The sequence below is a fragment of the Acomys minous genome (genome assembly GCF_964271855.1).
Source record: "Acomys minous genome assembly, chromosome: 20".
In the NCBI taxonomy this organism is placed as follows: Eukaryota; Metazoa; Chordata; class Mammalia; order Rodentia; family Muridae; genus Acomys; species Acomys minous.
In genome coordinates this window covers 21405536-21542573 of record NC_140502.1, presented here as the reverse complement: position 1 = coordinate 21542573, position 137038 = coordinate 21405536, and the positions used below count along the sequence as shown (strand labels likewise).

The 137038-nt window shown below is 52.5% G+C and overlaps 7 protein-coding genes across 35 annotated transcripts; 2 read left to right on the top strand and 5 right to left on the bottom strand.

The window, feature by feature from the left end:
- Positions 1–17308: 17308 nt before the first annotated feature.
- ERFL (ETS repressor factor like) lies at positions 17309–36893 on the top strand. 3 transcript variants are annotated; one of them, XM_084770583.1, is made up of 6 exons: positions 17309–17406; positions 31503–31582; positions 34461–34695; positions 34939–35152; positions 35275–35392; positions 35953–36893. In XM_084770583.1, exons 2-6 carry the CDS (start codon positions 31516–31518, stop codon positions 36396–36398), a joined length of 1080 nt encoding a protein of 359 aa, XP_084626709.1. In that variant the 5' UTR covers positions 17309–17406; positions 31503–31515; the 3' UTR covers positions 36399–36893. The 3 variants fall into 3 exon arrangements, with proteins under 3 accessions (XP_084626709.1, XP_084626707.1, XP_084626708.1); XM_084770581.1 differs by lacking the exon at positions 17309–17406 and adding an exon at positions 18655–18828; XM_084770582.1 differs by lacking the exon at positions 17309–17406 and adding an exon at positions 29175–29216.
- Positions 36894–37210: 317 nt separating this feature from the next.
- Positions 37211–58609, bottom strand: ARHGEF1 (Rho guanine nucleotide exchange factor 1). 10 transcript variants are annotated; one of them, XM_084770264.1, is made up of 31 exons: positions 58587–58609; positions 53179–53229; positions 53001–53081; positions 52495–52608; positions 50075–50173; positions 49889–49931; positions 49396–49642; positions 49039–49068; positions 48712–48811; positions 48479–48575; positions 48365–48397; positions 48004–48141; positions 46814–46919; positions 46193–46321; positions 45309–45476; positions 44895–45040; positions 42499–42645; positions 42071–42153; positions 41621–41746; positions 41360–41474; positions 41148–41248; positions 40791–40868; positions 40526–40601; positions 40237–40404; positions 38949–39036; positions 38759–38845; positions 38488–38555; positions 38319–38405; positions 37893–38056; positions 37712–37812; positions 37211–37600 (listed from the first exon to the last, which is right to left on the bottom strand). In XM_084770264.1, exons 2-30 carry the CDS (start codon positions 53209–53211, stop codon positions 37729–37731), a joined length of 3036 nt encoding a protein of 1011 aa, XP_084626390.1. In that variant the 5' UTR covers positions 53212–53229; positions 58587–58609; the 3' UTR covers positions 37211–37600; positions 37712–37728. The 10 variants fall into 10 exon arrangements, with proteins under 10 accessions (XP_084626390.1, XP_084626388.1, XP_084626389.1 ...); XM_084770262.1 differs by lacking the exon at positions 58587–58609 and adding an exon at positions 58563–58585; XM_084770263.1 differs by lacking the exon at positions 58587–58609 and adding an exon at positions 57509–57608.
- A 1223-nt stretch (positions 58610–59832) lies between these two features.
- CD79A (CD79a molecule) lies at positions 59833–64976 on the bottom strand. The gene is made up of 5 exons (XM_084770274.1): positions 64772–64976; positions 62887–63180; positions 62251–62369; positions 60496–60564; positions 59833–60319 (listed from the first exon to the last, which is right to left on the bottom strand). The coding sequence occupies exons 1-5, from the start codon at positions 64839–64841 to the stop codon at positions 60206–60208; spliced, it is 666 nt and encodes a 221-aa protein (XP_084626400.1). The 5' UTR covers positions 64842–64976; the 3' UTR covers positions 59833–60205.
- Positions 64977–70840: 5864 nt separating this feature from the next.
- On the bottom strand, positions 70841–76639 carry RPS19 (ribosomal protein S19). Of its 2 annotated transcripts, none has more exons than XM_084770886.1 (6): positions 76496–76639; positions 75999–76069; positions 75673–75773; positions 71946–72129; positions 71489–71543; positions 70841–70911 (listed from the first exon to the last, which is right to left on the bottom strand). In XM_084770886.1, exons 2-6 carry the CDS (start codon positions 76067–76069, stop codon positions 70885–70887), a joined length of 438 nt encoding a protein of 145 aa, XP_084627012.1. In that variant the 5' UTR covers positions 76496–76639; the 3' UTR covers positions 70841–70884. The 2 variants fall into 2 exon arrangements, with proteins under 2 accessions (XP_084627012.1, XP_084627013.1); XM_084770887.1 differs by lacking the exon at positions 76496–76639 and adding an exon at positions 76299–76432.
- Positions 76640–81677: 5038 nt separating this feature from the next.
- Positions 81678–88579, bottom strand: DMRTC2 (DMRT like family C2). Of its 7 annotated transcripts, XR_014777077.1 has the most exons (11): positions 88186–88238; positions 85895–86122; positions 85653–85807; positions 84642–84718; positions 84232–84412; positions 83959–84085; positions 83184–83244; positions 82979–83056; positions 82726–82881; positions 81823–81985; positions 81678–81722 (listed from the first exon to the last, which is right to left on the bottom strand). XR_014777077.1 is itself a non-coding variant. In XM_084770873.1 (10 exons), exons 2-10 carry the CDS (start codon positions 86116–86118, stop codon positions 81878–81880), a joined length of 1167 nt encoding a protein of 388 aa, XP_084626999.1. In that variant the 5' UTR covers positions 86119–86122; positions 88436–88579; the 3' UTR covers positions 81678–81877. The 7 variants fall into 7 exon arrangements, 5 of the variants coding, with proteins under 5 accessions (XP_084626999.1, XP_084626998.1, XP_084627001.1 ...); XR_014777078.1 differs by lacking the exon at positions 82726–82881 and having other exon boundaries at positions 82882–83056; positions 88186–88231; XM_084770873.1 differs by lacking the exon at positions 88186–88238 and adding an exon at positions 88436–88579 and having other exon boundaries at positions 81678–81985.
- LYPD4 (LY6/PLAUR domain containing 4) lies at positions 82777–106723 on the top strand. 10 transcript variants are annotated; one of them, XM_084770882.1, is made up of 8 exons: positions 82777–82815; positions 83138–83327; positions 89115–89191; positions 90969–91122; positions 91836–92022; positions 92389–92532; positions 93086–93412; positions 93676–93948. In XM_084770882.1, the coding sequence occupies exons 5-8, from the start codon at positions 91956–91958 to the stop codon at positions 93876–93878; spliced, it is 741 nt and encodes a 246-aa protein (XP_084627008.1). In that variant the 5' UTR covers positions 82777–82815; positions 83138–83327; positions 89115–89191; positions 90969–91122; positions 91836–91955; the 3' UTR covers positions 93879–93948. The 10 variants fall into 10 exon arrangements, 8 of the variants coding, with proteins under 8 accessions (XP_084627008.1, XP_084627006.1, XP_084627010.1 ...); XM_084770880.1 differs by having other exon boundaries at positions 89041–89191; XM_084770884.1 differs by lacking the exon at positions 90969–91122.
- Positions 106724–109965: 3242 nt separating this feature from the next.
- On the bottom strand, positions 109966–136578 carry LOC311591350 (cell adhesion molecule CEACAM6-like). Of its 2 annotated transcripts, none has more exons than XM_084770868.1 (10): positions 136169–136578; positions 132341–132700; positions 128892–129170; positions 128166–128420; positions 119959–120237; positions 116914–117079; positions 116464–116713; positions 115989–116041; positions 111937–111968; positions 109966–110720 (listed from the first exon to the last, which is right to left on the bottom strand). In XM_084770868.1, exons 1-8 carry the CDS (start codon positions 136230–136232, stop codon positions 116030–116032), a joined length of 1665 nt encoding a protein of 554 aa, XP_084626994.1. In that variant the 5' UTR covers positions 136233–136578; the 3' UTR covers positions 109966–110720; positions 111937–111968; positions 115989–116029. The 2 variants fall into 2 exon arrangements, with proteins under 2 accessions (XP_084626994.1, XP_084626993.1); XM_084770867.1 differs by having other exon boundaries at positions 109972–110720; positions 116464–116716; positions 136169–136570.
- Between the last annotated feature and the right edge of the window lie 460 nt (positions 136579–137038).

Genomic DNA, 137038 nt, shown 5'->3' with positions numbered 1-137038 from the left:
GGGTCTAACTGGTGGTGGGAGATCGATCCTAAGGATCCTGCTGAACCGTGTGACAGCAAAGGCCAGGGAAGGATTCTCATTGCTGTCCTGGGGGAGAACAGTGCCTTTGGGGATGTCTGCTGACCTGCCTTGGGGTTACCTCTGAAAGTTCAAGTGACAGATTAGGGGACTCTTTCGTGTTTTGTTTTATGCGACAGGGTCTCAGTTTGTAGCTTTGGATGGCCTGGAGCTTGCTCTGTAGCCCTTGGGCAAATGCTGGCCTTGAATTCCTGACCCTCCGGCCTGTTGTCCTGGTACCGGGAATGCAGGTCTACATCATTACATCTGGTTTCTGCAAAGCAGAGACACCTGGGATACCATTATCAGGATGGACAGACTTTCTCTGACTGGTGTGAACAGGGACCCAACCAGGTATGGCTGTCCTAAGTTGGGGCTCATTTTTCTAGTATGGGGAAAGAAGTTAGAACACTTTTATCTATCTATCTATCTATCTATCTATCTATCTATCTATCTATCTATGTATCTATCTGAGACAGGGTTTCTCTGTGCAGGCCCAGCTGTGTTGGTTCTCAGTCCACAGACCAGGCTGGCCTCGAACTCAGAAATCTGCCTGCCTCTTCCTCCCAATTGCTGGGATTAAAGGCGTGCTGAGCAAACTCAGTTATTTTGTAATTGAACACTAGGAATCTGCTGTCAATTTTGTAATGAAATGCCTGCGGGGGGGGCATCTAACATCTGGGATTTGGGGGTTTGATTAGCATGAATGGGGTAGGAGTCTGGTTGTCTGGGGTAAGAGACACCTGAAAGCCAAAGGGAATGTGGGTCTACATCTCTAGTCGGAGTGATCTCACCCTCCCACACCCCCCACACACAGACCTTCGCCCTTTTCTTCTGTGTGTGTCAAGGGGCAGGGCTAGAGGGTAACCTCAAAAAATGTCACTCACCTCCTTTAAGACAGGACCTTCAAAGCCGGGCGTGATGCCGCACGTCTTTAATCCCAGCACTCTGGAGGCGGAGGCAGGCGGATCAGATCGTTGTGAGTTCGAGGACAGCCTGGTCTACAAAGCAGGACAGCCAAGACTAACAGAGAGACTCTGTCTCAAACACACACACACACACACACACACACACACACACACACACACACACACACACACGGCCTTAGGCTGGGCGGTGGTGGCACATGCCTATAATCCCAGCACTCGGGAGGCAGAGACAGTTGGATATCTGTGAGTTCAAGACCAGCTTGGTCTAGAGTGAGTTCCGGGATAGTGCTTCCCTCCCCTGGAGCTTATGAATTAGGTTAGAAATGGCTGGCCAGTGAATCCCGGGGATCATCCCGCCACCAGCTCCTTAGGGACAGGGTTATCAGCAGGCACCTGTGCATTGGATTTCCCACCCCCACCCAGAAGCGGGTGCTGGGATTGCATTGGTACATCTGACTTCTGAGATAGTTGCTGTGGATCTGAAGGGTTTTGTTGTTGTTGTTTTTGGGGTTTTTGTTTTGTTTTGGTTTGTTTTGGTTTGGGGTTTTTTTTTTTGAGACAGGGTTTCTCTGTGTAGCCTTGGCTGTCCTGGACTCCCTTTGTAGACCAGGCTGGCCTCGAACTCACAGGGATCCACCTGCCTCTGCCTCCCGAGTGCTGGGGATTAAAGGCGTGCGCCACCACGCCTGGCTGAAGGTCTTTATTGACTAAGCCACATCCCTAGCCCTACTTTAGGGGCAGTATACATGGTAACCCCGCCTCCCAGTCCAAGGTGACAGGCAGAGACGTCGAAGCTGATGCATGTTCAGCCCAGGGTGCTGAAAGCTGTCACTCCAAGTCCTTTTGTTTCTGGGGGCAGAAAAATGCTCCTTGGGGGGGGGTCTCTACTTTCAGGAGGATACCAGATATATCAGGATGCCCAGATCTGAGAGCACTGTCCCCTGAGCACTCCTGGAGAAGAGAGGAGCACCACAGGCCCTCAGCAAATGCAGACCTTGGCCTGGGGAGACAGCTCAGTTGGTAAAATGCTTGCCCTGTAAGCCTGTGAACCTGAGTTCGACATTAGCACCCACGAAACAGCCCTGCGTGGTGGTACATGGTGGTGCGTAGTGGTGCAGAGTTATAACCCCAGTGGCAGGGATATGCAGACAGGGGGGTCTCTGAGGCTCTCTAGCTACCGAAAGACCCTGTCTCAAAAAACCAAGATGGACGGCTCTTGACCAGTGACACCTAGCCAGGTGTACTGGCCCACGCCTTTAATCCCAGCATTCGCAGAGGAATCTCTGTGAGTCGGAGGCCCAGCTTGGTCTACATAGTGAGTTCCAAGCCAGCCAGAGCTACATCTAAGATTTTGTTGTGTAAACCCCCAACGCCGGTGAGTATGTGTGTGTGTGTGTGTGTGTGTGTGTGTGTGTGTGTGTGTGTGTGTGTTGAGACAGGGTTTTACTATGTAGCCCTGGCTGTTCTGGAACTTACTCTGTAGACCAGGCTGGCCTCAGACTCAGATATCTGCATGCCTCTGCCTCTTGAGTGCTGGGATTGAAGGTGTGTACCACCACACTCAGCGGACTGTCTTCTCTTACACACATGTACACATGTGTATATATATATACACACTCATAACAAAACAAATAAATATAGGGCTCTGAGGAAGTATGTGCCTATAGTCTCAGCCAATTAGAGGCCCAGGAGTTTGGGGCCAGCCTGGGCAAAATAGACTCTATTAAAACAACAATGTGTTGTAATTGAAGTACTTCCCAGCATGCTCTGGGGCTGCTGAGGGGTATGGAGACCAACGCAAACATTAGTGATGACAACTGAAGACCCCGATATCTAGACCAGAAAGGACACAGCACTGAAGAGGCTGTTGCAGGAGGATTGCCGTGAGTTCCTGGTCAGTCCGGACAACACGGAGAGACCTTTCTCGGAAAAAAAAGAAGAGGCCAGGCATGTTAGCACAAGCCTTTAATTCAGCACTCGGGAGGCAGAGGCAGGAGGATCGCTGTGAGTTCTAGGCCAGCCTGGTCTACAAAGTGAATCCAGGACAGCTAGGGCTACACAGAGGAACCCTGTCTGGAAAACACACACACACACACACACACACACACACACACACACACACACACCCAACAACAGAGGCAGCCTGTCCTTCAGGTTTAAATGATGATGTTTATCAATTGGGAGTGGGGGGGTCTAGTGCTATTTTGTTTTGTTTTTATTGTTGTTTTTAAGATTTATTTACTTAGGGCTGGAGAGATGGTTCAGAGGTTAAGAGACCGGTCTGCTCTGTATTTATACAGAATTCTGCTGCATGTACACCTGCAGGCCAGAAGAGGGCGCCAGATCTCATCACAGATGGTTGTGAGCCACCATGTGGTTGCTGGGAATTGAACTCAGGACCTTCGGAAGAGCAGCCAGTGCTCCTAACCTCTGAGCCATCTCTCCAGCTCTGTTTCTCTCTCTCTCTCTCTCTCTCTCTCTCTCTCTCTCTCTCTCTCTCTCTCTCTCTCTCTCTCTCTCTCTCTCTCTCTCTCTCTTTCTTTCTAAATAAATAAATAAATATTTCATGGCACCAGGCAGTTGCAGCACATGCATTTAATCCCAGTACATAGATGGCAGGGGCAGGCAGCTCTCTAACTTCGAGGGCAGCCTGGCCTACAGAGCTCCAGGACAGCCAGGGCTACACAGAGAGACCCTGTGGAGGACAAAATGCTATCGCATTCTATTGAGTGTGCACTTGTGTCAGCATGCACACTCCGCAGTATATATGTGGAGGCCAGAGAGTAATTTATAGGAGCTGTTTTTTTTTTTTCCCGTTCCCTCACATGAGTGAGTTGCAGAGATCACACACAGGCAGCCAAGTTTGGTGGCAGGCCCCTTTATCCTGAGCGGGTTCACCAGCTCCCGGTGTTTGCTTAGTAGTGACAGTGGCTTTCTCACAGGTGTGCTCAGGGGCTATATGCACCTCTGGACCTAGTTTACACATTCCAGGAGTAATAGTGAGTCCCTGATGCCACAGGGTGACAGACACCTGTAACTGGGCTGAGTCCCAGAGTCCAGGCTAAAGAGCAGAGAGGCCAGTTTAGGTCATGTGACTGTGGGAGTCACGTCCCTAGATTTTGGGGTTCACGAGTCTGTCTAAGGATACGGATGCTTGGCTTGGTGATACATCCACTTCTTGGGGTAATGATCTTAGAGTCGCTGAACTGGTTAGAACAGAAGTGGATTCTCCCCAGCTGGGTGTGTTGGTGCACACACCTCTCATTTAGAAGGCTGAGGCAGGAGGCTTACTGCAAGTTGGAGGGCAGCCAAGGCTACACAGAGAATCCCTGTTTTCGAAAAAACGAAAACAAACAAACAAAAAAAACCCAAATGGGTCTGGAGAGATGGCTCAGCGGTTAAGAGCACTGACTGCTCTTCCAGAGGTCCTGAGTTCAATTCCCAGCAACCACACGGTGGCTCACAACCACCTATAATGAGGTCTGGCGCCCCCTTCTGGCCTGCGGTTATTACCTGCAGGAGAACACTGTATGCATAATAAAATCAATCTTAACAAACAAGCAAACAAAGGAAACTCAAAAAACAAACAAACAAATTATTCTCCAACCATTCTGGAGACCACAAGTCCAAAGTCAAGGTGTGTGTGGGCAAGGGGCTGTGTTCCTTCCCAAAGCTTCAGGGCAGAGCCCTTCCTGGCCTTTCCCAGATCCTGGCAAACCTCTTGCCTTCGTGTCTGCAGCTGCAGCGCTCTGGCCCCACCTCACGTGGCCTCGGCTCTTCTTCCATCCTTGCCTTCCCTCTGTTCCTTACGTGAAGTTCCCGCAAGAGAGGATACGAGAGGACCTCACCTCAAGAGCCTACCTTCACTTTCCCTGAAGATATTCCTCTCCTAATATAGTGGTTTCCAACCTGTGGGGCCTGGCCCCTTTGGGGTGAACCAACCTTTCCACAGGGGGCACCTAAGACAATGGGAAAACAGAGATGTTTACGTTACAGTTCCATAATGGTAGCAAAATTGCAGTTACGAAGTAGCAATAAAAATAATTTTATGAGCCGGGCGTGGTGGCGCACGCCTTTAATCCCAGCACTCGGGAGGCTGAGGCAGGAGGGTCACTCCGAGTTCGAGGCCAGCCTGGTCTACAAACTGAGTCTAGGACAGCCAGGGCTACACAGAGAAACCCTGTCTCGAAAAACCAAAAAAAAAAAAAAAAAAAAAAAAAGATACTTGGGGGAAAGTTACACTGGAATTACAGCTTGGGATCGACACTGGAGACCCAGTCACACAGTTTAGGGAGTTTCAATCTGATGTTGTAATTTGAATGTGCTGAAAATGGGGGGGTGGCGGGGGTGTCACGTGAGGAGTGGAGTCCCGGAGCCCGTTTGGCCAGATCATGAGTGATTTATCTCTCGAGGCCTTGTTGTCTGTTGAAGGTTTACTGAAGAAAGCCTAATCTGTTTGCCCATTCGAGGGCCCTTGATTCTAATTTGGGAGTGACTTAATTTAGGGGTGACTCATGAAGTTACTGGTACTGATTTTGGGAAGACGGAGCTAAGGAGCTGGCTTTTGGGCTGGAGCCCGTGTTTGGGAATGAGGGAGGCCGCAAAATCCTCTCTCTGGGGTGTCTGAGGCCGGCCTTCAAGTGGAGAAGTGGTCGGTTACTCAAGTAGTCTGAGATAAACCCAGCTGGAGACCAGAGCCTAATCCTGCTCTGCTGTCTTCTCAGGAAGGAGAGAGTTCGCAGGCCTGGTTTTGTGGGTATCGTGTCATTTATGGAAACCTAACATTAGGGCTTTTGGGTCCTGTGTCGGATCAGAGATCTGTTCCCAAGGTTGCAGGCTACCCTCGAAACCCTCAGGGAGACAGAACAATTAGGGGTGTCTTTCTTGTGTGTGTGTGTGGGGTGTCCCATGCCTAGAGATCATGCCAATAGACACTGAGGGGTGAGGTGGGGCGCTGCTGCTGCAGCCGGGCTGCAAGCAGGGGTTCCCGCGGGAAGCGGAGCGCAGCGGGGCAGCCGGCGGCGGGAGGGCGAGCGCTGGAGTGACAGCAGAGGAAGAAAAATGGGCCGAGAAATCAGAGTGGACGCGCTAGGGGCGCGAGTCCGGGAGCGGGTGGCGGCGACGGCTGCGAGTGGGGGCCGCGCCTCGGCCTCCAGGGATGCCGCCCGCTCGCCTGTCGGGTCCCCGCCCTGGAGGCCACATCCAACCATCCGACCCTCTCTCCCCCCTAACTCCTTCCAGCCCCCCACCCCCGACCCCGCGGTGCGGATCCCTTCTGGTGTGTACACAGTCCTTTCCCGTATTCTAACCCAACCCCCCCCCCAAGTTGTACCCCCTTTCCACGTTCTTCTCTCCCTCTGCCCGCGTTCTAGACCCCCAGGGCCGGCGTTCAAGTCCCCTCGCCGGAGTTCTACCCCCTACCCCCTACCCCCTGGCCGCGTCTACTCCTTCCTGGCTTCTAATTCCCTGCCCAACCTCACCAACCTTCTACTCTGCCTCACCTCCTTTCGGACCCCTCTGCCTGCGTTCTAGTCTTCAGCCCCCGCCCCGCCTGCACTCTAGCGCCCCCCACCACCACCGCCTGCTTTCGAACCCCTCTGCCAGGGCTCCAAGTCACCCAGTTCGAGTCCTGACCTCTCCGCCTACGTTCTAATCCCGCCTACATCCTCAGCCGCCCAGGTTTCTGAGCTGTCTGGGCTTCCATCGCCCGGTTCCCCCCTCTCTGCCCTAGGCCGCCTCCCCTTTTGTGACTCTGCCTCTGCAATCCAACTTCCTCGTTCTCCAGTCCCCCGGGGTACCCTCCGGTGCCCCCCAAGTCCCTTGCCAGGCTTGCAAGCGGAAATGGGGAGCGCAGGGCCCCGGCGGCGGGGGAGGGGCGGGGCGGGGGCGGCGGCCAATGGAGCGGGAAGCAGGACAAATGAGGCCCGGCCCGCGCGGCCGACAGGCCCCTCCATCTTCCCATTAGCGCCTAATGGCCCCCCCGCCGCCGCCTGATGAAGATTTATCGGCCCCGGAGCCCCCGCCCGCCCCCCCCCCCGGCCCGGCCTCACCGCACCCAGCTCCCCCCCCCCCCCCCGCCACCCGCCCTCCCGCGGACACCTGATGAAGCCGTCACCGCGGCGGGAGGGGCAGCGCACGACCTCGACCAAGGCTAGGCCGAGACCCTACCAGGCCGCCAGAGTTCTGGAAGGAAGCCAGAGAGTCCCTGACACCCGGGAACCTGCTGACTAGGGAGCCCCAACAATGAACCGGACCCCTGAGTCTGAAGGAGGGCCGAGTCTGGATCCTGAGTCTAAGGGAGGAGGGCTGGGGTCTGGACCCGTGGGTCTGAAGGAGGGGGGCTGGAGTGTGAACCCCAAGGTCTGAGGGAGGAGGGCTGGAGTCTGAACCCCTAGGTCTGAGGGAGGAGGTTTGGGACCCAGATCCCAGTCTAACCGAAGGAAGGCTGGGCTGGACCCTTTGGGTTGAAGAGCAAAGGCTCAGAAGTTGCGACTCTAGGAATCTTGGGGAGCAGGAGGCTGAGAGTTGGGACTCCTGGGCCCCAGGCTTGGAAGCGTGGCACTTGGGGGGCGGGTGGGGGGGGAGGGCTGGGTTGGGAGGCCCCTGATTGATTTCTGTTTACCGGCTGTCCCCGCAGGCGGAAGAGCGAATCGCGCCCCATCCATCAACAGGCTCGAAGCCTCCCTAATAAAAACATTTTACTCCTAAATGATCTCGAACTAATTAACTCAAAGTGTTAATTAAAGTTTGCGCAGACAGCATTGTCATCAGGGAGGGCTGTGGATCCATCTTCCTGAGAGAGAGAGACAGGGTTTGGGGTGGGGGGGGGAAGGGGGCTGTGGAGAAGAGAGGGCTCCCCATCCCCCAGCGGGATTCTGTCCGCTGGGAGTTCTTGCCCTCCCAGCCTTCCTAGCTTCTGCAACAGACCCTACTTTCTGAGGGTTTCTTTTTCCCATCTGCCATAGCTTCCGTCTGTCCTGGAGTCTGTGTGTCTGGCTCTGTCTACTGTGGTCAGAATGCTGTCTTCTGTCATTCTATTTATTTATTTATTTATTTATTTTCCGAGACAGGGTTCTCTGTGTACCCTTGGCTGTCCTGGACTCCCTTTGTAGACCAGGCTGGCCTCGAACTCACAGCGATCCGCCTGCCTCTGCCTCCCGAGTGCTGGGATTAAAGGCCTGCGCCACCACAGCCCCGGCTGTCTTCTGTCATTCTAATCTCCCATTAACATGGAACTTTTATGTGTCTGAGCATGAAGTGGGGCTCTATGTAGACACATGCATGAGTGTCAGAGCCTGTACATGGACACATTTGTCAGAGAATATATGTGTGTGTGTGTGGAGATGTGTATATACCCACGAGTGTGTGTATCGGGGTTGTATGTATGTTTTGGGGGTTTGTGTATGCATGGAAATGTGAGTCCAGGTGTGTGGGGACACATGTATTGTGTGTGTTAGGGTTTGTGTGTGCACAGGTGTTCTGAGTCCTGGTGTGCTCGGACACTGGTATGTTGGGTTGTGTGTGTGTGTGTGTGTGTGTGTGTTGGTGCATGTGCAGGATGTGTGTGTACAGAGCTCTCTGTGTGAGCATGTGGTGTCTAGATGTGTGTGTGTGGCCAGTGATGCCTGGCAGCCTGCTGTCCCCAGACAATACAGACCACGGGGCCCCAGCTGTCTCCCTCCTTGAGCAGTGCTTGGGAAAGGCAGGAATATAGGTCCAAGGAAAGGCAGGCAGGCGAGTGGGCAACCTGGCTCAAGTTCACTTGTCCACCACCCCCTTCTTGGTCTGGCCGTTGGTTGCCAGAGGGCCAAGGAAGCTGGGGCCAGGACAGACCACCAGGCCATGGGCATCGGTGGGGTGGCTGGCTGGGCGGCCCCGGTGTGAGCTCATACATCAGGGCTGACAGGCTCCGAAAGCCCCGGAATTAAAACCTAAATCGAATATTGATCACCCGCTCCGGCCGTGGCGCCCACGACGGCCCCCCCACCCCCAGCTGCTTCGCACTTGCTCCTTGCTCCCAGCACTCAGCGTTGTCGCCGTTGTCGCTGCCTTCACTTCACCGTCTTTCTCCCTGTCTTTCTTGGCCCTGTTTTCTTTTCCCTTCTCCCTGCCTCTGGCCTTCTGGTCACTCCTCTTTGGTCCCAGTGTGTGCCCCATGGGCCATTGAGGACAGAATCAGGTGCACACATGCACACATGCACAGAGAGAGAGAGAGAGAGAGAGAGAGAGAGAGAGAGAGAGAGAGAGACAGGCCCAGACACAAACATGGTTAAACACTGACAGACTGGACAGACCAGAGCGGTCGACACACAGACAAATGTCCACAGACTGATGAACACAGGCACCCACTACAAGTTACCATCGGCGAAGCCATACACCACACAAAAATCCTACACACAGTGGCAGTGACGCTCACTCAGCCACAGGCCAGCAGACACCTCCAGGCCACCAGTGTAGAACACACACACAAGGTCACACAGGCTTGGGGGTGGTGACACTGATGTTACACAGGCAGAGGCCGACTCAGAAAGCATGAAGCGTCCATGCAGCCAGACAGACAAACTAACCTGAAGAGCAGAAGACACAGACTCAATCCCTGCACCCACTTTTTCATTCACCGATACCCCTAGACATCACCCTCACCCCCAGTCCAAAAGCCACAAAGGTCCCCTGGACAAGGGAGGAGCTTCTGTACCTCAGACTTACATACCCCCCCCCAAGACCTGGAGCTGGAGGAGGGAGACAGCTGAAGACTGTCAGTCCTCTCCCTGAACCCCATAAATGAGAAAAGGGTTCCCCGTGGACAGAGGCAAGGACAGCGCCAAGGTCACCCTGTCAACTGGCTAAGAAGTTGGCCTTCTCTCCCCGAGACCACCTGTGGGATGGAAGGCCTTGAAGGTTGGGGGGAAGAGGAAACTAGGGGTGGGCATGGGCAGGGGTGCTGCCTCAGCCCCCACCCCCACCCCACCCCTGAGAAAGAAGCTTTCGTAGCTGGGGCGGGCGGCAGCAGAGGCAGGCGGTGGCGGCTGCTGCCCGAGGAGAAGATGAATCTTTCATGAGTGATTTGCGGCCGCCTCTTCTCGTCCCGTGTTGTTTAATGTTTCAATTTGGGCGAAAGCAAAACATTCAATCAGGCGGATTAAGTGCGTAATGCGTCTCATCGCTCAATCTGTCGCCTCCGCCGGGCAGCCCACCGGGTGAGGGGGGGGGAGGATTGGGAGGGGGTGGCAGGCGGAGACCCCAGGCCAAAGGAGCCCCTGTCCCGGGCTCTTCTCCTAAGATTTGCCACCCGAGACCCTCAGCTTGGATGGTCGCTTCACTAGGCTGCAGTGTCTTTGAGTGCAGGTCTAACCTCCTTTGCTCCCACACACCACCCTCTGGCTTTGTGGGGGGGGGCCTAGCTTCCCCTGGCCTTTGTCCACTTCTTTCTAGTCCTTCTAAGCGTGCCCGCCTGATTCTGCATCAGTCTTGTGTGTCTCTGTCTGTGTCTGCCCTCTGTCTGTCTCCTTTCTGGCCAATTCCCTGTAGCTTCCCCCTTCGTTTTCTGGACCCCACCCCCCCATCCCCACCCCTCACCCCCCCACCCCCCCACCCCCCCACCCCACCACACCCCCCCCCCCCCCGTCCTCAGATTTCTATCCACCTGCCTCCACCCTGTGGCTCTCTGTCTCACAGTATCCCTAGAGATCTTGCAGCCCATCCCCTGGCTAACAACCTCGGATGCTCTCGCTCTCTGCCTACGGACCCTGGTGGACCACTCCTGTCGAGCCTTCCTCTTATTTCTCCCTCTTCCATGACTCCCACCCCCCACCCCCACCCCAACCCCCACCCCCTCCTTGCATTTGTCAGTCCTTTACCTGACCTTGTTTTTTTTTTTTTTTTTTTTTTTTTGTCGTCCCTGGACATTTCGATCCCTATCTCTCCATCCGCTCTCCCACTCCTACTTGCCCCCACCCCCAACCCCCACCCTTTTCTTTCTCTAGTCCTGCCTTTACTTTTCCTTGGGTCAATGCTTCCAACTTCTCCCCCTCCTGAACTACCATGGTCAGCAACTATCCCTTCAGGGACCCAATTTCCGTGTCCACTAGGGGGCAGCATGCCCAGGCTTTACTTCTGGGGAAGACATCGGAGGAGGCCGAGGGGCGTCTTCCATCCTGATCAAGCGGTGTCCGGATCCCTACAATGCTCCTCCCTCCGACTCTGAAGTTCAGATCCAGGTTCCTACCCCAAACCTGGAGGTCCAGGCTCGAGCCCTCCTCCCTCAGACCCAGCGGGCTTTTCTGGAGCTCCCCTCCCCCACCTCCTCTACCTAGGCAGCCTTGGACCGGCTGAGGGATAAATGGAAATTTCAGCTGGGGGGGACTGACAAGCTCTAACCAGAAATGTTGTCACCCCTGCCGGTGGCTGAGACCCATGGGGCTGCCAGGCCGGCCGGCTCCCCACCCCCCCCACCCCCCGCCCCATAGTGCGTGCAGGCGCAGGGCTTGAAAAACACACCAACGGGAGTCCAGGAAGACCTTCCCACAGATGCCGGGACCCAGGGACACACATGCGCAGAGACACCCACCACCACCACCACCACCACCACCACAGTACCCGGCTCCATCACTATCAGACACTCCGAGCCCGTCAGAGCAATTTTGGAGAGCAGTACAGCCCGAGTGTGAGGGGCACCCCTAACCCAAAGCAGACCCCCAACTCTGCATCTACGGCTTCAGCTTTTACTCCGTCCCCTCGCCCTCCTGCCCCCACCCACCTCCTGCAGCCATTTTTCCACAGCCTTGGTTGCCCTCCTCCTCCTTTGCCCTGGTCTCTCCCCAACTCCCTACGTTCCCCCCCCCTCCCTCTCTCTCTCTCTCTGTCCTTTCAGTCTGTTTTTCCGGCCGCGCTTTCTTTGATCTGGCCTTTGTTCCCATTTCTCTGAGTCGCTAGAAAGAGTTGCTAACATCTGGGGTTGTTTTCTCTGAGATGCTCTTGATGTCTCTGTGTTGCACTTTAAGGTCCGTCCGTCCGTCCGTCTGTCTGTCTGTCTGTCTGTGTGTGCCTTGGCTTGTCTGTATCTCTGAGTCCATGTCTCCACATAACTAGGCTCTTTGGTCCCCCAAGTCCCCCCTCCCCTTCCCCCGGGGCCTCCCCATCCCATCGCCTGTCCCTCTATCTCCCATCCCTGTCTCTCTGTCCATCCATCTCTCTCTCTCTCTCTCCCTCCCAGCCCCTCCCTCCCTCCCCTCTCTCCCTCTCTGTCTCACTCTTCGCCTCTCTCTTTTCTCTCTCAAGTGTTTTCAATTTTATTCTGAGTGGAATTAACTACCCCTGATGTCAAATTGCCGCCGAAATCGATAATAATATCTTTACAAAAGAGGATATTCTTCTCTCGGAGAACGGCCTCTGAAAAATGGAAAATTTAGTCGAAATTGATTCATTACTTGACACTTTATAGAACGGCTGCGTATTGATCGCACCTGTCATGTCCCATCTCCCCTAATCGAAGCTGAAGGCCGGCTCCGATGCCTGCTATTTTTCATAATTCCACCGCAGCCGACAGCTCCACAAACACCGCGCTCTCGCTCAGCCTCCGCCTCCCGCGCTAGCCACCGCCGCGCGCGCCCTCGGCCTGGCCCTGGCCTCGCGGCCAAGCCGCTCCAACACCGTGTCCCCCGTCCATCTGTCCACCGACTCCCAGGATGCCCTCTGTCTGTCCTGCCGCGGCCAAGCCGCTGCTACACCGTGTCCCTCGGTCCATCTGTCCACCGACTCCCAGGGTGCCCTCTGTCGTCCTGCCTCACCTGTCCTCCCTGCCCTACCTTAGCCCCTACCCAATTTGTCCGTCTGTCCTTCCCCCCTCCCCCATCCCTCTTTCAGAATGCCTTCCCGCCCTGGTCTGTTTGTCTGACTCCCCCCACCCCACCCCGCCCCCTTGAGCTTCCTGGCGCCTCCTGCTGTCCCTATGGCTGCCCGGCTATCCTCCCTTACCATCTTCTCCTGCCGACAATGGTCCCTCTGACCAGGGTCTGTGAGGGGGAGGGGGTAGGGGGGCAACCACAGCCCGTTATTCCCTCCCCCATCAGACTCCAGAATCGGGCATTCTTAGTCAACCTGCTTTAATTCCTCCCAGCCATTTGCTCTGCCTCTTGGGAGTGCCTACACCCCCCACCCCCAGTCCCCCCTCCTTCCCGCCCCCCTTCCTTCCCTAGCCTGGCCTTGGCCCAGGAGGTACTGAGAATCAGACATAGGCCATGCCTTCAGGGAACCTGCAGCCTCCCAGGGATTTTTGGTGTCACGTTCCTCCTAAAGGCTTGGGGCAATGGGGGATGGATTGTGCTCCGGGAATATGGGGGTCCAAAGCTGGGGTACAGATGGAGCTGGCATTGTCCATAGAGGAGTTCCAGGTGGACTAGCTGGGTCTTTGAGAGCACATACCCTGTTGTCCTTGGGACTCAACTGTTGGGATTCCAACACTATTTAGGTGTGGAATGGGGCGGAGGCGGCGGGGGGGTGGTGGTGTAAAGAGATTTCTGTGCCTCAGTTTCCTCATTGCTAAAATGGAGATGATGCAGGTAACAGCCTACACGTACCTCCTAGGCTGTGAGAATTGGGTCAACAGCATACGGTGCTCAGGTGCGTGGTACAAAGGGCGCCCACAGAGGTGTAAGGACCGGGGCCATTCATTCAGTGCCCAACAGGCCTTGCTTCTGCTCCAGTGGCCTTGGGCTGCTGTGGGGGAGGGGCTGGGACAATGGATGCTTGGAGGTAAGAAGACCGCTCACTGCATCCAGGTTCAAGTCCCAGCGCCTGCTCCGGAGGGGAGGCTATCTTCAAGGAAGAACGCATCCCCGAGAGGCTCCTCTCTCACCCCTTAGGGTCTTTGAGTTAAATAGATATCACAGACCCTAGGTGACCTCTCTCCCTGTGTTTGTGTGTGGGGGGGTATGTGTGTGGAGGTGGGTGGGAATCAGACCTCTGGGTGTCTAAGGCTTGTGAAGACTTCCCTATCCAAGCCTCCCTCCCGTCATCCCCCCCCCTCCCCGCCCCCTTCCAGGGACATTACACACCCCGAGGGCATCCTTTCTCTGCAGGGCATTAACTACAGTTTGTGCTCTTGCAGCCCCCCTGGGGAACTTAACTACAGTTTAATGATCGCTCTCCTGTGAGATGCTTCCTACTGGCAAGTGGGTGTTGGCAACACTGCTAAAGAGCGAATACACAGACCCCAGGGGGTGTGACACCTCTGCACAGGAATGCTGCAACAGCTCGGCGGCGAAAGCTCCGGCTTTACTGTGCACCTACTACTGTGAGCCTTGCAGGGTACTGCACACGCCAGGAGCAGCCTTGAAATGAATCCTCTCCGTCTGTCAGGGCTCCAGAGAAGGAATGCAAATCTTCCAAAGGTGCACAGCACCGAAAGTGTTACAGAGATCAAAGGGGCAGCTGGGTAGGGGGAGTCAAGAGAGTTCTGAGCAACCAGATACGTGATGGTCACGCCACCAGGGGCGTCAGATCCCTTGGGATCCCCCTGGGAGAGGGGGCAGCATTCTATACCGTCAATTAGACACTGTAAGCTGCTTAAAGGTGTTAGAATCTCTGGGGTTTCAGATTAGCTCCCTGGGGGCATTTCTTCACCTCTCCTACAGGGGAAAGTTTCGAGATGAGGCTTGAGGTCCTTTAGAAGTCTGCCCCTCAGTGTCCTCTGACGTCCCATACCTCAGGAAGGGTGTAGGGCTCAGCGCGACAGAGTGTGTCACCCAGGTGTTATTTACAGTTCCAAGATGTCCTCTCTTCATCAGTATCTTATCATAGCACATTTCATGACCATAAACACAGCAGTTAATGACTTTTCTCCCCTTTTCTCGCCCCCACCCCACCCCACCCCACCCAGAGACAGTTTTTCTTTTCCTCCCTCCCACTTTGCTACCCACTTCCTGTTTCCAGCTTGGCTGTTTTTGTTTTTGTTTTTGTTGTTGTTGTTGTGTTTTGCCTTGTTATATTTTGAGACAGGCTTTCTCTGTGTAACCCTGGCTGTCCTAGACCATACTCTGCAGACTGGGCTGGCCTTGAACTCAGAGATTTGCCTGCCTCTGCCTCCCGAGTGCTGAGTGCTGGAATCAAAGGCGTGCGCCACCATGCCCGGCTCAGCTGGTGTTCTTCATGCACCCTGGTGGGTTTTAGCTTTCTAGCAGGTATGGATGGCTTCCAACAGATCAAGGAGCCATGTCTACCCACAGGGGGTTGCTTCTCTCCCGGTAGTTAAGGGAGCATCACAGAGAATGTCCCATAACTTCCTCCAGGATGCTCAGAGTCCTGCTCTGGGATGTCGGGGGGTGGGGTGGGGGGTGGGGTGGGGGTGGGTGGGTGGGGTGGGGGTCTGCTCTGTACCTTTGGTGATCATCGACGCGCAACCAGTGGGCTACCTTTAAGAGCTGGAATAGACAGTTCCCCGGGGTCACACCCCTCACCCTGAGGGCTTAAGTGCAGCCTAGTGCTGCCAGTGGGAGAGTTGGGGGTGTGAGAAGGGTGGGGAGGAAAGGCTGAATTTGAACAAGATGGAACCAGGTCAGTCACTTCTAGCTTTGCACACGTTTTAGAGGGTACCCTGGGAGTGTAGCAATGTGTTTGACCCACCCACCACTCTAAGGGGGTACCTATCAAGTGACCCCGTTTTCAGAGCAGGAAACAATGACTGAGGGATGATGAGTCATTGACTTGGCCAAATGAGTGGTGAGTGTCTGCCTTTGAAGGGTTTGTAGCGGTGCCTGCCGGACAAGGGTTCTGGACACAAAGTATCCGTTTGCCTTGAGACATAGTTGCCCCTCCCGGGATAGGCGGCTGGCTCTTCTCCTGCTAAAAGAAAGAGGTCTTGGAGGTCAGGGTGTGGTGGCACATGCTTATAATTCCAGCATTTGGGAAGTGGAGGTAGGACAAGAGGAGCAAGAGTTCAAGGTCAGCCTCGGCTACATAGGAAGTTGGGTCCAGCCTGGGCTACACAAGACTGCCTGCAAAATCCAAACAAAATACAGTGCGAAGAAGCCTGAGCTGGGGTTGGGGGAGTAGAAGTTGGAGAAGGGAGACCCCAAAAAAAGGGAGTTGTGAGGGGAAAGAGATTGGGATGGTGGCCAGTTAGGGGGGCAAGGTCAAGCTGCCTCGGGAGGTCCTGTGGATGAAGAACAGCTCTTGGGGTCCTGGAGAGCAAACTGGCTGGGCCTTTCCCGGCAGGTATGTACGTTCGAGAGGCCTGATTCAGGCCCCGTGTGAATGATAGAACCCCAGGGTGTCCACCCTGGGCTCTGTCTGCGATTGTCCAGTGTACCAGTGAGGGTCTGCACTCTGGTGTGGGTGAACGTATATCACCTTGCAGCCCCGAGCCTGTGCACCTCTGTGTGGATGGATCCGGAAGGAGGCGGTGGGGGTTGGGATCGTTTTGTGTGTGTGTGTGTGTGCGTGTGCTGAGTGTGTGTCTGGAATAGAGGGCATGTCCCCGTGATGCGCCTGTCTCTGTGTTTGGTGGTGCATCTGTGTCCTGTGTGTGTTTTTGCATGGTCTATGTCACTGTTTCCATGTGTCCCTATGTCCGCATATTGGCTGTCCAGGCCCCGTGTGTGTGTGTGTGTGTGTGTGTGTGTGTGTGTGTGTGTGTCCTCTTGCATAGCATAGGCCAGGCCCAGCTTTGCCTGTGCGCGGCAGCGGTGCCTCCTCTAGGGCTTGTCCGTCTGTCTGAGAGTCTTCCCGGTGTAGGACAGAGAGGAGGTGGGGGGGGAAGGAGAAAGGTGTTGGGGGTGTCTCTCCGCCCCCACCCCGCCCCCACTCTCTCAGTCCCGGGATCGAACCTTATTTAGAGTCGCAATTCGACATCTGTTTTCAAATTTGATCAGCTCTGAACTTTATTTTCCGAGTTTGAGGAAAATTATATTCCATCGATCGCGCGCCCGCCCCCTCCCCCGCACAGCCGCCGCCGCCGCCGCCTCCATATATCTGCGCGCCGAGCCGGGCCGGGCGGCCGCGAGGGCGGGAGAGCGCGCCGCGCCGCTGAGGAGCGAGGGAGGAGGAGGAGGAGGAGGAGGAAGAGGAACTGCGGGAGAGGAGGGGGCGCAGAGGCACGGCCCCCCGCGCCCTGGCCCAGAGCCGGGTCCCCAGCTTCCCGCGTCCCGATCTCTTCTGCGTGCGTCTTTTTTGGGGTGTCTCTTCTCTGCATCTCCCCGTCTCTGCTCGTGCCCCTCGTCTCTGTCTCCCTGTCTCTGTCACGCTGTCTCAGGGACCCCCAGACCCCGTCTCTGCGGTCTCCATCTCTGCGGGACTCCAGGCATCCCTCATCCCAACGCCCCGCGCCCTGGAGTCTCCTTCCCCAGGACGCCGCGGGGCTATGGCTGCGGGATCCGAACTTTAAACACTTCTCCTCGGACCGGAGCGGATGCGCAAGGCGCAGAAAGTGAGTGAGAGCCGCGGGCCGTCTCAGGGGCGGAGATGAGGGGCGGAGATTGCTGCCCCGGGCGGGGGCCTGGGGGCCCGGGAGGTGGTCCCCAGAGAGCCCAGGGCAGGGGTGGCATCCGAGGCGGGGCAGCCTGGGGGTCCGCATCGGGGTGCGGCTGCGCCTAACTCTAGGGAGTTGAGAGGGAATCCCGCCGGAGCATCTGTGGGCAGGGGTGAGAGGTGGGAGGGATGCTCGCTGGAGGTAGGACCTCGAGACTGGGGTGTAAAGTATGCGTGGGTGGGTGGGGGCGGGAAGGGTGCGGGTGTGGGAGCCTCGGAAATGGGAACAGAACAGGCTAGAGGCTGGGGGCTGAAGGCCGACTTGAACTTGAATCTTGGCTATTTGAACCTTAGGAGTCTGGACATTTAGGATCAGAGAGTATCATGGGTTTTAAAGGTCAAGGCCGGGGGCTCAAGAGACTCTACAGTCAGACTATTTGGTGCTGAAGTCCTGGCTGTTTAGGGACGGAGCTGACTCGTCGGAGATGGAGGTCAGGACTGGGTTTGTGGATGTTTGGGGCTGGGGATCAGCACCGGAGGATTTGGATTTAAAAGAGAGAGGAGGTCTAGATTGGGGCTGGAGTTCAAGGATGAGAGTCTACAAAATTGAGTCTGCGTGTTTGGTGTAAGAGGTCACAGGGTCTATGGGAAGGACAGCGGAGCCAGGCCCGCTGGGTCAGCCCGTTTGGGAGCGAGGAGTGCCTAGACTTGAACTTTGATGTGGGGGTGTCCTGGACACCTTATCTATTCACCATTCCACTACAGTCACCAACCCTGTTGGGCCACCTCTGCCGTGCCTCCACTGCCTAAGTCTCTCTGTCTCTGTCAGCCTCCCTGCGTCTTCTTTCAGCTCTCCCAGGGGCCAGGAGCGACTAACTCCCAGTATCCGTCTCTCGAACACCACTCTTAACCTCTTTGGCACTAACTCTTAGACTACCTGTCCCAGAATCCCGGTGCCCGTCTCGCTCTTCCGCAGCATCTCTCTGTCTCTCACTATCTCTCCGTCTCTGTCTCTCCCGGTATCTCTGTCTCTGTCTCCCCCTCGCTGGTTTCCGCTCAGATTAAGCCGGGGACCTAATTCCAGGCCCAGGATCGAATTTTCTGGCAACAAAGGGAAATAGCGAATCGATCGGTCGCTCCGGAGATTAAGAGACAAGCGGCGCGCGGATCTATCACGGCTAAACGGCCCCCCCGCCCGCTCCCCCCGCCCCGCCGGCCCGCCGAGGCCCAGACGCGCTCCGCATCGCCAAACAGCCTCAGGAGCCCGAGCTGCCCGGCAGGCCCAGGCCTCCCCAAGCCCAGAGCTAGAGCCGCTGCCTCTGCGGGGTGGAACCTGACAGCTCAGAGTGGCTCCTGAGAAGACGGCACACCTGTGCTTCAGGTAACACCCTCCTCCACCCGCATCGGACAACCAACTCACCTGTCGCTCCAGGTGGACTCTTTAATGCTCCACATCTGGTACAGACTGCTTGTGCCTGTCACCTGTTCCCTTTCGTCTACTTCTGGGGCTCACAAGGGCAGGAGCACAGTGACCTCCAGGTAGCCCTTGTCCCCTTGGAGCCTGCCCCCTGAAAGCCTCATTAGCATAAAGTCGCTTACTAAGCGGAGCCCTCTCTTACCTGTCCCGTACTACACCTGCTTTCCAAAATCTGAACTGCTAACCCAGATCTGTTGCCAGTTCCATTTTTCCATGTCACACTGTCCCCTGCAACATTCCAAACCTTTCCCTCAATTCTCTCAAGGTATTTGCCTCTTGCAGCTTTATATTTAACCTGTGCTTTCCCTACACACACACACACACACACACACACACACACACACACACGTGCAAACACTCACGCTCGCATGCACGCGCACACCCCTCTCTTCCTTTGCACCTAGCCTGCAGTTACAGCACGACCCCGCCCACCCTCCTCATCCAACCTTGGTACTCATGTCCTTCCAAAACAGCCTCGGGTCCCCTTGGGCGCAGTCATGCGACCCCCATACTCTCTCTGCCTGTGTGAACCCTCCCTCGAGAGCTCTGACTCCCATTACTCACCCACAAATCCAGCACGCAGGAGGTAGAGGCAGGAAGATCAGAAGTTCAAAGTCATCCTTGACTTAACATCATGAGTTTGAAACCAGCCGGGGCTATAGAAGACCCTGTCTCCCCAACCAAAACAAGACAAAAACCACATTTTCTGCCATCTTATTTTTTCAGACCTACTTTGGTCCCAACACTGGGCCCAGAAACAGAGACACCACTATCAACCACTGCCACCTGTTTTCCAGCCCCAGGCCCCTCCCTGACAGCTCACAAGTACATCAGTCCCCTGCTACCATGGCTACCTCTGCCCGTCCAGTGCCTTCTTTTTTTTTTTTTTGTGGGGGGGGGGCCTTGTCCACTGAGAGCCCCACCTGTCACACCTTAGTGCTTGATGCTCCCAACGTCTTATCTCTACCATCCTCTGTCCCCACAATACAAGAGACTTCCAGTCTTGTTTTGTTCTGTTTTATTTTTCGAGACAGGGTCTCTCTGTGTTAGCCTTGGCTGTCCTGGACTCACTTTGTAGACCAGGCTGGCCTCGAACTCACAGCGATCTGCCTGCCTCTGCCTCCCGAGTGCTGGGATTAAAGGCGTGTGCCGCCACCGCCCGGCTGAGACTTGCAGTCTTGCTACACGACTGGCTCTGCCTCACGTTTCCTCACATCCATTGCCTCAGGTAGCAGACGTCCCTTCTCTTCTGCTCTTACGTACTACCCACCTATGTTTCTTATATCACCTTTCCAGGCTGCGCATGGTCATACCTGTACCTCCACACAAATGCCTAGTTCTCACCTGTGGGCCCCAGGTAAAGCAGGCATCACCCCTCAGATCTCTCTTAAGCTTGTCTCTGTCACAAGGCCCGTCTTTCTCAACACCCACCAAAGGGGACACAGAGTTCTGGGCAAACCGAGCACCCCAGAGGTGTTCCCCTGGCTCCCTGCACCTGCGGCTCTACCTTTCTCTCTGTTTATTCCTATGCATTTAATACTCTTTAAATCTCAGTAAACCTGGTCGTGAACGTTCTGGGAGTCCGCTGACATCCGCGACCTGCCCCCCTCTCACCTTCTCTGTTCTGCCCTCTCAACCTGTTGCTTACACCTCGGGGGCCCTGACCTTCAGCGTCTATCTTGTCTCCAGCCTTCGCGCCATCCCAGAAACACCTGCGCCTTCTCACAAGCCGTCTCCACCCAGCTAGCTCCTTAGGGGACACTGGCCGTTCTTGGCTGCTTGAGAGCCATGCCTGTAGCGTTCGTGAAACACGCGTGATATGTGTGGCCACCTCGCCTCCCGTGTATCTGCTCCCTGCAGCTTACAGATCTCCCCTCAAGCCAGGCCTGGTGACATAGGCCTGTCATCCCAGCTGCTTCAGAGGCAGGAAGGTCAGAGTACAACCTGCCTAAGCAACTATCACAATGAAAAAGTGAGAAGTGGGTTTTGGGGGGAGGGGAGTGTAGCTCGGTGGCAGAACACTAGCCTTACGTGAAGGTATAAAACCCTGGGTTCAGCCGGGCGCGGTGGTGGCGCACGCCTTTAGTCCCAGCACTCGGGAGGCAGAGGCAGGCAGGTCGCTGTGAGTTCGAGGCCAGCCTGGTCTACAGAGTGAGTCCAGGACAGCCAAGACTACACAGAGAAACCGTGTCTCAAAAAACCAAAAAAACCCTGGGTTCAGCTCCAGGCACTGGGGATATATCTATATGTCTATATGCATATATGTGTGTGTGTGTGTGTGTGTGTGTGTGTGTGTGTGTATATACACAGAGAGAGAGAGAGAGAGAGAGAGAGAGAGAGAGAGAGAGAGAGCGCTGCATAGATATAGATTTTTTTTTCCTTTTTATATTTTTGAGACAGGGTCTCCTTACCTAGCCCTGGTTGTCCCAGAACTCACTTTGTAGACCAGGCTAGCCCCAAACTCACAAAGATCTGCCTGCCTCTGCCTCTCAAATGCTGGGATTAAAGGAGGTGTGGGCCACCAGCGACAGGCTGAAGGTTGGGATATTTTAAGTGTCCGGGTGAGTGATGCCGCTACCACTGTTGGATGTCATAGCTGACTTTCACACACACACACACACACACACACACACACACACGTGCACACACACACACACGTGCACACACACACACACACGTGCACACACACCATGCCTACCCTCCCCCACCTTGGTGGTGAAGCTGATGGCGCTGACAACAGCCAGTTCTAAAACCACCTCTGTGATAGGGTGTCATCCATTGTCACACTCATCCTCAAGGGACCATCATTATAAAGCAGGCGGGCTGACTTGTGTTCCCATTTTGCAGAAAACATAAACTGAGCTCCAAGAGAAGAAATTCTCTTCCTGGGGTTCCAGAAACTGGGCGCTGTGAGAGAACCGAGTCAAATGGCAGCCGTGTGACTTCCCAGCCAAAGAGGTGCCTGGCCTCCCAGACTTCCCGCCAAGCTACTTTCCTACACAGACACGGCCCCGTCTCATCTCCTTAGCAACCTTTGCTTCTCCATCACTCAGAACCTCTCTCGGCCTTACCTTGTGCCCTTGTGGGAGCACCTGGTCACACTTGGCTCTTTTCGGATGCTGACCCCTTCCCCCCCCCCCCCGAACCAAAGCTGCACCTCACATCCCCTCACTCTCCCAACACACAGCTGCCTTGCCAGACACCCAACCCCTGTCCACAAGGGTCCTCTGGTTTCTCTTCACCTGCTTTGGCATCTGCCACCATCTCCCTTACGTCATCTCTGTCTCATGGACCCTGTGTCCCGTGTCCTGTCTCTTTTAGTGTTTCTCCTTACCCTCTCCCTTTTCCTCCCCTGATTTTGGGGATATAACCCAGGTCCTCATGCATGGCAGAAAAGAACTCCACCATTGGGCAGCACCCCAGTCGGAGGCCCCTCTTTGAGATGGGGAGCTAAGGTAACTCAGACTGACCTTGAACTAATGATGCAGGCAGCCTCCACCTGCCAGGTGCTGGGATCACAGGTGAACACCACCAGGCCTGGCTCCCAGCCCCTTTTTAAGACAGGGCCTTGCTCAGTTGTTCAAGCTGGCTTTGAACTCACTCTTTAGTCCAGGCAGGCCTCCAGCTTACCATCCTCCTGCCTCAGCCTTCCAAGTGTCTTGTCCTGCGGGCGTGTGCTATCTGCCTTAGCCCCATGTCTCTTTATATATCTGACTCCTTTTTACTTCACTGTGTCTCCTACTGTCTGTCTCTGTCTCTTCTCATCTTTTCACCTTTGTCCCTTGTGCTCCCCTCTGACAGTAGACATACTGGGGCCTTGAATTCATCCTGACCTGCACTGGAGTCCCGGGATTCACCACTCATTCTTGTCTGACTATGTCCAAGTTAGCGGGGTCCCTGGCCTGGGCCTTGGTTTTCACATCTGTGAAATGGGCACCACAGCAGATCTTACCCTACAGGTGGCGGTAAGGCTGGTGCTGAGGGAAACCATAGAGCCAGAGTCACGTAGGGGGTCAGAGCTCTCTCTCTCTCTGCATCCTCGCCTGGTCTCAGGTCTCTACCACATGGCCTGGTCCACAGTTAGGAGTGTGTGTGTACCGTGAGGAGAAAAGACCAGGAGGTGGACAGAGAAGTCCCATCCAGCAAGGCCTGGGCATGGGACTGGCGAGAGGGGCTGGGGACAGGGATCGATCTGCCTCGGCGGCAGTGCTAGGGCCAGGATTGCATCTTGTCACAATAATTTATTGCTCTCATCCTGTCTGATCGATGGCGCTGAATTAGCACCGTGCCTGATGCCCCTGGAGCCCCGAGCCTCCTCCAGCCTGGCCGGACCCTGTCCCTTATGGGATCCCCCCCGCCACACACACACATACACAGCAGTGCTGCTCCCAGCACCCAGCTCAGGCCAACCCAGGCCCCTCTGCTGGCTCAGGGACACGTCTGTTCCCACCACTGCCCCTTCCACTTGTCTGTCTGAGTTCTCCCCTGCTTCCCTGACTGCTGGTCCTCCCGGTCGGTCAGTCCGGTCATCAACTCTGTTCCTAACTTTCAGTCACCCACGTCACCCATTTTGACCCAGGCTCCCTGTCTCCCTGGATCCTGCTGTTTCAGTCCCTCTGGCTCTTTTGCTAAGTCCCAAGATCCCGCCTAAGGTCCCATCTTGACTGTGTCCTCTCCGTTCACCTCTGCCTCTCTGATCTCCTGCAGTGCAGTGTGTCATGTTCCTACAGAGTCCATTAAAATGGTCAGACCTTACCAGACCCTACAAGAGAACCCACAGAGCCACCAGGCCTTGGCGACAGTTCTAGAAAACTCTCAGTCTAGTCACTCTCACTGACAGCTCTCTGACAACATCGAACGCAGTTAGCAGATATTTTGCTCCACATCTGGGCACCCCCCCATCCCCCCCCTCCACACCCCCCCCCTTCTGCCCCGTCTTTGAGGGACAGCTTGAGGCTTGAGCACCGACAGGTCTAGTTAGTGACCTAGTAGGACCACTGAGGATGTGGCGGGGGGTGGGGGGGGTGGGGGGGGGTAGGGCTGGGAAGAGGCTAGGACTTGTGACAGGTAGGGCGAAGATGGTGGTGGGAACCAGGAGAGGTGGTCCTGATGTGGTGGTAAGGTCCAAGCGGGGTTGCGGGATGGGGGGTTGGGATGGGCAGGTGGAAGGGAGGAGGCGTGGGGCCCTCAGGGAACACCAATGCCCCGCAACAGAAGCTGGGTAAGGCACTGGAGAAGGAAGGAGCCATAAATCCACGGGTGTGTGTGTGTGTGTGTGAGGTAAGGGGGGTGAGGTGGAGGACATGGGGTAGGGGAGTGCCTACCACCCAGGAGGTGGGGGGGGGGCTAGTCCTCTGCCTGTCTCAGCTCTTGTCTGTCTCCCTCATCCACTTTCTTGCCTCTGCCCTAATCCCTCAATTTTCCGCATCTCTGCCCCCTCCTCAGCTTCCTGTCTGATGGGGGTGGGGGGATGTGTGGGGGGGTGTTCTCTGGTACCCTGGCTTTCAGCTCTCTTAATTTACTTCCCTTCAGCTCCTCCAGGGCCAGTCCCTCTTCCCTGATTCGGTCTCTCCTTGTCTCTCCGTCTCTTGTCTCTGCGGGCCTAGCTTCTTCCTCTATCTTCCTGGTCTGTGCCTCTCACCCTGCCTCTGGTCTCACTGCCCCTGTTGGCTCTTCGCCGACCCCCACCCCCACCCCACCCCCTGCCCCCTCTCTGTGTGGTGACCCTTCTTGTCCGTTACCAGCCTGCCAAACAACCCCCAGCCTCTTCCTTCCATCGCTCAGGGTCTCCGCAAGGAGCTGCCTGGGCTAGGGGGTTGCTGGAGCCTCCACCTCCTTCCCCTCCCCCCAGTACTGTTTTGTAGGCGGGGTGCGTGGCACTGCGGCTCCTACCTCCCTGGGGACTCTCCCTCACCACTACCCCCACTGACATGGTTCTGCACGCTGGCTGCAGCCCCAGGGACGTCCATGCTGAGCCTGGCACTACAGGAGAGAGACAGACCCAAAAGAGACAAGCATGGCGCCAGACAGAGATACCCTAAGAGAGAGGAGGGTAGAGAGACATGGCGAGGTGGGGTGTGGGGCATTCCTGCCATCCTAGGCACTAGACTCCTCCCTGTCCCTTGCCTAGGACCTCTTAGCCACCCCAAATCTCTACCAGCTAGACCTCATCCAGGCCTTGTGCCTGTCCCTGCAGTGAAATGAAGCCTTATCAGAGGTCCCCTCGTGTGTGCTTGTGTGTTGCAGCACATGTAAATGTGGCATGCGTCAATTGTCGTGCACGTCCCCAGGCACAGGGGACTAGGTGTGTATGTGTGAGAGGTCATGGCCATGAATGTGGCAGTGGGACGTGTGTGGCGGCTCGGCTGTGTGTGTCTAGTGTGACTGTCCAGAACTCTGGGCTGGGCTGTGTTTGATGTTTCTGCATCATGTGGCTATGCTGGGGGCTGAGTGACCAGGACAGCCCATCCCTGAGGGTGAGGAGGTAAGGAGACCAAGTCTAGAAAAGTGGTGGGAGGGCAGGGAGTTGCTGAGTAGGAGGGCTCACCAAGGAAGAGCAGTAGGACATAGCTACAGAGGTCCCCAGACCTGTGTCACACCCCCGGGGTTTTGTGGCAGGTTGTTTTCTATGACTGCTGCATCTCTGAGCCTATGTCTGTCCGACCCTGGCTTCGGACGCTGGTGGTGTTCTCGCTGTTGTGTGTGTGTGCAAATGCAATAGGCTGGATAGGACGTTGGTTCGCAGCAGTGTGTGCATGACCAGCCCCTGAAGAATGCTAACAGCTGTGTGTGTGTGTGTGTGTGTGTGTGTGCATGCGCGTGCACACACGTGTGACCTTGTGATTGTGCGGTCCTGTGTGGTTGTTGGATGCAGCATGTATACACAGTGTGAACTTGTGCCCAATTCTGTGTCTATGATGACGCGTGAGAGAGTGTGTTTGGGTCACTGGGTCTGCCTCCCTGTGGATCTAGGTATCACGAGTGACCCTATGTCATAGGAGGTTTCAGTTCCTGTATTTTGTGTGTTTGGCATCTGGGTGTGATGTGTGAGATGTGGTTCTGTGTGCAGTGTGGGGATTAGCATGGACAGCATGCAGTAGTGCAGCATTTGGAACGTGGTATGTGTGTGGTTTGGTGTCTGCTTGTTTGTTTTGAGACAGGAGTCTCTCTCTGTGTGTAGCCCTGGCTGTCCTGGACTCGCTCTGTAGACCAGGCTGGCCTCGAACTCACAGCGATCCGCCCGCCTCTGCCTCCCGAGTGCTGGGATTAAAGGTGTGCAGCCACCACCGCCCGGCTCGGTTTGGTGTCTTTGTGTGGTGTGTGGTATGATTCCTATGTGGTCTGTATGTGTATAGTATGTGTGTGGTGTATATATGGGCATCCCGTGGGTATGTGTACATGTGGTGTGTGGTAGATATGTGACATGTGGTGTGTGGTGTTTCGGTATATGATGTATGGGGGTGTGGTGTATGTAGTGTAATGTGCATCACGCAGTGTGTATCATGAGTGTATATAGTTTGCCATACAAGTGTGTGGTGTGTGGATAGTATGTTGTGTATATAGTAGTGTGTGTGTGTGTGTGTGTGTGTGTTTGCATGGTGTGTGATAGTATGTTGTGTATATAGTAGTGTGTGTGTGTGTGTGTGTTTGCATGGTGTGTGGCATGTGTGTAGCACGCATATGGCATGTGGGGTACATGGGATATGCATGAGATACGAAGTATGGAGCGTTGGCACAAAATCCCCCCCCCCTCCTGAGGACTGGGCCAGAGCATTTAGTTGATGTGTGCAGGGTGAAAACTGGGTGACATTTGTGGTGAGGGTGGCAGGTATTGGAATGACAGCCCCCCCCCCGCCCCCCTCCCCCCCGAGATCTCTTCTTTGCCCGGACAGCCATGGGAGCTCTTATGCCTCTGGTGGGACCGTCCTTGAGCCTGGCTCTCTCTCTATATTCCAGACATGGCGAGAACCTGGGCAGACAGGTATTTTAAACACGGCCGCCCCTGTTGTGTGTGACTCCATGTAGCCCAGCTCGGCACCGGGTGGGACGGGGTATGTGCTGCTTATGTGGGGGTGACGTAGGCAGGGGCTGGCAGCATGCATGACCATGGTCCAGGAGTGTGTAGGATTTGGGTGTGTGACCAAGTGGCATCCCTGTGCATCTCTACCATGTGCCCTGATGTGTCCACATCGGCATGTGGTGTGAGTGTGTGTGTCCACATCGGCATGTGGTGTGAGTGTGTGTGTGTGTGTGTGTGTGTGTGCGTGCGTGTGTGTGTGTGTGTGTGTGTGTGTGTTGTGTATGCTGGGGCAGTGGTGGGAGAAGGGGTCTCTGGCCTCGTCTCTCTCCTCTTTAGACAGAGCCCCGGAGAAGATATGAAATTTAAAAAAAAAATCAATTTTCATTCCACTTGTGCAGATTGTGTTAAGGGGAGGTGGGGATGGCGGGGGGGGGGGGGAGCTGGGTGAGGGATGAAGGGGCTGGGGGCGGTGTGAGGGCCTGAGGCGGCTCCCGAGGCGGCCAGCGCAGCTTAGAGAAATCAAAACAACTGGTTAAACCCCAGCCCAAGGGGCTGGGGTGATGGGGTGAGGAGATAGAGGCAGAGAGGCCCAGAGGCCAGGAGGGACAGAGGCCTGTGTCCAGAGACAGAATGAGAGATGCTCAGAGATGGAACCTTCTAGAAAGGCACATAGAGACGGGCAACAAAAAGACCCTCAGTGACAGACGGACAGACAGACAATGAGGGGGACATGATTGAAGGGGGTATGAGGCAAACACATATTTTGAATACACATACACGCGCGCACACACACACACACACACAGGGAGAGAGAGAGAGAGAGAGAGAGAGAGAGAGAGAGAGAGAGAAAGAGAGAGAGAGACAGAGACAGACAGACAGACAGACAGACAGAGACAGAGAGAGGAGGCTAAAGAGACCCATAGAGAGGATAGATGGCAGACCCATTATGGCAGGGACAGTGAGGATGCTGGGGTGCAGTTGCCGCTAAGTGGGCCTATCTACACGGCCAAACCTAGCCCTTGGGTCTGAGTGAGACCCTCTTCTCTCTGGGTGTGTGTGTGTGCTGTGCAGGTTTCCTACTGTGCCGGTCATCTTTGGGACCACTGTGGCTGTGTGTGCCATGTGGCTGTGGCAGTCTGCGCTAGGGGTGTTTTGTGTGCCTGTCTGCGTGCAACCAGAATGTTACGTGTGTGATGGAGAGTCTCTGGTGCCTGTCTGTGTTTGCTGTTGGCTTGGCTGCGATGCTGTGTGTCTGGGTGTGTCTCTGTTTCTGTTTGACATTGTCTCTGTGTGCAGGTTGTGAGTGTCCCTTTGTGATTGAAGGTCTGTGTTTTCCGTATTTGTAAGCACTGGTGTGTGACCAGGCGCCTGTGTTAATATGCGTCAGTATCGTCAGATTGTGTGTCTGTTACTGTTGTACATGACAGTGCTGCCGTGTGCAACTTCATCGATGTGTGGGCTGTGCTGTATGTGGTTTGTGTGTGACTTGGGGATGTGTGTACCGTTCTGTTGATCTAGGCGGTGTGTGTTTTGAGGGTGTGTTGGTGTGGCGGGGACACGGTGGTGGTGTGTGTGTGGCTTTGCTGGCCTGTGTGATGTGGCCTGGGCTGTGTGCTTGCAGTAGGTGTGGGTCTGTGTGATTGTATTTGGCAAGGAGCAGAGGGAAGCAGCCTCTGCCCGCCCAGCCCCTCTCCAAACGGCTGCCTCACTCGCGCGCAAACATTCGGTGCCATGGCTTCGGGCGCTAGAGATGGGGGTGAGGGGGGGGTGGAGGAAGCAAAATAAAATTAAAAATTAAAGCTTGCCCGGAGTCCCCATCCGCACCGTGCTGGCCGGTGGGGAGGGGCGCGTGATGCGGCTCCTCTCCCTCCTCAGCCATGGAGCTGGGGCTGTCTGTCCGTCTGTCCAGTGGCTCTGCCAACACTTCTGCCTGGCCCTATAGCCCCGGGCCGGAGGCCCTACTTCCTCCATGGATCGATCAGCAATCAATGGGGCCAGGGGGGTGCCAGGGGCACCATGAGATCAAAGGAGTCCCAAGAGACGGACACTAGGACTGAAAGAGAGACGTGGAGATGGGGACTTTGCAAGAAGCAGAGACTCGAACAGGCAGGCAGAGATGTGGAGACCCAGAATTGGAGAAAGGAGCCGTGTGGAGACTAAAGATCCAGGAACTCAGAGACAGAGAGAAGAGACTCGGAGATGCTAACAACCAGATGTGGGGGAAAACGCTGGTCTCGGTGTAGACAGGGACCCAGCTGGAAGCCAGGACCAGGTCCTGGTCGGGGGTTGGGGGTTGGGGGAGGGGGGCGGGGGCCGGCACACACAGGACAGAGGCCAGACACAGGAGAGGTGGAAAAAAGTGGCGGCAGAGACAGTGAGAAGGCAGAGATGTGGGGGGTGGGGGGGAGCGTGGGAGCAGGGCCCGGAGCGCCGATCCCACGGCTCCTCGTTATAACGTGTCCGGAGGAGGCGGCGGGGAGTTGAAAGCGTTGGGAAGAGAAATCAAAACCAACACGGAAATGAGAGGGGCCAATGGGGGGTGGGGGTGGGGGAGGAAGGAGGGGAGGGGGGGGACCCAGAGAGGCAGAGAGAGCAGGAGGGGGGAGTTAGAAGGGGGTGAGTGTGGGGAGAGAGATAGTGAGACCGGTAGAGACAGAGACACACCGAGAGAGAGAGAGAGAGAGAGAGAGAGAGAGAGAGAGAGAGAGAGACAGACAGGGTGGGCGGGGCTGTGAGGAAGGGAGGAAAGAGGAGGAGGGAGAGGTAGACAGATGAGGGGGTGATGGAGAGACAGAGATAGGGGAAACTAGAGAGATGGGGGGGTGGAGAAGGAAATCGGGGTAGGGGGCTGGGAGAAGACTGTGGGAACGGGGGGGGGCAGGGGGAGCAGAGACAGAGAAATGGAAGAAGGGGTTGAGGATGGGAGAAGAGAGTTGAGGGAAGACGGGGAGGTGGAACGACACTCCAGGTGGAGGAGAGCAGGACAGATAAAGAAGGGGCTCCCAGAGAAATGGAGTTTGGGAAGGATGCCCATGTGCAGGGGGATACCCCAGGAGGCCAAGGAAGGGTTAGGGGGGCTGTGGGGAAATGGACACAGGACAAGAATATCCGGGGGTGAGGTGAGGTTTGTGGGTGCACGGTAGGGGAGAGGTGTCGGGTTTCTGTAGCACAGTGTATGGGGGTGTGTGTGTTAAAAGGTGGGTGCGGTGTGGGGGACCTCTGAGGAAGGCTAAAGGATGCCTTGGGTGAGGGTGAGGGTGTCGGAAGGGGCAGGGGCTCACAGAGGAAAGGGTGAGGTGTCTAAGAAATGGGTTTCTGAGGGAGTGGGGATTTGAGGGGCCCTGTGCCGGAGAGGAGGCAGATGCCTGGGGCAGCGGGGTGTCAGAGGACAGAGACCAGTCAAGGAAGGGGGTAGCTTAGTAGGGTATGCCAACCTGTGGGAGCTGGTATCTGAGGGGGAGGCTGGTTCGAGGGGAAGGGTAGCTGATGGGTAAAGCCAATCTGAGTGGACAGGTGTCTGGGGGAGGGGAGGAGGCTGTCTGAGGGGAGGGAGTGTCTGAGAAGGGAGGGCTGTGGCTGGTCTTAGAGGGAATGCTTGGAGAATCTTTGAGCAGCAGGTTTGAGGCAGGGGGTCCACGGGTTTGGGTTGGGGAGCAGGTTTGGGTGGCTGTACTTTGGGATGAAGGGGGATGACCACTGTGTGTGTTGAGGGGGGGGTGTAGGTCCTAGAAGGGGGTGCCTGGTGCGGAGGTGGGGGGGTGGTGGGGGTGGGCGGGAGGCCAACCCAAGAGGAAAGGTTTGGTGAGCTGCAGGTTTGAGGTGGGATCTGTGGGCTTAGAAGACAGACTGGGGCTAAGTGGTGGTGGGGGGAGGGGGAGGGGGGGCAGGAGCGGGGGAGGGTCAGGGTCTACTTGGGGAGGAATTGGGAAGGAAAGGCCAAGGGATCGGCCTAGGGCTGGGCCTGCTGTTCCCAGCCCGGCTAGCAGGTACCCAGCTCTACTAGCTTTGAGCTTGCCACCGCTGCTCTGTGAGCCACAGAGGGAGCTGCCAGGGGGTCAGCCAGGTGGGGGCGAGTTTGTGTTTCCCAGAGAGAGAGAGAGAGAGAGAGAGAGAGAGAGAGAGAGAGAGAGAGACCAAGAGCATGATAAATCTGAAGTAGCTGGAGAGAGCCACACGCATAGGGAGACAGGAAGATCCAAAGACCCAGGGACCAACCCCCTACTCCCTCAGAGGTCAGGCGGCGGGAGGCAGCATTAGGAAGAGACAGTGTGGGGCATCAGAGTGGGTGGAGGGTGCAGAGAGGCTGGGAGTGGTGAATTGCAGGACTGTAGCGAAGAGGACCAGAGAGAACTGATGCTGAAAGCAGGGAAGGACACAGTGGCTAGTTAGGGGCGCTGGGACAGAAGGAAGGGAAAGAGTGGTCCAGGAGGGGTCGAGGACTGAAGGTAGCCAGGTGGGCTGGCATCAGGCAGAGGGCCTGGAAAAGGAGTGCCCCCCCCCCCCGCACAGCACCCCATTGGCTGACCCCCGTTCTTTCCTGCTGTCCTGGCTTCTGCAGGGCTTGCTCCACCATGGACTGCAGCTGCGTCTCCGATCTTCTCTTCGCCCCGCCTGCCCTGCCGGCTCTCTGGACCCCTGGTAACTGGCCTGTCCACCCCCGGAGGACAGCCCTTCCTTACCTTTCCTCTTCCCCAGCTCTCGCGCGCGCGTGCACCTGTGAACCTGTCTGCCTGTCTGCCTGGGTCTCCATCCCGTTGTCCCTTCCTGGCTACAAACCCTTTCGCGAGAGAAAACTTGACCAGAAACTTCACAGCCTCTTCTCCCTGCCTCCTGATGGCTGGGACACAGGGGTCAAGGGTCAAGGATCTTTTGGAGGATGCCTGAGGTGTTGTCGGGAGGGGTGAGGACTGAGGGCTGACATCTGGGATTTCTCCGCCATGTCCACCTAGCCTGCGCGTACTGAGGACCTGCTTCTTAGGGGGGGGCGTGTGTGTGTGGGGGAGCGGGCAAGGGCAGAGCCCAGAGCTTTAGGCTAGGCATGAGGGACGGGGAGGGACACAGCCTAAAGAGAGAGGACGCAGGGAGGTGTGCTGTGCGTGGTGCTTAAGCCAGTGGGCATGCATGGGCCACTAATAAGGAGTCTTTGAGACCTTCTGTCTGGCTGCTCCGAGTTTCACTGGGGCGTGCACGCATGCATGACCCTTTGGTCGTGAAGGGGGTCACAGAGGGCAAGTGTCTGTGGGGGTAGGGGGTGTGCCTACTCATACACGGACCTGACAACAGAGTGATTCTGGATTCTTCATTCCAGGCTCATGAACGTATACTTTCAGCGTCTGCTGGCTTGTGTGCGGTGCTCCTGTTTTGATGGTGGCAGCGGCGGTGGTGGTGGTGGTGGTGGTGATGGGGGTTAAAGAGGCTTTGCCCGTCTCTGGTAGTCTGAGGCATTCTCTGTGGGTGTCTGAGGTCTATTTTTTAGCATGTGGGGTAGAGAGGCCTTGGACCTGGAATATTGAGATCTGGGCTTGGTTTTTGGACTGTGTCTCTGGGTGCCTCCCACTGCTACGTTCTGGGGTTGTTCACCACATCTGCCTGGTAGTGGCAGGATCCTCTCCCTGTCGGATTCCACCCCCCCCTTTTTTTTTTGTCTTTGGTTGTGCAGACATGTTTGTGATGCAGTGGCTTTCCCAAGGAAGTGTGCCTTGGGCACGGATAGGCCAGGGTCCTTCTAGACTGCCCGCTGTTGGTGGCATCTGGGGCAAGAATGGCTCAGAGGTTAAAATTCCCCTTCCACTGCAGAGTGGCAAGAACTGCCTGCCCTTTGGCAGGTAGGACATCACCTGCCCATTTACACACCAGAGGGCAGCCCCGGGTGAGATCCTGTTCCTCTTTGCCTCCTGTCTCTGGACCCTCAATCTAGAGAGGGCAAGGAACTAGCCCCCTGGCTACACAGCAACTGGATACAGGGACCCGGGCCTCCCAACTCAGCACCAGGGTCCCCTCCCATAATCCACCCTTTCTTCGATGGCTTCCCTAGCCTTCTCTTTCTCTTGTACAGTTCCAGCTTGCTGGAGCAAGGCCAGGACCCTCTACCCGGACCCTGCAAAATATACCTCAGATATCCACTGAGAGTGCCACAGACTACCAGAGCAAAGCCTCTTTACCTCCACCAAATCAGGGCAGGGGCACACATGATGGCAGACACTGGACGTATACATGCACGGACCAGAGTCCAGAATTGTTCCCTGGTCCACTTATGCTGGGGTCACGCCACTTTCTGGGCAGGTAGGAGGAGACAGAGGATGACTTTAGGAGTTGGGTGTGGCCACTGGAAGCCAGAAAGACCAGGAGTGGGTAAGAACTCCGCTCCTGCTGGGCGTGGTTGGCGCAGGCCTTTAATCTCAGCACTCGGGAGGCAGAGGCAGGAGGATCGCTGTGAGTTTGAGGCCAGCCTGGTCTACAGAAGTGAGTCCAGGACAGCCAAGGCTACACAGAGAACCCCTGTCTCGAAAAACCAAAGAACTCGGCTCCTGGCCTCTATATGCATATCAGGGCCAGGAGACTCCTCCCAGGGTAAAGAGAAATGCCAGGAAGTGAGCCACAGGAGTGCAGACACACAGGCCTGAGTGTGGTTCCGGAAAGTTGCTTGGTTGTCACTGTTAGCATGCATGTGCCCATCACGGTCTCACTGTCTCTGTCACACCAGCTGGGCTGTCACACCAGTTGTCAGCTGGGCTGTTGGGCTCGTGCATGCTTTTGTCACATACTTGTCAGTGGGTCTCAATAGGGGCCTTCGGTATGTAATTGCACATGTTGCAATGGGCAAGCAATGCGGTCCCCATAGCTTAGGCTAGCCTGTGCCTGGCGTTTGCTTTAGTGACCCCAAGCAAGAGTGAGGCGATTGGGTGTGGTCATGTCCCACGGAATAACACGGGCAAGTGGGTATCCGTGTGATGTGCTGTCTGCCATGGGCACCTACAGTTCTGGGCCTGCGGGTGGACACACAACCTCACACTGGAGAGCCTGAAGATGGGAGCAGGTGCGTGGGGGAGGGGACGCACTGAAGGTGGACAAACAGGTGCATACGGGGCCAGGTGTGAGTGGCAAGGTGTTGCCAGGGGGGAGGGGCAGATCACATGACACCCCACAAGGTAGCACGGTTAAGGGTGATCACTGCAGGGGGTGGGACCTTTCAGCCCTGTCCTGAGAGACAGCCATGGATGCAGGAAATGGGTCTCTCTCAATTCCATCCTCCCCTCCCTCAGCTGAACTTGCGGGGGGATGGGGGGTGGGGGGCAGGGAGGGCACTGCACCAAGGCATGTTGGGAGCACAAACCTAGGGGCTCTTTCTAGCTGTTTAGGTCACTTGGAGAGCAGACTCAAGCAGGGTGGGTCCTAAGAGTAACTCACAGACTCTTTAAGATGCTCCTCAGAGACCAAGCAACTCAGGTTACAGTATCCAGTAAGACGGACCAGCAGCTCCCTAACCTTCAGGCCGCTCCCTGTCTCCTGCCTCCAGGGTTTGCCTTCCCAGACTGGGCCTACAAGCCGGAGTCGTCCCCTGGCTCGAGGCAGATCCAGCTGTGGCACTTTATCCTGGAGCTACTGCAGAAGGAGGAGTATCAGGGCGTCATCGCCTGGCAGGGGGACTACGGGGAGTTCGTCATCAAGGACCCCGACGAGGTGGCCCGCCTCTGGGGCATCCGCAAGTGCAAGCCCCACATGAACTATGACAAGCTGAGCCGGGCCCTGCGGTGAGGAGGGGGCTGTGGGCCAGGCTCTCATGCGTGCTCTCTTCTCTCCCTTCACGGCCCCCCCACTCCTCCCCCTAAAAATGTGGGGGTACTCCCTCTGTATCCTAGGACTGAATTGGCTCCCAGCACTCGTGAGTGAAAACTGGGTTGAGGGGGGCGGGGTTAGCGACAAAAACTTGAGCTACTGCCTCACCCCTCCCTTGCCCCACACCCCCAGCAACCCCCCCACTTTCTCTCCCACAGTTACTACTACAACAAGCGCATTCTCCACAAGACCAAAGGGAAGAGGTTCACCTACAAGTTCAACTTCAGCAAAGTCGTCCTTGTCAATTACCCGCTGTTGGACGTCGCCGCCGCCGCCGCCGCCGCGGCCGCCACCACGGGCTCCCCGCTCTTGCTGACCCCTGGACCCTTTGCGGGGGCGCCCGGGCCAGATGCTCCACCCTTGACCCCTGAGGTGAGTTTGGATCCTGAGGTCTTAAGGGCTGGGAGAGGGGTGTCTGGTGTCACCTACATGGCAATCCTCTCCCCCAGAGGGGACTAAGCACTACTGCCTGCTCCCCCTCTTTCCCTTGCCAGACCCTGCAGAACCTCTTCCCTACCCCACGCCTAGGAGAGCCAGGGGCTCGGACACCCCTATTCGCACCAGAGACGGATAAACTGCGTTTGGACAGCCCCTTCCCATTTCTGGGTTCCGGTAAGGGCCTGGGGGGGGGGGGCGGAGATCTGCACAGGCGGAGAGAGAACTACCTAAGATAGAGAGAGATGTGTCCGTAGTCTATGTGCGGGGACATGGGTTTAAAGGCCAGGGAGGGGACGTACATCAGTGTTCACACAAAGCTGGGTAACCCTCACTGCTGCAGCAGCCTGGTGTGCTGTACGCAAACACCAGCGATGCCAGTCCGAGGGACACAGAAGCTGGGAGAGCGAGCTCGGCGGTGAGCTGGGCTGCCAGACCCAGCATCCAGGAGGCCGAGGCAGGTGGATTACTCCCTGGAAGCCAACTCGAGTTATATAATGGGGCTACCTCAAAAAGCCAGTCAAGGCAGGAAAACACCCTGCCGTGGAGTGAGTGGTTGTCGTGGTGGTGGGGCGATTTGGAAGGCAGGATTTTGGGGCAGGTGGAGGAGAGGTGGGTTAAAGGAATAGGGAGAAAAATGTGGCAGGAAGATCACACAGAAGGTGGCGCACCACCATGCAAGCAGGCCCCCAGTGGCTAGTGGGCCAGCCTCTGACCTGTCCCCTATGCTCCTCTAGGTGCCACCGGCTATTCCAAGCCCCCCGGCCTGTTGGGTCCTTACGGCCGTGCCTTCCCTGAGTACCCCTGGAACTTTAACCCATATCTCACAGGTCCCTTCCCCAAGTTGCCCCCCTCTCTCTACCCACCTCACTTCTACCCCAACCCTTTGGGCTCCCTGGGCCACTTGCCCTCAGCAGGAGCAGGAGGAGGTCCCATGGCCGCACCCTTGCTTGCTACAACAGGGGAGGGCCTGGGCCCCGAGCGCTCCTCGGGGCTGGCAGTGGCCCCTCGCCTGGCGCTGCCAGGGGCTGGAGGTGCAGAGGCCACGCTGAGTGTGAAGGGGGACAGCGACTCTGAGCTGGAGATCACCGACATCAGCGGCTGCAGCTCTGACAGCGAAGGTGATGACGGTCTACCTGTGACCCCCAAGACCAAGTCAGGCAAAGGGGGGAGCGGCAGCTGAGCACCTGTGGGCTCCGTTCTGCTGGTGACGAGGGCAGTCACCCACGAAGCTTCTTCTACTTGGTCTGCCCCTAACACCAGCCCCAAGGCCCAGGACCTGCCCTTGGCACCCTCCCGGCCATCTCCAACCCTCCCCCGAGAGTGGAGGTCATACCTTCTCCACAGAGTGGAGAGCAACGTGATGGCCTCCAGTCTCCTCCCAGGTTCCAAGTTGAGGGGGATAACCGCCTGGCCCCACTCTCAAAGTGCAATATGGCGCCCAGCGTCCCCTGACCTCCTATGTGCTGTGACCTACGTGTTTGTGTGGCGGTGCCCCCAACCCAGTGCTGGGCCCTCTCTCTTGAAAATCCTCCCACACAGGTTCCCGCCCTGGGGACAGGGAGCTCAGAGCAATAACCCCGCCCCCAGCCCCCAACCCCACCCAGGAGGGGCCCCCTCCCCACTGGCTCCCCTTGAACCCCCCCAGTCACCTCCAGAGTTTACTACAAAAATAAAAATGAGCAAGAGTGTGAGATGTGGACCACCTGGCGTTTTGGGTGACCGTGGGGTCGGGGTGGGGTGGGGTGGGCGGGAAGCACACTTCAGATCCAGGGTGCGCGTGTGCGGAGTCACTGTTACACACAAGTGGGGACCCAGCTGGTGGGAGAACCAACACCTACGTGTGCGCCCCACCCGTGATGTGGATGGGAAAGGGGGCAATGTGGGTCAGACCTAGGAAGTCACAGGCAGTCAGTCATGGGCAAGGCCAGTCCTTGCCCTGCTGTGCGCTCACACACACACACACACACACACACACACACACACACACTGATCTCTCTTTAGATAATATATATTAAAAATAAACCTCCAATTCAGGATATAAAAACAGAGCAAAGGCACTTGGGTTGGGGGATTCAGGGGGAGCCGCCCTCCCTACCCCCACCGCCCGATAGGCAATACTGAGATGGCCTGGAAATTTGGGGTTATAGTGGCACTCTGGGAGCAATGCCCTGAGTCCCCCCCCCCCAAAGCGGAAGGCAGGAGGGTGAAAGGTAGAGGCCAGTGTGGAAGGCAAGGACCCCAGCAGGTCCCCTATCAAGTGTGGCCCAGTCTCCCTCTCCTCAAGGCCTCTAGGGTATGAGAGGCTGTGGCAGCTGTGGGCGTGTGGGAGGCGGGGGAGAAGCCGCGCACATCCTCTCCCCGGTTCCTCTCTTCATGAAAGGCCTGAGGGTTACAAAAAGAGAGGAGTTGACAGTGGCAGGGGACATGAGAAAAGGGACTGGCGGGACAGGGGTGCCCCCTCCAGCCAGCCCCTACCTCAGATGCCCCACTCACCTGTCTGAACAGAGCACTCAGGGGCAGCCGGGCTGGGGGACAGAGTCCCCCCCAAGCTGAGACAGGAGGGATCTTAGGCGGCAAAATTCCTCCTCTAACTCCTGGGGGGGGGGGGGGAAGCACAGATGAGGGACACCTTTCATTCCACAGCCTGCCCTAAGTCCCCAGCCCCGGAGCATACCTCCAGCTGCCTGATGACCACCTCTAGGCCGAGCAGGTTCTCCTCAATCTCCTGCGTGTGCACCGGGCCAGGGGGGCCACCACCAGGCACCCCATCACCATCTCGGGGAGGACCTGCTCCACTGTCTTCCTCAACACGCAACAGGAGCTGTTTCAGGGACAGCACTGGCCAAGGCAAGGGGGACAGTGTCACCAGGAGCAGGGAACCGAGGGCCAGCTGAGAGCTGCCGGATGACGGTAGAGGTCATCCGAGAGGATCAGGACGGGCGGGAGGCCCGAGGCTGAAGAATCCAAACTTTAGCATGGTGTGGGCAGAGCTGTTTCTTGATCACGGATATGGAAATATCTGGAAGATGGAGCCTTTCTCTAGTTCAGACGGGCACTGCCTGGCTAGCTACTGGGCCAGGAGGGTGCAGGACTGGCCTACCTTTCTGAAGGGCTGTGGATGCAAGCTGGCCCTCTGGACCTGATCTGCAGAAGGGCAGGAGGTCGCTGAGGATCCGCTCTGTCCGGGCTGGGTGGGGCAGACGGAGGTGGATGCTCAGATCCTGCCTGGTTTCAGGTGCCCTCCCCCAGCCAGTATCCTTGGGGCTTACCGTCAGCTGGAGCCATCTCTCGGCCTCCGGGGCCATTCTCAGAGCTGCTGAGCAGGGGTTCTCGGGTGCTGGGGAGGGAAGTAATGGGTGACCCCACATCCTGGGCCCCAGAGGGTAGCAGGGATCAGGGGACAGATAGCAGGAGGCTCAGGCTGTGCTGGGCTGAGCACACACACATCTATACATGTTCCCACACATGTACAGAGATGGGGCTCAAGTTCTGCAGATTCACGGGGAGACTGTCTCCAGGCTCCCTCCCTGACCCCTTTACCTGCTTGGGCTGGGGCGGGGCTTAGGGCGGGATGCAGGGGCAGGGACCTTCAAGGATCCGGCAGTCTCAGTGATGAGGGCACACCAGCTGGGGGAAGAGGCCAAGAGCAGAGGCAGTCAGCACACCTAAGCCACCCCCAACCCCCGCTGCGCAGGGCACACGCCTTCACACCCTCCCCGGGGACTCTCACTTCTTGCGCTCCGACGATGTCTGTGCCACCAGCTCATAGATCTGAGCCTCCTGGTCCCAGGTAAAAATGACGTAGAAGGCTTTGTGATCTGCACAGGGAGGGGGAGAAACGGGGCTTGGCGCTAGGGTTCCCGGTGTGGCCCCCCTCATGGGCACTGACTGCTATTCTTCCCCCTTAAGCAATACAGTTCATAGTCACTGTCCTGCTAATACCAAGGCCTTCCTCCACAGCCCTGATCACACCAGAGCACAGCACCTAGGCTGCCTTAAGCTGTACAGCCCCTCCAGCCCCTCCCATCACCAGTGACCCCGGCATAACAGCTCAGCAAGGACTGCAAAACCCTCCGTCTTTTTTTTTTTTTTTTTTTTTTTCCCCTCCGAGACAGGGTTTCTCAGTGTATCCTTGGCTGTCCTGGACTGGCTTTGTAAACCAGGCTGGCCTCAAACTCACATCAATTCACCTGCCTCTGCCTCCCGAGTGCTGGGATTAAAGGCGTGCGCCACTACCCCTGGCTGCAAAACTCTCTGTCTTATGCCTCAAATACCCACAATTCCTAAACAGGGGACAGTATTGTGGGGGGGTGGGGGTGGGGGTGGGGTGGAAAAAGCCTTTAGCCCAAGCTTCTCTGTAAACTGTAGGCAGTTCCCTCTATTTTTATTTATTTTTAGTTTCTCTTTTTCTTTTTTGGCTTTTTGAGACAAGATTTTTCTCTGTGTAGCCTTGGCTGTCCTGCATTCCCTTTTGTAGACCAGGCTGGCCTCGAACTCACAGAGATCCACCTGCCTCTGCCTCCCGAGTGCTGGGATTATAAAGTTTGCATGCGCCACCACCACCAAGCACAGCTCTGCTTTCAGGGTCTTTTTTTTTTTTTTTTTTTTTTTTTTTTTGGTTTGTCGAGACAGGGTTTCTCTGTGTAGCCTTGACTGTCCTAGACTCACTTTGTAGATCAGGCTGGCCTCGAGCTCACAGCGATCCGTCTGCCTCTGCCTCCGGAGTGCTGGGATTAAAGGCGTGCACCACCACCGCTATTTTCAGGTTCTTGAGACAGGGTCATCCTTTGTAGCCTAGGCTTACCTCAAACTCAAGATCCTCTTGCCTCAGCCTCCTGAGGGCTAGGATGACAGTCTGTGCCACCATGTTTGCCACCCTGACTTAGGCCTGCCCATTTCTGCCTCCGTTAGGCCCTGCTCCGTCTCTGGATCTTCCTAGAGTGGGCTCTATGGCTCCCTGAGAGTTCCACTCCCTACTACTTGGGTCAACTCTGCTCAGACGACCCGCCCCAGCTCACCAGTGGCCACCTCTCGGGTCATGGCGGAGGTGAGCCGCAGCACAGGCCGCAGCATGGTCTTGCCGTCGGGCGTGGGTGTCAGCGTCCGGCTGTGAGACTTGAGCAGCAGCTTCTCATCCTGGCGCTGGAGCAGCAGCAGCAGGTCGTCCAGCAACAGCACGTGGACCTCTTTGGGGGGGGGGGATGCAGCGCCATCACACCTGACCCCACCCCAGCCCCTGGCCCCACCCCCATTCCCCTTGGTTAGAGGGAGCGCTTACACCTGACCCCACCCCAGCCCCTGGCTCACCTATAGCCTTGTCTTTGGTTACCCGCCATGTCAGGGGACCTTCATGGACCAGCTTCTTCTTAGTGATGTCCAGGTTCTGAGGCAGGAAGGAGCCATGGTCAGCTAAGGTGACAGGAGGGGGGAACAGAAGGGAAGGGAGGGCAGCAAGCACAAACAACCAGGAAGTGAAGTCAGGGAAGGAGGTGGGAGACAGGGGTTCCCAGGTGCATTCTCAGCTGTATTATATATAAGGACCCCCTGGGCAGCTGGGCCAGGGTGAGCTGACCTTGAACTCGCTCAGCATAGGGTCACTGCTCTGCCGTATGTGAGTCAAGTCCAGGCGCCGCTGGTAATCCTTGAGCCGCTAAGGCAGAGACGGGAGGGTTACAGGAAGCTAACCCAGGCACGGGGCTGACCCTCAGTGACTCCAAGGTGGGTGGGCAAGACGCTGAAGCAAGGCCAGCTTCTGAGGGGACAAGCTGAGGCCTGGGTGTGACCTCCAGGAACCCTGAGAGGAAGACGCTGAAGGCCAAACGACTCCTGGACACTGACCTCTGAGCAAGGCATAAGTACTTTCTCTGTGGTACCCTGACGGGGTGTGGGGGGCGTGAGGGGGGTGTGGGGGAGCCATGCCCGGGCTCACCAGCAGGTCCTCCATGTCGCGGACGGCTTGGTTGACGTGGTGCAGAATCTCTCGGCAACACTCAGCTGCAAGCTCCACTTTCTCCCGCTCCGCTGGCTCTTCTGCAGGCAAGGGGAGAGCTGTGAACCCCCCTCCCACCCCACCCCGGGCCCCAACACACACACATGTCCTGACCCAGCGGCTGTGGTGACAGGAAGAGGCCTGGAGGGTACCTGTGTTCTGCCCAATGCTCTGCAGCAGCAATGGGTACTTGGTCAGCCGCTGCATCTCAGTGGGGATCATGTCCTTCAGCTGCAGGCGGCGACAGCGGGGGCGGCTCTCGGCTTCCTGTGGGGCAAGCAGCACCGGGGTAAAAGCCCAGGGACATGCCCAATGCCTTTCTCTCCTAAGACCTGGGCTCCAGCCGGGCTCCCTCACACCCAGGGAACTGCGCTGTATCCTCATCAAACCCGGGGCCCCGCGTCCCACCTCACCTGCACGAAGGCACAGAAGCGAGGCTCCTTCCGCTGTTTGGCCTTGAGCTGCTCTAAAGCAAATGACTGCCGGCTGCAGAACCGGGAGGAGATCTTCTGGAACCAGGAGCCCTCAGTACCGTCGAACTGCAGGAAGATGGGAAGAGTCAGGCAAGCGCGGGGTCTCGGGTGGGCTTGTCAAAAGCAGGCTTGTGCAGTGACGCAAGCCTGAAGTGGGACAGGCCTAGGGCCCAGTTCTCCAGGGCATGGGGGAGGGGCGGGGGTGGGAGGGAAGGACAAAATGTCAGTGTCTAGAGCTCAGCGGGTTGGCAAGAGGCAGAGGAGGCTAGTGGATTTCTGTGAGTTCGAGGCCAACCTGGTCTACAAAGCGAGGCCAGGACAGCCAAGGGTATATAGAGAAACTCTTGGACAAACAAACACAGGCCCCGGCGAGCAGCGGGGCACCCTCACCCGGGCCAGGAGCACGTCGCCGATCTCCTCAATGAGGTAGCCACTCTCTTGTCTCCGTTTCATCAAGCGATCGAGGAACAGGGCTGGGGGGGGGGGGGGGAAGAGGCACAGAAAAGGAGGTGCTATGTTGAAGCCTAGGAGACTGAAATGCCCGGTCGGAGGTGCTGCTAGCTCAGGCTGCAGTGGTGTTGTCTGATCCTTGGGGCGCGGAGCCATCACATACACTCTGTGTTTGTTCAGGTGTGTCTGTACCTCTGGGGTGTGTGCAGTGGGGGGCGGGGACGGGAACGTGTGGACCCCAGGAGTAAGGCAGAGGCTGCCTGTGGCAGGTACTCAAGGAATGGGTGGGCTCTGGGTCTTGGGCGGCCCTGGCAGGAGGGGGTTGGGGGTGGGGTGGGGAGGAGACAGGAGCTGTGGCTGGCACTCACAGTGCACCTCGATGAGTTCATCCAGGCTGGGGAAGATGTTCTGCAGCTCCTCCAGAGGGAAGAAGCCCCCTTCTGCCATGGGCTGGTAGAAGAGGTCATGTAGGACCCGTAGCATACGCACGTGAGCTGCCTCCGTCACTAGCAACTCTGCGGGGGGGGGGGGGGGCCAGAACAGGAAGCATCATCTTTAGGGAGGGTGCACGTTCTAAGGCAGGGGCTCTTCACCTACCTAACGCTGTGACCCTTTGATACGGTCCCTCGTGCTGTGGGGACCCCCCCCCAACCGTAAAATTATTCCATCGTACTTCATAACTGTAATTTGAATTGTAATGTAAATACACACAGGGGTCAAACCCAAAAGTTGAAAACCGTTGTTGTAGGGAAAGGTCCAAAGGCATGCTGGGAGAAAGCAGAGGTTGAGAAAGTGTCCCTAGAAGTTGGTGAGGTCAGAACATATTACATAGCCACTGAGGACTGCTAAGTGCGCGCGCGCGCGCGCGCGCGCACACACACACACACACACACACACACACACACACACACACTTTCCCTGCTGCTAGATCAGGCAGGCAGGCAGAATCACCAGGTCATGAGAATTTACGGGATCCAACTCTGGAAAAATTGTCCAGCTATTTCCTTAGCTTGGTCTCTACCTATGGATGGGGCTTCACATGGCTCAGGCTGGCCTGGAACTCAATTTCCTGGCAGCACACAATGATCCCCTCTAATAGATATAGGTTGGTGGCTTTAGGTGTAGGGGACAATCCCTGCTCCACCTGAGCGAGTTTCAGGGGCCTACAAGTCCGCTGCATGAAACACACTGTATGATGATGATGGTACTAACACATGCGTGAGGCAGGGTTCCATGAAGCCTCGTCTGGCCTTGAACTGGCTTTGCTTTTTTTTTTTTTTAAAGGTGTATTATGTATACAGTGCTCTGCCTGCATGTACAGCTGCTGGCCAGAAGAGGGCGCCAGATCTCATTACAGATGGCTGTGAGCCACCATGTGGTTGCTGGGAGTTGAACTCAGGACCTTTGGAAGAACAGCCAGTGCTCTTAACCTCTGAGCTATCTCTCCAGCCCCCTACCTCCATCTCTTAAGTGTTGGAACTACAGGCATGCATCTCCACACTCACTGTTCTGAGAGTTGTATTTTTCTGGTGACAAGAGACTGCTGTGTAAGCTAATGGTGTAGTCACTAGCCACATGCTACTATTTCCCTCTAAGCTATCAAAAATGTAAATGAAGCCGGGCATGGTGGCACACGTCTTTAATCCAGGTACTTGGGAGGCAGTACTCTGAGGCCAGCCCGGTCTAAGGCCAGCCCGGTCTACAAAGGATAGCCAAGGCTACAGAGAAATTCTGTCTTGAGTGCCCCTGTGAAGTCAGGCTCACAACCATCTCTAACTATAGCCCCAGGGGATCCAAAGGCAGCAGACACCCACTCGGTATAAACACCCACATGGAGACAAAATACCCATATATATAAGATAAAAATAAACAAGTTGAAAATGGCTGGGTGGGTGTAGCATGTGCCTCTTTTCAGGTAGATCTCTGTTCAAGGTCAACCTCGTCTACAGAGTGAGTTCCAGAACAGCCAGAGCCAGTTTAAAGACCCCCCAGAAAACAAAAGCCCGACAGGGGCAGAGGGGGAAGCACTTTCACATTATTTCTGGCTCCCTTTCCTGTTTTTGGTTGGTTTCGGTTCTGGTTCTTGGAGACAGAGCCTCTTGACGGAGTCCTGGAACTCAACTATGTAGTCCAGTCCAGCCTGGAACTCAAGAGATCTGCCTGTTTCTGCCTTGCAAGGGCTAAGATTGAAGTGAGTTTCCTCTTTAAAGAAAAATCACATTTGCACTGGGCATGTTAGCCTTTAATTCCAGCGCTTGAGAGACAGAGGCAGGCAGATCTCCGACTTCAAGGCCAGCCTGGTCTATAGAGTGAGTTCTAGGACAGCCAGGGCTACACAGAGAAACGCTGTAAACTACACACTTACACACAACACACAACACACAACACACACACACACACACACACACACTCTGTACGTGTGCATACCACGGCACTCATATGGAGGTAAAAGGACAACTTGTGGATGTGGCTCTCTCCCAGCATGCGGGTCCTGGCCGCTGTCAGGCTTTGCAGCAGGCCCCTTTCACACACTAAGCTGCCTCGTGGGCTCTGGGATGACTGACAGGCCTGGCTGTGCCTGGCTCCTGACATCAGCACTGTCTAAAGTGCTGCTCCGTCTTTGGAGGTGCGGCTCTGACGGTGCTACCTGCTTTTCACGGAGTCTGCTCTGCAGCTCGTCACCCTCAGCTTCTCTTGGTCTCTACCTCGGCCAGCACTGGGTGGCATCCCTGGCTGCAGTGAGGGCTCGGGGGGCAACACTCACCGCTGATGACCTCTTGCCGTTTCACTTGGCTCTTGGGCAGGCTGAGCAGGGTGTCCGGGGGTACCAGCTCCCTCCAGCCAGGAGGTTCTTCTGGTTCCAGTTCCAGGCCTGACCGTCCTGGCTCCCCATCATCTCTAGGCTCGGGGCTGTGGACAGAGGCCTTATTAGGCCCCAGCCAGGAACGCCCCAGGGTAGTCTCCCTGTTTGTTATAACCCCTCTGTGGCCTTAACATGTGGGGTGGGAATGGCATGACGTGACCCAGATCTCCAGATCCCTGACAGCACTGTCCCCGCTCCCCCCTCCGCCATGGCCTGTGCTGTCCACAGTTGGCCCCAACAACCTCAGACACTGCTGTCTATTTGAGTGTCTAGCATCAACCCATCGCCTCCCAACTAAGAGGGGAAGTGACATACGTGGCTCGTCGGGTAGGGCCGAGCACGGCCGTGGCGGAGCCCGGGTCCATGTCTACGTCGCTCCGGGAACGGCCCCCACCCCGGCCCTTAGCCCCGAGGCTGCCCCGGGAAGGCCGGCGGCGGTCACTCACCCGCAGGCTCTCTGAGCGCCCCAGACGCCCTGACAGCCTGGACCCCAAGGCCAAGGACAGAGTCAGGCAGAGGCCGGGACAGAGACAAGGACAGACCAGGACAGGGCAGGGCAGGACAGGACAGGACAGGGAAACCAGGACAGGGCAGGACAGACCAGGACAGGGAGACCAGGACAGGACAGACCAGGACAGGGCAGGACAGACCAGGACAGGGCAGGACAGACCAGGACAGGACAAGACAGGACAGGGAGACCAGGACAGGGCAGGACAGACCAGGACAGGGAGACCAGGACAGGACAGACCAGGACAGGGCAGGACAGACCAGGACAGGGCAGGACAGACCAGGACAGGACAAGACAGGACAGGGAGACCAGGACAGGGCAGGACAGACCAGGACAGGGCAGGACAGACCAAGACAGGGTAGGACAGACCAGGACAGGGTAGGACAGACCAGGACAGGGCAGGACAGACCAGGACAGGGCAAGGGGACCAGGACAGGATAGGGACAGGACAGGGAGACCAGGACAGGGATGAAACAAGCAACAGAAGAGAGAAGAAAGAGTCAGAAGTGATGGAACCTGGGGAGGTCCCTGGGGGTGGGAGTGGCCCCAAGGGTACTGAAATTTGGTGGGGGGATGGAAACCCACTGTGGCCCACAGGAATGACCCCCGCTCCCTTCCCTGAGGTTGGGGCTGGGAAGAGGGACAAGGAGAAAGGATTTCCATACTTAGCTCAATTGGGAGGGTGACATACCTACCCATCCCTCCCCTCACAGGGGGGGAAGGGGAGGAAGTGGCCATGGGGAGGGGGAGGGGCTGGGAGAGATGGGGGAGGGCTGGCCCTCCCCCCACCCAGGGCCCTGGTACCCACCTCTTCCACCTTCTGGGGAGAGAGGGCACAGGGTCAGAGGTGGACCGGGTGTGCCCAACCCAGCTCCCCAATCCTACCAAGGGTTCCCCAAAGCAGCAGCACAAGGACAGGCAGGGGGCAGAGCCTGCCCCCCCCCAACCGTGAGGGGGACAAGGCCCCCAGGACACAGCATGGAGCACAGAGGGGGCAAGGGACACCAGGAGCAGGGCCATGGGGGAGGCAGAGCTTACTGAGAAGAGGGAGAAAGAGAAGAAGATGAGAGGAAAGAGGAGAGGATGGGGAAGAGACATGAAGGCAGGAGAAGGCCAGAAACAGGATCAAGAGAAAGAGGGAGGAGCAACAGAGAACAAGAGAGGAGGTCCAGAGTCAGGCAGAAGGGGAGGAGCTAGCAGCAGAGGCGACTGACAGGACAGGCAGGTGCAAACGCAGTAGCAATCCCTCGCACCCTCCCTAGCCCCTATATGCTGCCCCTGCTGGGACCCTCCCAGACCCGCAGCCTGACACCTCTCTGTCTCAGCGGTCTCCTCCGCGCTCTCGGGGGGCGCCATGGGCTCCAGGCTTGCAGGGCCCTGTGGGGGTGTATCTCCTAGCTCCTGGGGGCTCTCCACACCTGTGGATAGAGGGGGAAGGAAAACAGCTGGTTGGAGGCCTCTTGTGTGAGTTCTACCCTCCGGTTAACTCAGTCTCCCCGACTGTGCCTTGGGGGACACTCAGAGCCTGGCAGTTACCACCTATTCACTCAGTATTCAATATGAGAGGATTGAGACATGTTCAGATGTCGGAGAACACTGGAGTGGGGCTACAGCCACAAGTGGAAAGTCGTCACGGAACTAGGGTGTCCTCTGTGCAAGCCACTCACACTAGGCTGCAGTCCCACCAGAGGCAGGAGGGGACTGCAGGCTGCCTGTCCTCTGTCCCCATTCAGTCTCCTGACTCCACAGCCTTAAGAGGGAACAGACTGACCCACCGAGAGGTAAGCAAAGTAGGGTTCAGGGAAGGAAGTGGTTTCCTGAACACAGCATAGGTAAGCTGCAGGGGTGGTGGTGGTTAGAACTCAGGTTATGCAAGCTTCTGAGATCTAAAGGGCTAAGAGACCTGTGTGTAGCCCCGTCAAGGAGGAGATAGTACCGGCACTTGGGAGGCAGAGGCAGGCGGATCGCTGTTGAATTCGAGACCAGCCAGCCTGGTCTACAAAGCGAGTCCAAGACAGCTAATGCTACAGAGAGACCCTGTCTCAAAAAACAAAAACAAAACCAAAAACCAAAAACCAAAAACCAACCAAACAAAAAAAAAAACCAAAAAAAGGAGTAGTAAATTCATGGGGTTTTGGGGTTCACTATCCCAGAGGACATGGGAATGTCATCTGGAGGGTGGATGAGCAGATTCCAGGAAATGACCCCCAGGGACTAATGGAAGCAGTCATATTGTGGGGTCAGGAGGGATCTGGCTAGGGGTGCGACTTGGTGGCAGAGAGCTGGCCTGGCAGTGTGAGGAGAGTTCCAATCCCCAGTGCCAAACAACACACCACAATATACCTACTTCAGGGCTGAGGAGACAGGGCACTGGGACAGAGGTCAGAGCACAGCACAAATGGTAAACCGAGGCAGGGAGCAATGACTACCCCAGACTAGGAGTGGAACAAAGATTTCAACGGGACAAGGGCTTTCATCTGAGTTGGGGGCTGAGGGTCTCACCTGGTTCCCGGGCGTCAGGGCTGTCCGAAGACAGGGGGTGCAAGGAAACTCCTGGGTTGTCCTGCCCAGGAGTCCCTCCAGTTCTGTCCCGAGAAGGCATACTCAGGCCTCCCTTCCGGTCTGCAGGGCCCGGCTTCTCTGCAGGAGACAGCAAGGAAGAAAGGAAAAATGAGAAAATAGAGGCTTCTGGTCCCCATCTGTTAGTATACCCCAGGGGAACTAAGGCACAGAAGACCCCTCCCTCCTTGAATACGGCTCAGGAGCTCCCTCTATAGACGACTTCTGCCTCAGACCCAGGGGTCCAGACACACAGCCCTCCTCCCTCAGACTAGGGCAAGCACCCTAGCTACAGGTCCATTACCATCAGCCTCCGCCTTTGGATGTCGATCTGGAGCTGAAAAGGGAAGAGTGTGACCATGAGCTCAGGGTGGCCTGGGGCCAACGGGATGGGCAAGGCTGAGGCTAGCTCCCTCACCGGCGGGCTCTCCCCGGTTCCAACGGGCAGGATCCAGGATACTGCTCAGCCCTTTCTTTGTCTTGGGGGGCTCGTCTGACCGCCGGTTCCCCATCACCTGTGGAGAGACGAGGAGAGGGATGGCTAACATCTCCGCGATGACGTAAAGCAGAGCGAGACTCCAGGTGTCCCGTCTCTAAGGCTTCCCCTGGGGTATTCTAAGAGAGGAGAGGGCCAGACTTGACCCTCAGCACCTTTTTCCGGAAGAAGTTCCTCCCTGACTTCTTGTCCCCGCTCTTGGTCCGAACCCCAAGATGGCGCATGTACAGGCTGATGGCGGTGACCACAGCAGCACTGAGGGGAGGAGACAGTGAGGTGAGGGCCCAGTGGCAGACACACAGGAGAACACTCTGTCCCCAGTGACAAAGACTCAGCCCTCCACAGGTCCCTCAACCACTTCCTGTGCTTTGAGGCAAAGGGTGGTTCCCAAGGCCAGGAGGCAAGGATGCCGTTCCCCTGAAGGCCACAGCTTCCCTCGGGCCCAGACCATCTGTTTTCCCGACACTCTCCACGGTCATTACCTTTTTTCTTCATCTGTAGAGATGGTATGTCTGCGGAGAAAAGAAGGAAATTGACGATAAATCCACAAAACGTAGCTTCCCTGTCTACTGGGGCATGCTGTGGGGCTGCTCTCTCCTCAGCAAATAGGGTAAAACGAAAGGAACATGGCCTTAGAAGGTCCGTTGTTCCAGGGGACACAAGTGCTAGATCCAAACAGACGGCATGGACGAGACCCAGAAACTTCCATGGGACCCCAGAGTTGTAAGAGTTAGGCTGAATAAAACCCTGGGCAGGGCAAACATATCAATACTAAGATTTGGAGGCGGGGGTGGGGGTGGGGGTGGGGCAGGGGGGGGCGCCACCACCACCTCACTCACTGCGTTTCCTCCAGGTGGGTGAGCAACCGCTCTGCAACATGCCGCTCCCGGGCCTCATAGCTGCTTCGGTCTTTGCTGCTCCAGGGCTCCAGCAGGCTCAGCTCTTGCTCCCAGGGTGTCATACCCATGAGCCTCTTGGAGCGGAAGTCCTCTAGCTGACGGCTTACGGCTGCCTGCTGGCTCTGGACCACTTCTTGTATGAACCGCCTCTGGACATCCTCCGAGATGAGGTCAGGCCGGGTGCGGTCTACAGACATGCACGCAAGGGCCAGGGACCGTGGTCCAGGGGGCCTGGCTCCCAACTTACTTGGCTCGCCGTCCCCCCCCTACCCGCCCCCCCAACTCCCTACGCATTCCAGTATTTTCTTGGGCTGCCACCACCAAAAAAAAAACGATTGACTGGACCTTGGCTTCCATCCCACAGGTCTCCGGGAGGCACCGCCCTGCCAGGGACCCTCCCTTATCCCCAGACACCCACCCCCCCACCCCTTACCGAGTTCAAAAGCGACGTTGGGAGGAACTGGCACGCGCAGAACCTGCTCAGGGGAGAGAGGAGATGCGCCTCAGGAGGCCTTGGTGTGAAGGGTCTGAGGGAGGACACTGGGGAGGGCCTAAGTTGGCGGTCGTCTCCATAGGTGGACACTGGAGCGGGGCAGGGGGCAGCTGGGAGGTGTCTTACCGCAGTCTTCTCCAGGAAGCTGTGATAGAAGTCGAGGAAGGCCTTTTTGGCCTCTTTGGGGCCCAGTGAGCTTAACATGTCCGCATGCAGGCAGCAGAGCTGGGGACACAGAGAAAGGGACTCTCGCTCCTACTCTTGCCAATCACACTCCCTCTTTGGAGAGCTTCAGTGGCTTTGTGACCACTACATGTCTGTTGAGTTCAGACATGACCTCCTCTGCAAAGCATACTCTGACCTCTCTTCCAGCCACCCAGGCATGTCGCCTTTGCTGACTCCCCAGGGTCACTGCTATCAGCATTGTCTTTTTCCTTTTCAATTCTTTTCTTTTTTTTGGTTATTGGAGACAGGGTTTCTCTGTGTTATCCTTGCCTGTCCTGGACTCACTTTGTAGACCAGGCTGGCCTTGAACTCACAGGGATCTGCCTGCCTTTGCCTCCCCAGTGCTGGGATTAAAGGCGTGCGCCACCACTGCCTGGCTTCCTTTACAATTCTTAGGACTAACTAACTCTACTGGCCATTCTGAGGAGCTTGGGTACACCAGAGGCCATTCGGGGACCTGACCCATCACAGAGACCACCATATGCCCGTCATTTTGTAGGTGGGGGACACCAAACCCAGGTGTAGTGGGTGCATGATTGGGAGAATCAGAAGTTCAGAGTCCTCGCACACTGAGTTAGATGGTGGCGCACGCCTTTAATCCCAGCACTTGGGAGGCGGAGGCAGGAGGATCGCTGTGAGTCCGAGGCCAGCCTGGTCTACAAAGCGAGTCCAGGACAGCCAAGGCTACACAGAGACCCCCTGTCTCCAAAAAAACCAAAACGAACACCGGGGATGGAGTGTTTTCCTAGCATGGCTGAGGCCCTGGGTTCAGTCCTCAGTATCAACAATAAAGAAATAAATAGCCGGGCAGTGGTGGCGCACGCCTTTAATCCCAGCACTCGGGAGGCAGAGGCGGATCGCTGTGAGTTCGAGGCCAGCCTGGCCTGCAAAGTGAGTCTAAGACCCCCCAAAGCTATAGAGAGAAACCCTGTCTTGAAAAACAAAAACAACAAAGTCTCTTGCTCCCTCCCCTAGAGCATTTGTCTCTTGACACGTACTACCAAGGTCAAATACAACAATAAGTAAATATGGCTGCCCAATGTCACATGGAAAAGCTGGGTTCAAACCCAGGCCCCATGGGCAATCTGCCTGGGGGGCAGAACAGTGAGGAATAGACGGAAGGGTAGCCAAGTGGGGCTTGCTCATTCTCACCAGCCACTCCTGAGGTTGCCTGTGTGCCAGCCTTGGGCGGGTGACACTGGAAACGCAGAGGGACTCTGTCCTGGCTCCCACAGCTGCTGCCTGGCAAGTGACATGTCCTTCCTTGGACTCTCTCGTGCAGGCAAAACTTTGTTTGGGTCTTTAGAGACAGGGTTTCTCTGTGTAGCCCTGACTGTCCTGGAACTGGCTCTGTAAACCAGGCTGGCCTCGAACTCAGAGATCCACCTGTCTCTGCCTCCCGAGTGCTGGGATTTAAAGTGTGCGCCACCTCCGACCGGCGGCAGCGTACTTTTTATATTTCTTGGTTTCAATACGTCTATTCTCCTCATCCCCGACCCCAAAATATAGTGGGGGCGAGAAGGCTGCATAAGGACAAGTCTCACAACACCAGGAGCCATCTGGGGAAAACAGAACAGTCCTCCCAAAGGGTTAAGGAAAGTCCTGAGTTCCACAAAGCCCAGCGCTCAGGCAGGGGACAGCCTCCGTGGACCTGGCAAGGGAGGGACAGCTGCTTTCCTACCAGTTTCTAAAGCTTGCTGTCAGGATAACTAGCTTCAGCCTTGCAGTTCCCACCTTTTTCCTTGAGACAAGGTCTCAGGTAGCCCAGGCTAGCCCCAGACTTGCTATGTAGCTGATGCTCATCCTCCATTTTCTTGCTGAATGCTGGGGTCAGAGCCCCTCCCCCCCCAAATCATCACTCTGTTTGCTTTACGAAGTGCCCAGGCTCAACCCAGGCCTTTGTGCCCGCTAGGCATGCATTCTAACAAACTGAGCGGCACCCCCAGCCCTCCTGTGCCCTTCTCTCTTCACCCCTGGCTGTCCCTGCCCAAGAGTTCTTTCAGTTTGGCTGGGCATCTGATGGAGGTCTGCGGCGCCCTGGCGCCCTCTAGGTCTGATGTGCTCAACAGCACCAAATCCTCACTGCCTGACTGGTGACACCTGCTGAGAAAGGCCTTGCTGGGCGCCCCACCTCCACCCTGCCTCCTAGGGCCCCCTAGGGCATCTGCAAGCCTGTCTAGATCCCATGCCCACTTCCTCTCCATTCTGTAAGTGGTCCTATTTCTGGAAACCCATGCTGAGCTCCGGATTTCCCCCAGGGTCTCCTGCACGCCAAACCTCATCCCTCCTCTGACCCTCAGCAACTCTCCCTGTATCCTCACCAGAGGTCCGGGCTCAAACTGCAGGGCTACGTGCTGCAGGAGGGCCATGAGGTGGGCCGGGCGCTGCTTGACATGCTCCAGGCTCTGGAACTGGCTGTTTTGATCGTCTGAGTTCTGCAGGGTGGGGAGAAGGGAGCTGAGTACCGCAGCGGAAGATGAGGAAGCATCTTAGGCTTGCCCTCCCCCCACCCTCCCCCTAGCACCTCTCAATGGCTCCCAAGAGAAGGGGAAAAATGGGGGTGCATATGTCTGTGCTACACAACCCAGATGGCAGGGGCACAGAATTGGGAAGAAGGGGATGAGATCTGATGTTATTGAGAAGGGTGTGCGTCAAACCGGGGAGTTAGTAAGATGTGTGTATGGGGGGGGGCGGTCTGTGATGGATGGGAAGATAAGGACCGCACTAGGAAGATGACAGAATGACAGATGAGCAGGGAGGGCAGACACATCAGAGGATGGAGAACTGGGCCCCCGTGGTGGACACTTTCCCACCCCATCTTGCTCACTGCCTCCAGCTCGTTCTCAAAGTCCTCATCCTCAGCCCCGATGATGATAGACACCAGGCCAGACCGGGGAGGCCCTGGGGCCTGCAACGGGAGACAGAACTTCAATTCACAGGGCTCCCCCACCTCCTCACACTTTCCCCCTCCCTTGCCTCAGATCTCCTCCCCGCACAGCACTCACCGCCCCTCCAGCAGCGGCAGCGACTTCTCCCATCTCAGGGGCTCCACAGGGCTGCGGGAAAGAAGCAGCAGTTGGGGTGGGGGGTGGGGGGTGGGGGGGGTGGGGGATCGGGAGGAAGTGCCTGAGGCTGGGCAGTTACTCACAGATTCCTGGCCCAGGTGCGGAAGGTGAGTAAACAGCCCCCGCCTCCCAGCCTCCTAAACTCAATGCAGCCTCTGTGTGGCCACAAAGAGCCATTCGTTCACCGGCCCTGGCAGAAGCGAGGGAGACCAAGGGCGCAGACTGAGGGGCGGGTGCTGGAGCCCAGGAGCATGGGTCATGGGCTGGGCTGGGTGGCTGAGAGTAAAAGCCACCAATTTGGGTCACTAAAGAAGGAAGGACCAGAGAGACCCAGGTCTCTCAAGGGGGGACTGACAGGTCCTCAAGGGGGATAGGACTTTGGGGGCAAGCAAGGTTTAAGGGAAGGTCCTTAAGGAGCGGGTGAGAAGAGCATGAGACGGGGGGCTGGCCTCTGATCTGTGGTAGGTCTAGGCCAGGATGTTGCCTCTGAACCCACCAGCCCCACTTCCTGTGACAGGAAGTGACAACGGTGAACCCCCCCCCCCCAACCTCCAACTCGCTCTACACAGGCAAGAAAACAAAGCTGAGTCCACCTCAGGCACCTTGAGCTTTCCCTACGGTCCCCCAGCTTTCCCAGAAGAAAAGATGGGGGTGGGGCCTAAAGAGCCTGCTCTCATCTAGGTGGCTCCCATCACCACCTAGAGTCCAGGTTCCCCCCCCCCTCAAGCCCCCCTCCCCCGCTTCTTCTCTCAGACCTGTCTCATCCCCTCCCATCGTTTGTGATGGTCCCTCCTCTGACTCCCGCTCTCTCCTCCCCCCACCCCCACCCCCACCCCCCATTCCCAGGACAGCTGTCTTTCCAGCTGTTGGTTCAGCCCAGCTCCAGCCTCACACTGTCTCATCTTGCTCCTGCGTGCCCTGGTCTGCCCCATCTCTGACTGTCTTTTCCATTTTCTTCCCTCTCCTCTCCCTTTTCGGCAGCATCTTCTAGACCTTAATTAGTCTGACTAATGCTGTGCGGATCAGTGTCAGGAGGGAAGGGACTGTGGAAAGAAGGGGTGGGGTGGACCAGTGGTGGTGGTGGTGGGGGGGCGGGCCCTCACGCCCCAAAGCTATTTATAGCTCTGGCTGCCCAGAGACCCGCCCTTCTCCCTCTCCTCCTCCCTAGCACTCAATAAGCTGCAGTTATGAGTCTTGATTTCTGAAGAACGGACGCTTGTTGATACAGCTCAGAAACTGTATCGGTCCACCACAAAAGCTAGGGTAATCTCAAGATTCGAACATCGTTCCCAGCACTCGGGAGGCTGGGAGTTCGAGGCCAGCCCGGTCTACAAAGTGAGTCCAGGAACAGCCAGGGCTGTTCCAGAGAGACCCGGTTTGAACAATGTCGAGTGTTTATAATAAATAAACTTGCAAACCAGGACAGCAGAGGGATAGTGATTATTCTGAGAGCTAAGCTCACCTAGTACTTAAAAACTTCTTTCGGGCATATTAACTCAGCTTTGGCTTTTCTTGGTTTCTCAAGTTCTGGTATTACAGGTGTGAAGTGCCATGTCCACCCCTGTCAATTCCATTACCTCCCCAACTACAAGCATCTCACACTTTTACGTTCCCCCCTCCTCCTCCTCCCTCCCCCCTCCCCCCCCCCACTCCCCGAGAAAACAGTGATACCTTCAAAGACCACCCTTTCTACCAGCCAGACCTTCCAGGGTAGATAGGCCATGACCGCAGACCTGGAACTGCCATGTTCATCTCACTTAGCAGGAAGTACTTGTTAACTGGGAGACCCCAAAGGACCCCGGGGAGGGTTTGGGGGGGGGGGGACCTACTTCACAGGTAGCAACGCCAAAGCAACCAGAGTCAGCAAAAGGAAAAAAACCCATTTCGCTTAGATCCACACCCTATCTTCTTCTGCACAAGTACTTCTCTCTCTCTCTCTCTCTCTCTCTCTCTCTCTCTCTCTCTCTCTCTCTCTCGGCAGGGTTTATCTGTGTAGCCCTGGCTCTCCTGGATCTCACTCCGTAAATCTCACTCAGGCTGGGCTTGAACTCAGAGAAATGGCTGCTTCTTCCTCCCCAGTGCTAGGATCAAAGGCGTGTGCCACATGCCATTCAAATGGCCCCCTCAACTCTCATGCTTAAGTCTTTATTAAAATATCTTTATTAATTCACCCCCACCCCACGCCCCCTGCCCAAAGAGAACCATAGGAAGGTACACAATTTGAACAAATGACGGGGCATGGTAGCACATGAACTTAGTCCCAGCACTCGGGAGGCAGAGGCAGTGGGATCTCTGTGCGATCAAGGCCAGCTTGGTCTACAAAGGGAGCCCAGGACAGCCAGGGCTACACAGGGAAGCCCTGTCTTGAAAAACAAAGAAACAAACAAAAAATGGAATTCTCCCACACAGTTAACATGCAGTATCTCTGTACTCCCCACCACAATAACATGGAATAATAATAGAAACCCAAGGTGTTCTCAGTATGTGCCGGACGTGGCAAAGATGGCACACACATGCTTAGGTTCTGTGCAGGGCTCAGGGTCTGTCTACAGGTGTCTACACATTTAATCGGCTTACTGACCCAAGGAGGCCAACATTATTTTGATTTGGGAGGAGGGGCGTACTATTGTTCTTACTGCCTTTTTTTTACAGAGGGGGAAATTGAGGCACAGCTTATAAGGAACAGAGCCAGGATACAGGTTCAGGCAGTCTGGCTCCACAGTTTAAACAGTCAGCACCCTACACTGCTTTGCAGCGCGCGCGCACACACACACACACACACACACACACACACACACACACTTCACCCTTAAGACACTAAAATCTTCACCTATGCTCTGAGACTCATCAGGTCAAATGGTGCCTGGGAAAGTCATGTGACCTCAGCCGTCACCCAAGATGGACCCAGCAGCTCTAGAAGCCTGGGCTCAAAGAGAATTTGATGCAGATCAGGAGGGTGTGAAAATTAGATATAGGTAAAGCTGGCAAAATGAGGATCGACGGGCAACTGACAAAGTCTACTCCTGCCCGGCAGAGGGGGCACTTTGCACTTGGGGCTGGGGATGGGGGCGCTAGGGGAAGTCAGGGCCGGTTTAGGCTTATGCAGTGGGGTGTCCTGTAGAGGTAAGCACACAAGGGCGCCTGGTTCTAAGGGCTCAGGGTCAACAAGCTTCTAGACTGGATTCGTCAGGTCTCCAAGAACCTCTTGAAGCATTAGTCTGACTAATGCTGTACGGATCAGTGTCAGGAGGGAAGGGACTGTGGAAAGAGGGGTGGGGTGGACCAGTGGTGGTGGTGGTGGGGTGCCCTGGAATGTACATAACCCCAGATTCTATTTGATACATAGTGGGCCTCAAGAATCTGCCGGGCGTGGTGGCGCACGCCTTTAATCCCAGCACTTGGGAGGCAGAGGCAGGCGGATCGCTGTGAGTTCGAGGCCAGCCTGGTCTACAAAGTGAGTCCAGGACAGCCAAGGCTACACAGAGAGACTCTGTCTCGAAAAACCAAAAAAAAAAAAAAAAAAAGAATCCAGAGAGATTGTGATTTTAAAGGGAAAACTAAATAGCTTACGAGACCTCGGTAGTGGTATGTGGTGGGTTCTGTAAGGCCCCGGCTTGGTCTGTGAGAAGCATTTACTAAAAGCCAGGGTCTCCGTGAAAGGCTTCCTGAAACCTGAAAGGTACGTGAGATCTTACAACCTATGTAACGTGGCGGGTCTGCACGAGCCCTAAATCTTACACGGGACGTGGCTAACCTACACGGGCGCTCAATAACACACAGCGATTGTGGCAGCGTGGACGGCAGAGAAGATGTGCGGGCGGCGGGGGGTGGGGTGGGTCAGGTCGGACTGCAGCCAAGGGCTGCATATCTCACCTGTCGGATGGGACGAGAAGCCACTGCAGCCTCAAGAACCGAAGCCTCCGCGCCCGAGCTCCAGGTTCCCCCACCCGCGCCGCGGAGTCGCTCTAGCCGAGCCAGAGGCCGCCTCTGCGTCCAGCTCCACTCCTCCCTCCGGCCGCTCTAGCCCGCCGCCTACCACTCTCCGGCCTCGGCAACTCTACTCCTCCTGCCGGCTGCTCTAGCTCTCCACCGCGCCACGCTGGCCCGATAGGGCCGCTCTGGCATGTCTTGGAGGGCCCGCGTTTCCGTATCTCGACTGCCCTTGTCACTCTCCCGGGCCCCGCCCCCTTCGCCGGAGTGGTGGATGGTTCCAGCGCCTGGTTAGAACACAGTCTCAAATCTCAGAGTCGCTCACGTCCTAAGCACCTACCCGCGACCTCGCATGGGGTCCTCCCACCTTGTCGGCCTCCCTAAGTCGGATCAATTGAGTTCCAAACGCTTGTATACCGGCTCCCTCTGTCACCACTGTCAACTCCTCCGGCTGTAATTGGGGAAGGGCGGGGGCGGAGGGGGGGCGAGGTGTGGGAAACACACACACACACACACACACACACACACACACACACACACACACACACACCAAACAAACCAAAAACCACCCATGCGCTTGAGCGTATCTTTCCTCCTTGCAGACTAACCTGAGAAAAGCAATGACTTCCCTCTAGGCCCCATCTTTCCATCTGTTCAATGCGGATATGTTTCCGGTTCCCACCCCTACAGCTATCTCCCCGAGAGTAATAACCCGAAAAGAGAGAAAGCTTTCTGAGACCTTCACGATACTTTGTAACTCTCGGCTTCCTAATGGCCGGCAGAGATACTGTTTGTTTTAAGGGGGCTCTAATCAAGCATCCGTGGTGGCAGCGACAAGCGCTTTACAGGAAACAGCTCTGAGTTCAAGTGCCAGCTGCTATCTTACTTAGAATGTATGTCCCTACGACAAGGCGGCCCGACTCCCTGGGCCTCAGTTTCCCCCACTCATAAATGGGTGTTATCGCTCTGCGCTGAGCAGTTGGGAGCCTGGATCCCAGTCTAGTTCATGGTCCATGTCTATCTACTGTGCTCTCCACAAATGCGCCTCTCTCTCTCTCTCTCTCTCTCATTTTGTTTTTCCTTTTTGAGGTAGGGTCACGCTAGGTCGCCCAAGCTGGCTTCGAACTCATAGCAATACTCTTGTCTTTTTTTTTCTTTTTCTTTTCTTTTTTTCTTTTTCCTTCCCCCAAAGTTCTGGGATGACAGGCGCCGGATTTTCTCTTTGGCTCACTTTTGACAGATGAGACAACCGAGGCCGGAAGAACGGTGACCAGCAGGCTCACTGGGCGTCCCCACCCCGGGAGGCCCTTCGCACCGGGTCCCCTCCCTGCCCCTCCCCACTTCCCCCGGCAGCGGAGGGGGAGGAGGCCGGGCGGGGCCAGGGGATGGTGTACCTGGTGTCCGCGCGGGGAGGTGACCGGCGGGGCGCCTGAGGTCGGGCTCGGCGATCCCGGGGCCCGGCGTCCCGACTCCTGCTTCCTGGCTCCGGCGAGCAGGAAGTCGGGGCGTTTTTTTCCGGAGCCCCCGCCCGCCGCCCCTCCCCGCTTCCTGCCCGAGCCCGGTGCCCGCCCGGCACCTCTGCTTCCTTCCCTTTCTCGCCGGGGCCGCACGGCTCCTCCTTTCCCCACGGGCCCAGCCTCACCCGGCCCCGCCCGGCTCCCCTTCGCTTTTGTCCGCTTCTGTCGCCAGCCCTGCTGCTGCCCAGCTCCTGCCCTGGCCCTGCCTCTCTCTTTTTCTCTTCTTAGTTTGAGGCAAAGGCTCACGATATAGCCCTGAGTGGACTCGAACTCGTTCTGTAGACCGGGCCTGGACTCGAACTCTCAGAAGATCCTCCTTGCCTCTGCCTCTTCCTCTGCCTCCGGAATGCAGAAATCAAAGCTAAAGGCGTGCGTGTCCCACCACCCTGCTCTCTTCCTTCACCACACCCTCGGGCCCACCCAGCACTCCCCCCCTCCATCCCCCCACCCCCACCCCCGCCCCGCCCCGCTCCTTCACCCTGCTTTTCTTGCCGATGGTCCTCTGAAACCTCAGGGCTTTTTGTCCTTTCCCCAACTGTTGTTATCCCTCAGGCTGAGGCTGCTCCTTGCCTCCTTGTCGTGCCCTCTCTTGTCTCTCTCTATCCCTATCTCCAGAGCATCATCTTTGACTCACTCCTGCCCTTAACTGCCTTTCTCAGTCTGCTCTTCCCACCTCAGTGACTCGTCCGTGTCACACCACCCTAGATCTCTCTCCATCCATCCCCGGGGATTCTTGACAGAAACTCTCCAGATCCGCGCCCATGCAAGGGGAACCCGCCAGGGGATCAGGTCCCACCCCAGGGAATATAATACCTTATATTTCCAGAGCTTAAATATGCACAAAAATATGGTAACGCCCCTCCTGGTTCCCCCTTGCTTAGGGACGTGGGGAGGGTGAGGCCCTGTAAAGGAGCTAACCCAGCCCCTCAATTGGGGTAGGGACTTCCCCAAGTGACTTCCTGTTTTTTTGGTGGTGGGGGGGGGGGCAGGGGGGAGGGGCGCAGCTAAGATTGACTGACTGGTCCTAGATCTCGGAAGTAGGCAGGTGAGAGCTTAGGTCCAGAATCCTGGGTCTGAGGGAGGGACTGAGGTTCCCTGGCAGTGTTGAGGAGCAGTCCTCACAAAATCCATGGCTCCTGCCAAGGACTGCTTGGGAAAGGATTTATTATCACTTAAGTGGCCATGACAGATCTGTGAGAAGGGGGGGGGGAGGGTTGACACTAAGGAGGCTGCTATAATCAGCTCCCCTAGAGGGAGCGATTAAGGGCTCATTACCCACTGGAGAGGGAATTTGGGACAGACTTGGGGAAGGAAAGACTAGATTAGGTGGGAGAGTAGGGTGGGACACCCCAGAGGGACAAAGGCTGAGAATTGGGCATGGAGGTGTGTCTGTGGGGGGGGGGGGGAACGGGACTCCAGGAGGAGTGAGGCAGGAATGCTGGGGTAGGGCATATGACCAGCAGGGACAGGCACACAGGCAGGACACAGTGGGGGGGGGGGGAAGCAGGGGAAGATGTCAATCATGGCTTTTCCAACTGGACATCTCCGATGTGGAGGCTGCCCACGTCCTGATAGGTGCCCTGGAGTCCCCTGGAGATGTCCTCATACATGGAGCAGTCATCAAGATTCAGGCCCTGCAGGGGACAGAGTAGCTGTCCAGTACCCTGACAGCAAGGGTTCCTGCCCACCCCCTCCCCCTCCCCCGTCCCCTCCCCCTCCCTCCCCCATCAATCCCAGGGTGGGAGCCAATGCAGACCCTCCCCTCCTCCCCATGTACCCACCCCTACTGCAGCCCCATTCAAGGGCTCACCTCATAAAGATTTTCATCTTCGTAGTCATCCGGCAGGCCCATCCCAAACTTCTCGTTCTGCCATCTCTTCTGTAGGTGGCGAAGAGATAGGACCCTCAGTGTGAGGAAAGGGAAGGTAAAGGCTTTCTCAGACACTCCCCCACCCCCCACCCCTAGCTAGTGCTGTATCAGGAAGAGGAAGGGACACACCCAAGGCCACACATAGGGACCTCGGCTGAATGGAGTCTACGCTCTACTCCTCTCTTCTTCTTCTTTTTTTTTTTTTTTTTTGGTTTTTCGAGACAGGGTTTCTCTGTGTAGCCTTGGCTGTCCTGGACTCACTTTGTAGACCAGGCTGGCCTCGAACTCACAGCGATCCGCCTGCCTCTGCCTCCCGAGTGCTGGGATTAAAGGCGTGGGCCACCACGCTGGCTCTCTGCTATTCTTCGGTGGTGACAAGTATAATAATAGTAAGGTGGGAGTAGGTAAACTGAGGCAGGGGGACTGTGAATTCCAGACCAATATCTATGTGGTCAGTTCCAACCCAGCCTGAACTATATATAGCAAGATTCTGTCTTATCCTCCCCATTAAAGAAAGAAGGAAACAAAACAAAACAAACAAACCAAAAAAAAAAAAAAGAAAGAAAACTGGTGGTGACATATGCTTGTAATTGGCGTACTTGGAAGGTAGAGACAGAAAGATCAGGCCAGATATGAAGATAGGGCAAGTTTGAGGCTAGCCTGGATTAAGATCTATCAAAAAAGAGAAAAAAAAAAGGGAGGAGGGAGAATTAGGGGGCTGGAGAGATGGCTCAGTGGTTAAGAGCACTGACTGCTCTTCCAGAGGTCCTGAGTTCAATTTCCAGCACCCATATGGCAGCTCACAACTGTCTGTAACTCCAAGATCTGACACCCTCACACGGATACACACGCAGGCTGAACACCAATGCCCATAAAATTAAAATAAGTAGCCGGGCGTGGTGGCGCACACCTTTAAACCCAGCACTTGGGAGGCAGAGGCAGGCGGATCTCTGTGAGTTCGAGGCCAGTCTGATCTACAAAGCGAGTCCAGGACAGCCAAGGCTACACAGAGAAACCCTGTCTCAAAAAAAAAAAAAAACAAGGCGGGGGGGGGGGCGGGGGGAAGAAGGGGGCTGGAGAGGTGGCTCAGAGGTTAAGGGCACCGACTGCTTTCCAGAGGTCCTGAGTTCAATTCCCAGCAACCACATGGTGGCTCACAATCATCTATAATGTGATCTGGCGCCCTCTTCTGGCCTGCAGGTGTACATGCAGGCAGAGCACTGTATACATAATAAATAAATAAATAAATGTTTTAAAAGAAAAAAGAAAGAAAATAGGCAGATCTCTGGGAGTTCAGGGCCAGCCAGGGCTAAGAGTGAAACCCTATCTAAAAAAATAAATCTGTTCTTAGGGCCTAGGGAGAAGTTGGGGCTTTGGGAGGACAGTTTCCCTTCTGCCCTGTCTTGGCGACATTTACAGGGGACTGCCCTTCTGGTGGGGCAGGAGGACAGTGAGAAGGGTATCTAAGAAGGGCAGCTGGGACACTGACAGTTCAGTGCCACCTCAAATCCTTCTGTTACGTTGGTGTGGTTACTCCCACCAGTCTCCCAAACTTTGGAAGAGGAACCTCAGAATTCAGAAGTCCATCTGGACACTGGGAGTGACATTGGGTGGGAGAAACAGTCCAGGCCCAGGCAAGCCAAGATGACTACGGGGGGTGTGGGGGGGTTGGTCACTGGAGGGTGGGAGACTCACCCTGAAGAGCAACAGCGTTCCGGGAACCACTGCACAGAATAGCAGGATGATGCCCTCGGCCGTGATGATGCGGTTCTTGGTGCCTTCTCCCATGTCCAGGAAGGGCCTAGGGACTGGCACTGTGGAGACAGGGGACTGATCACAACTCTGGTAGGTAGCCTCTCCGCTCCCACTTTGAGGCCACGGAGCCCTGAAGCCACCAATCCTGCAGGTGAGAACCTGTGTGTTGCAAGCTGCAGGCCCAGGAAGGAGGAGCTGGCTCTGCTCCCACTGAACCAGTGCTCTGCAAAGGGCGGTGAGGGTCAGCACCCCCCCCCACCCTCCCCCTCTCCTCAACCCCAACCCCACCCCTACCTTACCCTCCCCCTCCCCTCCTCTCTCCCTCCCCTCCCCCACCTCCCCTCCCCCACCTCCCCTCCCCCACCTCCTTCCCCCACTCCCCTCCCCCACCTCCCCTCCCCCAACCCAACCCTCCCCCTCCCCCCTCACTTCTCTCCTCCCCCACCCTCTCCTCAAACCAACTCTACCCCTCCCCTCCTCTCTCCCTCCCCTCCCCCCTCACTTCTCCCCTCCCCCACCCTCTCCTCAAACCAACTCTACCCCTCCCCTCCTCCCCTCCCCCTCCGCACCACTCACCCCGCACTCGGAGGTAAGTGCCACAGGACTTTCTTGTGATGTTGTCTTTCTTCGCTTGGCACCTGTACATGCCCCTGTGGCTCTTGTTCACCTTGGAGATGATCCACTCGCCGGTGAGACTCAGGCCAGGCCCCAGGAACTTCGGGGGCCATGAGTAGTTGGCGTAAAGGATGAACCACCATGTGACATTAAAGTTCTCGCCATGGTGAGGGCAGGCGAGGCGGGCATCGTCGCCCACGTTCACTGTCACGGAGGGTGGGTCCCTTTTCGCCATCAGGGCCTGGCATCCAGGGCCTGTGGAGAGATTGAGACAAGAGTGCGTCAGGGCCTGGGGGTTGGCACTGACGGCCCCCCAGTCCAGAGCCTCCCACACCAGCACTCTTGGGAGTGGAGGGATGCTGACGGCCACAGGTACCTAGAGAAAGAGAGTAAGAAGCCAAGCCGGGAGGGAGACACTCCCTGTGGCTTCCTTTCTCTATTCCCCCTTTGGGTTTTGGTGCTCAGGGACTCTCCATTGGTCCGGTCCGGTCCTCCTTCCTCCCATCTCTCAGGAACCTCCAGCACGGACCACGGTGGGGTGGGGGCCCATCTTAGGCCCAGGGTGGGCAGGGCCCAGAACCACCTAGTCTATTGGACCAGGTAGTAGAGCCTGACTCCCACATCTCTGAATCTGTCCTTTACTGTCCTTGGCTTGGCTTGTGTGCCTAGGCTGTTTCTCATCTCTGTAATTTAAATGTGTCAGCCTAGGGACCGGGGACTGAGTTTGGTCTGGGCCAGGGGAGGAGGCCCGGAGAGACTAGGGTGGACTTGGTGGTGGCTACGGTGTCTGCTCTGTGTTTATCTTGGAAGCCCCCAGCCTTCCCAGGGCTGACAGTGGGGTGGGGTGGGGGTGGGGCACTCCCTTTCTGGATGTAGCAGGAAAGAAAGAGGAAGGGCAGAAGCGAGGAGGAGGAGTCCGGGAAAGAGGCCTGGCAACTTCACAGGCTTAAGACTCAGACAGCAGGGTTCCGATCCCTGTTCCTAGTGTCACTTGAGTGGATGTCCCCTCCCCTCTGGAAGCCTAGGCCCGATGTGGTCACACTTGGGTGGGGGAGGGGAGATGACACACGCCCTCCAGATTTTTTTTTTTTTTTTTTCCTGGAGACAGGGTTTCTCCGTTTTAACAGAACCCTGGCTGTCCTGGACTCACTCTGTAGACCAGGCCGGCTTCAGACTCACAGAGATCCACCTGCCTCTGCCACCCGAGTGCTGAGGATTAAAGGCCTGCCATCACCAGGGCCAGCCCAATGCTCTCTCATTTAAGGCTGAGGAAAACAAACCCTTTCTGTCGCTGACACCCATTTGCTATCTCCATGTCCTCAGCCAGTCCTTATCTCAGTTCCTCACCCTGACTTGTGGAGAGAGGGCTGCAACCCCCCACCCCCACCCCCACCCCTCCCCCACCCCCACCCCCACCCCCACCCCGCGGTCTTGGTCCTAACAGCGGGCTACTCCAGACGGCTTGGCACTTTCTTTCTCCTGCTCCTTTTCTCTTTGGGGTCTCAGTAAATTACCCAGCCTGGCCTCAAGTGCAATTTTTTTTTTTTTTCCGAGACAGGGTTTCTCTGTGTAGCCTTGGCCGTCCTGGACTCACTTTGTAGACCAGGCTGGCCTCGGACTCACAGCGGTCCGCCTGCCTCTGCCTCCCGAGTGCTGGGATTAAAGGCGTGCGCCACCACGCCCCAGCTCAAATGCAATATTCTTTCTGCCTCAGTTTCCTGAGTTCTGGCTTTTATTTTAAGGGATGTGCGTCCCCTCCCCCCTCGTGCTCCACCCAGTCTGGCTCTGCTCTGTACGGCTCCCATCAGCCCCACCCTTAAAGGCACTTTCCCTTTGGCCACATTACCCAGACAGGCTTCGGACAGGAAGAGGAGGAAGAGAGGCAGGGCTTCGAGCACTCCTAGACCCCCTGGCATCTTCTCCCAGTGGGCTGGTTCGAGTGGGCTGCACTAGCCCCGAGGTACCAGATTCCACCCGAAACGCCACCACCTCACTTCCTGTTCAGACGGAGATGGGCTCCAGTGGCCGTCACCCCCCGGGCCCTTTATTTGCCATATGGTTCGGGCCTGCACCTGCACATGCCACAATTCCCTTGAGCCTCTAGTACTTGGGTGGGGGGAGAAGCTGGCTCAAGGCCTGGCTAGATCTTGGTGAGCCAAAATTCTGAGTGCCTGCTGTATGCAGGTCCACAAGCTACTCTCAACTTTTGTCAGCCCCCACCCACCCTTTTCTTTCTAACCCGACCCTCCTCCACCCCCGCCCCCTACCCTATCTCCCGTTTTTTTTTTTTTTTTTTTTCCGAGACAGGGTTTCCTTGTGTGGCCCTGGTTGTCCTGGAGCTTGCTTTGTAGACCAGGCTGGCTTCGAACTCAGAGATCCGCCCGCCTCTGCCTCCCAAGTGCTGGGATTGCAGGTGTGCACAGCCGCGCCCCGTGCAGCCCGTGCTCCCCAGCCTCTGAGGATGCGCCGGAAGTGCCCATACTCTTGCCTCTGCTTTCTTCTGAGTACTGCGATTACAGAAGTGTTCCACCATGCCCCGCAAAACTTTTTCTTTCATGGCGTTAGGGATGACACCCAGAGCCTCCTGCATGCTAGGTGACGGCTCTGCCACCGAACACATCTTCCTTTCCTCACCGCTTTACAGAGGAGGAAACTGAGGCTCGGTGAGGGGTAGCGGGTCTCTTGCCCAGTGCTATACATTTCTGTGGTGGAACAGATTCTGGAGGTGTCTCAGAGTCACCCTTGTAGCTAAGAGTGTGGTGGGTCTAACCCCAGAATTTGGGAGGCTGAGATAGAAGAATAAGGCATTGAGAGCTAGCCTGGGCTACAAAAGGAACAGACAGATACCGGTGGTGGCGGTGGGGAAGGACCGTGAGCTCACTGCACAGCCAGTTTAGCCCGTATGTTGAGTATGTTGAGTTTTGGGCTCAGTGTGGAGACCCTGTTTCTTGTTTTATTTTAAAGGGTCAGTGGTTAAGAGCACTTCTTTTTTCTTGCTGAGGAGCTATGTTTAACTCCTAGCACTTGCATGGTGGTTCACAACCATACATAGAAACACTAAATAAATCTAAAAAAAAATTAAGCTAAAAATATTTGTAACAATGTTTTTTTTTAAAGCCAGGTGTGTGGTACATGACTTTAATACAGGGCAGGTGGATCTCTGTGAACTCAAGGCCAGTCTGGTCTACAAAGCTAGTTCCAGGACAGCCAGGGATACACAGAAACCGCCCCCCCTTTTTTCCCAATTGAAAAAATTTTATTCTAATTTATCCACATTACATCTCAATTGTTATCCCCGCGTGCTCTCCTGTTCCCACCCACCCCCTCCCTCTCCTGCCCTAGTCCCCTCCCCTAGACCTCTGATGGTAGTGTGTGTGGGGGCGGCGGCCCTCCTCCCCCACCCTCTGACCACAGCCTATGGGGTCTCATCAGGATAGCCTGCATCCCCTTCCTGTGTGCCTGAAGGGCCTCCCTGCCAAGGGGGAAGCGATCAAATCTTGGGCACCAGAGTTCATGTCAGAGGCGGCCTCCACTCCCCTGTCCCCCCAACTGTGGAGAATCTGCATCCATGGGCTGTATCTGAGCAGTGGGTCTATGTTCTCTGCATGCATTGTCCTGGTGCATCAGTTAGTTGGTGCATCAGTTTGTGCAGGCGCCCCCGGGGGGAAAAACTCTTATCTTAAAAACAAAACAACTTTAATCCCAAGACTTGGGAGGCAGAGGCAGGTGGGTCTCTCTGTGAGTTAGAGGTCAGCCTGGTCTACAGAGTGAGTCCAGGACAGTCGGGGCTCTGTTACACAGAGAAACCCTGTCTCAAAAGAAGAAGAGGAGGAGGAGGAAGAGGAGGAGGAGGAGGGAAGAGGGAGGAGGAAGAGGAGGGAAGAAGGAGGAAGAAGAGGAGGAGGAGGGAAGGAGGAAGAGGAGGAGGAGGGAAGGAGGAGGAAGAAGAGGAGGAGGAGGAGGAGGAGGAAGAGGAGGAAAGGTGTATTGTCATATGCCTATAAATCCAGACTTTGGGAAGCTGAGACAAGATAGTGACAAGTTCCAGGCCAGCCAGAGCCATACAACAAGTCTCTGACACAAACCATCCAACCAACGAACCGACTGACCAACTGGAAAACAGGAGCTGGGAGAGAGACAGCTCAGCTGTTTTGAGCACAGACTGTGCTGCTCCCGTAGAGGACCTAGGCTCCAGGCCCCAACTCACCTGTGCTGGGTTACAACAGTTCCAGAGGATCCAATACAGTCTTCCGAAGTACACTGGCTCATACACGCGCATGTGCGCGCGCGCGCGCCCCCCCCCATCACCCGTCCCCCAAATAAATGAAAAAATAAGTTGATATAGGTTGACGGGGGTAGCTGAGTGGTATCGCATTTAGTAGCCTTGGGGTGGTCCCCCAGTTCAATTTCTCGGTCATCAACAAAACAAAAAGCACAGGGTAAGTTCTGGAAGGAAAAGTGATGAAACAATTCCAAGGCATATTTGTGGGAGAAAGGATAGCCCAGCTGAGTGTCACAGAGTAGAGGGAGAAGTCAGCGCAGCAATGTGGAGAATGATGCAGTTGACTTGCTTTTCAAAGGTAAAACGACAGTGCTTGCTGTTTGGGGACAAAAGCCTTTGGTAGAGATGAATGTGGACACCCAAGACGCTCACACCCTGCCCCCCCCCCCCCCCCCCCGCAGATGAGGACTGGCTTTACCAACCTTTAAAAAGAAAAGTTAAAATCAACATGGCCTGGCACTGGTAGTGCACGCCTGTAATCCCAGTACTCAGGGAGGCAAAGGCAGGCTATGAATTCAAGGCCAGCCTGGTCTACAGAGTGAATTCCAGGACAGCCAGGGCTACACACAGAAACCAAAACAAAAGTTTCATTTTCATTTTATGTGCAATGGGTGTATTGCCTGCATGTACACCATCAGACTCCCCAAGACACTGGATTTACAGGTGGTTGTGAGCAGCCATTTATAGATGAAGGGAATTGAACCAGGGTCCTCTGGAAGAGCAGGTGTCCTTAACAGCAGAGACATCATCTCTCCAGGCCCTTATTTTGACTTTGCCGTTTTTTCTTTTTAGTGTCTTTATTCTGTTTTGTGCTGGGGATGGGACTCTGGACCTCTCCTGTGCCAGGCAAATGTTCTGCAACTACTGAGTTAGAATGCTTTTTTTTTCGTGTTTTTTTTTTTTTTTTGAGACAGTTTCTCTCTGTACTAGCCCTGGCTGCTCCGGAACTAGACCAGGCTGGCCTTGAAATCAGAGATGCACCTGCCTCTGCCTCCAAAGTGTAGAACTATTTTCCTTGTGTAACTTTTTTTTTCCTGTTTTGTCTTTTTTTGGTTTTTTCAAGACAGGGTTTTCATGTGTAGTCTTAGCTGTCCTGGACTCACCTTGTAGACCAGGCTGGCTTTGAATTCACAAGAGATCACCTGCCTCTGCCTCCGAGTGCTGGGATTACAGGAGTGTACCACCATGCCCAGCTTCTGTTTGTCTTTTGACACAGGTTTTCCTAGAGCCCTGGCTGGCCTCGAACTCCCTATGTAGGGCAGGCTGGCCTAAAATTTGTGGCTTTCCTGACTCAGCCACCCCCCCCCCAATTGTTATAGGTGTAAGCCACCATCCCCAACTGATTTCCCTGTATCATTCCTTAAACTGGGTGTTTTGTTTTTCATGACAGGGTTTCTCTGTGTAAACGTTGGCTGTCCTGGATGGAATCTGCTTTGTACATGAGGCTGGACTTGAACTCAGAGATCCACCTATCTCTGCCTCCAAGTGCTGGGATTAAAGGCGTGTGCCGCCACCACCACCACCCTGCTTATACTGGATGTTTTTAAAGATTTGCTGTTGTTACTTTTAGCTGTGTGTGTCTGGGTATGTGCACTTGTGTACAGGTGCTCCTGAGGCTGTTACACTTATGAGTCACCTGACACGAATGCTGGGAGTTGAAAGCAGGCCCTCTAGAAGAACAAGTGTTCTTAAACCCTGGAGTCATCTTTCCAGCCACAGGCGGAGTTTTTGCATGCCTGAAGTATTTCATTATTTAAAAATAGGGCAAGTGGCCATATGATAATCCCAATGCTCTGAAGGTAGAGGCAGGATAGGAATTAGGCAGATTAGGAAATCAAGGCCATTCTAGGCTACAGTTAAAAAAAAAAAAAAAAAAAAAGAGAGAGACAGGGTTTTTGTGTGTAGCATTTCCTATCCTGGATTTGCTTTGTAGACTAGGCTGGCCTTGAATTCAGGTATCTGCCTGCCTCTCCAATGCTGGGATTGAAGGTGTATACCACCACCTGGCCAAGTCTACACAGTACATTTTGAGCTAGCTTGGGCTATAAGAGACAGCCTTAAAAATGGAAAATGAGCCAGGCATGGTGGCATACACCTTTAATCCAATCCCAGCAATTGGGAGGCAGAGGCAGGTGGATCTCTGTGAATTTGAAGCTAGCCTGGTCTAGAGTCCAGGACAGCCAGAGAAACCTTGATAAAACCTATAGAAAACAAAACTTTTGGGGGCTGGAGAGATGGCTCAGAGGTTAAGAGCACTGGCTGCTCTTCCAAAGGTCCTGAGTTCAATTCCCAGCAACCACATGGTGGCTCAAAACCATCTATACTGAAGATCTGGTGTCCTCTTCTGTCCTGCAGACCTACATGCAGGTAGAACACTTTATACATAATAAATAAATAAATTAAAAAAAAAAAAGGAAAACAAAACTTTTGGCTAATGCCTCAGTTCTGCTGAGCCTGTTGCTAGGAATACCACTCACTGCACGTAGCAGAACAGGCCACCTCCCCAAATGTCCTTTTACAGGACAGCGGGTCTTCAGTCCCTCAGAATACTTTTCCTTGTTCAGCAGTGGCTAGTACCTGCCCTCTAGTGGCTGAAGAGTGATGCTGCAGCTAGGGTTACTTGGGCCAGACAAGCTTATCCACACTTGTGCAGAGCCAAATGCATTCATATTAAAAGGACCCTAGGTGACTGGGTCAGACTGAGCCAACAGAGGCCAGGTGACTCTCATAGCTTTGAAGCATTCACCGAGTTACCTACTGACTTCCTCCCCAAGTTTCAAGGGTACAGGATTTTCACTTCCGAGGAATGCTGGGTATAGCAAACATTTGTCAACTTTCCAGCATGCACTTCATACTGGCGTTCATCTCTCAAGTGCTCTAAGCCACCAGCCACTTCTGGTAAGGATTCAAAGAAGGCCACAGCTCCACCTGGCATCTTGATCAATCCAGTAAGATGAGGGAGCAAGGTGCAGAAGCAGAATTTAAAAACCTGGCCCTCTCTCAAGGCAGGCCTGACTGGCAAGCTGCCAGGATCAACTTCCAAATTAGCCAAATTTCTGTTCAATCACATGTGGGCACTTCACATACTGGCACTTTAAGGAGGAGATCACAGCACAGTGCAAACCTTCCATCTTTAACCTACGACCCTTAGGAAGGGGCTGGAGAGTTGGCTCAGAGGTTAAAAGCACTGACTGCTCCTCCAGAGGTCCTAAATTCAATTCCCAGCAACCACACGGTGCCTCTGTAATGTGATCTGATGCTTTCTTCTGGCCTGCAGGTGTGCATGCAGCCAGAGCACTGTATACATAATAATAAATATATAAAAAGACTATTAGGAAGACAACCACACTGTCTTTTCATAACTGAAATTTCCCTTTCCTGGGGACTGCAACAGATAGCATGTGAACCTGGCATAGCTGCCACCCAGCCCTGTCACTAGCACCACAGATCCACTGGTGTCTTGAGAACAAGTATGGACTCCAGTGTCCATTTCTCTTCTTGCAAGAGAATGCAAGGAAGAGGTCCAGACCAGAGCTAGCTGGTGGCAGCACTGAGAAGGCAGAGCCAGGGACACCCAGGGAACCCTGTCTTGAAAACCAACTAACCAAAGAAAGAACAAAACCAGACCCAGACCAGGATTATGAACGAGGCAATTTATTAACCCAGCATCCTTTGTTCTAATGCTTCTTGTTGGCAGCTGCCACCTGTGGGAAGACACAGATGGGTCAGTGTGGCTCACTACCTTCTGCCCCATTATAGTAGACTACACACTAGTCAAGGGCTCCAGAGGAGCCTCTGCCTACAGTCCTGAGGGGAAGGCTACTGTGCTATTTGTGCTCAGGTGCTTTCTACTGCGATCAAGTTCAAGGCTAAAATCTTCCAAGACCCAAAGGAGTGGAGTCTGTAGTAGAGAAAGAAAATTAGGTGTGGAATGCCAGGCACACCTCTGGGCTCCTGTGTACACCATGACTTTCCAGGGCGGGAGAACATTTGACACAGGAGGTAGTGGGAACAGTATCTGTGTGGGCCTGAACCAGCCAGCCACCCCATCTCTACCTCTCCCAAACTGTCTACACCAGAAGTCCTTAAGTATGAGGAATAGTGGCTGGGATCCCTAACCTAGTCATCTGCATGAGGGTACAAGGTTGCCAAAGCCCAGCACCATCTTAGGCCAGGCAGTCTCGGCACCCTCAGTAGACTTCATTGCTTTTTCTTTCCCAGCGTTGACCTCCGGCCCCTCCCCTCCCCAGGCTATGCCTCAACACAAGTGCACCTCCTCACCTGTCCAGCAATCCTGTCCAGATCTCTCTGTCCCTGAGGTGTTAGCTTGCGGCCCCTGTGCAAAGGGAAAATAAAATTAAAATAAAACCACAGCCCTTGGATGAGCCCAGCCCAGCTCCCCTCCGGGGCGGACAGAAGGAAGTACTAAGTGATGGAGCTGCACTCTGCTGGCCAAGTCCCACTTGTGCCCAAGCCAGCTGCATCCTAACAAGCTGGGGGCAGGAGCGGGAGACCCCTGGGAGCTGACGGGGTGTCGTTTGTGCAAGCATTAGATCAAAAGCCCCGAAAAATCAATTGGGAAAAGTTAACGAGCAGGCTAATGAAAGTGGACAGTCGCTAAATTACCTTCCCAGAGCCAGAGAGGTCTGCTGAGGCCCTCACTGCTTGCTTTCTCAAGGCCCCAAGTCCGCTTCTAGGGACCAATGGAATACCCCGGCCCAGCCGCAGCCCTGCATACCCATCTTGGTCCTTTTCCACCATTTTCAGCCCCTCCAGGGCTTGGAGGACCCGGCGGGCTACACTCTTGGAGCCTCTGCTGAAGTGGCTGGGCCTGACACCGTTTCTCTGCCGTCCTCCATAGATCTTGGTCATAGAGCCAACCCCTGCACCACCGCGGAGGTACAGGTGCCGTGCTGTGGAAGCTGGGGGGATGGGGCAAGAAGGAGCCGGAGGTCATGTGCTTGTCATTCAACTGTGTAAAACGAGGCAACCATTTTACAGGGGAAATGGAGAACAAGTACCCCTGGTCCCAAGGCTGCCTGGCTCTGTGCCCACTAAAGGTGACCATCTCCACACGCCTGGGGCAGGACAGGGAAGGAAGCATCTGTTCTAGGGCGCAGCTTAGCCCTGGGAAGCATGTAAGTACTAGGCCTCTTTCTGTGGTGGGTACCTCAAACTTGCAATGTGCACTGGCTCAACCATGGACACAGGATCATGGCTCCTGGGGGCATCCATCTGGCCTGTCAAGCAGGCTTCAGAAACCCTAAGGTGCTGAGCTCAAGCTGTCAGCCACCTTCTTCACAGCCTCAAGGGCTGCAGCCCCAGGCAACACACTCAACCTTAGCAGGAGCAACAGTCCTACAGGGCAGCTAAGACCCACGCCCTATGCACTACTAGCTTCCAGGTGCTCACAGTCCTATGCCATTTTGGTGCAAGGGACTGGTGCCCAAGATGTAGAAATGCCTAGACTAGGGCCACAAGGCTCTGCCTGCCTAGGGGACACAGGGATGGCTTCACTCCTAACACTAGGCAATCATCTTTTTTTTTTTTTAAGATTTAATTTAATATTATGTATACAGTGCTCTGCCTGCATGGACACCTGCAGGCCAGAAGAGGGCACCAGATCTCATTATAGATGGCTGTGAGCCACCATGTGGTTGCTAAGAATTGAACTCAGGACCTCTGGAGGAGCAGTCAGTGTCCTTAACCTCTGAGCCATCTCTCCAGCTCCAGGCAATCACCTTGACTGGGCCCCTGTGCTCATTTTGCTTGGGGGGGGGGGAGTTGAGACAGCCCCACAGCTGTCAGGATGAACAGACCCCAAGGCAGGAAGCGCAGACCCTGATGAGCCACCACTCTAGTTCCCGCCCCACATGTCTGCACCAAGCGGCCTGCTCTTCCTCAGGGCAGGGAGCCTTGGCTTCAACTAGGCTGGCTGGACACAGTGGTGACAGCACCTGGCAGAGCCCCAGTGTCTGTATAGCAGTACCGTATAAATGCAACTGCAGGCAGTGACAGGCTCGCTAGCTTCTGTAATGGGGATTTAACAGCCCCTTCCAGCACCACATAAAACCCCTCTAGTGGAGAAGCACCTGCCAGCTAATTACAAGACACTAACCTGCCACTCCAGAACTTGTGTGCATTCCTTTTTACTTAAAAAAGAGCAATTTAGTGGCTGTAAGCTGCAAAAACAGGGTATTTCCTTATCACTTGCTTCCTCAATAAGACCTGACTCTAGCACATTTTGAAGGTAGAACTTTAAGCAAAGTTGCAGAACTGCTGCTAGAGTTTCAGAGGGTCACCGAGCCAGCTTTGGTCCAATGGCCTCTCACCATCCGAGGGAGTTGGTGCCCTGTGTTTAAAATCACATGCAGACTCGAGGCAAGAACTGTGTCAAAGTGTGGGACGAACCTTGCACATTTTTCTTTCCTTGAGACAGGGCTTCTCTGTGTAGCCTTGACTGTCCTAGACTCGCTTTGTAGACCAGGCTTTCTCTGTCTCTCAAGTGCTGGGATTAATGGCGTGAGCCATCACTGCCCAGCTCCTTGTACATTTTCCGCTGACTTCTAAGGAAAAACGACTTTCCTGGCCCCAATCCCCTCCTGTTGGCTCTCTAACGGAAGTGGCTTCCTAACAGTGTCACACTGAACCAACAAACGGGGCCCTTTGTTCCTAGCCCTCCTCCTCAGGACCCTGTGCCTACCCAGGAGGGCCCACCTTTTGCTAGGGAGCCTTTTCCTGCTCCCCAGTGCAAACATGACCATGCTCCCTCACTGTACTTATTCTAGCTCAAACACAAGTGGCAGCACAGGCCAGCTCCCAATTACCTAGAGGAACGTGCAATCATAGCCTACAAGAACAGTTTTGAACAGAGCTGGCATATCTTAGAAATAAGTAACACCACCCCTGTACCCCTTTCCCCTCTGGTACAACAGGTCACTGTATGGCAACGGCTACAACTTGACAAGCGCATAAGCTTTTGGGCCAAACCAGACAGGAACCCATTAGACTCCAGAACAGACATTAACTAGCAAACACTTTCTGCTCTAGAACGCAAACCTCTATGCCACAGGGTAGAGGACCAGCAGCTAGCAGAGGCTGCACACCCAGTGTGATATTCAGGAAAGAGCACAGGCTTCTTAACATTATCAACAGCCTTATCCAGGCCTAGAACTCTGGGCATCAAGTGTTGGGACTATAAGCATATGCCATTTAGGCCTGGCCCTAAACACAACCTGCCTGCTTCTGCCCCCAAAGTGCCAGAAATAAAGGCAAGAGCCACCTCCCTCGATTCCATCTCTTGCTAGCACCACCTTGCTTGCCTATAGCATAGAGAGGGCTGAAGCCAGTCCTCAGTGCTTGTGAGGTAGAGGCAGAGGCCAGCCTTGTCTATTTAGCAAATTCTAAGCCAAACAGGGTGCACATTGTGAGATCCCGTTTCAAAAACACAAAACCAGCAGTGACAAGCGTGGTAGATTCATACCACCAGCTATAGACCCTGGATAAGCCAGGACCTCCCCCATACCAACCATGAAAAACCAGACAACCAATTCTGTCTAGGAGGCAGAGACCATAGCATGTACAACCAACTCTACCTAGACAAAACCAACATCTTCCCTCTTGCAATCCTAATGTAAAACCGTCAGTGACACTCTGCCCTTGCTTCCAAAAGGAAATGCACCTTAGTCAGGCCTTACCAGTGCTGCGGCCAGCCAAGGCCACCCTTCCCTCCACGACCCTCACTGCTGGCCGGAAACGCAGAGACACACCGCCTCTGCCTCCCTGAGTGCTGGGATTACAGGTGTGGGCCACTGTACCCAGCAGGACCCTCATTCCTAAAAAATGAGCTGGCAGGTGGATGCACAGACCTTTCCCCCACACTGTGGAATTGACCTTTTGGTTTTGAGAAGCTGTGTTGAGCCATGATGCTCCCTGTGCCCATGTCAAATCCTGAAACGAAGTGGCTCCCAGCCACAGCTGAACTGCTTCACAGTCTGAGGCCCCTAGCAGAGGCCCATACACACACTGCAACCTTGGCACAACCCAGCACAGGTCCCACCCCAGAGCTAAGGCTACAAGGGACGCAAGGATACACACAACACCCAGACAGAATCAATAACTCATGACAAGCTATGAGACTCAGAAATACCAGAGAAGCACCCCAAAAGCTTTGGGCACCAGGAGCCCAAAGTTTCCTTTAGAACAAGGAGTGGCATTCTCAACTTGCCAACCACGCATCTGTGACTCGATAAGAGATGGATGCAAACGCTATACCATGAATACAATAAGCTATCAGACCCTCAAGTGAGCACCTATAAACAGAATATAAACACAAGTGTTCCCAGGCTTTCTTTTGACCTCAAAGCTTTTAAAGCAAGAACTCTGTTTCTTTCCAGTTCACAGCTGGGAGGGAAAGATTGGGGTCACCCAGCTCCGCACCCCCAGGCAAAGGCCCCAGCTCTCACCAGCTCGTGTGTAGAACCAATTCTCATCATAGGGAGCAAGCTCTTTATGTTTGGCCAGTTTGACGGTGTCCACCCATTCGGGGACTTTCAGCTTCCCGGACCTAGGACCAAGAGAATCGAGTAAAGCACACTTTAGTTACTTCAGATCCTCCACCCGCCCCCCCAACATAAAAGAGTAAGTCTGATCGAACAAGCTAAAAAGGAAACAAGGGCCACCCTAGGCCTAATTCAGAAAAGGATCCAACAACATGGCCAGACACGTTGGGGTGGGATGGGGATGGTGTCACCGCTCACAGGGGTCAGGGCCTCGGTTCTTAAACACTTACTTCTTGAGGAAGGCTGCCAGAGCTCTGACGAACTCCTGCTGGTTAACGTCTTTTACAGTAACTCCAGGCATCTAGGAGAAAAGGGCAGGCGTGTCGACATAGAGCTTGGTGGAAAACCCTGACGTGGGTCTATCCAGGTCAGCACCGACCCTGTTCCTCCCCACCATCCACCCAGCCTCATTTCACTTCAGCTGCAGCTCCCGTGGGTCCCGACAAGAGTTCCCGGGTGCCCACGGCATGCCGATCGCAGCAGCAACCCGAAGAGGTGGCCGCGTGGGAGACTCCCGGGGCTCCACTCACCCCGCCACCTAAACCCTCTGGGTTCCCGAGTTGTGGCGATCAGGCATGTCCGGGCCTGCCGCTCGCACGTGGCCGGGGTTCCAGAGGGCGGAGCGACCCCGCGCCGGGCTTCCCGCGGTCCCCGGCACGAGCTCTTGGGGCAAGACAGCCCGGCCCCGTGGCCCCGCGCACAACCAGGACCCAGAGCTCTCCCTTACCGTGCGGCCTCCGCGCTGCCAGCCAGGGGAAAGGGAACGACGGGGTTTCCCGGGCGCACAAGTCGGGCGTCGAGTCTCGCGAGAGTTCGGAGTGCTCGCGAGAGCGGCTAGACCAGAGGTTTCCGCCTCTCTGAGGGCGAATGTGGCTTCGGCTCCACTTCAAATGGGCGGGCCTGTAAGAGGAAGGGGTGGAGAAACCAAGAGAAAGGACGAGGGGCGGGCGAGGGCGGGGGGAGATGAGAGGGAGAGGTCAGTTTCCTCTTTCCGTCTCCTGGGGCGTGACCCGAGAGAGCTGGGAGAACCTCGCTTCGTTTGAGCCTTGGGTGTCTGGCGGGAACTACTGAGGGCGGAAGTGCGGGCAAGGTTGACAGAGCAAGAGAGGAAGGCGGGGCTCGGCGCGAGAGCACGTTTCCTTGTGAAGCTGCGTTTCCCTGGCCGGAAATGGGAGTAGTAAGGGCGGAACCGTGCTGGGAAGACCAGGAAAAGGCAAGGATGGCATGTGGCCACCACCACCACCAGCCGCTTTTGTCCTCGCACCAGTGTTTGTAAGATCAGGGCTACACGGAAGCCCCACCCATCTTTGGGCGGAAATTGCTTCAGCTCCTTTGACGCTAGCGGAGTGGACACAAGGCCTTGGTGGCGGGGAGGAGATTAGGGCGGGGACAAAGAGGTAGAGGCCGGACCTTGGTGAGGGATCCGCTCTGCCACCTAGTGCTGGGGTCTGTTTGCTCCGTCCCTTAATCTCGTCCCATTTGCCCCTTTAGAGTCGTCATTCAGGCTGACCTGTGTAACTTAACTTTTTTTCTTGTCTGCCTGCCGGTCTGTCTGTCTGCCTGCCTGTCTATATCTATCTAGTATTTGAGACAGGGTCGATCTATCTATCTATCTATCTATCTATCTATCTATCTATCTATCTATCTATCTATCTATCTATCTATCTATCTATCTATCTAGTATTTGAGATAGGATCTCATTGTTTAGCAAAGACTGGCCTGGAACTTTGTTTATCCAAGACTGGTCATGAACTCATGACTCTCCTGCCTCGTGTTACAGGAATGCCATGCTACGTGCTATGCCAGTATCTTGAGTCCCCCCTCCCCACCCCCCCACAACGAGCGCATGAATGTTCCAGGCTGTGTTACACCCAGATGAGTAAATGTTACTCAAGATAACATTTAAATCAGGGTCATGGAGATGGCTCGGTAGGGAGACGTTCTTGTTGTGCAAGCCTGATGACCCGAGTTTGATTCTTGGAACCCATGATGGAAAAAAGGAGGACCAACTACAGAAATTTGTCCTCTGGCATCCAAGTGGCACACATGTGTTCAAACATCACACGCATGTGCACTCCTTTATATACACACTAGTGCAATTTCAAATTAGAAAAAATATTACAAAGAAATGAATTATTAATATATAAGACAAGCCGGGCGGTGGTGGCACATGCCTTTAATTCCAGCACTTGGGAGGCAGAGGCAGAGGCAGGCGGATCACTGTGAGTTCAAGACCAGCCTGGTCTACAAAGGGAGTCCAGGACAGCCAAGGCTACACAGAGAAACCCTGTCTCGAAAAAACAAAAACAAACAAACAAAAAACAAAACAAACAACAACAACAACAAAAACCCCACACACAAAAGAAAAATATATAAGACAGAGAAAGGTCAAGCCAGTTTGAGGGGCTGGCGAGAGAGATGGCTCAGCTCTTTGAGAGGACCTGAGTTCAGCCACATGGAGTGGCTCACAATCGCCTGTAACTCCACCTCCAGAGAAGGAGAAATGTCCTCTTTTGGCTTCCTCAGGCACCTGTAGACATGTATGTGCATGTGCACACACATAAACATAATTAAAAGTTAAATAAAAAAAAAAACCCCAAATCAAAAAAACCCAACCCAACCCAACCCAAAAAAGCCCCCAAAACTGAACCCCCCCAACAAAACAAAACCCAACCAAAAAAAAAAAAAAAAAAAAAACCAACAATAAAAAACCCCAACCCAAGAAACCCTTAAACACCTAAGTGGGCTGGGCATAGTGGTGCACCTGAATAGTCTTAACACTTTAGGAGGCAGAGGGAGGAGGATTACTGCAAATTTGAGGTCACACTGGCTTGCATAGTGAGTTCTAAGGCAGCCAAACATAAGGAGGCTATCTCAGGTTTTTTTGTTTTTTTGGTTTTTGAGACAGGGTCTCTCTGTGTAGCCTTGGCTGTCCTGGACTCACTTTGTAGACCAGGCTGGCCTCGAACTCACAGTGATCCTCCTGCCTCTGCCTCCCAAGTGCTGGGATCAAAGGCATGTGCCACCACACTCAGCTGTAGGCTGTTTTTATGTGTAGTCCTGGCTGTCCTGGAAGTTACTCTGTAGGAGTGAACTCAAGAGATCCACCTTCCTCTGCCACCCTAGTGCTGAGATTAAAGTTGTGTACCACCCTGTGACTGTTTTTTATTTTTGTTATTATTATTATTATTTTAATTCTGGAAAACACTACTTTTTTTTTTTTTTGTAAAACCAAAACCACGTAAAATGAAAAAGAATGGTATTAAGCCGGGTGTGGTGGTGCACGTCTGTGATCCCAGCATTAGGGAAGCAGAAGCAGGTGGATCTCTGTGTTTGAGAACAGCCTGGTCTAGAATGTGTGTCCAGGACAGCCAGGGCTACACACAAGGAAACCCTGTCTCAAAAAACAAAACAACACCAAAACCAAACAAACAAAAAAGAAAAAGAAAAAAGAAAAAAGAATGGGCTGGATTAGGAAGTTGTTGATTTTATGGTGCACATGTCGGCACTGGCTTAGTAGGAACACAATCCCTGAGGGACTGGACAGAACCTGTTTACCTAGTCATTCACTCTGAGTCCCCCAGAGAGAAACTGCAAGACAGGCTGGTCCTTTTTGAATAATTATTCTGGGGACTGGGGACACAGATTGACACTAGCATAGCTTAGTGTGATCAGGTTTGTACCTCTAAGGAACATGAAGGCCTAAAGAGCTTAACACAGATGTCGAGTTGGATAAAAGGATAGATCCTGCTTTGGGGAAAAGCTCCGGATCCCAGAGGGTCTATGCAGGGTATGGTCACCTGCTGTGGAGCATGGGCATAGCCTTGCAGAGCTAACTACCCGAAGAGACAGGCTGAGTGATGCGCCTGCGCCAGCTGGGGCTGAGGACTCAAGTGTAGCCTGCATGGACTACTACTGTAGTGTGATGTATAGAACCCACACAAAGTAGCCCCCCCCCCCCAAAAAAAAGTTACAGACTACAAGTGTGGTCAGGAGCAGGCCATGTCCCTGCAGGGCTGGAGTGACCAGAATTTGGATTTTCTTTTTTCTATTTTTGGAAATAATTTTTTTCCTTCAGAATTTGGACTTTCAAAGGACAGAATGTTAAATGTACCAGCTTGCTTTCTGGTGCTGTGGTAAACACCATGACCTAAGCAACTTGGAGAGAAGAGAGCCTGTGTCACTGACACGCCCCTCACCGACACGCCCCGACCACAGTCAGTCACTGCAGGAACTCAGGGCTCTGCTTACTAGCCTGTTCCTCCTGATTGTCTCAGCCTGCTTTCCTACATAGCTTAGGACTACCTGCCCAGGGCTGCTGCTTCACACAGTGGCTGGGCCCTCCCACTTATTAATTAACAAACTGCCCCACAGGTCAGCCTGGAGGGAACATTTACCACAGCACCAGAAAGCAAGCTAGAATACTCACCAAGAGCATTGCATAATTTTGGTAGAATAAGGCAGAAACATTTGTGCCTCTGCCTAATGACCTCCCTACAGCCTTAAATCTTTTATTCTTAGCTTTATAAAACGTTACAGCCTGGGGGGCTGGAGAGATGGCTCAGCAGTTAAGAGCACTGATTGCTCTTCCAAAGGACCGGGGTTCAATTCCCAGCACCCACATGGATGCTCACAACTGTCTGTAACTCCAAGATCTGACACCCTCACACAGACAGACATGCAGGCAAAACATCAATGGACATAAAGTGAAAATAAATAAATAATTAAAAAAAATGTTACGGCCTGGCAGCAAGGAGGAATCTTGATCAGTTTCTAGAAAGCTGCCTTGAACTTTTGGGCTAACCACTTTCCCTCTCTTAGCAGAGATGACAGAGGGCGGCTGGGAAAGAGGAAAGGATCCTTCTGATCTTTGATTTGGTCTTGTATTTTCTGAGTTATACTTTGTGTGGGATGCTGGGTATTGAACCCAGGGCCTCGGCATTCCAGCCAAGCACTGGGTCACTGTGCTTTAGCCCCAGCCCCTCTAAGGGATTTAAAAAACAAACAAAAAAACAAATAAAACAAAACAAACAAAAATAATGGTCCTTCTTAGGAAAACCTCCTGATAGAGACTAACTTGGTTCTTGCTGCCCTAATTGGCTTTAGACTTCCCATCTGGAAAATGTCACATTACATTAGTATCAAGTTAGTATTTTATTGGCCAAAGTTGACCCGAAGCTGTGTTGTTTGGCCACTGTAACATTTAAAGAAGGCTGTACCGATGTTTGAAAATTATTATTGGATGTTGAACACAGAAGTCCAGTTTCCCAATTTCTCTTGAAAAATCAGAGGATGTAGCAGGAGTGAGGCCATGCTTCTACCAGGAGTAACTGAGCAGCGCCAAGAAGGCTGCTATGGGTGAGGCCTGCAATCTGTTCTCTTCACGCCTTTATTTTGTCTTCTTGGCCACTGTGTAGGCATTTTAATTTGTGGCTCTTTGGAGAGCAGAGGACAGGTCATATCTGGTACAGAGCATGACTGTTACCACACTGGTGACCACTCCCCCAGTTCCTCTTTCCATGTTCACAAGCTTTACTTTGCTGTTCTTTGTGGCACTCTTATGAGCCATCCTACCTCAGCGTCCTGCGTGCTGGCCTCCTCACAGCTGTGAGACACCATGCCTGGCTTTGTGGAAGTCCTTAAGTGATGACAGTCTCTTCATTCACTCAGGACAGGTCGTGCTGTGATAATAAACTCTGTATCTCGATGGCTTAAATGGCAAAGGTTTATTTCTTGCTTACAGAAACCTACATACATACATATTCTTGTGTTTTTCACATGCAGAGACAGACATGAGCACACAGGCATATATAGAACATAAACTCATGCAAACATGTGTTTAGATATGGGTCATCTTAAACTGCCCAACTGCTTTTATTGGGGACTTAGGATTCAAAGAGGGTTGTGAGAATATCCACCTTCAGCCAAGGAAGTACCCACACTACAAAAGGAACCTGAATGGTAAAAAAAAAAAAAAAAAAAAAAAAAAAGGCTGAAGCTAGCATTGTGTTAAATTCCATGCAAAACTCAAATAAAATACCAAATATGCTGTGCCTGCAGTCTGTCATCTCTTGGTTCGGTGAGGCAGCTTCCACCTCTGCTTTCTAGCTCAGGAGGGAGATGGATCCCAGGCGCCCAATATGCAGAGAGACAGAGGAAGTGGGACTGGGCCGGAGAGGGGGGCCAACAGGCTGGAATCCTCTTCCCCCAGGGGGAGCTGTGGGTGGACAGGAAGAGGCAGGCCCAGGTCAGATCCCGTTCACTGACTGTCACTCTCCCGCGCCCCATGGACTCTCTGTGGTGTTCCTGCCTCCAGTCTTGCTTTCTCCAGTTCCTCCACCAAAGCTACCGTGCTCGGCCTGTCTCAGAGCATCCATGTCCTCTGCACAGTGGCTGGGCCAGACTCGCAGAACTCTGCCAGCCTCCTCTCTCCTGCTCCCAGCAGATCCTCTAGAGCAGTGGCTCTCAACCGTCCTCATGCTGTGGTGACTGCGCCCACAATAAAATTACTTTTGTTGCTACTTCATAATGGTAATGCTGCTACTGTGCTATGGTCTGGTCTTAGGTGACCAGGCTGAAAAGATCATTTGATCCCTAAAGGGGTCTGAGACCCACAGGTTGAGAACGGCTGCTCTAGACCGTTGGACAGGGACACCCTGAGTCTTCGTCTCGGTTCCACTGAGCTTTCTCCTTCCTCACAGCTCTTCCACTCTTGCTATGGAGCCTTGTGAGGGTTTCCAGGTTCCCCAGCCAGAACAGAAGCTTCTTGAGAACAGTTACTGGTTCTTCCAGTCCAGACCCTGGTACTTCAGTCCCTTTCTAGACTGGAGCAGGAAGCCAGGGTCAGGAGACAGGCTCTGCAGTGTTATGCTACATGAGCTCCTGGAAAGTCTCTACTTCTCAAGACACTGGACATTTGTCGTTCAGAACAAAACTGGTCAGGAGTGAGTGACTCACTGGCCGATGTCTAACCGCAGTCTCAGAGGCTAGGCCGAGACACTCGGGGGCCTGGGCCTGAGGGTGTTGGACTAGTGCCTGTCCGCTCTGGTGAGCCCTGCTGATGCTGGCAGCTGACTTTTCCCAACCACTCTTGTCTCTTCTCAGGAAGGCTACCTGGTGGGCCACAGGGGTGGAGCAGAGAGATCCAGGCAGGGTTTGGGGGGACAGATGGGGCTAGGCGGGGAGTCTGGGATGAATCTTTCAGACCTACAAGGGCCTCAGCTGCCTCTCGCTGCAGCTGCCGCTCTGAGGGGCCAGATGTCCAGGCCAGGCAAGAGGCCCCAGGGGCCTGCAAAGGCAAGGGAGAGGAACAGACTGGAAACCCCCACTCCTGCCCACCCTACAAGTCCCTTGCTTTCCCCTTTTACAGATTTAACCTCCGCCCAGGCTCTTGGGTGTCACTTCTTTCCCAAGACCTGTGGCTGTAGCAGAAGAGAGTCTGGGGTACCACAGGACTGGAGTATCAGAGTTGAACATCTGGAAAAAAGAGAGAGACACAGGAAGTGGGTGGCTGCTCTGACCTGGGAACTGGAGAGCCTGGCTGGCCACTGGACTTTGTGGTAAGTCTTGTTCACTGTCTTGGCTGCTTTGCTCTCTATAAAATGAAACTCTCCATGCGCTTTCCCCTCCTAGGCTATTGAAGGACAGTAGGGAATCACAGGTTCCCGTTGTTCAGTGGGACCTGGATTGCAGACTGCTCCACCAGCCGCTTTTTCTAGCCCGGCTTCCTGTTCCCCGAGGGGTTCCACCTTCAGGAAGATTGTTCAAATGGGGGCTGTGCCTTACCACTGTGGCCTTCTGTGTCATCAGACAGCCCTATCCTATCCTATCTCTTTCAGAAGAGTTAGCAACCACTCTTTGTTTAAGGCCAGGGCCTGCACTAGGTGTTAATTATTATAATAACCCGAGATGAGTAGCGGCTAGAAATTACTGATATTTATAACAGGCGAGCCGTCAAAGCCTCAGAGTTAGGGAACAGTAGGGATCTGCTCACTTGTTGGTCTGCAACCATTTCCCTTTTTTCGAGACAAGCATCTGAAGCCCTGGCCTCCTGGCCCCACCTCCCACGTGCCGGGAGTACAGGTGTGCACCACCATCATGCTTGGCCTGGAACTCTTCCTCTGTATTATCTGCTCTGCAGCACAAACCTAAGCTCAGGATGAACACAGATCCTCCTGTGCTCCTACTTACGTGTGAGGCAGGTTAGGGGGTCCTTGGGGCTCTCCAGAGAGTGGAGCCGTCAGTACTGAGCGAGATCCTGGGCAGGCTGGGAGGGTCCCATGAGTGGGCAGCCGGAGAGAGGTGCCAGGGTCAAAGCCTAGGAAGCAAAGAGAACACAGACTGTACAGGGCTCAGAGGGCACGACTGTGTCCCCCTACCCACTTGTGACCCTTTACTCTCCCTTTCACAGTGGCAACCTAGCATTCAGATATCTGTCGAATAAAAGGCGAATTGACCTCTTACCAGGGAAAGGATGTAGAGGAACAGCAGGTTCTTGGCACAGCAAGCGGCACACCACTGGAGGTGGCATTGTGAGACCTGGGGGCAGCCAGTGCCCAGGGCCCCAAGGCCCAGGAGGCACCGGAGTCCAGGGCAAAGGCAAGGCTTCAGGCGGGCGGCCGAGCAGCAGAGGCCCGTAGTTCTCCTGCAAGGGTAGAGGCCAAGCCTGGAGAAGTGAGCATGCTCCAGGGTGAGCGAGTGACAGAGACTGAGGCGGCTCTTAAGTTCCACCTCAGTCACGCACAGGCGATAGGTGACTCACTGAAGAGCACGTCATGAGTCAGGGCCGGGTCTGGGACCCAGAAGGCACAGAGGAAGCAGTCTGAGCAGGAGTGAGGCCAGGAGCCATCCCCTCAGGACCCAGGTCTCCTTACCTTCCCAGGGGGTGTCAGTACCAGTGGGACTGCTCCATGGGGGCTCTGAGGCTGGGGTGCCATGTTCTCCTTTCCAGCTGTGAGGAGCCAGGGAAAGATCCAGCAACCTCCTTTTCTTGACCTTTATCCTACCCCTAGTTCAGCTAAGTTTACATTTCATCTCCCTTTGGCTTCTTTCTTTCCTTTTCTTTCTTCTTTCCTTCCTTTCTTTTCATGAAGGCCAGGCTGGCTTTGAACTCCTGATCCTTCTGCCTCTACCCCCACATGCTACCATACCTGTTCTGTTGCCTTCTTTTCATGTCCAGCTTCCTCCTCCTCCTCCTCCTCCTCTTCCTCCTCCTCCTCCTCCTCCTCCTCCTCCTCCTCCTCCTCGTCCTTGGTAGCTTGGTAGCCCAGGCTGGCTGCCTCCCCTCCCTCCAGTGCTGGGTTTATAGACATGCTCACTATGTTCCACTCCTCTATTATCTTTCCTTTAAAAAATGTCTTATTGCGTTTGGGTGCCATGGCGTGCACGTGGAGGCCATAGGACATTTTTGAGGGGCTAGTTCTCTCTTTTTGCCTTTATGTAGGCTCTGAGGGTCAAGTTCAGGTCGCCAGGTTTGTGCAGCAAGTACCTTTACCCTGAGCCGTCTCACCGTCGTCCTCAACACCCCGTTTTGTATCTCCAGCTGTCCCTTCACTCTTACCCACATTTCAAAATAAACATTTATTTGTTCTTAGGTGCATGCATGTTTTGCCTTCATGCATGCCTGTACAGTACCTGCTGAGGCCACAAGGGGGCAGGTTCTGGACCTGGAGTGGCACGCGTTGTGAGGTGCCCCGCCAGAGGGCGCTCTTGATGATGGCTGGCCCACCTCTCCAGCCCCCTTGAGCACACTTTGTAACTGGAGACGATGAGGCTTAGAGAGGCGAAACACCTTGCCCAAGCCACACACTGACTGAGCTTTGGGCCAGGGCCTGTCCTTGTACTTACTACATCCAAACCCCTGGCCCATTCCCAGAGCCACTCACAGGCGAGCCCTGGCCGGATGGCTCCCTTCTTGACACGAAGGGGAGCCTTCAGAGGTGCTGCCCCTTTCATCAGTCCCTGAGCCAGGTGCCTTTTCAGCTGTGCTTCCTGCTGCCTACGCAAGGCCACTTGGGCAGCCATGACTCTCCGACGTTCCCTAACGGGGTGGGGGAGGGGGGTTGCAAGTCAAAAGCCAGCCTTTGGGAGGAGAGTCTCCTCCCCTTCTCCTTAACCTCACACTCACAGGATGAGGACACACTTGTGACACTCGCAAGCCTGGAAGAGGCAGAGGCGCTTGTGGCCCTTGAGATGGGCCGTGACTCCGTGGTTGCGGCAGCGGGCACAGGTTGGAGAGCGACTGACAGGTCTCCTGGGAATAAGCTCTGTGCTCTGGGCCACTCTAGTCTCATCCGCTGGGGGAGAGTCAGCAGAGCAGGGGTGAAGAGCAGGCGGTTCATTGGGGTCCATGGATCTGGGGGCAGGAGTGGTGGGTTGGGACAGTTACACGGGCTCTGTCTTAACCAGCCCCTCTGCTTTCAGGAAGACACATCTGTGGTTGTCCATCTTGCCCCTCTCAGGACCCAGCTTTCACCCTCGCTTCTCCTATCATCCTCTCGAAACCTTTCTCAGAAACCACCCTTTTCTTTCTCACTTATCCATTCAGTGCAAACACCTGTCATTTTTGCTCACCTGAATGCTTTGTTATGCTAAATGCCACCTCCAGGCACATGCGCCCGTGCATCACCCCTCCCCCACCCCAAGCATGCTTATACTTTTATTCTACCAAGCAGGGCTTTCCAGGCACCTTCCCCAACAACTGTTATCATACTCCCTTGCATTTAAGTAGTCCTTAAAAAACATCTTCATGTGGCCCCCTCGATTCTAAGACCCACACGGGAAACCCAATTCAATCTGTTCTTTGTATGCCATCATTATGATTTTGGGGGTGTGTGTTCTAGGCGTGTGTGTGTGGATGCTTCTGTGTGTGTGTGGAGCCCAGAGGCTGACATCAGATGGATTTCCTCCATTGCTCTCCACTTTGATTTTTTTCCCCCCCAGACAGGGTCTTCTTGCAAACCTGAGGCTCATGGCTTTAGCTAGATTGCTTTGGAGATCCACCTGTCTCAGCTCCCCACGCCTACTGGTGGGGTTTCCGGCACATCACATCACTGCCCAGCCTTCAATGTGGGGATCTGAGCTCAGGTACTCATGAATGTGCTCAAGGCACTCTATCAACTGAGCCTTCTCCTCAGCTCCCTTAATTTAAAAAAAGAAATAATTACATTTGGAGATAAGTTCTCACTATGTCTGTATACCTGGCAGGTCTGGGATTCTCTATGTAGCCCTTGTGGGACTCAAAATTCCTAGAGATCAGTGTGCCTCTGCTTCCAGAGCGCTGGGGTTGAAGTCCAGCTCTTGTTTGTTTTTTGATACAGGATTTCTCTGTGTAGTCTTGGCTGTCCTGGAGCTCACTCTGTAGACCAGGCTGGCCTCCAACTCACAGAGATCCACCTGCCTCTGCCTTCCGAGTGCTGGAATTCAAGGCGTGCGTCACCACGGCCTGGCTCAGTTTTTGTTTTTGTGCTCTCCAGGATCAATCTTATTCTCAAGAGATTTCCTGTCCCATTTTTACTAGAGAGCATTTGCTTTTTAAAAATGGGCATTGAACCTAAAGCCTTATAAACACATGCTGGCCAAGTGTTCTTCACTGAGCTACATGTACCCAGGCTTTTTTTTTTTTTTGAGACAAGGTGAGACAAGGTCTTGATAAGTGGTCCATGGTCGCCTTCAACTATTATTCTCCTTCCTCAGCCTCTTGGATAACTGAAATTACACATTACTGGCCTGTACCACCTGTTCAGTAGATAGTTTCTCGGACTCCATTAGTTTAACAAATGTTTTACTGAACCTTGCATGCAGGCTTGTATCTGTCATTCTAGCACTTGGGAGTCTAAGGCAGGGGGATTACTGTGAGTTCTAGGCCAGTCTGGGCAACTGACTATCAAAGACAAACAAACAAACCCAAAACCAAAAACTGACTGAGTGTGGTGGTGGCACATGCTTGTAATTACAGGTTTTTCTGGGGGGGGGGGGCGCAGGAGGATCCTCAGTTGAAGGTATCTGTTGCTAGGAGTTGAAGATTGCCCTGGGCTACAGGAGACTCTGTCTTAAAAACAAAAACAAGGGGTTGGAGAGATGGCCCAGTGGTTAAGAGCACTGACTGCTCTTCCAGAGGTCCTGAGTTCAATTCCCAACACCCACATGGTGGCTCACAGCCATCTGTAATGTGATCTAATGCGCACTGTATACATAATAAATATATCTTAAAAACCCCAAACAAAAAGCAACAATCCTTCCCAAATGGTTACTGAGTCTCCACTAAATTCTAAGTCCTGATGTAGGCCTGAAGTGTTCTCCTCAGGACACCATTTTCTTTCTTGCATCCAACTGGATGAAAAGTCACTGTAGTCCCTGATGCACGCGACACTTACACCCCTGTACCCCATGCACTGTCCCTTCCCATGCAACCATTACTTGGGTGCTCCCCCTTCTGGCGAGCCATCCATCACCCCCCAAACGCTGGGCCTGCGGCCCCTCCCGCTCCAGGGCCCCAGGGAGGGGGCTGGGCACGAGGACCGCGCTCAGGAGGTGGGGGTGGGGGTGGGGAAAAGAGTTGAGCAGCGCGAGGGGGCACCAAGGGGAGGCCATGGTGGGGACCCAGCCTCAGGAGACGGGGAGCGAGGTGGGGGAAGGGATCATGTTAATGCCGCCCACCGGTGATTACCAGAGCCTGGAGCCGAATCACAGTCAGCCAGGAGAAGGCCCAAGGAAAAGGGCGACAAAGTGGTGCGAAGAGGAACGGCCGGCTCGAGCGGCTTTTTTTTTTTTCTCCTCCTGCTCCTTCATATAAGGGCCAATGAGCTTCAAGCACGGCTCTCCTTGCTGCGCTGCGCGACCAATCGGGGTTGAGCTCCGCCACTGACGGCCCGCCCCTTTCCTTCCTGCCCACTTCTCCACGGCAACAACTGCACCAGCCAATAGCGCGTCGAGTTGAGTCTCACGCATGCACGCACACACGCCCGCCCGCCCGCCCGCTCGCACGCCCGCTCGCACGTTGCCCTCCTCCTTACCTTGCCTGACTGTTCTTCACCCTGGGAGCAGGTAGCCAATGGGGCGTCGAATGACCTCAACCAGAGCGAGGCTGGCCCTGCTCCCCCCTACCCCCCCCCCCCCCGCCCCATCATAGACACCACAGGCTCGGCGCGGGGAGGGGGGGACGGGGGGAGGGGCCTGAGGCGTTGAATCAGACCCACTGCGCTTGCGCAGCCTTACCCGCTGCGGCCTGGCCCTTAGGCCGCCTTGGTTTTCCCTCCCATGTCTGGTGTCTAGTTCGGACCTTTAGCCTTCCAATTGCCGCATACAGCTGCGTTACAGCATCCCCGCGGTGCCTGTGTCCTTTCCAGGCTGAAGAAGGCGGCAGAAGTCACTGTCCAGCTGGACTGCTTGCTGTGCAGAGGATGTGTGCTGAAGCCCGCGAAAGGTACCTGGGGTGTTGGGATGGCTTAATGGCGGGTTAAGGAGAGGGTGAGCTCTACATGGGGAGGAGGGAGCAGGAAAGAAACTCCTAAGCAGATGGTGTTCTCCTGGTTTCACAATGACCCTAAGGGATGGACAGTCCCTACGGTTGTGTGTGTGTGTGTGTGCGTGTGCGTGTGTGTGTGTGTCTGTGAATGAAGAAACAGGCGAAGAGTTCGTTCAAGCTGTTCAAGATCACAACGCAAGAGTTGGAGACAACGACTTTGGCTTAGTCCTGGACTCGCTTTGTAGACCAGGCTGGCCTCGAACTCACATCCGTCCACCTGCCTCTGCCTCCCGAGTGCTGGGGTTAAAGGCTCGCGCGCCACCACACCTGGCATTTTTGTTTGTTTGTTTTGTTTTGTTTTTGAGACAGGGTTTCCCTGTGTAGTCTTGGCTGTCCTGGACTCAGTTTGTAGACCAGGCTGGCCTTGAACACACAAAGATCCACCTGCCTCTGCCTCCTGACTGCTGGGATTAAAGGCGTGCGCCACGCACGCCCCATTTTTGTTTTGTTTTGTTTTGACAGGATTTCTCCATGTAACCTTGGCTGTCCTGGAACTTTCCCAGCAGACCAGTTGACCTTGAAGTCACAGGGATATGCCTGCCTCTGCCTCCTAGTGTTGGGATTAGAGGTGTCTGCCACCAGTGCCCAGCTGTATAATTTTTAAAATTTTATGTGCATTGGTGTTTTGTCTGTATTTGTATGTCTGTGTGAGGTGTTGGATCCTCTGAGACTGGAGTTATGGACAGTTGTGAGCTGCTATGTGGGTGCTGGGAATTGAACCCCGGTCCTCTGGAGGAGCAGTCCATGCTCTGAACTGCTGAGCCATCTCTCCAGTCCAGCTCGCTCGCTCTTTCTTTTTCTTTCTTTTCTTTTCTTTGAGACAGGGTCTCAGAACTCAATCTGTGGCCAAGGGTAGCCTCAAACTCACAAAGATCCACCTGCCTCTGTCTCTGGAGTGTTGAGATTACAGGCATGCACCACCACCTCCAAGCTGCACTTGTTCGTCTAATCAATTGCTCCTTACTGTGGTGTGGTGTGATAAGAGAGTTCATGGTGTGCTTCCCTGCAAATTGTGCACTCCCTTAGTTTCTGGAGGGGTGGTGCTCTTACCTAAACCCACCATCATAAAAATGATGCCTTCTCATGTATGAGAGGGTAGAGATTTTTCATTGTAGTTAGGTAGGTTATACTGGAAGTGGGTATTTATAAACCCAACGTGACTATTTTGTCAGACTTCTCCCTGCACTAGGCTTGAGATGCCATCGATGGGAACTCCAAATTCCTCTCTTCCCAGGGTTCCCATATGTCCTTCCCCATCCACTCCGTAAGCAGCAGGGTGTAGAAGCGTCTTTATCACCACATGCCTGATGACACTTGTTCTTTTCCAGCTTTCCGATTGCAGTTAGCCCGAGAGTTGTGGACCGAGGCTGCAGTTTGCAAGAGCATTGCATTTTCCAGGTTCTAGTTAGGCTTGAGCACCCCTCCTCAAGTGCCTGCCAAACCCTGCGTCTTTACTCTTGTGGAGATAGTTTCTGCATAGGCTTAGCTCAGGCTCGCTTCCTTTTTCAAATCGCCGATTTGAAGAAGACCTTTAGTCTTTTTGGTTTAAAGCATTACCCTTTTTCTTGTGCCAGTTTGCTTTGTATAGCTTACATGTCTTGTGTAGTTTTTGTTTGTGTTTGATGAAAGGTTTCATGTAGGCTAGTCTATCCCTGAACTTGTTATCTATTTCCAGGTGATCTCGAACTGCTGATCCCCAGACTCCCCCTTAACAAGTGTTGGAATTCTAGGCATACGTCGTCATGATATATGAACATGAAATTGACGTTGGTGCAGTACTGTGACTAGACCCCATTAGTTTCTCGGAGATTTTATGTGCATCCTTGTGGGTGAGTGAGATGCATCATGGTTGTTATTGGTCAGCTCTAAATACTTTTTGATTTTCTTAGTAAACAAAAGGGACTTAGGAATATGCTAATTATCTATTCTCTCACAGGCTTTTCGTATTTGAGATAGGGTCTCATATAATGAGTTTGCTGGTTTGTTTGGCCTGGCAGACCTTAAACATAGGTCTGTCAGGCCGGACATGGTGGCGCACGCCTTTAATCCCAGCACTTGGGAGGCAGAGGCAGGTGGATCGATGTAAATTCGAGGCCAGCATGGTCTACAAAGTGAATCCAGGACAGCCAAGGCTACACAGAGAAACCCTATCTCGAAAAACCAAACCAAACAACCAACCAAACAAACAAAATCACAAAAGCCTTAGGTCTGTCTTCTGCGTCCTGGGACCACAGGTGTGCACGTGTGACCCACCACGCTTGGCTCACGACGTTCTTATGCTCAGTTTGCTGTTCTGATGTCATGACATTTGACTGGAGAACAACAGCCTGTGTAACAAATGGTGGGGTGAGTGTCTGGATCAGCACCATGGCCAGAGGGGGGACCTAGTAAGGACCCTGAGAGGCCTGCTTTGAAAAGCAGAAAATGGCGGGTGTGAAGTATTTTGGAGGAGAGACCAAAGAGAAGGGAAACTCGTGTCACTGAAGGTCTCAAGGGAGCCCATACCACAGCAACTGACACACTCATTTTTTTTTTCCTTTAGAAACAGTGACCTGTAGGCAAGTGGACAGAGAATTCAGGGAGTGACAAGAACCAAACTTGAGATTCCATCTGAAATTGGTTCCAGACTGATCTGTCACATCTGGGAGCCTGACACACAACCATGCGGCCCCAGGATTTGAGATCTCTGCAGCTGCTATGCCTCTTAGAAGCCATCTCTTTATTGCCTTGTATGTCCTGTGGGGCTGCATACTCTAAGGCCCCAATGTGTGGGAGGCTGGACCTATGCCCTGGTGGGAGGTGGGCTGAGTATCCAGTCAGGGGACAGGCTTTCTGCATGCTGAGGTTAAGATGGTCATGTGGAAAGTCTGGTATGATGGGCCACCCCTTTAGTCCCTGGGAAGCAGAGTCAGGTGGTTTCCAAGTTCTGGTCTATAGAATAAGTTCCAGGACAGCCAGGGGTACACAGAGAAAACCTGTCTCAGAAAACAAAACAACCCCCTGGGGGGAAAACACATAACAACAAATCAACCAATAAACAAACTGAAAAAGAAGGTGTTGTGGGAGGCAGGTGACTGGAAGAATTCTCTCTTTAGGGACCCAAGCTCTTCTGTGCTATGAGGCGACAGCTTCAACCTTCAGAGCTGTGACCTTGCAAAACTGGAATTGGCTTCTGTTGAGGAGCATGGTGTGCAGCCTGAGAGAGGGCTGCGAGGAGACGGTGGTGTTCATTGAGACAGGTGACGCACTTCCTTCTGCTTACTCTTGCGCTTGTCCTCCTTCCTAGCTGTGCTCCCAACACCTAGGACTGGGGTTATACATGTGTATACAGATTGATAATAAAAGTGTAGCCCTGATTTATCTTAGATAGTAACGTTACGACATGCTCAAAAGAAAAAGGTGTGTTTGTGAAGCACTTCACATTCCTCGAGGGCACACCAAGTCCAAAGAAGCACATTAGTTACTTTGGAATGATTGCTCTTGGGGGAGGTTAAGGAGCGATAGGCAGGAGTAGGGATTACTGACAAGAATGGGGTAGGTCTCAGATAATTGTGAGGGGCGACCTGAGAGAGAGAGGGGAAGGGTGGGGATGTACACAGGAGTGAGAGTGGCAGAGGGGCTTCTGCAGGAAGGGTCAGAAAACACAGGTGAAGACCCCGGCTTCTCGGCCCCATGAAGGTGCAGGGAGCATCATGGGGAGACACAGGGATAGTACTGAGGCTGGGAGGGAAGTGGGCAGCCTGAGTGGGTCTAGGTCAGTGACAGTGACCTCTCCTATCTTCTGCTCTTCAGGGACCAGTAAAGCGATTTTGAGTTTTAAAGGCTGCACCCCGGCCCTGTCTTACTCTCCGCAAATCTCTTATCTGGTGTCTCCCCCTGGAGTGTCCGTTGCCTCCTACAGCCGCGTCTGCAGGTCCTACCTCTGCAACAATCTAACCAACCTGGAGCCGTTTGTGAGACTCAAGGCCAACCAACCTAAGTCCACAGCACCTTCTTCCAAACAGTGTCCAACCTGCCTGGGCCGGCACGAAGAGGAGTGTCTTCCAAACTTTGTCACCACTGAGACTTGCCCCTACGCTGCTTCTTCCTGTTACAGTTCCACCTTACAATTTCAGGCAGGTGAGAGCAGAAGAACTTCTATCAAATGCAGTGTATGGTGTCCAGTGTCTTTGTACACCCCAAAGACTGGTGGGATCCTGAGATGAGGTTGGGGGTACAGGAGGCTAGACACATGAATTCCAAGTCAGACCAGGTAAGGCGCCTGGCATCCAAATCTCTGGTGGGCGGGCAAGTGACCAGGTTCATGAGGGCCCCCTTGGAAGGGAGCAGGCCTCTTGAGCCGTGTAGAGAGATTCCTTGATTCTTCCTTCTCTTCCTTATAGGGAATCTCAATACTACCTTCCTCATCATGGGCTGTGCTCGTGAGTCACAAAAGCTTTTAGCAGATTTTCAGCACATTGGGAGCATCAGAGTGACTGAGGTCATCAACGTCTTAGAGAAGTCCGAGAGTGTTGGTGCAGGGCACTGTAGTCGAGGTCCTCTTTGGAGCATCTTCTTATGCCCCCTACTTATCTTCAGAGACTGACCACCCAGCAGGACTGGAGAAAAAGATCAGAGCCCTTTGCATAATCAAATAAAACTCGGAGTTACTATTCTGCTTTGTCCTGTGGTCTGTGAGAGCGTAGAGGGGCCCAGTATGCATAGGGAGGGGATGCAGGAGCAAAAGAGTCTGAAAAAGGGGGTTCATAGATCACTGCTGTTTTTTGTGCAGAAACCAATACTAAGGAGGTGAGGAGGAGGACAGCTCTTTGAGAGCTGGCAGCATGGAAAGAGGAAGGCGCTATCACCCTCGCTTCTTCTTGAGGAACTCAGGTCTAGGGAGATGCTTTGTTAGGGAAGACAGCTGCTGGTGGCCCAGGAAGGCAGCTTGTTGAATGGAGCCCTGTTATCAGGCCGCCTCCCCTTCTGCTCCGGCTGGGAAATGACAACTCTGACCAGCTATCTTCCCTCCCTCCCTTCTTCCCTTTCTCTTTTCATTTCCTCCCCTTTCTTTCCTCCTTCTCCTCCTCTTCTTCCTTCTTTTCTTCCTCCTCCTCCTCTTCCTTTTCTTTCTCCTCCTCCTCTTCCTTCTTTTCCTCCCCTTCTTCCTCCTCCTTTTCCTCTTCCTCTTCTTCCTTCTCCTCCTCCTTCTTTTCCTCCCCCTCTTCCTCTTCTTCCTTTGGAAGAACAGTCAGTGCTCCTAACCTAACCCTGAGTCATCTCTCCAGTCCCCCCTCCCTTTCTTTCTCCTCCTCTCTCTCTTTCCTCCTAGAGCTGGGGATTTAATCCAGCACTTGAACAAGCAAATCAAATGGTCAACCACCGAGGCAGCCCCTCCAGGCTCCTGTAGTTCCTTAGATAGACGTGTTTCTTCATGTGGAATCTCACAGCACTTTATGTGCTTTGTGTTACTTGATACACAGAACTAAAAAAATATAAAGCTGAGGTGGGGTTATGACACACTATGTGTGCATGGGCATACACTGCTGTTACTTGAAGGTAACTGGACGTGGACTATGTAAATCTAAAGAAAGATCACTTACAAGGTGACATCATAGCCACTCAGGTGTCTTTCCATAAGAATTCAGAATGTTGGGCAAAGTGAGTATGACCTTGTAAAGGGGCAAGTGTAGAGGAAGTAAAGCTAAATCTGCCAAGGACAGCTCCCAAGGGATGACCACTCTGGGGTAGTTGAGGGACGAAGGCCATGTAAAGGGCATTTTCTAAGGGAGGGTAGTATTGTTTCCATACGAAATGTCCCTGATGGGCTCATGTGCTGAGTGCTTGATCCCTATTTTGACATCATTTTTTGTCAAATAGGAGACACTATTTTGGTACGTTGTGGCGACTTCAGGAAGTGAGGTCTAGCTGGAAGGAGTAGATTAGCACTGGTGGGTCCCTGAGGGTATTTTGCCCCTGGCACCTTCTTTCTGTTTCCTGTCTTCCATAGGTGAGATGTTCTGCCACTTCATGGTCCTGCCACTCTGATGAGTTACTCAAGCATATGAGGCCAAAAGACCATGGATTGTTCCCACCAAAACTGTGAGCAAAACAGGTTTTCCTCCCTTACATGACTTCTGTCAGATGTTTTTGGTACAAAGGTGATGAGTGTAACTAACACAAAGGGAATCTAAGAACTTGCTGTTCTTGAAGGTGGCTAAGGAAGCTCTCCATGATAATGGAAGAAAGCTTGGACTTCAGAAGGAAATAAGAATAGAAATCAAGCCAATGTGTGGTGCGTGCCTTTAATCCCAGCACTCGGGAGGCAGAGGCAGGCGGATCGCTGTGAGTTCGAGGCCAGCCTGGACTACAAAGCGAGTCCAGGACAGCCAAGGTAACACAAGAGAGACCCTGTCTTGAAAAACAAACAAACAAACAAAAACAAAAAGAATAGAAATCAACACGATGCACTGCCCTTGACTCCAGGAGTTATCTTTAATCATTTCCTAGATGGTAAAATAGAAAAAAAAAAAAAAGGATATGTAGAGGAAAATCTCAAGACAGTAGTATTTGTGAACTTCCTTTTCTCTTCTTTCTTATTTTAAAATTTATTTTATGTATCAGAGTACATCAGAGGGCATCAGATCCTATTTCAGATGGCTGTGAGCCACCATGTGGTTGCTGGGAATTGAACTCAGGACCTCTGGAAGAGCAGCCAGTGCTCTCAACCTCTGAGCCATCTCTCCAGCCCCTCTTTCTTTTCTTCCTTTCTTTCTTCTCTTCCTTTTTTATTTTTCAATCCTTAAACCAAACCATCTATGGATAGCAAAAGTCTTGCCAGCTGTGAAGCACATGAGGGATAGGGCAGTGTGGGAACCAGCAGAGGGCTCTTGGCAGGGCTCCTCCTTGGAATGTTGTGAGCTTACAGCTGTCACTGGCAAGCACAGCATAAATGATCCTGATGGGCAAGCATAGGCAAGAAGGGTGGAGTAAGACAGCCACTTCAGAGAGCCTTCAGGGAATGAAGACATCGGACAGAGAGAACATTGGTCATGGGGACACAGGACACAGAGGACCATGGAGCCACACCAGCACAAATGTGTTTTCATATGAGGAGTTAATATAAGACATGCTTAGGTGACACACTGAGAAACAGGGCTGGGATGCTGAACTGCTCTAGAGACCACCCAGGAGGTTTCCTCCTTCACCACTTAGGCCCTGGGCTTATAGGCAAGACATACTGCGGCAGGAATGGGTAGCAGTCCCTACATCCAAGTAGGGGACCTTGTGACAGCATCTGTAGATCCTAAGACTGAACTGTGTTTCAGGGTCATTGTCATAGATGTGGCTGCCCACAGCGGCAGTATTCACTTACCGAGTCCAAAGTGTATTCTATGACAGAGTTTATAGGGTGGGGCTTGCCATCATGCTTAGAGCGCCCAACCCAGAGGCAGTGCTCGCAGCGCAGGCAGGGCTGGTGCCAATCCTAGCCCAGGTCACCATCTTGGCAAAATGGTAAAGCACCATTTTGGTGCATTGATATGTTGGGCTCTCCAGCGAACATGGTGACACTAGAGACTTTCCTGGGACCGTGTGTGTGTGTGTGTGTGTGTGTGTGTGTGTGTGTGTGTGTGTGTGTGTGTGTGTGTGTGAGAGAGAGAGAGAGAGAGAGAGAGAGAGAGAGAGAGAGAGACTTGGATGTGTATGGGTCTCTCTGCCTATGTGCGTGCAGAGGCCAAAGGATGATGTGGTGTGTTCTTTTATTCTCTGCCTTAGTCCCTGGAGACAGAGTCTTGTGGGACTCTGATTCAGCAACTCTATTTCCTTGTGACTTGGTTTCCTCATGTAGGCTTTGACATTTTCCAAACCTACTTTATTTGAGGTTCTTTAATGCTTATACCTCCCTTCTAACCCACCTACCCTAGTTAGGAGAGACAAGAGGTTCTTGGGAACAGGAGAAGTAGACCTTTTTTGAACTCAGTTCCTGGGAGTGATTCCCCTGGCATAGTTGGCAGGATCTCAGCAGACCAGCAATTCAACCAAAGTTGCTGCTGGAACCTGGAACAGCAGCTGGAACCTGGAGCCCCGAAGTGTTCTCTGGTGCGGTTCTCTCTAGGAGTGTCTCGAGGTGGAGAGATGAACAGCCAAATAATACCAAGACCTTAAAAACTCAGGCTCCTGTTTTGGGAATATCTCTTCTCAGAGTCTGTACAGGGATGTGTTTCAGCTGGCACAAACCAAGCCCCTGCACGAGGTGGTTCAACTTCTAGTGAATAAACATCACCTGATCTCTCACAAGTCTGTTCCCCATCCCACGCTTGGGATCAAAACATGTTTACATTACTACTTCCCAAGTAAATGATAGTTGGCTAGCCATGTGGTATGTAAAGTAACCTCTAAATGATCACAGTGACTTGACCTTGGGATAGGAGAACTGCCTTCTATCAACAGCATTTGTTACTATGTGCCATCAGGACCCCCAAGGACAAAGGAGCTACTAGTAGTTCCTTTTTCCTCTGCCCGTCCCCTCCCATAGAGTCTCATGAACCCATAAAGCATTAGCCAATGGCCTGAGAACTTGCCCGTCTGCTCGTCACAACAGTCTCAAGAAAAGGAGCTGCCCAGACACTCCTGCTTAGATGTGGCTTTAGCAGAAGTACACTGGTGGTGACTAGATCTGGGCACCACAAGCTTCAGGCAGCCAGCGAATCAGCTCATAAAGGAAGTTCCAGCCATGGTCAACAGCTCCCTAGGGTCATCCTCAGTCAGGAACCTGTGAGGTCTGGAGCCAGGGCTTCTCTGTGAAGATCCTAAGGGACCATTCTGGCAGTCTTTTCCCTGCGTGCCTCGCCCCCCGTAAGACAGGGTTTCTCTGTGTAGCATTGGCTGCCCTGGACTCACTTTATAGACCAGGCTGGCCTCTGCCTCCAAGAGTGCTGGGATTATAGGTGTGTGCCACCACACTTGGTTATTCAGCTAGTCTTACAGGGATGTGTGAAGGCCATGCTCTTTAGGAAGGGACCATTGGGCTGGGTTACCCACCACACCTTCTCTTCTCTGCAGGGTGAGGGCAAGGGAACTGTTCTGATGTAAAGCTGTCTGTCCCCACTGCGTGGACTTTATGCCAAACCTTGGCACAGGGACATAATGCACGGGGGTGGGGGATGGGGGCAGTAGCCACTGTCCATGCTTGACCATCTTGTATGTGTGTGAAGTGAGGTAGTTCCATGCAGCACCTGGAAGTCACAGAGTCGTTTTCGTCCTTCCTAAGAACTCTGGTTAAGCTTAGTAGGGTGTAGAATCCTGCATGGTCCTGAGTAAAGCTCCAGAGCAGCAGGGATCCTTTCGGCTACATTGTCTCTCTCCCACTGCATGCAGGCCCTGGGATATTATATGTGGCAATGTGATGGCTGATCATTGCCCTTCCCTCTTTGTACCAGAGAAAGCTCTGGAGATTCTGTGACATATCATGGACAGCAGCATTTGGGTGGCTGTTGTTCAATAGTTAAGCAGTCAGTGGTGGATAGATTCTAGAAGGTCAAAAGTGAAGCTAGGAGAGAGGAGAGAGATCTATCATCATAGTTAGCTCCAGCTGTTGTCTTGACACAGCTGGGAAGGAGGAACTTCAGCTGAGGATCCCCTCTACCAGATTGCGCTGTGGGCATGTCTGGGGGCATTTCCTTGATTGCTGGTTGCTGTGGAGGGTCCAGCTCACTGTGAGTAGTGCTATATTCCAGCAGGTAGGCCTGGGCTTTATAAAAGGCGTAGCTAAGCAAACCTGGAGAGGCCCCCAGGTAAGCGGCACTCCTCTGTACCCAGGAGCTCATCCTTTCCAAAAAATCCCACCAGGACTCGGTCCTCTCCTCCTCTGGCCCACTCGAGGGTGTCTCCCTCACCTGTGAGCAGGAATCTTTGCAGGAGGATGCTCCCTGTGTGTGGAGGGTCTGAGAGGGGCTGCATGGTGTCTGCTGCTGGCGCTGTTCCCCTCTGTGGAGAAGAGCTTCAGATCCAGCACTGCTCTCAGGCCGGCCACTCTGATGTCAGCTCTGCTGCCTTGTGAGTTCAGCGTCCTTCCAGCAGGAGCACCTCTCAGGGTCTCCTGAGCTGGGGGAGGAGTATACTTCCCCTCCCTTTTCAGTCCTGCCTTTTGTCCCTGTCCTCTTACTCATTTCTTAATTTCTTGTCACCAGAAAACACTTGAGAAGTAAGGCTGATGGGAAACCCTGTCCCCCCGAAAGGACAAGGGGAGCACCACTCTGCTGTCGTTTGGCCTTAACCAGTCAGCAACACACAGAGGGTTCTCTTCCCACCCCCATGTCCCCATCATCCCCCCACCCCCCACCCCCGATGTAGAGGCACACTTCCTTCTGGGAGACAGAAATTCACCTGGTCACCTAGTCTTCTCAGTGTAGCCAAAAGCTCTGGGATGGTGGCATTTCCTCCCAGCAAGAAGTTCACAGAGATGGTTCTGGAGGCCAGATAGGGGTCAGTTGATTTGTTGGTACTTTGAGGATATGTCTTCTGTTTCCTAGCCTGGCCTCTCATCCAGGAACAGACACTTAGTGGCACTTGTGTCAGAAGGAGCTCCATGTGCTATGTAGGAGGAGGTGACCCATGTGTCCTGGGCAGGGCGGAGTCCGGAGATCTTAGCTCCACTGTCAGAGATGGTCCAGAAATGCCTTTCGTCCTTCATTGTCTGAGTTGTGGCTCAGGTCTGCTCATGTCCCCTCTGGTTTTCCTGAGCAGCTTTGTCCTCTTTCTCTTTCCTTATAGGTGATGTTTGAAGGAAATGGAGAGCACAGGTTACCCTGACAAAGCAGGGAGAGTGTGTGTGTGTGTGTGTGTGTGTGTGTGTATGTGTGTGTGTGTGTGTGTGTAGCAAGTACTTTAGAGACACCCAACACAGTCTGTTAGGCAAGCAGTGAAAACGGGGCTGCAGCTTCCTTTTTATGCTTCAGCCAGGTTTATGTTTCAGGGATTTCATTTGCTGCGTATTCAGTCCCTGCCTCTGTCTCTGTCTCTGTCTGTCTGTCTGTCTGCCCCTGTTTCTCTGTTTGTCTCTGTCTCTGCTCCCCCCACCTTTGTGTTTCACCCCCTGGAGGTCATGTGAAGTCTTTTGTCCAGTATGAGCCATTGCAGCAGGAATGCTGTCCATGTTCCAACTCTGAGAGTTTCCCCAACTGACTACAGGACAGGTACAAGGCCACCTGGCTTCAGAGTTTGGATATGCAGATTGTAGAGAAAGGACTATGTTGTTCTTGAGTGTAGTCCAGAGTAGACAGAGAAGTGCACCCAGAGGATGAACATCAGGAGTGCTTGTACCTTTCAAAGGACAGTCTAAGTCTTGTTTTGAGGGGGAAAGATATGGTTTCTCTGTGTAGCCCTGGCTGTCCTGGACTCGATTTATAGACCAGGCTGGCCTTGAACTCACAGTGATCCACCTGCCTCTGCCTCCCGAGTGCTGGGATTACAGGTGTGTGCCACTACACTTGGCTGTTAAGGATGTTTCTTGAGCCTTAAGGGAGAAGACCCCATCCTGGGGGGGGGGTGCATCTGCAGTTAGCTGTCAGACAGAGTCTTTATTCTTGGGTAATCTGAAGATTATCTGAGCGGTGTGGGTGTGTTTTATAATAATCTGTTTTCTCAAAAGACTTCAAACCTGCTTTACTGTGTATCATGTGAAATGTAGTTAAACCCACTTAAACCTACCCATCAATGATATTAGTTACACCAGAAGGTTGCACCTCTGTCAGTACTACTTTTAGAATTTACTGTCATCATATCAGGCTTCCTGCACTCAGTAAGCAGGAAGATTTATGGTCCCTGCAAACTCGGAATCTGCTTCCTAGCTTTGAACTTGTACAGTCTGATATTTTATTATGTGCAATGAATATATAATAAATAAATCATATAATTAATTCCATTTTGTTTCGGACTTATCTCACTAAGCAGTCAGTGTGCTTTTAGGTTTATTGATATTATAGCCTTCATCAGAACTTTAACTTTTTTTTTTCCTAGACAGGGTCTCTCTGTGTAGCCTTGGCTGTCCTGGACTCACTTTGTAGACCAGGCTGGCCTAGAACTCACAAAGACCCACCTGCCTCTGCCTCCCGAGTGCTGAGTGCTGGGATTAAAGGCGTGCGCCACACCTAGCTCAGAACTTTAACTTTTTAATTTTGTTTTTTGAGACAGAGTTTCTCTGTGTAGCCCTGCCTGTCCTGGACTCACTTTGTAGACCAGGCTGTCTTCGAACTCACAGAGATCCACCTGCCTCTGCCTCCCAAGTGCTGGGATTAAAGGCGTGCGCCACCACCGCCTGTTTTTTTTTTTTTAACAAAAAGAAAATTAATGATTCTTATTTTATGAAGATTTAAAATATTGCCAGGTGGCCAAGAAGAGACTTGATACCCTATGAGCATATACAGGGGGAGGAGGTCCCCCTCTGTCACTGTCATAGGGGAGGGGAGTAAGGGGAAAATGGGAGGGAGGGAGGAATGGGAGGATACAAGGAATGGGATAACCATTGAGATGTAATATGAATAAAATAATAAAAAGAAAAAAAAAAAGAATTCACCTAAACAGCCCACATAGGTCCGAAATGAGGTAGCTTTTAACTCTTTATAGGGTGCTGACAGGGAAGTGAGTAATACCGGCCAACACAAGCAGCAGGGGGCTCTCTAACACCACACGGAGGCTCAGGAGCAGGAGCCATGTGACCTAGGTTTTGACTAGGGAACTCAGGCGTCATCCCATTGTCAATGATGATGTGTTCGCTGAAGGATAGTCTTAAGACCAACATTTACAGGTCAGATAAATTCCACTGATAGGAACTTTCAGCAAAATTTTAGGTGTTGAATCATTAGTACATGCTAATTAATCATGTTGCTCTAAGTCTTCTCTGAAGCCCACTGAAATCTGGAGTTATTATATGCTACACCATCATGAAACCAATACTCAAAACCATACATTGGCTATTACAATTTCCTGCATGACAGAAAAGGGGGCTTACATAGACATCACCAATGTCTGCTTCTCACTTAGTAAAGAAACACAGATGTGCACTGGCTATTTACCCAAGGATGAAGATGCCAATACGTTTAAAAGAGGAAGCTGTTCAGTGGTTGTTTTTAAGGACTTTAGGTATCACTGTGTAGTCTTGGCAAACATGGAACTCACTATGTACAACAGGCTGGCCTCTTCTCAGACTTGTAGCAATCCTTTTGCCTCTGTCTTTTGAGTACTGGGAATGCAAACATGTACCACCATACTAAAGTTAATAGTGAAAAAAATTACTATTATTATAGTTGTTGTGTGTATAGCATGTAGTGAGGTCAGAATGGAATCCTGGAAGCTGGTTCTCTCTATTCACCATGAGGGAGTGTAGGTCACCAGGTCTGCTCATTAAATGTTTTTACCCACTTAGACATCTCCCAGATGTTTAATGAGTGATGTTCATCTGCCTAAGCAAAACAACAGTATATTTTAAGAGATACAACTGAAGACTTAAATAAATGGGGAAAGCATTTGTCCTTTGAGACAGTGGTGTAGTGAGAATTCTAGAATTTTGGTTTCTTAAAAAAAAACAACACAGAATTAGGGCTGGAGAGATGGCTCAGAGGTTGAGTGCCGCCTGTTTTTCCAGAGGTCCTGAGTTCAATTCCCAGCAACCACATACTGGTTCACAACCATCTATAATGAGATCTGATGCCCTCTTCTGCAGCTAAAGTGCTCACATACAATAAATAAAATAAATAAATCTTTAAAAAACAGAATTATGGGCTGGAGTGATGCCTTAGTGGTTAAGAGCACTGTCTGTTCTTCCAAAGGACCCAGGTTCAATTCCCAGCACCCACATGGCAGCTCACAACTGTCTAAAATTCCAGTTCCAAGGAATCTAACACACCCACACCAATGCACATAAAATAAAATAAATTATCTATATTAAAAAACAGTATAAGAATATGTTTTTTTAAAGGTATTTATTATTTATATAGTGTTCTGGCTGCATGCACACCTGCACACCAGAAGAGGGCACCAGATCTCATTATAGGTGGTCGTGAGCCACCATGTGGCTGCTGGGAATTGAACTCAGGACCTTTGGAAGAGCAGTCAGTGCTCTTAACCCCTGAGCCATCTCTCCAGCCCAAGAACATGTTTTCATTTTAATCCTAGGTATAGAGATGTGGGGCTGCTCTGCAGAGGCTGACTATGATTTACCTTGTGCTCTAGCCAGAGGCATGGTTTTGTCAGCTGCAGATGGCTTCTGTGCTGGGATGACATCTGGGGTTCTGTGAAATTTTCAGAGTCTGTGTAAATGCAAGGGCCTGACGGGTGGGGCGGGCGGTTGTTGGTCTGTTAGTGGCCATGCCCAGAGAAGAGACAAGAAGAAAGAAATGAGATTCAAGTAGCTCTCTTTCTCCCCTCTGTTCTTTCTCGTCTGTCTAGTGACTCTGGGAGAATTGAGGGTGGGAAAAAGAAGAACCCACAGAGTAGAAAGAGCAGCTACAGAGTGCTGTGCAGTAGACCAGAGCTATAGGACCTTTTGAGAAATGTGCTACAGTCCCCTAGAACTTCGCTGACTTTGAAGGGTAAGGATCCAGTATTGTCCCCTGTAAGCACTCTGTCCACATAGGGGTGAGGCTTCCCGATGGGGTTCTACCCAGAAGGTACTTACTCTAGTTTTGTCCTTCACACTTTGGCATAACATTTAGGTAAAGCTTAAATAAAACCAAAACACTTGAAAATAAAAATTGATTAGACATATACTTTGTTCCTTTAAACCAATCCTTGTAAATGGTAGCAAGTGGAGAGCACTTACTTAAGACAGCCCTGCTGGTTTAGATAGCTGAGTAAACATTGACCTTAGACTATGAAAAAAAAAAAGATTTATTTTTAAATTTTCAGTATGTGGGTGTTTTTGCCCACATGTGTGCCTGTGAAGCACTTATGTGCATGGTGCCTCTAGAGGCCAGAAGGAGGTGTTGGATGCTACATGGAGAAACCCTGTCTCAACCATAATACTACTAATACAAGACCAAAAACCAAACCAAACCAGAACAAAACCAAACAACAACCACAACAAATCATGTCAGGTGGTCCCTGACCGTCCTCTGTGGCCAGGCATCCCGGGGCCACAGGTCGGGCGGGGAGGCCAGGCAAGAACCTAGGAAACAAGAGAGCTTGGTTCTAGAACCAAGGCATTCCAGTTCAGGAATTGTCCTTGTTTAACTGAGGTGGTGTGGGCATGGCTAACAGTTGTTGTTCACGCTGTGGGGATGTAGCACAGTGTGGTTCTCAAGAGTGGTGAGGCCCCTGAAGCAAAGTGGAAGGTGCTGCTTGTAAGGGTCCAGAGAAGGGGGGAGTGGCTCATGTAATTCGTGGGTAGTCAGTCAGATTGTGTTTGATTTCCCGAGTGATGAGGAATGAGAGAATGATCTATTTCTTTAGCTGATGTGTGTCCTGTGAGGAATCTCAGTAGAGTCCTTGTTTTTTTTTTTTTTTCTTTTGTTTTTGTTTTTTTACAGCAGTGAGGGCAGAGAAAGAGGATACTGGGTGAACACAACTAAGTATCCCCAAACCTGCAGAACTGTACCCTGTTCATGTCTGCACTTTTTTTTTCCAAGACAGGGTCTCTCTGTGTAGCCTTGGCTGTCCTGGACTCGCTTTGTAGACCAGGCTGGCCTCGAACTCACAGAGATCTGCCTGCCTCTGCCTCCCGAGTGCTGAGATTAAAGATGTGTGCCAGCTGGGCATGGTGGCGCACGCCTTTAATCCCAGCACTCGGGAGGCAGAGGCAGGCGGATCGCTGTGAGTTCGAGGCCAGCCAGGTCTACAAAGCGAGTCCAGGACAGCCAAGGCTACACAGAGAAACCCTGTCTCAAAAAAAAAAAAAAAAAAAAGATGTGTGCCACCACACCCGGCTGCAGTTTATTCTTTATCATGGTGCAAACTATGTGCCAGGAGTCTGAACACAAAGCTACTGTGAACATAAAGCCATTTCTGTCAGCATGAGGAGACTCCCAACTTGTTGCTTTTTGTTACAAGTGCTACTCTCAAGACCCCCTGGCCCTTCCTTCTCAGAGCACAAGTCAGTGAACTGTTCTTCCTACTCTCCTCTAACTGCTAAATTAATCATAAGTCTCTTTGGGACACTATAGCGGATGGACACCCAGTCGTTGCCATGCCTTTCTATTTGTTGGCACTGACTGATATGGTGGCGACAGCTTGGAGGCATATGTGTTACAAGAGATCCCACCCCACTGTGATCCCATGAGTAAAGAGATCTCTTTGTAAAAAGTGAGAGGCAGAGAATGTTACATCAGCAGTGAGGTCAGCAGGATGGATCTTTTTTTTCCTTTTTTTTTTTTAACTGCAGAAAACCGTTTCTGTGGGTCTTGGAGAGGGAGAGGCTGAAGTTGGTCGTTTGGGTTGCTGGGCATTGAAGTCCAGGACAGAATATGTGATTTCATCCACCTGAAAGTAGGAGTGTTGGTCAGTGACATCAGTACCACAGCTCAGAGCCTCACCTCGGTGGTGATCTAACACCACTGTGCTCTGCCCACGCAAGTTAAGCTGTGGGAGAGGGCTCCTGCTACTCACTGCCTAACAGCCTGATGGCTGATCATTAGAGGACACAGGTTATGCTGTTGACCCCACAGAACAGGGTGAGATGCAGTGGGAACAAAGCCAGAATCAACAGAGACATCCAGATGGGCTCCAGAACAGTGCTGAACATAAGCCAGATGTGTGTGAGGCTATGCACCCTCCTGATTGCATTGCTCTTTGTAGGGAGGTGACAGCAAAGTGTGTGTGAGGGGGAAGACAGGTCATGATTTGTGTGCTCACTGTGGGTGTGCTCCACCTGTGAAAGTAAAAATGCATCCATCTGATTTAAGGAGTTTGTGCATGTGTGTACCCTATTGAAATGCTAACACAAGAAAACAAAATAAAGGAACCAGAGTTTAGTTGAGGTGAGGCACTTTTAAGTCTATGTTATCAAAACAGTTTTGTACTTGATCTGTAGGAAGGAATCTGCACCTGCTGGTTCAGAGTTGACTGCTAGATGGCATCCAAATGGCAGGCTCAAGAGGAATACCACACAGTGGCCTTGGTAGATGCAAATCCTCCCTATGGGCAGACAGTCCTAAGGAGGACAGTATCAACAGTGTGCATCACAGAGAGAAGACTGGTCCAGACCAGAAGGGGAAGAAAACTCTGAAACCACTACCTTTCTCAGTTGCTAAGATGAACATAAGATACTATGTGGCAGGAGCTTTCTGGCAAAGAACAAAGGCACACAAGCATCTTCTCCTTTAAGAGGCACTTCACTGGGCTGGAGAGATGGCTCAGTGGTTAAGAGCACTGTCTGCTCTTCCAAAGGACCCGGGTTCAATTCCCAGCACCCACATGGCAGCTCACAACTGTCTGTAATTCCAGTTCCAATGGCTCTGACACCCTCACACCAATGCATATAAAATAAAAGTAAATGAATTACTATAAAAAGAGGCAACGCACGTGTTCTGTCAGTCTACTGAAAAGGAAAACACGCCTCAGGAAGGTCGTATGTGCCAGAGACCTTAGAAAACAGTACTGAGCCTAACTTAACATGCAGCCCAGGATCCCCTGTCCACTGTCCACTCTTGCTTGCTCTTGAGGGCCTTCCACCTACAGTGGGCCCTTTGGACAATGCCCACCCTCACTCTTGAGCAAGCCTCTGGTCTTTCTCCAAAAAACCTGCCAGTCTCCTGTCTGATGCCCTGTGCATTGCCTGAAATCACCTGACAGACGACAAGTGAGGCCATCATCTTACTTTTGGTTTTGCCTCCAATCAAGAGGAGGGTTGTTCTGTTTTAGTTTCTGTCTGTCCATTGTGTCTGTCTGTCTGTCTATCATTTATTATTGTATGTTGAACTGGACTGAGATGATGACATAGACTGCATCCACCCCTTTAACTCTTGTGATGGAACATTTTCAGGAAGTTAGGGAGCATGCTCATAATCTAAGTTACTAAGTTAAAAAGGCTATAGATTCATGACTGTCTGTAGCTCGAAGTGGCCCACCTTTGGGACCTTTGATTTAGGGACTGCGAAGAGAGTACAAGAAACCAATGCAAGTGGTCTGCAAAGATGGCTAAGAGGGTGAAGGTGCTTGCCACCAAACTGATACTCTGAGTTCAATGCTCAGGACATGCACCATAAAAAATAGAACTTTCTCTTGTAAGTTTTCTATACACACACACACACTAGTAGGAGTGTGGAGGAGAATGGTGCTGAGGGTGACTGTGGGTCCTGGCTGAAGAGGTTGCAGAGGAGAACATGAACATGTGGCCTAGAGATCCATCTTCTTGGGATGTTTTGGTGAGGAACGCAGCTGATGTCTGCCTGAGGCTAATTGAAGGGTTGTGGTTGACAGCTGTGGCAGAAGAGATTTCCAGACAGCCTAGCACTGACTGTGAGGATTGGTTCTCAGTGGCCACACTTATGCAGCTCTATAGTGAAAAGGAGCAGGCTGAGCAAGGAAAAACACAAAAGGTACAGTCTGAGGAAAAAGAGGGCCAGGAAGTGTAAACAGAATAAAGAAAAGCCTGATGCCAGGTGGAATAAAGGGAGTGGTGACATCAGCGCAAGACCCCACCCAGCTAAGCTACCAACTTGTGAAAAAAGAATCAGAGTGAAGAGGAATAAAGAGAAACTTATGGCCGGGCTTGCTGGTGCACACCTTTAACGGCAGCACTGGGAAGGCAGAGGCTGGGGGACATCGGAGTTTGAGGCCAGCCTGGTCTACACAGTGAGTTCCAGGAGAGCTAAGGAAGTGAAGGGAACTCCACCAACACAAGAGAGCTGTTGAGGGTGTGACTGAACGAGGCGACCATGTTCCAGCCCCAGCTGGCAGCAGAACTTGGCAGCTTTGGTCAGGTGGTTCTGCCTTTACAGTGAAGGATACAAGGATGGGTTGTGGGCTCTCTCTCCACAGCTTTGGGAAGCCACCGAGGTCAGTCGTGTGTGTGTGTGTGTGTGTGTGAGTGCCCTGTATAGAAGCTTAGAGAGGCCGTGGTGTGAAGCTGTTAAGGCGAAACCTGGATTGCCAGGGAGGCCCCGACATGTCAGAGATACAAGAGGTTTGTCATTTGGCTTAGGAAAGCTGCTACCAGGAAGCTGAACTATTCGACTGTGATCGCCTGAGCCTGTTCCTGGAAGCCCGATTGAGAACCAGACTCCAGAGTCGATGCAAAAACAAAGGAATTTATTAATCTGACGCATCAGGGTCCACCAAACTACGGGGAGATGGAAAGACCCCGTTCTGTACTGTAGAGGGTCTAAATACCCTTACAGACACAACCTAGTACAAAGTGTTTCTTGTATGCAGCAGAATGATGGATCCTGTTTTCACAACCATTCTGTCGGCCTGTGTGGTTTCTGGGAGCATTGGGTTCATCGGTGCTGAGGTGTCCATTGATGCTGAGAGGTATTAGTGACCAATGTTAATTTCTGTTATTTTGATTTTAGTGGTGTAAGTATGTGTGTGTGTTTGTGTGTGTTTCCTTTTTTTCTGGTGTGGAATTATTTATTTCTTGTGTTTTGTTGTATATAGTTAACCTCCTTGGGATGGAGTTTTCCTTCTAGTATTTTCTGTAGGGGTGGATTTGTCCATAGGTATTGCTTAAATTTGGTTTTGTCTTGGAATCCCTTGTTTTTCCATCTATGGCTATTGAGACTTTTGTGGGTGTAGTAGTGTAGGTTGACATCTCTCCCGTCCTTTCTGGCTTTTACAGTCTCTGTTGAGATGTTGGTTGTCATTCTGAAAGGTCTGCCTTTGGGATAGTTCGCCATTTTCCCTTTTGGCTTTTAGTGTTTTCTTTGTTCTGATCAAAAAGACTCTGTAGAAATGAAGGGCAGCAATCACCCGATCCATCCCACCATCATGTCAAAACTCTCCTGCTAGGTGACCAGAGGACCCCTCTTCAGTGGCCCAGACCTCCTGCCCTCCATCAAAGACCCTCCCTATCAGGAACCCGCTAAGACGGAGTTGATGCCCCTGTTCCTCATTTTTCTATATCACCTTAGAACTGGGAATGATAGTTTCCTGTTAACGGACTACACTTCCCAGCTTCCCTTTCGGCCATTCCAGGCCTCTCAAAAGAGAGGAAACTTGCTGCAGCTGTGTCACCTAATATGTAAAGGATTGTAGCCATCTTTTAGCACAGATAGAGTCAAACAGTCATGTGGTTGTGATGATATCCCATTGCTGAGTCTACCAATGATTGTGGTCCCACCAGCAAATGGTCAAAGCCTCCATTTTTCTGTTTCTGTCCTTTTAAGCTGCCTCAGATCAGACATGCAGGGACCCAACTCTCCACCTCCTCTGCCAGGCATCTCTTGAGCACTCGCTACTGTATGAAGGCCGGTGGGGACAGACTTCTCCCTCTTTCTTGATGCAGCCTTTTCATCCTCTACTCTCCCGCCACAGTTGTGGGCAGAGGCGTACAGGGAGACAGATGGAATTAGAATGGAGGATCATGCAATGCTTGGTGGTGAAGACAGTGGGGAATGCGAGCAAGAGAGGAAGTCTGGGCTGTGTAACAGGACTGGATACTCCCCAGTAGGCGGAAGAGCTAGGCTCAGGGAGCTAAGGAGACAGCGGTGGCAAGGAAGACCTGAGAACACAGAGTGGGCAAAAGTCGCGCAGTGCCTCAGGCACTTGCTGGTGGCTTGGGTCACTTAGGTTTGTGGGACTAGAGAAGAAGTCACAGCTGAGGGGTGGGGAGACTGCACAGTGCGGGAATCCCAAATGGACATGCATGGGAGCTCATAGCTCTCCAGCACGGAGAGCTGCAGCCCAGCTGCTGATGACCAGAGCCTTAGCCCAGGAGCACACTGTCACCAACCAGGACTGTTCCAGGTGCAGGACCCTTGGTTTCAAGGCCCCTATGTGTACAGCATGACAGGACATATGTGCAGAGAGACTCGCACTAGACTCCCAGAACTGTACACAAGTCGTCCTTCCAATGCCAGAGATCACATTCCAGGAATCTGCAGACATAAAGAGTCACCTGGATGGTCAGTGGTCACCCGAATACAGCCCAGTATTCTCTGCTACAGTGGACCCACTAAAGCACTCTTGCTGTTGTGGTCTAGAGGGCAAAGTGCTTCACCAGCAATCCCTTGCCCGCTAGCCCCCTGGCCACCTATTCGGTTAACTGCCTCTCTCTCTGTTGACTCTGAAGCCCGGGCTGCAGAGTTGTGTGGGTGAGGGCTTCTCCTCCCTTTTCCCCCTAGTGAGAGGCAGGAGCCTGAGAATACATGAGCAGTGCAGCTAACAGGACAGGTCCCATCGATGTGGTTTTACTTTGCAAGGCCATTGCTCTTGGTAATGGGGATGGGGACACTGAAGTTGGTGGTGTGGGTCGCTGGGCGTTGGTCTTCCGGAAATAATATGAAGCTCCATCCACCTGAAAAGGATGAGCAGCGATCAGTACAGTTGGCTGAGGGGGAGATAGGGAGGTAGGTAGATAGACAGATAGATACATAGGTACACAGATACATACATACACAAATATAGAGATGATAGATTGTAGATAGATAGATAGATAGATAGATAGATAGAAAACAACTTGCGAGTCCCTCCTCACTCTCTCTGACTCTTTCCCTGTGTGTGTGCATGCGTGCATGTGTGTGTGTGTGCATGCGTGCATGTGTGTGTGTGTGTATGTGTGTGTGTGTGTGTGTGTGTGTGTGTGTGTGTGAGAGAGAGAGAGAGAGAGAGAGAGAGAGAGAGAGAGAGAGAGAGAGAGAGAGAGAGAGAATTGGGTCCCATGTGACCCATGCTTCTCAGGGCCTAGAGTGCTGTGAGTGCAGCACATTCCTGCCTTACATGCTGCTGTTTGATCATACCAGGACCTTTGTACACTCAGGCAAGCCCTCCTGCAATGGCACTCCATGTCCAGACTTTTCATCTCTTTTAAGTTCCTAGGATGACTTCTTAGTTGCTAAGAACACAAGGCTCACCAGCATCCTCTCTATTAAGAGGGAGCCTATAGGGTCTGTCGATCTACTGAACAGGAAAGCAGGTCATCTGTGCCAGAGACATTAGAAAGCAGTACAGAGCCTAATTTAACACGCAGCCTGGGGGCCCCTGTCCATTGTCCTTGCTCTTGAGGGCCTTCCATCGGCAGTGGGCCCTTTGGGTGACACCCAACCTCACTCTTGATCAAGCCTCCTGTCTTTCTCTAAGAAACCGGCCAGTCTCCTATCCAATGCCCTGTGCCTTGTGTGGATTCATCTGTCAGATGACAAGGGACCAGGGTGCAGGGCAGAGGAGGGGACAGAGTGAGGTCCCTGAACCTGCCCCTCTCACTGCTGTGAATGGAATCCTTGCTTTGAAGGCCAGAGCAGGTCCAGATGAGGCTAGACAAGGGAGAAGGGTGTGGCCTTCCTTGTTTGGGTCTGTGCTGGGAGCTACAGAGCTGCTAGCTCTTCCCACCCTTTAACCTCGTTCTGTAGTAGAGGGAATGCAGGTGAGCAGGCCAAGGAAGAAAGAGGCGAAGCTCCTTGTCTGCTGCAGGAGGGACTAAGGTCGCAGAGTGGATCTCACAGCTGTGGCTCCAAGAGACCCCAGTCTGCAGAGACATCTGAGAGGAAACAGGCAGTGCAAGTGGCAACACTCACCTCATTAGGAGAGCTGTCATGGGGTCTGTGACCTGTGGAAGCAAGAGAAGAGTCACCAGGCCATGGAAGTGCAAAGCTTGTGATTTGCAGCTGAAGGAGGTGGCAGTGGGTGGTGTAGATGTGGGGTGGGGCTGAGGGTTGGTGATGCTCATGGTTGGTAGAGAATGTGCATCCTACATCATCTGCTTTACAGATGCAGCTTATTAGGACCAGAGGAGAGGTAACAAGGACAGAGGCCTGGGTTATTCAGTGCAGGAGTTCTCCCAGTCCACAAAGCCTTGCTTATTCTTCCCTCTCAGTGTGTTTGTTGGTGACATGCTCCTGTGTGGAGGAGGAACACAGTGGCCATGACACCCAGAACACACAACAGAGTATCTCCTCAGGGAGAATGAATGTCCAGGACCTTCACAGGCTGCAGGGAAGGCATTAGGATGAGGAACTGGCTCCTGAAAAAATGGTTCCCACCGGCCCTTCTTGCCTAGTGTGAAGCCCATGTAACCCCATTTATGAAAAAGACTCCATTTTAAGGGCAATTGACCTGGGCAGGAACTCCAGTTTCAAGGAGATCCCCTCATTCCTTCTTTTTTTTTTTTTTTTTTTTTGGTAGATTTTTGAGACAGGGTTTCTCTGTGTAGCCTTGGCTGTCCTGGACTCACTTTGTAGACCAGTCTGTCCTCGGACTCACATCAATCCAGCTGCCTCTGTTTCCTGAGTTCTGGGATTAAATGTGTGTGCCCCGAGGCCTGGCTTCAAGAAAATTTCAAAACCCACGAAGGTTTGCTTAAACTACGGGCTCTGCCCTAGTTTCACCATCAGCCCTAGCAAAGGACCAATCAGTAAATACCTGGAGATTACCACATGGCCCAGATATTCTATTCAACAATTGCTGCCTGCCAGCCCCTGGTGCCATGTAACCATCACCCCTAGCAACAGTAAATACCTAGAGATGACCCAAGGGTTGTTTTGAATAGCTTGAGTAAAACAATTATGGTTTGGCCCTCCAGACAGAATCAGTCAGTTTCTATCACCCAATACTTGTTAAAATTTCAATCAGTCAGAGAACTGACAATCTGGAATTCTCCAAACCTGGCTGTAACCCCAATTAAATCCCTGCTGATTTGGAGCTCGAGACTTTCCATCCTACTCTGCTGTGTTAGTGACTGTTGTGAGCCCCTGTTTGAGCTTCAATAAAATTACTCTCCTGTATTCCCATCAGTAATGGCTCCTTGGTGGACTTTTGGGTTCCTTGCAACCTGGGTTCAACATTTGGGACTTATCAGGATCTCCAAGACCGCCTCCCCCAACCAACAACCTCCCCGTTACTGGAATGTTGACATCAGCCAGTAAGTGTCTCTATGTCTGTGAAATTGTCTGTGTGAAATTTTGGGTCCCATTTTCTGAGCAGGTTGGCAGAGGGTCTAAGTGGGCAAGTTGCAGGAAGGCTACCAAGAGGGATCCAGAAGACGTTCCAGGCCCTTCTAGAGGGGACGGAGTGCCCCCGTTGGAGGGGACTGAGTGTCCTAGAGGAAGTAGTGGGTTGCTCCTGTGGAATGGTGTGAGGCCATCATCTTACTTTTGGTTTTGCCTCTAATGAAGAGGAGGGATGTTCTGTTTTAGGCTCTATCTGTCCCTCATGTCTGTCTGTCTGTCTGTTTGTCTATCTGTCATTTATTATTGTCTGTTGAACTGGACTGAAATGATGGCACAGACTGCATCCACCCTTTTAACTCTCATGATGGAACATTTTCAGGAAGTTAGGGAGCTCATAATCTAAGTTACTAAGTTAAAAAGGCTATAGATTCATGATTCTCTGTAGCTCGAAGTGGCCCACTTTTGGGGTAAGATGGCCACCCATAGGAACCTTTGATTTAGAGACCACGAGGAGTGTCTAAGAAACCATGTTTCATCCTGACAGGGACACCCTGACCAGGTCCTTTAACATTGTCACCTGGGAAAATCTGATTTGTGAGTCTCCTGCCTGGGTCAAGCCCTTCTTGCTTCCACAGAAACGGCAGCCTGAGGTAGTCTTGGCAGCCTATGAACAGACTCCCAGAGGACGTGGTGGGAAAAGACAAACCAAAACTAAGCTGACCGTGCCACTCTACCTGGTCCTCCAAAGAGGAACCGAAGAAGAACTCATTTTCTCCCTCCCTCCCAACCTACCCCTATTCCCCCACAGCACTGTAGAGAGGCCAGAGGCAGAGAATGCGTGCAGGACAAGGTTGGGGGTGGCAGTGGGGCCACCTGATGAGCATGGCAATCAACCCTACCACCCTTGGCCCTTTGCCACCAGTGATCATTATAACTGGTATGCTCAGCGTGCAAGTGTTCAGATAACCCTAGGGACCTAGGGATTTAATTAACCTTTTAGAAACTGTCCTAATTACCCATCAGCCCACTCGGCATGACTGTCAGCAACTCCTCAAGATCTTGTTCACCACAGACGAATGACAGAGAATCCAGAAGGAGGCCAGGGAATTGGGTCCTGGAGACAAGGGTCAACCTACTACCATACCAATCTTGACACTATCAACAACTTTCATCTGTCCTGACCTGACTGGGACTTCAGCCTGGCACAAAGTAAGGAGAGGAGCTGGATTAATCACCAGGCTCTGTTGGGAGGTCTCAAAGTGGCTGCTCAGAAGCACACTAATTTGGCCAAGGCAGGAGATGTATATAAGCAGGGGGCAGAGGAAGGCCCTGCAGTCTTCCTAGCGAGGAGCCAGGATCATTTCCCTAGATATATGCCTATGGACCTGGAAGTGATGGAGACGAAAGCAGCCATAATGATACACTTTGCCAACCAGGCGGCACCAGATATCAGGAAAGAGTTACAGACAATAGACATACTAGGAAAACAGAATATTCAGGACTCAGTGGCAGTAGCAGAAAGAGTGTACAGTAAGGGAAATGTCAGAGGAAACGCAGGAAAAGGCTGACAACCATCAGACCAAAAAGTTGGCTCGGATCCTGTTGGCCACCACTGAGGGCGAACCAAAGGAATGTGAACCTTAACTGAAACAGACTGAGGCAGAGGGACAAGGTAAGGGGGAGTGCAGGGAGCAGCCCCGGTTTGGAGAGACTCAATGTGCTTACTCCAAAGAGGAGGGCCACTGGGCTAAGGAATGCCCCCCAAAACAGGAGAGGGGCTGCCAAAGGGCGTCATGGTTCTGGATGAGACGAGCAACTAGAGGGGATCGGGTGTGGTGCACCTCCCTCCTCGAGCCCAGGGTAACCCTTAAAGTGGAGGGGAAGCCTGGTGAGTTCCTGGTAGATATTTCCAGATAGATTGTACCAGAAAACAAAACAAAAACACTAAATGTACAGAGCACATAAAGAATATTAAAAGCTGCACGAGAAAAATGCTAAGTCCCATTTGAAGGCAAACCTCTCAGAATTACACCTGATTTCTCAACAGAGATTATGAAAGGCCCAGAAGGGCCTGGATGGATGTCATGCAGACACTAAGAGACCACAGAAGTCACCCTAGACTATTATACCCAACAAAACTGTCAATCAACACAAATGGAAAAAAAAACCCACACAAGATATTCCACAAGAAACCAAGTTTAAACAGTACCTAACCACGAATCCAGCCCTACACAAGACTTTGGAAGGGAAACTCCAACCCAACAGGGCTAACTTTACCCAGGATAATAAAGGATAATCCCACATCCACAACACCAAAAGAAAGGAAGTTCACACACACACTCTACCACTAACAACATTAAAAAAAAAAACAGGACCAACAACCACTGGTCATTAATATCCCTCAACATCAATGGCCTCAACCACTCAAAAAAGAGACACAGGCTAACAGAATGGATACAAAAACAGGGCCCATCATTTTGCTGCATGCTAGAAACACACCTCAGCAATAAAGGTAAACATTACCTTAGAGTAAAGGTCTGGAAAAAGGAATTCCAAGAAGAATGACCAAAGGAACAGCATGGAGTAGCGGTCTCGGTATCTAATAAAACAGACTTTCAACAAAAACTAATCAAAAGAGACGGGGAAGGACACTTCATACTACTTTACGTTACTTTACTTACTTTGTGTGGACAGTGTCGGGTTGTCCTCACTGAGAAGGCTGTTACTTCTTGGCCTAAATAAAGGGGAGACACTGTCAGTGTTGTTTGGTTCCTGAGTTGGGAAGGACCCTGGGAGCTGGTGATTCCTGCTTGGTGTCCTTGCTTGAGTTCACACCATGGCTGCTGCTGCCCTTCTTGTTGCTGCCTCCTTTCCCAACTAACCGGGGCCCTCCTAGCGTTTCTTCTTTCACCCTGTCCTTTTTTCTACTTTTGTTTGTGGAGCTGGGGATGGTACTTGGGGGGTGAAGAAAGCCCAGTCCTGATGATTTCTTCTTTTCAGTGCTCTGCACATTCTATTTTCACACACACACCCTTTGTCCCCCGTTGGCCTGTTCTTTATCCTCAGTGATTGTTTAGAACTGTGACCCTTGAGCCTTCACTAGACAGCCTTCAGCCCCTCCTCCCTCCTCTGCTGCTGGAATGACTAAACCTTCACCTTAGGCATCTTTTGAGGTTTCTCTTTTTGGGGTGGTTTAACATTTTTCACTTGTTTTCCTTCATCCTGTTTTTGCTTTTCTTCAACTTTTGTTTGTTTTTCTTCAGGCCCTGGTTTCTTTTCTTCAACCTGTGGTTGGTTTCCTTCATCCTTTGTTTGCTTTTCTTCAACCTTTGTTGGTTTCGCTTCACCCTCTGTTTGTTTTCCTTCCTCCTTTATTTCGTTTAGGTTTTGGTCCTTCTCTTGCTTCCTGCTGATATAGGAGGACAATTCACCTGTCACTCTAAACTTCACAGGGATGGGAGTGACTGTGACCAACAAACAATGGGTACAGGAGACAGGGAGGCAGGGATGTGACAACTAGAAGGAATCCTTGAGAAGCAGCCCCAAAGCAAAGGGGAAAAGAAGAGCCCAGAGACCAGGTGATAATGTAGAGAAAAGTCACTGTACCTGCTCCTTAACAGGAAACCAAATACGAACATTAACACAAGCAATGCCAGCAGACCTTGAGCAACAATTGCGATAATACCCCACTTTGAGGGATGCTGCTTTCCTTGCTGTTCTTGCTGTATGTGCTGTATGGGAGGTGTTGTCAATTCTGTGGCCATTGCTTTGTCTGTCATGGGGAGAAACAAGGAGAGGAATATCATTAAGTCCATCCTCACTGGGCAGCTGGAAAGGCACCGCTGATGGTGTGTGGTCTGTTTGTTCCTTTGGGGAACACACTTCCTGTAAGAAAGGTTAGCAGAGGTGAGGCAATAAGTGGGGCATAGACTCCCAGCTCTCCCACAAGCACTGTGTGTCTAGGCTGCCCGTTTATCTTCCCTCAAATCCTTGCCTGTGGAGGGAAAAGAGCATGTGCTTCACACTGCTGTAGCCTCCATCACATCACCTCAGAGTCCTCAGAAAGCTCTGAAGACAGGGAACGCCTACAGCAGTCTTTATGTTAAAATGAGAGTTCTTAAATGATGTCATCTTATTCTCCTTGTCCTGATGCTGGTGCTCATGAACATTCATGAATGTTCACCTGTCTGGCTCTTTGTGGCCAGGAGTTAATTGAAAGTATGCATTGGTTTAGTGGCTTCTAAATTGTCACTTGTTCCTCACAGGGACTCTGTCCTGGTTAGGGTCTTTGTTGCTGTGATAAAATGTCATGAACAAAATGAACTTGGGGGAGAGAGGACTTAGTTCCTCTTACAGCTTAGAGTGTAGTATTCAGGGAAGTCAGGGCAGGAACAGAAGGCAGCAGTGTAGAGATAGGGGCTGATGCAGAAGGCATGGAAGAACGCTGCTGTTGTTCCTGGCTTACTGTGTTGACTTTCCTAGGCAAACCAGGACCACCTCCCCTGGCTCAGCATTGTCCCTAGGGAGCTAGACCCTCCCACATCAATCATCATCAAGAAATGCCCCACAGGTTACACCACAGGCCACTCAGGTGCAAGGGAGGATTTTCTCAATGGAGGTTCCATCTTCCCAAATGAGTTAGGTTGAGCCAAGTTGATATAAAAGTAGACATCACAGACCTCCATGCAGAAGCAAATAAACAAAGGAACAAAACAATAGCAACCTAAAACCACTAAAAGAAATATGGACCCGTCGATGAGGTTTCATTTATATAACCCCAAGAATTAAAAGACTGAGGCAAGAGCATTGCCATGAGCCCAAGAGCAGGCTGGACTAGCAAGTGAGGTCCTAGGCAGAAGAGCTAAGTCCTAACACCCCACATCTCAAAAACAACCAAAACCACCACCAGCAAATCCAGCAGAACTTGAACAAGAAAGACACCAGTCAGAATAGTCGGCTGTCCCGGTCCACACTGTGTGCATTGATCTTGCGAGTAGGCTAAGAGTTGAATGTGCAGAGGATGCTCAGGAAAGGGCCTGTGACATGGCCGAGGCCTGTTCCTTACTGCCGTGTACAAACATAGACTCCACGTGGATCCAGGATCTAAATACGAGATCTAAAGCTATAAAAGCTTTACAAGGGACTCTGTGATGTAAGCTCCATGATGTTGGGTTTGAGTGTGACCCTCTTGACTGTGACACAAAAGCAGAGGTGGCAACAATAATCAGAAAATGAATTAGGCCTCGTGAGAACAGACTTATCTGCTCATGAAAGGCATTTTCAGCTGTGTGATCCAGCAATCCCACTCTGGGATGTGAAAGACAGAGGGACTGATGATCTGCTGGAGAGATAGCATGTATTTATATTCCTTGCTTTATCACTAGAGGAAGTAAGACATGGCACCTAAGTGTCCATCCGTGGACGAGTGGATAAAGACAATGTGACACATATGCTGTAATACCGTTGAGCTTTGAAAGAAGTAGAGTCTGTGTTTTGAGACCATGGGTGGACCTGGAGGGTACTATGCTAAGTGAACTAAGCCTTGCCCAGGATCTCAGTTACACATGGGATCATATTGTGTGACTCTTCCTGGGAGCTGTGAAGAGATGCCATTCCACCACACAGATGGCAGCTACAACAGACCAACTGAACAGCTGAGTTGAGTGTGGCTGAGGGAACCTTAGTGAGACTAACAGGATGGGTGACTCAGAGGTAGTTACATCACTGTGAAGCCCATCTCAGAGTTTGTCACAGCTCAGGAAAGACCACCAGGGCTCAGCAGAGCTCCATGGCAGAGCCTAAGCCTAGTAGTCTCTGTCTTGTCATCACTGTGAACAGAGTTCCGGACAGTCATCATCTCCTTCCAGTGAGGATGCTGGTCTGCATGGGACACTGTTCTCCAAAAGCAAACAAAAGGACCCCAACAGCACAAACATTTCAGAACAGTTGTCTCTGCACTAAAAACGGCACAGACCTTTCCTGGCATCGTTTCTCACTAACAGAGTGGTGCTCTTTGCCTAGTCCTGGTGTTGTGTCACGTGCTACAATCTGAACATGATGCACTGTGTGTGGGATGACATAGAGACTTGCATGGAAATAAGAACACCCACAGATTCTGATATCTGTAGGTCTCCTGGAGCCAGTTACCCATGAATACCAAGGGTCACAGGGCTGGCTCAGAGCTTACCTCCTAGCCACATAGTAATTGGGTTTACTGTTTGGGTTTTATTTGTACACAAACAATTTAGGGACAGTGTGATGCTCTGAAGCCCAGGCTGGCCTACTCTCCTGCCTCGTTCTCCCAGGTGTGGGGTTGTAGTGGAGGGTACCATGCATCATTATATGGGTGTCTCTACAGATAGTCTGTCATCTGCCTGTGTCTGACATCAATTTGTCACAGCATCGCTAAAAGCAAATTCCCCCAGTAAAAGACCCTGGAGATGATGGTACAGTGGGTACATTAGCTCAGTGCACACATTTGATGATCTGAGTTCACTCCTTGAAACCCAGGTAGAGGTGGAAGGAGAAAACCGACTTCATATTGCTGTTCTCTGACCTCCACACATGCACCATGGGTCTCGTGTCATCATGAAATAATGAAAGAGAGAATCCTCCAGTACAATCTAAGAGGAGAGAAGAGGGGTCACTCACTGTTCACAACCAGGTATAATGGTTCACTCTTCATGGAGGCGGACTCATTGGAAAGCACGCACTGGTACTTCCCAGTATCCTCCTGTGTGAGTGTTTCTATGACCATCCTTCTGTTTGTTTCCAAGAGCTTCATTCTTGAAGGCTCCAATTGCAGTGGTTTTTCATCCCGCAACCATGAGACGCGGATTTTGCTGCCCACTCCCTTGCAGGTCATGTCCAAAGTATCTCCTTCTCTATAAATCTTGAAATCATATTGGATTTCAGGCCTTGTTAGCAGCTCTGTGGACAAACAGAGGATGAGGACAACTGAGAAGAGTCCTTTCTCACAGGTTTCAGGAGTTCTTGGGGCCCACATTCTCCCCGTCCCCCCCCCCCCACGAGACAGTCTGTAGTGAGCGAGGCCCAGGACACTTAGGCCATGCCCTGGCTTATCTCTGGAATTTGTCTGTTGGAATACACTTCTTCAATACCCAGGCTCCCGACATGCTCCACATGAGATGAGGTTTCCCCCTCTGATTCCTTCACATTTATTCATGTTAAACTGTCATCAACACAATAGTTTCATTAGGACTTTTCCTATGTGGATATTGAAGGGCACTCACATTCCTACATCTTTACTCTCATTTCTCCCCATGCATTCTTGCTCATCCACTTCACCCAGCAAAACGTACCTGGCCCCGACATTCCGGCCTCACATTCATACTTACATACGTGTATGCATATGCACGCACACGGATGTATGGATGTGTATTCTCAGTAGTGCCACAGTGAACACGGGTGTGCAGGTAACTGATGTGCCGACTTAGGTAAACTCCCAGGGGAGGGGCAGCTGAATGATATGGTGGTTATAGATTTAGGTGTTGATGGACCTCAGTCCTGATGGGCAGGTGCAGTAATAGAAAGTCCACTGTGCGGTACACACATCTTCCTTCTGCCCAGCACCCTAACCAACACGTATCAGCACTTGCTCTCTCCACAGCCAGTCTGACTGGCAGGCCCTGTGATCTCCATGGATAAATGTTTCCCAGGATCTTGATGGCTATTTGTGTTTTCTCCATCCATTATGCCACTTGTTTATGGGAAGATAGACTTTTGTTCTTTTACATTTTTAGGGTGCCAGGTGGTAGTTGTATACACCTTTAATCCAAGGTCTTAGGGTGCATAGGCAATTGGTCTCTGGCTTCAAGGCCAGCCTGGTTGGTGTCCGTAGTGAGTTCCAGGCAAGCCACATCCATACGGAAAAAATTTTATTTCCATAAAATAAAACAAACCCTTCAATTGTTCTGACAGAATTTCTTTGTGTGTGTGTGTGTGTGTGTGTGTGTGTGTGTGTGTTGATGTGTGTCCATGTGTGAGTGGCTGCACATCCTCATGTGTGCATAGGGAGGAAGAGAAGAATTGAGATCCACATACTGTTTCCAGCTTTCACATGATTGCTGCACATCAGAACTCAGGTCCTCTTGCTTGCATAGGAAGCAGATTATCCAATGAGTCATACCTGGGCCCCTTGAATTCCTCATATATTCTCAGTAGTAGTGTCCTATTTGCATAAGAATATACCTCCCCCATTATGAAGACTGTTGCTGTATTTTAATGACTGCTGTGATAGCTTTTGAAATTTCACAGACTCCTTGCCAAGGTTGCCTGTTGCTCTCTGCTCTGCCACTCATTCTCAGCATGCCTTTGCTGCGCTCATATTGTGAGTTCTTCCTGAGGTTTCGTAGGTCTTTCTGTTTCATGCCTCACATAAGGGCTTTTTTTATTATTAATTTATTCGTATTACATCTGGATTATTAGCCCTTCCCCTCTTTCCTCCCATTCTTCCCTCCCTCCCACTTCCCCCCTTCTCCCCTCCCCTATGTCTGTGATTGAGGGAGACCTCCTCCCCCTATATATGCTCTTAGGATATCTAGTCTCTTCTTGGTAACTTGCTATACCTCCTCTGAGTGTGGTCAGGCCTCCCCAACCATGGGACATGGTCAGAAAAGGCGCACCAGAGTTCGTGTGAGTCAGATCTCACTCTCCACTCAACGTTGGAGAATATCGTGTTCGTCGGCTAGGTCTTGGTAGGGGTTCGAAGTTTACTGCCTATATTCTTCTTGGCTGGTGCCTTAGTTTGAGGAGGACCCCAGGACCCAGATCTGCCTGTCATAAAGTTCTTCTTGTAGGTTTCCAGGACCCTATGGGTCCTACTATTTCCCCATTCTTCCTCACATAAGGTCTTTAAGCCACTGGGAATGTTTCTGAAGCAGGGTTTCAGGTAAGCGAGGGTGGTCAGACTTGCTGTGTTGTCAAGGAAGAGCTAAAACATCTGATGCTCTTGCTTTTCTACCCACAAGGACGGGGAGTACCTGTATGTACAACCATGCTTGGCTCATGCGCTGCTGGGGAGCAAACCCCAGGCTTCCTGGTGTGTCCCAGACCCCTGAACTGACTCCTGTACAGAGTGTGAGGTGGGGGTCTCTTTTCTTCTTCCTGGTGTGGACATGCAGATCCCCTCGCCCTTTTGTTGGGAGGGTGTCATTCCTCCACTGTATGTTCTGACATCTTCCTTGACAAGCAGGTGGCTGTAGCTGTCTGAATTCATCCCTGCACCATCTCTCTCTATGCCAGGACTTCCTAAGCATTTTCCTGTTGTGGCCTCTTTTCTCCTGAGAAATATTTCTTATGACCTGGGGATATGGGTACATAAGGCTCATATGTGATTCAAATTTTTACTGATAGCCAGTCATGAAGAACTGTGTGTAAAACAGTTCTTTGGTGTGTGTGATGTTAGCATTTCCTAAAGGTGAACTCACACTTCTCATAATGAGGAGGAGGTGCTCATCAGTCTGCTCTGAAGGGTGGATAGTGCTGCTTGTCCACCGTGGTCAAGTTTGACACACTTGGCAGACACTTTGACTGTTCAGATGTCTTCCATTCCTTGTTGAAATGTCAGAAAGATGTTTGTGACTGTTTTCTCAACTGTTGAAAATCATTTCTAATCCCGTTAAATTTAGCTTTCTTTTCTGAGACAGGGTCTCTCGATGTAGCTCTGGCCGTCCTAGAATTCATTGTGTAGACTGAATTGGCCTGGGACCTCTTGGAGATCCACCTGCTTGGGAGATCCTGAGCATGGGATTAATGGTGTGCAACCATCATATCTGGCTCTTCCAGATGCTTTTTAAATCATTTGTTTTCTTTTGTGTGTATGTGTGTTTTGCTCCTACATACTTCTGTGTACCATGTGTTTGCTTTGTGCACACGGAGGCCTGAAGGAGGCATCTGATTCCCTGGAACTGGAGTCATGGACAGATCTGAACTGCCATGTGGTGCTGACAATTGAACTCGCTCCTCACTGAGCCAACTCTCCAGATCCCTTTGAATGATTTTTAAATTCAGCTTGTTTGTTGATGATGTCATCTATGCACATTATGTTTTCTGGTTGTTTTGACCTCAGCCCTCTGATGTCTCCCTCCTTCCCCCTTCAGGTGCCGCTCTTCCCTACCAATCATTTTTTCCCACATCAAAGTCTTTTCATTATGTCCGTGTGGTCTCCTGATAGAATTTTCCATTGGCATCTCCCAGGCACAGAGGTGTGTATCCCACAGTCGAGCAGAAAGGGGTGAGTTCCACGAGCACCTCTGCACCCATCACTAACTGGGATCCGGGGATCCCTCTCGGGTGCTCAGGCCTGATGACGAGCACCATTACCAACAGCAATACCACTGGCAGTAGCAGTGTCTTTCTGACACCGTTAGTTGTTTGCTGTTTTCTTTTCTCCCTGTTACACATCCACTGGGGCCAGCTTGTCTGTGGGTCAGAGTCAGCGGGACTTTGGAATTAACATACTTGAGTCTGTCTCAGACTCAGCTCCCAACACACAAGAGCCGACAGGACAATCTGCCAATACTCTCTTGATGTTACACTAAGTGGTACCCAGAGGAGCTTCTGACTGTGTGGACTCTGCTTCCTCAAACTGTTTATCATCGACAGCTTTTCGTTGGCATCTTCAGGATCGTTTAACCTCAAGACCGTTTGTCCTCAGATAGAGCTATCTTGACTGCTCCCATCGTCCACTTTTCCCTTTGGGTCTTTCCCTGACCTTGTTGCTCTTGTAAAACAGACCAGCACTACACTGAGTAAGACTAGAGAGAGCCTGCAACCTTTCTCACTCCTGATTTTAGAGGAAGCGATGTCACTGCTGCCTCTGCTATTGTTTTTGCAGTGTTGTGTGCATGTGTGTGCTATGGCCATCAGTTAGCCTGTCGTAGTTTGTCTGTGGATTTATCATGAAGGTGAACCCTACCCAAGGTCTTTTATAGTTCTTGAGATGTCTACGTGATCTCTGTCTTGACTCTGTGTTTGTGGTTCATTACATCTTTGAGAGTCAAGGACTGACCCCTCCTTGCATCCCTAGATGCAAGTGGAACCAAATCTGCTGATCTCTTTAACATAGTGTTCAATTCCTGCATAGGTATGTCCTTGCCCCCACTGGTATCGGATTGGGTAACAAACATTTATCAGAAGGCGCCGGTAGATTCTTCCTGAACAAGTTACCTCTGTTTCTCTGAACAAATTCCTGAGAAGTGTAATGGAAGGAAGGGCTCACTTTGGCTTTTGTCTGAGGGGACACAGTGAACATTTGGGGCTGGTGTGGTAGAGTGGCAAGCAGCTGCTGTGAGGATGCTGAGTGTGAAGAGAATCTCCTTGTGTACTGTATGGATATGTCACCTGAGTTGCAGTAGGAAGAAAGGATTCTGGGATAGGGCCAGGAAAGTGAAACTTCATCTGGGAACAACAAGGAGGAGAGGCATGGTGGCTGAGCAGATTAACCAGACATGCCACAGAACGTAGATTTGAATAAATGAGACATTAAGCTTTGAGCTACTCATAGAACAAGACAAAGTTCATGGCCAAGGTGCATGTAAATATATTTGGACTCTCAGAGTTGTTATTCTGGGAACAGGGGTACAACTAATATCCCACACCATAATGATGTCCACTGTCAGCCACATAATCCAAGATTAGGACACTAGATTCAGGCTTAGGCCAAAAGTTCCAGACATGGGAGCCAGGTCAGAAAGGCAGGTATGGACCCGTTAAGAACTGTCTTAGTGGCTGGCAGACCAGGGGAACATGGCCTATGAACAGCTGGCTGAGCAGGTGGAGGCCAGGGCTGTGTAGCATTCTCTTGGGCAAGTCCAGGCACTTGAGGCAGGTGGAGAGCACAGTTGTCTGGGCCAGCCACTGCAGGGCTGGCTAGCAGACACCACTGAGAAGCCAGCAAACAGTTTGTAACAAGGTAGGACCACCCTTCATGCAGTATGGTCATGGCAGGAGGCTTTGCCCTTTAAGGCTTGGTCTAAGCAGCAGTGAATGGCTGGGGTGGGGCTAAGGGCAGCTCAAGCTAAAAACTATGAAGGCCCAGGTGTCTGAGCCGGTTTTGAAAACAGAACCCGGGACAGGAAGCTGGGTATAAAGAAGTCATAGGGGAAATATTTGTCTTGAAATTAGGAAAGTGAAGTCCTTTGGGGGGAGAGATCATTTTTAAAAAGTTATTTCCCGTGTTGAAAATGTAGGAAATCACAGTATCACAGTACATCTCCATTCTATATGAGTTTGCTTCGCTTATCAGCAAATTGTGTTTTCAGTGACAATTAGTTTTCTGTTTCCTCTGTAGGAGGGAACAAAATAAGACAGATTTGGAGAAAAAAAGGACTGAGACAGATTCTAGGTCACAGGCCATAGAACAGAGGCTGGAGGATTCTTTGAGTCGAAATAGAGGCCTTCAGAGGAATGCACTCTCCAACTTGCAATGGCATCAAGGGGGACACTTCCGGATGGGAGAAATCCACAAAGGTTTGGGGAATTAGAATGGCAGCCCGTCAAGATACAGTATACTGAGTTAAGAATCCAGATTCTGGTTATTGCTGCTAACTTAGAGCAACGGCATACAATAGACTACGTGTTTTATTTGTAGTGTTTAGAGAATGAAGATACGTATACGTGTTGGTACATCATGCTATTGATGCATCTTCTGAATTTCAATGAGCTTCTGCCTTGAATTCTGAAAAGATTCTGACATTGCGCCCTTATTAGAGATGTTGACTATGTTAAAGATGCCTTTGCAGATTAAAGCTTGTGATGCTCAGCCATATGTATCCAGTACAGTGCAACAGTATTTTTGACCCTATGGCTTAGAAACTGTTACAGCTGCATCTTCCAATGTTACAGGACAAGCAACTGTGGGGAAATCTAACAGGACTTTAAAGGAAATGCTCATTGAGCAGGAGGAGGATATTAATCTCCCAGAAATTGATTTTTTGACAGAAGCATGGGAGCTGAGCTGAGGCACCAGCCACGTGGCAGGACTTGATCAGAATCAAAAGGGCAGGAAGTCATTATTCTGGGAACAGGGAGGGGTTCAGCCTGCAGGAAACTCTCCACGAGAGGAGACATGGATGCCAATGCCTGTGCCTTCTCCTCCTGTCTTTATATTCAGTCCAGGGTCCTGGCCCTGATGGAGCTGTGCACATGCACATGTGGGTTGCATCCCCATATGCTGACACTGTCCTCACAGAACAGCACTGCTCTTTCCTTGGGTGGATGTAAGTCCAGTGAAGATGGTTATGAAGAGGAACCATCCCCCTCCCTGTTTCATGCAGTAGTTTGGGGAGCATTGCTGTCAGGGCTTCTCTTACGTCTTTATTATATCTAAAACTTTTCTCTTATGTTTGAATACGATGTGTGTGCACGTGTGGGGGTGTGGACCATGTATAAATGGTGAGTGTGGATGCCAGAAGAGGGCATCAGATGCCCTCAACTGCAATAACACTTGGTTGTCAGCTGAACGACAGAGGTGTGGGAAGTGAACTTGGGTTCTCTGCCAGAGCTGCAGGACCTCTTAAGCACTGACCCACGTCTCCATGTCCTAGATCTTCTGCACGTGTCGGGTGCAATTCACCCAGACTTCGGCTTCTCTTTGGGGAGAGTTTCAACTATACTTTTACTCCCATCACACGTGATAGGTCTGCATAATTGCCTTCTACCTCTCAGTTGATTTTAGCATCTCTGTGTGAAGGTCTATCCCTTCTTCATTTTCAGCTTTTTAGCATGGGCATTTTCAGCGCATTTCTTAACTGTCCTCTCCAAGTCTAATGCCTTTTCACATCCCTCTGAACTATTCACAGTATCTCTTTCTTTGGCTTTGTTTCCCCATGGTCATGTTAATTTCATGTCTTTTGAAGAAGGGATATCTTCATTTACTTGATTTCTTAGTAGGGCTCTTTTATTCTCAGTTCCATTAACTTCTTCTGTCTTCTTTAATGCTGGCATTCCATTCTTCTTTTGTGATTATTTATTACATTTCTGCAATTCTAGTCATATATCAAAATAAGATGTTTTCATTCCCTTGATACTCTGTTTGCTCTGTTGAGGCAGTGTTTCACAGAGGCGAATCTGGCCTTGAACTTGTTGTGTATCTGAAGATGCCCTTGAACTCTGGCTCTTCCTTCCTCTGCATCCCCAGTGCATGGTCGGCGGCCTGTTGGTCCCTGTCACACTTTCTCCTCATCTTAAGGAAGGGTGTGTCTGGGCTTCAACACCAGGTGATGCAGTGCAGCATAGTAGGGAAGATGTGGGCAGCAGGAGCAGGAGGAGGCTGGCCACGTGTGTCCAGTTAGGAAGCAGAATGTGATGACTGTTGATGCTCCCATGGCTTTCTGTTTTGATTCAGTCTGGGAATCCAGCCAGTGGAAGAGTCCTGCCCACATTCAGCATGGGGCTCCTACCACAGTTACCCTCATCTAGGTAATCCCTAGAGACAAGCCCAGGTGCCAGATGTGGTCATAGTGACCCCATTAACCACCGCAGATGCAAAGTTTTCAAGTATAATTAGGTTGTTTTGGTTTTGTGTGTGAATTTGTGCACGTGCGTGTAAAGCTGCGTTATATGTGGACCTGAGTATGGAGTCCAGGGGTCAATGTCAGGTGGGTCCCTCAGTTGCCCTCCATCTTAATTCTTGGGACAGTCTCTCACGAAGCCTGCAGGGAGTGGTCAGCTTGCTTAGGGTAAGAGAGTGTCTCCTGAGTCAGGGAATCTCACCGGAAGATTGGAATTTACTTGTGACTGTGGACACCAGCTATGGTGTTCCTTCCTCCCCTTTGCTCACATAGAACCAGAAACCACTCCAGAGAATTGCCCTGAGGCTCCACTCAGCCACTTACCATAGACTGTAATTGTCATGCCTGTGGAATTTCTGTATCCAGTCTCCTGATTATACACAGTGCAGTTATAATATCCACTTTTATCCTTTGTAGCATTACTGATTTTTACTTCTTTTGAAGTTGAAATTCTCCTCTTCTTGTAAAACCACCAAAACATTGCCTCTGGATTAGAAGTTGCCGCACAGGTTAGGTGTATGTCTGATCCTGCCATGTATTCAGTGACGTTAGGAGACACTGTGGGCTTATCTGGGCCGTCTGGAGGAAAGAGGAAGATACGTGATGACATGAGAGGACAAAGAAAGATCCTGTTGTGCAGAAGGCCAGTGTATCCCTGAGTCAGGTGACAACCTAGCTTTCTATCATGTGTCAAGCAGGGCAGGCAATTACAATAGCTGCAGAGCAATGGCCTGACAAGGCCCAGGTGCCTCTCTCACATTCCACACACAGAGGGGATCCCACCCACACCCTGCACACTGAACCTTTGCAGGCGCCCACCCTAGCTTTCCATCCCCCAGAGTGGTCCTGAGCCTCTCCACACAAAAGCACCCTTCCCCCTCTCTGTCGGAAGGCTTGGCCTACCAGGATGTGTGTGAACACATGGCATCCCACCCCGGGGAGCTCAGGATCAAGACCTGACGTCATGGCCCTGAGCGCTGTGCAGTATGGACACAGAGCATCTGTATGCGTCTGGGCAGGTGGGACCCTGGGGAAACTGAAGTTACTCACAGAAAATTTCCAGCCACAGTTTGTTACTTTCTTTACTGCTTCTTGGGTTCGAAGCAAAACAGGTGTGGTATCCTCTGAATTTCCTTGTGATTTTATTTATAGTGAGAGTCACGTTATCCTCAGATTTGATGACATCTGGATCCTTTGTAGGGTCACTCCCATTTAGCTGCCATGTGATGGATGTATTATTATACCGAGGCCTACAATTCAGTTCAATATTGGTTTGATATTCCACAGCCATGAGTTGATTGGATGAAATTTGGAGATCGTAGATGAGAGCTGCATAGATAACAGGAAAGAACGGACAGTGAGGTGTCTGGATACATGGAAAGTCATCTCCTCACAGCGTGGGCCTCTCCCACCCATCCACCCAGGAGGGATGGAGCCCGAACAGATGCACGAGGCTCTGGGCACTCAGCCCCTGGGCCCACCTGCACCGGGTGTGGGAGAAGAACTGGCTTCCCCACACATGAGCTGATTTGCCGTGTTTGGCTGTGGACTGACCCAGGAACGGCAGCAGCAGTCCCACCTGGCTCTCCCGGGCTGCGCTGCCTGACCTTAGGTCATGGGGTGCTTGAGTCCCTCAGGATGGGGCACTCTCCACTGCTCAGCCTCTGCATGAGTCCCCTGAGGCTTTGTTTTCAAGGCTGTCCCACTGGTGCTCCATGAAGGGACTTCCCATTGTTCTTTCACCCTGAGGTGATCCCACAGCCTGACCCAAGTCTGGGTGTGTGGTCAGAGGTCACTCACAGAAGACCTGAAGCAGGCCTGGCATTTTGGTGCAGTGGTCACCCTGGACCACAGCCTGTGCTCTCAGCTCTTTTGTGGTCATTGAGCCAATGGAGTCATGACCCCAAAAAATTGTTAGCAGAGTGAGCAAGACAGACAGTTCTTGAGTAGATCCTGATCCTGTTTTTGAGACAGAGGACCACGTGCTCTTTCCTGCACTGCAGATGCATGTTTTCCCGTGCAGATGTGACTGACGCACCACACAGAACAGGGACTTGTGAACTCGGGCCCTCATGTGCCTTGTGTGCTGACAGATCTGGGAGGGACATTCAGACGGTAACTGTTTACAGTGCGTGAGAACTGCTATTGACACCAGGTTCTAAAGGCAATTCCAGGAAGGAAGCTCTCTCTACAGCGTGCAGCCAGTCCCAGGCCAAGCTCTGAAGTCCTGCAGGGTGACAGATGATGAATGGGGGATGCGGAATGTGGCCTGATTGACATGGTTCTTGTCCAGAGAGACCTGGGAGTTTTGTTGTGGGGGCTGAACTGATCCGACACACGCTCGAGGTGTCTACTATAGAAAGGGATGAATGTAGGGACTTGTACTGTCGTGTTAGTACTTCAAGGAGTGGATGTCCCCAGCTGCTCTGGCGAGTCAGGCAAAGTGCACAGGAGCCAATAAATGCATGTGAAAAGCTTTATCTCTTTACCTTTGACCCCAGAAATCCCCCTGGAGCTGTCTCAGGGTCTCCCCAGTGGGACAGTTAGAATTGACATCACCTTCAGCATACTACTGTCTGAGAGGACTCACATGTCACTACAGCGACATCCTGAAACGTCAGCTGCCTGCCCGGGAGGGTAGGCCCACCCTGGCACTGATGGGACCGGCTCCCCTTTAAGGTCCTAGGAACCAGGGGAGGACCATGTGCCAACTCCACTGGAATAGGGATGAAATCCCAGTCAGTAGCCAAATGCTGGGAAGCAGCCTGGAGCTTTGTGGCTTGCCAGCCTGTGCTTCTGCCTCAGACCCATTGCCTCGCAGTGTAGACAGAGTAAGGACCCTTTCTGTCCTGTCTTGTGGCCTATTTCACATGTGGGTCACACAAGAGCCCTGGATCAGACACACTGACTGCTGGACCCTTGGCTCATAATGGGGCCTCGGCCTCTACCTATGCGTGTGCCCTTTGCTACTGTTGGAGGGAGTGCAGGCCCAGGGGTCAGTACCTAAAGAATGGATGCTCAGCCACACACTGCAGGGAAGGGCAAGGTAGGAGCAGTACCTCTGCCTGGAGAGAGGGAAGAGGGTGTGAGAGGCACAGAAGTAACAGAGAGAGAGAGAGAGACGCAGGTGTCTCACAGTGACCTCCATGTCCACATAGGCCATGAGCTCCAGAGAGCCCTGAATAATCCCACAGGCCAGCAAGAAGGCTTCATGGTCTAGTGTCCTGAGTTCTGTTCCAGGAACCCCTATGGTATACGGGGAGCTGACTCTCACAGGTTGTCCAGTGAGTTCCACAGAGGAGCTGTTGCGTGTGCCTTCCCTTCCTCTTTCTCCACACATGTCTGTGTGAGTGTGTAACTGAATTAAGAATATATAAGCAAACCAGAATGATGCTAAGACCCTTCCTACCTCCCAGCAGCCTTAGGGCCAACCTGTGATTGGTGTTTGGGCAAGGGGACCCTAGGAGCAGCAGGCCAGAGGAGGAGGAGCAAGAGGAGGGGGAAGAGGAGCATGAGGAAGGGGAACAAGGGAAGGAGGAGGAGGAGGAAGGTGTCAGCCTCCAGGAGGGCCAGGAGTAGGTGTGCTCTGAGTGTCCCGGGCTCTGCTTGCTTTGCAGTTTCAGAAAGGTTCAGGACATAGTGCTGTTTGTTCCTCCACCCACACATGCGCGCACTCACTGCTCATTGTCTTGATTCCTGTGATTCTGTTTATGGAGAAGGATTGTGTGTGTTGCTCTGACCCACTGACCAGTCTCTCCTCCAAGTCTCCTGTCCATGAGAACAGTCCCTTACCCACCAGGGCCCCAGAGGCTTCTAAAGGCATCCAGCCATAGAGGCGAGGATGTGGCTGCAGGTGGCATCTGGTCCTCTGACCAGCACTCATGCCCTGGGTGGCCCAGATTCAGCAACTGCACTTCCTCGTGCTTTGGATTCCTTTCAGCAGGGTAAGTGTTCTGGGATCAGTGTCTCATCTCTAGATAACTCTCACAGTGCTCACCACCTCCAGATCTTGGGGAAAAGACCGACTTGGTGAGGATCCAGGTCCCTTAGGCAGTCCTTAGTGGGTCCTCCGGGTCCTCCTCAGAGCCATGTACCTGGGACTGAGAGCAGGTGTGGGGCAGAGCTTCCCCTGCACACCAGCCTGCTTTGTGCAGCTCGGATGCAGGGGAAGGAGGCCCCTCTTGTGAACTGTTTCCACCGTGTGGCCTACAGTGAGTGCTGTAAGCCCAGTGAGGGGCCATGATGCAGCCCACCCTCTCTGTGTGTAGGTGCGTAAATATGTGAGTTTCGGTGCGTGTGCATGTGTGTGTGTGTTCACGTGTGTGCACGTGCCTGGGTTTGAATGTGTGTGAAAATATGTGTGTATGAGTGTGTATGTGAACATGTGTGTATGAATTTGTGTGAGCATGAACGTGTGTGTGTGTGTGTGTGTGTGTGTGTGTGTGTGTGTGTGAAGTGCAATGAACCCAACTCAGCAAGGGACCACGGGGATCACTTACGGTGTAATGTAAGTGTTGTATATGCAGATGTTTGCTGTTGAGTCTCGTTAACTAAGGCCATTAGGTAGTCTCCAGCATCCTTCTGTGCTAAATTGCGTATTTTCAGTGTTCCATTTTTGAACATTTCCTCTCTACCGGTGGACTGAGTTCCAGTTGTAAACTTGTCCTCTTTTGTGGAATATGATTTAATTAGGTTCTGAATGTCAGAGTTTCTTCCTTTGAACCAGTTAAATGTGAAAGTTCCAGGTGGTACATCTTGGAGATAAAGATAAACAGTCCAAGCATCAAGGGGTGCAGGCGGGTCTACTTGAATGGACATTCCAACACTCAGAGGGAGGTGCCAGCAGGTTACAAATGTGGCTAGGGAGGAGAAGAGAGAAACTCATCAGTGGGAGACCCTTCTATGAGATGAAACGCAGAGCTCTAGGTCATGAGAGAGTGTGTGCCTCCCTCAGCTGTGCATGTGTGTGTTTGTACGGGTGTGTGCGTGCGTGCGTCTGTGCATGCGCGCGTGCGTGTGTGTATGCATGCGTGCATATGTGTGTGTGTGTGTGTAGCCCCTGTGGATTCCTCCTTAAGAGCCTTCTGCTCATCTCCTTCCGACCTTTCCTTGTTCTGTGTCCTCCTTGCTTCCTGTCAACCCCTGGCCTCAGCCACTAGATGTCCTTGTTGCTCTCTTTCTGCTCAGGGTGATGAGGCCCTGTGAGGACAGACTGGGGTGATCTCTGTTGGAGCTCAGGTATCGTTTTTCTTTAATATTTTATTAGTTTATTCATATTGCATCTCAATTGTTAGCCCACCCCTTGTATCCTCCCATTCCTCCCTCCCTCCCGCTTTCCCTCTACTCCCCTCCCCTATGTCTGTGACTAAGGGGGACCTCTTCCCCCTGTGTATGCTCATAGGGTACCAAGTCTCTTTTTGGTAGCCTGCTATCCTTCCTCTCAGTGTCCCCAGGCCTCCCCATCAAGGGGCACCAGAGTTCGTGTGAAAGTCAGTCCCCACTCTCTACTCAACGGTGGAGAATGTCCTGTCCATTGGCTGCATCTGGGTAGGGGTTGAAGTTTACTGCATGTATTGTCCTTGGCTGGTGCCATAGTTTGAGCAGGACCCCTGGGCCCAGATCCGCCCAGCATAGGGTTCTTTTTGTAGGATTCTAGGACCCTCTGGATCCTTCTATTTCCCTATTCTCCCATGCTTCTCTCACCTAAAGTTCCAATAGGATACCTCCCCTCTGACCCACTTTCCTGGTAAGTGAAGACTTTCATGGGACATGTCCCTTGGGCTAGTGTCTACATATAAGTGAATATATACCATTTGACTCATTCTGCTTCTGGGTGAACTCACTCATTATCATCATTTCCAGTTTAATCCATTTGTACACAAATTTCAGGAATTTCTTGTTTTTAATAGCTGAGGAGTATTCCATAGTATAAATGTACCACAGTTTCTTTATCCATTCTTCTACTGAGGGACACTTAAGCTGTTTCCATGTCTGGCTATTATGAATAAGGCATCTGTGAACATGGTTGTGCATTTGTCTGTGTCGTATGTATGGTGGAGCATTTTCTGAGTTCATTCCAAGGAGTGGAGTAGCTATTCTGGGCTTTTTGTTGAGAATGATCTTTCCATATGAAGTTGAGAATTGATCTTTCAATGTCTTCAAAATACTTTGTAAGTATTTTGATAGGGATTGCATTTAATCTGTAAACTGCTTTTGTTAAGATGGCCATTTTTACTATGTTAATTCTCCCGATCCACAAATAAGGGAGATCCCTCCATCTTCTGGTGTCATCTTCAATCTCTTTCTTCAGAGATTACAGTTTTTTTTTTTCAAGCAAGTCCTTCACTTGCTTGGTTATAGTTACTCCTAGATATTTTATATTGCCTGTGGCTATCGTGAAGGGTGTAGTTTTCCTAATTTCTTCCTCTGTGTGTTTGTCATTTGTATATAGGAAAGATACTGACTTTTTTGAGTTAATTTTGTGTCCAGCCAATTTGCTGAAGGTGTTTATCAGCTGTAAGGGTTCTCTGGTGGAATTTCGGGGGTCACTTATATAGACTATCATATCATCTGCAAATAGGGATAATTTGACTTCTTCCTTTCCCATTTGGATCGCCTTGATCTCCTTTTGATGTCTTATTGCTCTGGCTAGAACTTCAAGAACTATATTGAAGAGATATGGAGAAAGCGGGCAGGCTGGTCTGGTTCCCCATTTTAGAGGAGTTTCCTTGACTGTCTCTCCATTTAATTTGATGTTGGCTATGGGCTGGCTGTATTTGGCCTTTATTACTTTTAGGTTTGTGCCTTGTGTTCCCGATCTGTCCAGAACTTTAAACATGAATGGGTGTTGGATTTTGTCAAATGCTGTTTCTGCATCTAAGGAGATGCTCATGTGATTTTCTCTTTCAGTTTGTTTACATGGTGGATTTCACTGATGGCTTTCCTTAGTTAAGCCATCCCTGCATGCCTGGGATGAAGGCTACCTGGTCAAGGGGAATGATGTCTTTGATATGTTCTTGTATTTGTTTAGCGAGTATTTTATTGAGTATTTTTGTGTCAATGTTCATAAGAGAAATTGGTCTGAAATTCTCTGTTTTCTGTTGGGTCTTTGTGGGGTTTAGGTATCAACGTGACTATGGCCTCATAGAAAGAATTTAGTAATGTTCCATCCATTTCTCTGTTTTGGAGTAGCTTGCAGAGTATCAGTATTAAGAGCTCAGGTATCTTAAAAAGGCTTACCTCCCTGTGCAGGTGTGAGTGTGTGTGTGTGAGTGTGTGTGTGTGTGTGTGTGTGTGTGTGTGTGCCCAATCCCTTCCGTCCAGAGTTTGATCAGCACAGTTTTACTTGTGTGTGGAGAGTCAGCCTGGTGTGGTTACAGCGCCCGTCTATGGAATACTATTCAGCTATTAAAAACAAGGAATTCCCGAAATTTGTGGATAAATGGATTGAGCTAGAAATGATCATAATGAGTGAGTTAACCCAGAAGCAGAAAGACTCAGATGGTATATACTCACTTATAACTGCATATTAGCCCCAGGGGCATGTCCCATGAAAGCCTCACTTACCAGGAAACTGAGACAGAGGGGAGGACATTCTATTGGGACTCTAGATGAGAGAAGCATGGGAGATTAGCAAAGTAGAAGGATCCAGAGGGTCCTAGAAACCTACAAGTAGAACATTATGATAGGCAGATTTGGGCCCAGGGGTCCCGCTCAAACTAAGGCACCAGCCAAGGACAATACAGGCCGTAAAACTTTAAACCCCTACCCAGATCTAGCCAATGGACAGGACATTCTCCACAGTAGAGTGGAGAGTGGGATATGACTTTCTCACGTACTCTGGTGCCTCACCTTTGACCATGTCCCCTGGAGGGGGAGACCTGGTGGCACTCAGAGGAAGGACAGCAGGTTTTACCAAGAAGAGACTTGATACCCTATGAACATATACAGGGGGAGGTAATCCCCCTCAGGAACAGTCATAGGGGAGGGGAATAAGGGGAAAATGGGAGGGAGGGAAGAATGGGAGGATACAAGGGATGGGATAACCATTGAGATGTAACAAGAATAAATTAATTAAAAAAAAAAGGGAGGGGAAGACCATGAAGCAAATGAGCATTAGTGTCGCCCAGGGAGCACTGAGCTTTCTAACTCTTACTAATTCTCCCTCACTGAAGGCTTCCTGTGTGGAGCGTCTGTCCCTCTTCCCGTCCTCTCCTAGACACCAAGCAGAAGGCCTGTGTCCTCTCTTGGGTTCTGTTCTCCCCAAGGGGCCCTATCTCATCCCTGCCCATCCTCCTCCCTCCTAGCCCCAGGGCTGGCTCCCTCACCTGTGAGCAGGAATCTTTGCAGGAGGATGCTCCCAGTGTGTGGAGGGTCTGAGAGGGGCTGCATGGTGTCTGCTGATGACGCTGTTCCCCTCTGTGGAGAAGAGCTTCAGATCCAGCACTGCTCTCAGGCCGGCCACTCTGATGTCAGCTCTGCTGCCTTGTGAGCTCAGCGTCCTTCCAGCAGGAGCACCTCCCAGGGTCCCGTGAGCTGGGGACCAGGCCTGTGGTCAGGACTCCTCCTCCTCCTCTCCCTTCCTAGAGGTAGTTTTCAGCCCTCCATGCCCCACTTTGACCAAGAGTGATGGGAACCCCTTGTCTCCTGTGAGGGCCTCTCTGTGTCCTGGCCTCGGAACTCTCTTCATCACAGAGGGAAGCCCTGGAGTCTCCAACTAGAGCATTCTTCCTTCTGTGACACAGCTGGTTGCCTGGGTTTGCCAGTGTGGCGTCTGTCAAGTAGGATTTACTCCCACTTGGAGCTAAGGGGCCATTTGGGTCACAACTGATGTGAGAACTCTGTTGTGTGCCCATCACCTGTATTGTGACAATCTGTGGACCCACCATCAGTATAAATAAAGACCTGGAGGCTTTAGTATAGTGTAAAGCTTAGGCCTTTTGCTGGGCGACTCTCCAGCTAGCTCATCTGACTGAACCAGGCTCTCCTACCTACAAGCTGCCCTGTGGCGAGCTCTCTACCCTTCTGCTCTGCTGCTGTCCATGTCTGCTCCTGTCTGGGTCCCCTCTGGAATTTCTCACTTCTCCTTTCTTCTCCAGCATCCTTCTCTCTGCCCAGAAGCCCTGCCCTCTTCTTCCTGCCCAGTATTGGCCATCAGATCTTTATTCCATCCAGGCAGTAGCAAGACAATCTCTGAC

Coding starts and splice junctions, on each gene's coding strand:
- RPS19 (XM_084770886.1), bottom strand. CDS start 76,069: ATGCCTGGAGTTACTGTAAAAGACGTTAACCAGCAGGAGTTCGTCAGA. Junction 72,130..75,672: donor TTGGTTCTACACACGAGCTG/GTGAGAGCTGGG, acceptor CCATCCCCCCAG/CTTCCACAGCACGGCACCTG. Junction 70,912..71,488: donor TGGACAGGATTGCTGGACAG/GTGAGGAGGTGC, acceptor GTCTTCCCACAG/GTGGCAGCTGCCAACAAGAA.
- CD79A (XM_084770274.1), bottom strand. CDS start 64,841: ATGCCAGGGGGTCTAGGAGTGCTCGAAGCCCTGCCTCTCTTCCTCCTC. Junction 63,181..64,771: donor CCTGTCCGAAGCCTGTCTGG/GTAATGTGGCCA, acceptor ATCTCTCCACAG/GCCCTGGATGCCAGGCCCTG. Junction 60,320..60,495: donor AAGATGAAAATCTTTATGAG/GTGAGCCCTTGA, acceptor TGTCCCCTGCAG/GGCCTGAATCTTGATGACTG.
- DMRTC2 (XM_084770872.1), bottom strand. CDS start 88,217: ATGGATGGCTCGCCAGAAGGGGGAGCACCCAA. Junction 84,413..84,641: donor TACTGACACCCCCTGGGAAG/GTAAGGAGACCT, acceptor CTACCCTTGCAG/GAGAACTACGGGCCTCTGCT. Junction 83,057..83,183: donor CTCTTCTGCTACAGCCACAG/GTCTTGGGAAAG, acceptor TTGCCTTTGCAG/GCCCCTGGGGCCTCTTGCCT.
- ARHGEF1 (XM_084770259.1), bottom strand. CDS start 53,211: ATGGGAGAAGTCGCTGCCGCTGCTGGAGGGGCG. Junction 41,747..42,070: donor GCGACGTGCTCCTGGCCCGG/GTGAGGGTGCCC, acceptor ATCTTCCTGCAG/TTCGACGGTACTGAGGGCTC. Junction 38,846..38,948: donor ACATCGTCGGAGCGCAAGAA/GTGAGAGTCCCC, acceptor CTCTTCCCCCAG/CTGGTGTGCCCTCATCACTG.
- LOC311591350 (XM_084770867.1), bottom strand. CDS start 136,232: ATGCAGCCCCTCTCAGACCCTCCACACACTGGGAGCATCCTCCTGCAA. Junction 132,701..136,168: donor GCAAAGATTCCTGCTCACAG/GTGAGGGAGCCA, acceptor TCTCCTCCCTAG/CCACATTTGTAACCTGCTGG. Junction 129,171..132,340: donor TACAACACTTACATTACACC/GTAAGTGATCCC, acceptor TTATCTATGCAG/CTCTCATCTACGATCTCCAA.
- LYPD4 (XM_084770884.1), top strand. CDS start 91,956: ATGCGGCCCCAGGATTTGAGATCTCTGCAGCTGCTATGCCTCTTAGAA. Junction 92,023..92,388: donor AGCCATCTCTTTATTGCCTT/GTATGTCCTGTG, acceptor TTCTCTCTTTAG/GGACCCAAGCTCTTCTGTGC. Junction 92,533..93,085: donor GGTGGTGTTCATTGAGACAG/GTGACGCACTTC, acceptor TCTGCTCTTCAG/GGACCAGTAAAGCGATTTTG.
- ERFL (XM_084770583.1), top strand. CDS start 31,516: ATGGACTGCAGCTGCGTCTCCGATCTTCTCTTCGCCCCGCCTGCCCTG. Junction 34,696..34,938: donor AAGCTGAGCCGGGCCCTGCG/GTGAGGAGGGGG, acceptor TCTCTCCCACAG/TTACTACTACAACAAGCGCA. Junction 35,393..35,952: donor CTTCCCATTTCTGGGTTCCG/GTAAGGGCCTGG, acceptor ATGCTCCTCTAG/GTGCCACCGGCTATTCCAAG.